Here is a 144179-nt window from a genome sequence, read left to right as displayed (position 1 = left end):
TACTTCCTCTGGTAATGCTGAGTCTGCCATCATAGGGAATATCTTCATGCCCTGGTGTGCAGGGTTAGGAGCACTGATTAGTTATTAGAGAGAGAGAAGTGTTGGTCTCCTGTCCTGCTGCCTGGAGTTTCCTATAGAAAGTCTGTGCATTGTGTGACAGGAACCTGAGGGTTTCCTTGTTGCTCCTGAAGCTGTCTCTTACCTCTTCTAGGTACCTTCCTATTAGTGTGGAAGAATCTCAGGGGTTATTTGGTCTAACCTCCACCTGGCCATGAATTCTGTCTGCCAAGGCTCTGAAAGGTGCTCAGGAGGCTTTCCCTTACAAGCCTGTCCTCTTTGGGATGGGTCAGGGATCTGGAATATTCTTCTTTTTTAAGAAGCATCAATCTGTAGCTCCCAACTTCTACTTGTGCCTCAAATAGCGAGTTTGTCCTTAATCTTCCTTCCTGTTGCCCTCAAATTCCAGCACAGATGGGGGAAAGGAAGGGAAGGGAAGAAGCATTTATTCTCACTTCCTATTTGCCAGGTGTTCAGCCAAGGACCTTCTTTACAATATTATGTCATTTTTTCTTCCCAGTTAGGTGATATTATTCTCCCCATTTGACAATTGAGGAAACTGAGTTTAAGAGACTTGTCCAGGGACATACATCTAGCAGTATAGAAGGTTTTTATACATTTCAGGGAGGAAGGAACAGGGGAGGGAAGAGAGCAAAAGCTGGCTCATCTAGGTCCCTGTCCTGGACCTCCAATCTGGTCTTGCTTAATAAGCCTTTTTCACCTGCATTGGAATTAGGAGTTTCTATCAAAATGGCACTTGACAGGATGGGGGGCAGAGGTTTGGCTCCTTCTCACAGCAGGCTGTACAAAAAGATAACGTGGCACGCCCTATTTTGGGTTGCTTGAACTACGAGCACTAATGAGTGAGAACATGCTAATGTGTGTGAACTTAATGTAGTTGATCTCAAAATGGAGAAGTTCTAGGTCTGAACACTTTTCCCTAAACAGAAAAAGAATGCAATTTTCTCTCCATGCTCATTCCTATCTGACTCCCCATGCCCAGGGCTGCCAGTTCCCAGAGAAGACATGAGCTCTTACTTTGAGCAAAGGGAAGCACCATGGATGCTGGAGGAAGACGGCCTGAGGAACTGCTGTCCAGGTGAATGAGGTGAAAGCAGGTATATGAGACTTGGGATTTCAAGAGGCTGCTATTTGTTGTGATGAAGCAAGAGCTAGGCCTACCTTGGAATTCTTTTTCAGCTATTTCTCAGCAGTGGCTTCATGGGTCAGTCACTGAACCACTAAATCTCAGTTTCTCCATCTGTAATAAGAGGGGTTTGGACTCCATGGCCTTTCACCTTCTTTACAGGGATCAATCTATGATCCAAAAAAAGTCATTTTTTTAAATTTGAGGGCGTTGACTTCTCCTGAAAGTACAAAAGGGTTTAGGGTATTCTATATGAGCTCTTTTCTAGACCTTCTTCAAGTCAACCAACTTTTGATTGTCTACTCTGTTCCAGACCCTGTACAAAGCACTGAGCACATAAATAAATGCAAGGGATGTCTCCTGCCCCCATGGAGCTCACAGTCTGGTGGGTCAGAGAGCACGCCAACAACTGTGTAGAAACCCCCTATGGACAGGATAAATTGGAGGTAGTCAAGAGAGGGAAGGCCCTAAATTTAAGGTGGACTGGGAAAGGCTTATTGTGGTAAGTAGGCTCTAGCTGGAAATTGAGAGAAGCCAGCAAGAACATTCTAAGCAACAGGGATGGCAACAAAACCCCACAGAGTCTAAAGGGGGAGTTACCTGTCTCCAGAACAGAACGGAGACCCAACAAATGGATTATAACATATATGGAGGAGGTCAGAGTAGAAGGAAGAAAGAATACTGGAAGAGTAGGTGAGTGGTAGGAAATGAAGTACTTTCACAGCCCTAGAGAAGGTTTTATATTTCATATTTTGCTGGGGAGCCACTGGAAGCTGTTGAATACATGGTTACATGGTCAGGTGAGAGCTTAAGAAAGATAAACTTGATAACTGGATGGAGGATTAAACTGGACTGAGGGGAGAATTGAGGCAGCTGGACCAACCAGGATGCTCTGACCCTATGTCAGATATGGGGTGACAGGGGTCTGAACGAAGAAAGTGACAGTATGGAGATATATAGGGATATATGGAATGATATATCACAAAGGTGGAATCAACAGGACTTTGGAACAGGTTGAACATGTGCATCAGGAGTGTGAATATGTGAGAGCTGATGAGCTCATGGCATTTCATTTCTGAGCCTGGACTATTTGCAGGATGCCTTGGATAACATTAGGAATGGAAGATGGGAAGGTTGGAGGAAAGACAATGAGTGTCCTTTTGGATATGGTAGAAGTACAACCTAGAGAAAGTAATGTTGCTAAAATCCAGGGAGCGGAATATCAATAAAAGGGGGAGAGTAACAGGGTCGAAGCCTGCAGAGAAGTCAAGAAGGATTAGGATTAAGAAATGGCCATTGAATTTTAGCAATTTTGAGATTATTGGTAACTTTTGAGAGATGTGTTTCACTTGAACAATAAATTTCAGAGGTAGCATACAGAAAGTTTCTCTTCTCTCTTTTTTTTTAACTATTATATATATATACCCAAATTAACTACAAAGGACAAATGAATAATGATGCTATCCACATATAGAGAAAGAGCTAATCAATGGAAATATGCCTAGAATAATTTTACATTGATATAACTATTTGTGTCTAATGGTGCCCATAAATTTAGCAGTGTGGCAAGGGAGAAAAGAAGAAAAGAAAGGAAAAAAGAAAAGAGAGAGAGAGTTCCAAAGAAATCCAGGGAAAGGAGTTGGAGACACCAAGTGGCACTGGCCATCTCTCACTGTTTAGCCATAAAATGGACAAAAGATAATTGGACACCATCTCACGGGGTTGCATCGGTCAAGTGAGAGTCTTTTAAAGATTGGAGAGAAATTATTTCATTTGTGGTAATACGGAATGAGTCATCAGTATGAAGTAAAACATTAAAATGGAGTTTAGGGGTTCACAAGTACAAGCCATCTATGGAGTCCTTTATCAGTAAGGCAGTAATAACAATGTAGATGATAATTGCCAAAATGCCTACGTGGTTCTGTATCACAAAGTATATGAGACTCTCCACATAGAAGGTAGAAGTAAATCATTGATTCAGACACCAAAGAAGTATATCCCACAAGCCATTTTCCCAATCTATTAGAGCAGTAAAGCATCGTATACATGATATCACAACATGGAGCCTCGCCATCCCAAAACCTCTCAGACCCCCTGCTGGGGTCTTCCCAAAAACAAACTGACAATACAGGTAAGTTATCCTGTTCAGCTCTATCAAGACGGCTATGAGCAGAAATTAGCAGCTATAACTGCTGTCTCTTCCTCTGCACTTCCCAATTTTGATTTTTCCACATTGGCATCCATGTAGCCAACCCATTAGCTACTGCCCATGAATCAGTGAATATATGACACTGGCCTCCTTTCTCTGTTTTAATAGCTTGATGCACTGCCATAAGTTCAGCATATTGACTACTTCCACCTATCCCAGCACTTTCCAAAGTTCTCTCACTACATGGGTTATAGGTTACTGCTTTCCAATGCCTTTTGTGGCCCAAAGACTTTGCTATCCCATCAGTAAACCAGGCATGTTTCTTCTGTTCTTCAGTCAGTCCATCATATCTGTCATTTCCTTTTACCAAGGGTTGTACCAACTGTTGCCCTGTTTCAGAGGGTCTGTCATTTCCACCAATGCCAATGCTTGCTAAAGATTCCACTTTTGCCTGTTTTCTATCTATTCTGAATATACCATTTCCATTTAATTTTGCTAGCCTCTTGTGCATATCCAATTCTGTGAGATGCTGGGGTACTCATTACCCAAGTCATAATCAGGATTTCAGGCCTCAGTATCACTTTATGGCTCAGGGTCAATTGTCCAGTCTCCACAAAAGCCCAATATGTAGCTAACAACTGCTTATCAAAAAGTGTATACTGTAGTCCAGATGAAGATAGTTCCCATGACCAAAATCCTGAGGGTACATTTGGGCTTTGTTGTTTCTGCCGTAAATTCCAATCCACATAGTCATCTTGTACAGTCATTTGTAATTCCACCAGTCCACTTTGCATAGGTCCTAACTACAGAGCAAATTTATAGCAGCTTTAGCTTCTTCAAAAGTTTTACTCTGTTCAAGTCTCCCATCAAAGTAATACTTTTTCCTAGTAGCTTTATATAAGGGTTTCAAAATCTATCCAAGATGTGGAATGTGGTGTCTTCAATATCCAAACAGTCCTAGGAACTTTTGGGCCTCTTTCTTTTTGGTGGGGATAGGAAAATCTTGAATACTTAGTTGAGCTTGTAGGAGAATTTCTCACAGTGCTTTATTCCATTGTATACCCAAAAACTTTATAGTTTGAGCTGGGCCTTGAATATTTGCAGGGTTAATTTCTCATCCTTTGCTTTTCATATGCTCAATTGAAAGTATCAAACTCTTCTCCACTTCTTTTACAGTTTCTCCCTGTACAAAATGTCATCTGCATAGTGGGTAAGCTGTATACCAGGTAACTTCAATTCATCCAAATGTTCAACCACAATCCTGTTACAAATAGTTGGGCTGTGCAGATATACTTGTGGCAAGCATTAAAAGTATATTGTGAGCCCTGCCACATAAAAACAAAGTGATCCCATTGTTTGGAGTCTATTGGGATCATAAAGCATTGGCCAAATCAATAACTATATACAAAGTCCTATCATATTTCTGGATCCTTTTCTATTAAGGTAACAGTATCTGGAACAGCAGCATACAAGAGAGGAGTCACTTTATTCAATTGTCTATAGTCCACTGTCATTCTCCATGTTCTATCTGACTTTCCTACTGATCATACAGGATTATTCCATCGAGTGGTTGTAGGGACTAACACTCCTGCTTCAACAAATTCCTTTATAGTATTGACAATTTCATCTTGCCCACCTGGCACACGATATTGCTTCAAAGTAATTACTTTTGAAGGTTCAGATGAAGTGATTACATCCATTTTTACTTTTCCCACTCATATCTTCCTTACTATAAATTGATATCTCCCATCAGGCAAATTCAGTCATACCTTTCAACATATCTATTCCAACAATGTACTCAGGAATGGGTACAACGATCACAGTATATTCTTTCTTAGGCAATTGTCCAATTTTCATTATCAGTTTCACTTGTTTGCCTGATATTTCAGCCCCTCCTAGTCCTGTGAAGGTAATAGTTCCATTCTTAAATTTGTCAGGGTTTCCATATATCAAGGTGGCCTCTGCCCCAATGTCAATCAATGCCCTAGTTATAGTATTTGATACATTCTTCCAATATATAGTCAGATTAACATGGGCAGTCTGTAATCCCGTCTGTGTGTTTCTTTCATCTGAGCTGGGGCTCTGCCTATTCCCTAGTCTCCTTGAAGGTGTGACTCACTTGGATACAAGAGTTCAACATCTATAGGGTTTCTAGGGGCAGTTCCTACTTCTCTATTCTTTTTGCTATTAAGCCCCTTCTCTCGGTACATTTTGTATTGTTCATTAGTTGGAATACCATCTATTCTAAAATCTACCCTTGTTGGGGTCCTCTACCCCAACACCCAAAGACAGGAGTAAGTCAATTGGGGATTAAAAATGTCTTAATATGACTCAGAAAGTCATCTATAACACTGTCAGGTTGTAAGTTCTCATGTGCTGCCTTTTCTTCCTCAGTCGTCAATTGCAACAACTGGGTAATTTCTGCTGTAATGTTCTGATTATGAATTAAGGCTTAAACATAGCATTCACCACCCCAAGGACACAAGGTAGACAAAAACTTATTATGACCAAACAAAGAACATAAGGTACTGTATGGAAAATAGTCAAGAATGCATTAGGAAATGGGTAAATGTTTTGAAAATATCAATAATTTTTTGAAACTATCGATAATCAATAATTGTTTTGCTACTTCAATATTCCACTTAACCAGTATTCCACTCAATGACTCCCCCTTTTTGTTTTCTGCAGACACCTCACCACTATAGGTACATCCAAATTTTTTCCTTTAACTATCCCCTTGTAAGTAAACATGGGAAGGATTGATCAACGCACTGACAAATCAAAGGGGGCAGTCCCCTTTGTGAATATAGATACATAGACTCAAAAAAGAAATAAAAATGTAATTGTCTCTTTAAGATTCAAAAGTTCTTTTCATATGCAGCTGTCTGGCAGAGGGCATCGTTGAGGAAATCTTCTGGTTCTTGGTATCTGTTCCAGTCATCTCCAGCACAGAGGCTTCTTCTTCTTCTCTTCTTGCAGGAACCAGCTTTCTGTCCATTCTCCTACAAGAGTAATCTTAGCACAATTTTAAGTTACCATTTCTAATCCTTATAACCCCGATCATTTTACAAATTCAATACTGGAACCTTGACCAATTGTTCTGTTTAAGATATTCACATCAGAACCCAGTTTCTTATATTTTACATTCACTCATTGTTAATTTCCTCACCAGGAGGATGATATCTCACTTAAGGAATTAACAGTCTTCAGCACATACATAAACACATTAAATTATCACAATACATACAATGTCATAAACTTTTGTCATGCCATGTTTCTTTGATGGCATTTACAGGATAATACACAAGCCATTCTTCTTTTAACATTACTAATTGTAACAAAGCTTTAGACAAGCTTGATATAAACCAAATAGCAAAATATTCTCACAAGCCCTTGACCTAATTGTCTCCACACCATTGCCTAGAAAAAGGAACCTAACTTATACCTACACAAAAACACTGCTCCCAGTCCTATAGTAATCTAAGAGGTTCCATAATTAATATTAATAGATTTTCACTGTACTTACAAAACCTTCTGATTATAGAAATTTGCCACCAAGAGAATAGGGACACAGAGTAAGGGGACCATATTTTCCCCAGCTTCCTGTCAACTCCAGGCAGAGGCTGTGTCAAACTGCAAGCTGCATTGAGTCCGGCTTAGTCTGCCAGGTTTCAATTGAGGCATCAGGTCAAAAGGGTCCCACCTCAGCACAGGCTGAACAGTTGCCGTCTCAACTCTGCCAAGAAATCATACCTGCAGCTCATGCTTGCCCTCCCACAGGGCTGCTGGCATCTTGGGTCAGCCTTCCTTGATACTCACACCTGGAGTTAGACTCAGAAAAACAGTCAGTTAACAGTCCCATTGAGTCCTTGAATGGCAAGTTCCAACTATCAGTGACTATTGCCTAAGGAACATCCTTAAAGCTAGCTCTAAATAGCTTGTATGCATTGCCCTCCCTTGTTCATAAAATCTTCCCCTTAAGATCATAAGTTATTGCTCTTATATCACTTCAGAACATCTAGGGACTCTATCTCACATAGATACAATGTAACTTTAAAATCCCAGCCTTAGTCTGTGGGATAATGATTCAACCTTATATTTGTAAACAATATTGTCTCATAAAACTTCTTTTCCCTTTTTCCCAAATTATTCCCATTAATACTTTAGAAGCCATATTATCTTTCATTTGGCTATAGAAGAGTACCAATGTTACCAGTCATTTCATTAAAACAAGATTTCACATATTTGTATTTATCCAATTTTCCATTTTTCCCATAAAACCAACTTCTTTCACAATGGTAACAGATTCTGGCAGATACCTTCCCTTTTGTCACTACTGGCTTATTTCTGATTACAGAGATCTGCCATAAAAAAGCATCATATCATCTCACTCAGAACTTGGAAAACTCACAGAAAACTGCAACCAATTACCTTACAGGTGGAAATTCAGCAGGCCTTCTGAAAATCATATAAAAAGATTTTAAAGAGCATTTTTAAAAAGTATTTTCTCTTCTTTAAAACAGTTTAAAATTTATCCTGATATAAACAGGGATTGTCACTAAACTTTCATGAAGAAAATTATTTGGATAGCTCTAAAATGAGATGAGTCTCCTTCTTAAAGCAAAATAACCTTTAAACATTTGGATTCATTCACAAATTAGTCCATAAATCTCCAGATTAACATAAATACATCTTTAGATGATACAGGCTTGAAAATCACACTCCTATATTTTCAAAGTATTATAACTGAATTTCTTGTTATTACAGAATTTCTAGATATCTCAAAATTCTTTAGTCAAAAAGATGTTGTAATGGGGATAACGCTTAGTTTCTATACATTACATACCCAATTAGATTTGCTGTATTACAACAACAAAGTTTTACCAGGACTTTTTAAAAAAACTTTTTCATAGGAATTCCTCTTGAATGGGACAGATGAGAGACCGTAGGTGAAGACTTAGCAGAAGAGAAGAAACACATAAAAAAAACTATGTATTTCTTCCCTTCCCAAACAAATTTGTAAAGGCTAAGGGATTATAGATAAGATATTGGGATCTGTGTGAAATGTGTTGCTACCAGTCTCCTTCCGGCAGCCTCCTCAGAATTAGCATGGTAACTCAAGGGAAGGATCACCTCGATTTGCATTCAACAAGGATGAAAGAATTGGCCCCTTCCTCCTCTCTCTTTTCGCGTTGCTCCCTAGACTTTTGGATACCACTCGGAGGAAAGCATGAACGTTTTTTTCCTAGCTCTCTGTCTAGTGCCTTTTAATTTCTAAGGCCCAAAACTTAGCATTGTAAAAGAAACAATCATTGTCTACAAAGCCACATTTTAACAGTTCACAATGTATCCTGAGCTGACAGAGATCAAAAGAGAACCCCAAAAGGCCTCTGCACAAATTCCTGACTTATAACAAAAACAACTGCAATTGAACTTCCTTTTAAATAAAGACAAAACTTCGAAGTTTATAATTTCTTAGGTTACAGCAATTGTCCAACTTCTTAACCTAATGCAACTCTAACAAAAATTTTATATTATAGAAATGTAATGATGCCCTAAACATTATTATGTATGTAAAATTTGAACTACTCATTTCAGTCTGAGTAAATACATTTCTAAACCAAATATGACAGTGTAAAATTACCAAATTCTCATCACATCCTTTAAAAGCACCCAATTCACATATATCAAACTCAGATTAAAATCACATAATGGTCTTCTCAAATTACACAATCCAGAGAATTTTAGAAATACAATATAATTTTAGAAATACAGAAACAATAAATTTCAGATGACATCAATTGCAATTTTAGGTTATCACATATAGGAATTGTTTATCCTGTTACTTGTGGTATTTCTATATTAATACATTAATATATAAATACATACATAACATATATTAATACATTAATATCTTAAATACATTTTATTTATTTAGCTGTATATTCTTCAGCACCCACTACCTCTGGCCCAGGCATCAGGAATACTTGCCTGGCTATGAATGAACTTATAAAAGGAAAGAAAAACTTTATTTGCACCCAGCTTTCTCCAAGCTTCATCTTATGCATTCCAATCCCTGACTCTAATTCTTCTGCTTTTACAAAAGGGTTTGAATTAACAAAAAGCCTAAGGAATTTGAAAGAGGTGAGCCACTTCCTTTCAAGCAAAAGGAGCAAGCTAAAACAATTTTAGTTTCCCTCCCTTCCGTCTACCTCAGCATGAGAAGAGGAGGATCCTTTTCACTTGCTGAGGAGGACTGACAAAGGTGAGTTAAAGAGGGACTCAAGATTATCCATTTCATCACTAACTACAGGTTACAAGTTTCTTTTAGTTTCAGCTCTTCTAAGATGGAGTGGGGGGGGGGGAGGGGGTGGCCCAGAGCACATGGGCCCAGAGCCACGTGGACTCAGCTGCAATTTCTACCCCCACACCTAAATTCCTTTATACAAGTTTCTCTCTCCTTCCCAAATTCCACCCCAACTCCTAGCCTCTGCATTCCAATTTCAATCTTTCTTCCCTAATCTTGACCCAAACTACCTCAAACATTTCACGTAAATAATAAATTACATATTCACCCGGCTTTTCCTTTCCCCAGCTGGCTTTCTTTTCACCTTAAAACTTAAAGATTAAAATGAGCAACAACTTAAAACTTTTTTGGAAGTGAGAACTTCGAACTTGCCAGTCAAAGGTGAGTAGGACTCTGGAAAAAAGGAAATCCACTGGTACCTTGTCCCCTCTCCTTGTGCTGGAAGACTCAGAGTGTCTCTTTATTAGAGATTCATGCATTTTCCGAATTTGCCTTAGTGCCAAATTGTATGAGAAATTCTGACTTTATCTTAAGCATAAAATCAGGAGTAACACATTTCATTTAAATTTCAGGGAAAATGTCCCACTTTCTTTCTTATCTCTCTTCAGATCCAAACTGGCCAGATTTGAAAAATGAAGTGAGAAAGAAAGAGCATTATTTTCCAGCCATTTTCCAAAAGTTTACATTTTTCTCTCTCTTTCTCTCTCCCCACCATCCCGCTCCTCTGAAGAGACTGGAGTCAGGGAGGGAGAGAAAGAGATAATGGAGATTACAGGGTGTCAGATTATACACTCACACAGAAATGCAGATGCAGACACAGACACAGAGGACAAAAAACACAGAGGGGATTTTTTGAATCCTATACATAAAGTGCTTGGCCCTCTGATGCAACAGAGGCCAGGTGCCATGCTTTATTGGGGTCGTGGAGACCCTGCTTTTAAGATAATCTGGGACAGATCACCCATTGGTATCTTCCAGGTGTGTAGGAGATATTTTTCTCTTACTAGCGTCTTCTGAACTTGCGTATAATGTATGTTATGTTCCCAGATGCATGGATTGAATTTATATTGAGGAGTTGGGGGAGGGGCTTAAGGAGACTTCATTCTTTCCTCCAGATCATAGTCTAAGTTGTCTTTTTCTGGTATCTTGTGTTTAAAGTCTGCCAAGTTTGCAAATTCCTCCTCCTTCTCTGTTCCAGTAGCCCCATCTGTCTGTAAAACTTTTGTTTTGAGGAACTTCAGGGTATATCGTGTTTGATGTAGCTACTGTAGTGGTGTGAGTGTTTGCTGCAGCTGCTGCTGTGGTGTGATGCCCCTAACTTTTCTCAAATGAATTATGCATCCTTGCTTCTTGCTAAGCTTGTGAAGTATTCTACAGAATGTCTCTAAGTCCTTAGAGTCTGTGAAGGATGCAGACTGCCCCATGATAAGGAAATATCCTTACCTCACCAGCTTTGAAACTGGGTTACTGCGGAGACGGGATATGAAACCTTCCCGCTGAGAATTTGATTTTTGCCCAAGGCTGTATGCATGTAATCTTACCTCCTGCTCTTCTCCATCCTCTTCCCGGAAGGAGGCACCTTGGGGATCGTGGGTGCAAAAGGCATGGCTCCGTGTAATGCCCCACGTCTGGGTGCCACTTGTTGGGGTCCTCTACCCCAACACCCAACCTGTTGGGGTCTGTTATCCCCCAACACCCAGGCCTTTGTCCAGCAAAGGACCTGATCTCATGGACAATGAATGGGGTGGGACCGTTTTATTCAAGTTAAAAGCAAACTTTTATATCTTTGGTTACGTAGGCAGTAAGGCCACCTTGGTTCTGCCTACTCTCCTCCCCTTCTCTTCCCGGGCTAACCTGAAGTTCCCTGCGGTCAGGCAGTCCAGACAAAGAGCCGGAAGTGCCATGTGTTCAAGCAGGTCTGGGCAAAGACCTGGAATTGCTGTGGAGGCAACAAAGGTGAGACCCCTCCTCCTGGCTCCACCCATATTGCAGAGCCCTGAGTTTACCTCAGCAGGCCCTGGGCATGGAGGTACAAGGAGTTCAGGGCTCGGCTCTAACTCGCCCCTTAACATACCCCTGCTTTCAATAGAGGAGTAAACATTTCTTTCCTTGTCACTTTATTCATTGGACATTGAATTCACTGGCTATTTCCCTTCTTTCTCAAGGAAATATATCATTTCCCCAGTCTCCTAAGTCACTTAACTGTGAAATCTTATCCAGCACCTCTGAAAGAGTGTTCCCTACTTCTGTAATTAGCAAAGTCAGAATTACATGTTTATCAGTAGGGGGTGCTGTTTTAACTATCAAATTCCTATGAGAGGCTCCAGAGGGAATTTCATAATAAACTTTCACATTTCCCAACATAATAGCAGTCTTCATTACCTCCTTTAACTCTCTCATAAGTCCCTAATTGAATACCAAGGTCTATCTGCAACAGACCATGTAGTATCAGTAGGATATTGTCTTTTACAGCCTGTTGAAGCCAAAGCCAACAGATTCGTTGTTTGGTTACCTCCTTGCAAATTATATTCTCTAAAAACTTTCTGTACAAAAGAATTCTGACTAATATTTATGAATCTCATACAATCCACAGTATCTACAGACACTCCTGTGGCCCCTTCATAATCGATTCTCACCATCCAAGATATTAACGATTCTCCCATTCTCTGGGTGAACCTGCTCAAGATATCTATAATTTCTTTCTGTGTATAATCATCCAAAAGCTCCCAGAACACAGTATTATGATCATGTGTTTCCTGCCTCCTTTTTGCATGGGGCGCACTGCTGGCTGAGAGGTCTGGTATGATACTGTAACATTCTGTGGCTCAGAAGCATCATACAACAAAGTATCCTCAATTTCTGACGTTGTATCCTCCTGTCTAGATTCTCTCCCCCCATTACCATGGTAACCAGACTGACTGCTAGACTGGACGTGGGCTGAACTGAGGTGCGCTCTTGACCTCCTTGGCTCCCTCTGCCTTCTGGCTGAATTTACAGCAAAATCAGTAGATTCTGGAACAATCTGTCATTCTATTACCTGAGATTCTCTGTATTGCTGTGGTATAGAAGTATTCTTATTTGAGTTAGCAGACATTTCAGAAACTGTCTGAGTCTGAGTTCTCTCTCATAATAGTCTGTCCCTGCTATCACATATGATACAATAGGCTGTGAGTAAAATCCAGCACCATCTAGAGATCTCTGTTGTTCCTGGCTCAACAGTAACTTCTCTTAGACATCATTCCAAGTCTCTAGGTCCTCCCCTCTGTAGCTTCTGTTTCCGGTCCTCACACAAACCAGTGCCTTTAGACCATTCCCTTGCTAAGGAGCAATAAGTTACATTCTGCCTTCCTGGGATAACCATTTCTTCCTCTAAAGCCCTTCAACCCTGAATAGAGCTCCTATACCTTGTGATCCTGCTCATGACACCAAATGTATCAGTAAGGCAATAATAACAACGTAGATGATAATTGTCAAAAGGCTTGTTTGGTTCTATATTGCAAAGTATACAAGACCCTCCACGTAGAAGGTAGAAGAAGTAAACCACTTATTCAGATACCAGAGAACCATATCCCACAAGCCATTTACCCAATCTATCAGAGCAGTAAAGCATTCAGTACATAATATCACAACATGGAGCCTCGCCATCCCAAAACCTCTCAGACCCCCTGCTGGGGTCTTCCCAAAAACAAACTGGCAGTACAGCTGAGTCAGTCTGTTCAGCTCTAACTATCAAGACAGCTATGAGCAGCCATTAGCAGCCATAACTGCTCTCTCTCTGTCTCTCTGTCTCTCTCCCTCCCTCCCTCCTTCTGCATTTCTTGTGAAATAACTTCCTTTTCCTCTCAGAAAGCTCTTCCCACCACACTTGACTTGGGCTTCCTGTGACATGAGCAGGTCATATGGACTATTAATGGATGGGAAAGATCTTCAAATCTAAATTGCTACTACAATTCCCTACGGGAGGTCTTTCAACTAAAGATCATCTCTCATCATAGGACTTATAATGAAATGGTCTGAGTTGTGAATGTGGTGAGAATCATGGCCCTACTGGTGTCACAAGTTTGTTGATGGATCGAATGTAAACTCATGCATAAAACTCTTTGGAAATTAAGACATCTTTGGGATGTGAGCTATGGTTATTTAAAAATGATTGTATTTCTGCCCTTTTAAGGTGTTATTCTTTGCCCTGAGAAATAGAGAGTAACTGAGTTTTTGTTCTGTCTATGGAGGAAAGTTGATATAAATACATATGTTTGTAAGTATAGTGTCTATTTGTTTTATTGTTGGCTTTTTTTTTCAGAAGGAGAGATCAGACTGGAAATAAAGGAAACTGCTGCAGAGCTAACCCTTTCTGTGTAAGAAACTCACAAGCAAAGATTCATAAGTGATGGTCCCTCTGACTGCAGAATTGGAGAGAAGTCTGTGCAACATTTGAGAGTATCCACACTGCAGAGAAATATGATTGTAACCAATGTGGAAAGGCTTTTAGAGAGGAGAGGTATCTTATTGCACATCAGAGAATCCACACTGCAGAGAAACCTTATAAATGTTATCAATGTGGAAAGACTTTTACATGGAACCATGGCCTTCTTCAATATCAGAGGATTCACATTGGAGAGAAACCTTAAAAATGCAGTCAATATGGAAAGACTTTTAGACAGAAGGCTTCTCTTATTAGACATCACAGAGCACACACTGCAGAGGAACCTTATGAATGTGATCAGTTTGACAAGGCTTTTAGAGAGAAGGAATGTCTTATTGCACATCAGAGAACACACACTGCAGAGAAACCTTATGATTGTTATCAATGCGGAAAAGCTGTTAAATCATAGAATAGTCTTACTCGACATCAGAGGATGCACACTGGAGACAAACCTTTGGAATGTATTGCTCCTTTTTACCTTTTCCTACCCAGTTTTGTTTTTCAGAATCACCCCCATCATACACAATCAGCCACAACATTTCTTTCAAACTACCTTAGTAATTACAACAGCCAGCTTCTACAGTCTCCTCTTTTACCCTCATCAAGAGGCTTCTGAATTACTTTTCACTTTGTGCCATCAGAATACTACCATCTGCATATCAGAAAAATGGCTCAGCAAGGCCTCATGCCAGAAGTGCTACTCCTCCTTGAACAGCCATATACCCAAAAAGCAAGAGGCTAAAGACACTAGGGCTAAAGACACCTTAGCTAGAGGGGGAGAACATTCCCGGCATGTGGCCAAACATGAGACAAGAGGCCAGTGTCCCTGGGTGAGAGAGCAGGAGAAGGAAGAGAGGAGTGAGGTGTAAGAAGATTGGGAAGTGGGGTGGGGTGAGGGTGAGGCTGGTTATATGTACCTACTGTGTGCCAGGCATCTTCTACATTTTAGCTCTTTGATTCTACTGCCAGAATCATCAGCGTGCTTGCTAGAGATATTCTGGTGAATAAAAGACACACAAACACATATGCACACACACCTGGGCACGCGCACACACACACACACACACACACACACACACACACACACAGAGGCACATACACAGATATAGATGTAGACTTTCTCCTGAGGTCTGGGACTGGCCCAGAGATTGGGTATGATCAGGTAGATGTAACAACAATGTGGCTAGCAGCTGTCGCAGGGTGTAAGACCCAACAAGACCAGCAACAAGAGCTGCCAGCACAGGTTCTTTGGTCTGCTTTTCTAAGGAAAGCAACTTTAATGGGTTAACAATCTCACTTTAATCAAACATACATATATCATTCCTTAGTTCAGGGGGAAAGATCAGTCCCCTGAACTTCAGGGCAAATGCAAACTAAAATAACAAACAGAGACAATATAAACAGAGCAAATAACAGAATTCAACAGACAGGCTTTGTCTGATCAAGACATCACATACAGAGTTACCAAAAAGAGAAGCACCAATATCTCGGTTTTCTTCAAAGCCATGGGGATCTTAACAATGGATACCCAGAGTATCCACACCAACACTCTTCCAGTGAGTGAGAGCCCCAAACAAAATGCCAACCTCTGAGTTTACTCTTCTTAGGGTATATAAACAGAGGCTTCACACCTAATGTGCAAAAGAGTGTGGGCATGGGGCTTAGCACCTAGTTAGCAAAAGGGTGTGGGTCTGAGGCTTCTCATCTAGTACGAAGGCACTTGATTACTTTAGCATTCTAAAAAAGAAAAGGTCCCACCTTAATTAATGTTACATTAGGGCCCTTAGGTAGAAAAAGGTAGAGAATTTTTTAAGAAGAGTTCAAAGTATTAAAGTGATCAATGGTCTTTTGGTATTGGCAATAAAATTGCATTGTTAAGTAGCTCCATTTGAAATCCCAATCAGCTTTAGCAAAGCCTAGATTTCAAGAAATCATAGGTGAGGACTACACGAGATGAGAGTTAATTGTCCCAATTAAGAAAAAATCATAGAATACGTAGGGAAGAAAAAAATCTAGCCCCCAAATCCAAGACATCTTGGGAAGTTTAAGCAATCAAAATTTATATTACTTTGGACAGAACTCCCACATGTGAGGGCATGACTCCTGTGGACCTGGAAGTTTGGTTCGAAGAGGCAAACAGGCTAGGTGATAAGTAAATTCATATTGTTTATTCCTTTAAGCTGGCCAGCATGTAGAGACATGGAAGCAGAGCTTTAATTGTGACTGGTTTAGGCAAATTGAGGAAGACCTGACTCAGGCTGTCTGTGTCACTCAACAATTATCATTTCTGTATGTTTTTAACCATAGCATGGGAAAGGAAATTTCTTAGTCAAGTAGGATGTAAATACAATAAGACAAATTGACAAAAGTGTCAATTGAAATTACAGTCCCAGGATATCTGTGTTTCCCCTACATAGCATATGTCCACAGAGTGCCAAGATAAGAAAAGTCCCACTATCCAAGATGGTGTCACTTAAAGGGGTTGACAAGCTTACTTTAATTCAACACACAAATATTCACTTAGTTCAGGGGAAAAAGCCAACACCCTGAACTTCCGAACAAAATACAAACAAATTACAAATATCAACAGACAGACCCAATACAGATTCATAGTTACCAACATCTAGGTTCAGCCCGGGAGCTCAGAACAAGGGCTGGCCCAGAGTCACAAGCCACCACTGCTGTGGCAAAGAGCTCCAAGGAACAGACAGCCAACCTCTGGTTTTTATATCTTTTTCAGTGTCAGGGGCGAGTCACACATGCGACTCACCCACATGACCTAAAATCGTCACAAAGAGGCAACTTAAACCCACGTGGTCTAGAAGCCTCTGCTCTCCCAGACATGTAAACTAGGCCCTCCCTGGAGTTAGCCCCACCTTGGGCCCCACCTTAGTTGCCAATCCACACCCACTAAGGTTTTACACCTAATAGGGGCTTGGGCCTGGGGCTTAGCACCTAGTAAGACTCAATCAAAGACACTGAACTACTCAAAGAAAACAAAGGCCAAACTCTTCAAGGGCACTTGTTGAACTGAGTGCTAAGGAGCCCATTTTTGCTTACCAACACAGAAGATGAACTTGAAAACTAGAAGGACGACTGACTGGGCTGGGGGGAGAATTGAGGCAGCTGGACCAACCAGCAGGCTCTGAGACTCTCTGAGATATGGGGTGACAGGGGTCTGAACCAAGAAAGTGACAATATTGAGAGAGAAAGGAGCATATGTGAAAGATGCCCCAAAGATGGAATCAACAGGACTTTGGAACAGATTGAACATGGGCATCAGGAGTGTGAGTGTGTGAGAGTTGATGAGAAGGGCATGACATTTCATTTCTGAGCCTGGTCTGTTGGGAGGATGCCTTGGATAGCATTAGGAATGGAAGAAGATGGGAGGGTTAGAGGAAAGAAAATGAGTTTCCTTTTGGATATGGTAGAAGTAGAACCAGGAGAGAAAAATGCTGCTAAAATCTAGGGAGGAGAGGATAAAGAAAAAGGCAAGATTGATAGTATCAAAGCCTGCAGAGAAGTCAAGAAGGATTAGGATTAAGAAATGGCCATTGAATTTTAGCAATTTGGAGATTGTTAGTGATTTTTGAAAGATAGATTTCATTTGAACAACAAAATTGGGAGGTAGCATGCAGAGTTTCTCTTTTTTTGACTCATAAATATGCAAATGAACTAGAAAGACAAATGAAGAAAGATGCTATCCACATAGAGAGAAAGAAGCAAAAAATAGAAATATGTCTAGAATAATTTGGATAGATATATCTATTTGTGTCTAATGGTGGCCATGTCTCGGGCAGTGTGACAGGGTAGGAAAAAAAGAAAAAAAGAGAGAACTTTAAAAGAAAACCAGGGAAAGGAATTGGAGATACCAAATGGAAATGGCCATCTCTAGCTGTTTGGCCATAAAATGGAGGAAAGATATTGGACACCATGTCATGGGGATGCATTTAATTCAAGAAGGAAATAAAGGAATAAAAGGAGTGAGGTTAACAATGGTTTAAGAAGGAGAGCATAATTGCAGAGGAAACAGTCAAAATCAAATGAAAGTAATAGGTAGCATTTATAAAGTAGCTTCTATGTGTGCAAATATTGTCTTACTTTATCCTCATAAGAACCGTAGGAATTAGATGCTATAATTATGCCCATTTTACAGATAAAAAAAAATTGAAGCAAGCAGAGGTCTTGTGACTTCCCTAGGGTCACATGACTGGCAAGTTTCTGAGGTGGGATTGGAAGTCTTCCTGATTCGAAGCCCAGCGTTCTGTTTATTGCACCACCAGTTGTATTCTCATTTTTAAACAAAATATGTTGAAAATGCTCACTCAAATTTGACAAGCTACTTCCAGGTGATGAATATTCAGTTTCTTTTTAAAAACTCTCTAACCAGTCACAAGGAATTGCTAATTAGTATTTTAAAATTTTCTTTTTCTATTGGCTCTTGGCAAGTACCACCTTAAATGACAAATGTGCTTGAAGGCCAGTTGCAAATATTGCTCTGTTGTGTTTTTTTAAAATTTCTGTTTATATGCAAAATAACTTTTGGAATGATAAGATTTGTTCAGACATGACTGTTATTTTTACCACTGGTAGAGTGGCTACACATTCACTGAAACTCTACTGAATGACTTACCCATGTTGTCACCAAAGCCCTTTGAGAAGCTGCCAGATAGAAGGAACAGAGGAGAAGTTCAAATTAGAAAACCATCTCAGCATTTCAATGAATAGCTGAAAAAGTAAGGCGATCAATACAACATCAACTATAACTCTGAATATGCCTATGTAGTTCTGTATCGCACAGTATACGAGACTCTCCACATAGAAGGTAGAAGAGGTAAACCATTTGTTCAGACACCAGAAAACCAGATCCCACAAGCCATTTATCTAGTCTACCACAGCAGTAAAACATTCCACACACAATATAACAACCTGGAGCCTCACCATCCCAAAACCTCTCTGATCCCCTGCTTGGGTCTTCCCCAAAACAAACTCACAGTATAGCTAAGTCAGCCCGTTCAGTTCTAACAATCATGAGGGCGGCCATTGGCAGCCACCAGTAGCCATAACATCTTTCTCTCTCTCTCTCTCTTGGCATTTTTCTGTGATATAACTTCCTTTTCTTGTCAGGAACCTCCTCTTACCATGTACCTTAGGCTTCCTGTGATGTAAGCAATTCACATGGCCTTTTAATGGGTGGGAAAGATCTTCAAATCAAAATTGCAAATACAGTGGCATTTAAAGGTCTGTTTTTGTAGCAAGGTTGTGGTGGTCCATGTTGGTTGTGTGATGGACACTACTGTACATGCTTGGTGATGATGGTTTTCCAATAGCTTGCCCTCACTGCTGCAAGAAAGCAAATCTGAGTGAGATGTTGATGTGGTGATTTCAGGTTTGATGACATGTGATTACAGGGTAGACCAAGAAGGAGAGAACTACCACAGGACAGTGATAGACAACCACTAACTTTCCATGCTTGTGACTATTTGGACACGGGTGTCTAACCTTCCTGGAAGTTTGGAAACGATTTGATGTCAAGTTGAGAAACTGAAAGAATATGTTGCACTTCTTCAGAAGCAGTCAGAGTGTGATGTACTCACTGCATGATTCCCAAAAGCAGTATATTCCCGATTATGATAGTTTGGAATCACTGCAAAAAGATACCTGTTAAGGTTGAAACATGCACACACTTCTTGTCCCAGAAGATAAATATCTTTATAACCAAATTGGATGGTTATTTACCACTGAAGGTGCCACTGACAAATTTTTAGCTCAAGGCCCTTGTACAACTGTCTCAAACCTTCACGGGGTTCGTGAACCTTTAAAGGGGAAGGGGTACAAGAAGACCAATAGTGAAACATGCTGTCCACTTATGTACCAAAGGGTAATAGACTCCAATTCTTGTATCAGACACATATTTTCAGACATGGGCAATGCCATGCATTTTATAGAATTGTGTTTTATAGAAAGCTTTTAATTTTATTTTAGTGAATAGAGGCATTTAAAGATAATTTTAAAAAAGAAATAAGTAATGGCTATCTCAAAAAATTAATGACTGAGAACAAAATCCCTCAGGCCTCAGATAAATAAAAAAAAATTGGTATTCTGCATGTGACCTGAGAAAATGTAACAGAAACTTAATATTGAAAATGATCCTCAAGGAAATTAGGTTATGATTAGTGGTAGAATAGATCATGAAATAATTTGAATATTTAGTATATGTGCACCAAATGGCATTGTAGCTGTGAACAAATGACTCAAAGTGCTGACAATGAAAGGGAAAGAGAAAGAGAAAGACTGAAAGTGGAGATAATTTGTCGAGTACCATGGACAGAGCATGGTCATTCACAGGGTTGGGATTCTAGTTCCAGCTGCTGGGATTTGGTCAAGTCACTCAGTCATTCTGAGCTCATGCTCTGAGTTGTGAATGTGATGAGAATGACTGCCCTAACTGTGTCACAGTTTTGTTATGAGGATCCAATGTAAATTCATGCATGAAGCCCTTTGGAAATTAAATCATCCTTGGGATGTGAGCCAAAGGAATTTTAAAATGATTGTATCAGCACTGTTAAGATAGTTCTCTTTGCCTGGGAAAAGAGAAAGTAACTGAGTTTTTGTTCTGCCTATGGAGCAAAGGGGATATAAATATATGTGTGTGTTCATATAATGTCTATTTTTGTTATTGTTGGCTTTTTTTCCAGAAGTAAAAATCAGATTGAAGTGAAGGAAGTTACTGAAGAGCTAAGCCTCTCTGTGAAAGTATCTCACAAGCAAAGATACAGGAGTCATGGTCCCTCTGACTTCAATTGGAGAGAAGCCTCGCTATACCTGAGAGTATTGACACTGCAGAGAAATATTATGACTGTAAACAATGTGGAAAGGCTTTTATAGGAAAGAAGAATCTTATTGCAAATCACAGAATCCACACTGCAGAGAAATCTTATAAAAGTTATCAATGTGAAAAGACTTTTACATGGAAGGATGGTCTTCTTCAACATCAGAGGATCCACGCTGGAGAGAAACTTTATAAATGCAATCAATGTGGAAAGGCTTTTTAAGAGAAGAGATCTCTTATTGCAAATCAGAGAATCCACACGGGAGAGAAACTGTATGAATGTAACGAATGTGGAAAGATTTGCATACAGAATGACAATCTTGTTGAACATCACAGCATCCACAGTGGAGAGAAACCTTATGAATGTAACAAATGAGGACAGACTTTTACACAGCAGGACCATCTTACCCAGAGGGACCATCAGAGAATCCACACTGGAGAGAAACCTTAAGAAAGTAATCATTGTGGTAAAACTTTCAGACTAAAGTCAGTCCTTGTTTACCATCAGAGAATTCATGAGAGATAAAGGAATCTTATAACTGACCTGAATGAGGAAAGGCATTGGAATTGAGTAGAGAGCTTCTTAGCAGAAAATTTACTTTGAGTACAAGCCATCTATGGGCCCAATGTGGGAAGACTGTCAGCCAGAGATCATTTCTTATCCTCTCATCAGAGGATTTATAATGAAAAGAAACCTTACGAATGTGCTCAGAGGGGACATGTTTTTCTCTAGAACGTGGAGGTTACAGGTGAAGGTTAAATTTTGTGTCTGACTATAACAGAAAGGTGAGATAAGGAAAAGTATTCATGCCAACCCTCCAGGTTGCTAAACAAGAAAAGGAGGCAATAAGCTGATAATCTACAGAACTATGTGAGAGAATTCATCTGGATGTTCTCAGAAATAGCATGTCTTCAGAATAAGGAAAAGACTTTGTGTCACTATTATATCAAGTGGGGAAAAATATTTGGTGAAGGGAAGAAATCAGATGTGTTTGTTCAAGGATATAAGAACTGGAGCAGTTGAGGGGAATGTTGTGTTCTACCACAGGCCACCTGCATGCATGTATTCAGACTCCATCCAGGCCACTGCAGGTGAGAGTCAAGAAACTTCTCATTAAGTTCAGATCATTTCAGCCTCCTGATTTTGGTGATCGAACAATCATGGTGAGGCAGGGTTTCCTCTGATGGACTTGAGGCAGAGCACAGCCATTGTGTGAACAAAGCAGCTGCTCCTAGGCAGGCAAGAGGCCTTGCAATCTCTATCTATGGAGTTTCACATGGTTGCTCCTGCTCTCACAGCCTGGAAAGGAAAGCTGAAGGAAGTAAGTTCTATATCAGAGGCATCTAGGCTGCGTGTCACCTGCTCTGTACAAATCAATGAAGGCCTCTGGTCCTGATGACAGCACCGTCATCAGAGTTATGGTTTCCAGTGCAGAGACCAACAGGTTGGACATGAGGGAGCAATTCAAGAGGCATTATGGGAAGTCTCTATATTATCTCACCAAGGCAAGTCAGAAGAGTTTTGCTTTTCCAGAAAAAGGCAAGCACTGATAGGAAGAAAGGTTTCTTATGAAATTCATTTGGATGCTAATGAGGACCCAAACCCACTTCTAGTTCCCTTGTCACTGAATTTATCAGAGAATCTTGAGCTGAGTTGGAAGGGCCTTCAGAAGCCATCTAGGACTTATACCTGCAGAGGCATCTCTTTGAAATCATTTCTTCCTGAAGACCAGCGTAGAAGGTAGCCCATTATTAGGACACTGTTCAGCATGCCAAGCTGAAATCTGCCTCTTGCACTTTCCACTCTTGATCCTGGGTGTTCCTTTCTTCTTTGAATGTAAAGGCATTAAAACAAAGAGGAAAAATAATTTGTCAGAGAACATTGGGAAAAGGTGTGGTGATGCTGATGTCATCCATAATTAGCCTGTTCTAGATATAACCCTATGGGACAGAGAGGAAGGAGAAATCAAACAATAACCAATAATAATAGATAACTTCTCAGGCATCCTTCCTTTCCACCTGTTCACCTGCATGAAAGGCAATATTTTGGAGTGGAAAGAGCACTAGATTTGGAGTCAGAGGACATGGGTTGAAATTCTGGCTCTGTCCCTCTGTGGCTTTGTAACACCAATGAGATACCTGTAGCAGCTGCTATGAATATGCATGCGTATCTCCAGGGTAGATTTGCGAAATATAATAAACTCTCTTCCTCAATGGCAAAGCCAAAATATTTATGTAGGACAGCATTAGAAGACCAGGAGGTAAGATTTAACGAGGGACGATCACTAATCCAGGGAGTGCTGACATCTTAAACCTTCTTTCTGTTAGACCTCCCCACAAAAACAAGTTCCCCTAGACAAATTCCTCCCTCCACCCACTCACAGCTTGCCTCTCTCTCTCTCTCTGCTCTTCCTGGCTCTCTCTCTCTCTCTCTCATTATAGGGCAAGCTCCTCCCACCATGGGCTCCCCTTGAGACAGGCTCCATGTGAGCTGGGCCAGAGCTCAAAGCAGGTCACATAGGCCTAGTAATTGGCAGGGAAAATCTTCCCATTTCATAAACATTAGAGACTTTGGAAAAGTAATTTAGTGTTCATCAATCGGAGAATGTCTAAACCAATTGTGATACATGAACGTGTTAGAATATTAATGTGCCATAAGAAACAGTGGATAGGAAGAATTCAGAGAAACTGGGGAATATGTAAATGAACTGAGACAGACTGAAGTAAGCAAAAGCAGGAAAACCACCATACCCTGTGACTCACACAAATACTCTAATGGCCAGATCGGGGATCTCTTCAATGTAGAAGCTCCTTCCAACAATGTAGAGCTCAAACCATCCATGTCTATCTCTCTTGCCTATGCCCTCCCATAAGTTCACTGCAGAGAATCCATCCAACATGATGGAGTCCATCCTGACTTTCTCCTGACATCTCAAGAGAAGTTGTGGAGTGTTCTGGCTTTCCACCCAGCAGCCCTCTTTCTTACATGTGGTCAATTTGCTTTCTCATCTTATCATGAAATTCCTTAATGAGAAGTATAAGCAATATAAATTATCCCAAGAGAGCAAAAGAGTTCAGAAAGTGCATTGAGCAGTAAACATCTGACTTCCTTAACAAATGAGAAATTTAGCTGTCAAAGTGGAAATCAAACTGGATGATAAATTACTTTATAAAATGTTAAAATTTTGTAATCTGTGTTTGCTAACAATGGTGGAACCAGGGCTTTGGGACCCTAAAATCTGTCAGCTGTGGATACGTTTACAGATTAGGTAGAAATGGGAGGCCATCACCACTTGTCTTGTCCTAGGTCTTGGCACTGGACACTGGAGGAGAAAGTGAGGCTGATGACTTTGCACACTGGCTCACTTTATGTCCAACTCATTTGCAAATCAAGACATCACCCCCTGATGTCATTGTTAATCTTCCAGAACCAAGGGCCAACAACCACCATCTGGGTGAAGAAGCTAAGGAGTTCAAAAGTGGAGTGTTCCTCTCTCAGTTAAATGCAAAAGTTCAGTTTTCCCATCAGTCACTTTTAGTTGAAGAAAAACTCAAAGATAAGTTTAAAAGTGTAGTGCTGTCAATTGGGGGAAGATTCATCTTAGATAATTGAGAATATTCTAATCGCTATTTGTGGATTTCCCTCTTGCTTGTTTTTACTCACTATTTTCCTTCCCAGCCTCTCTTTTTACCCTACCCCTAACACCTTATCTTTTCCTTTTACCCTCTCTCTTCTTATTTTACCCGCCCTCCTAATATCCCCTCCTTTATCTTCTCCACCTATCCTCATAATCTAATTCTATTCACAATTGCAAAAAATCCTTTCCCCACCCTTATCCCCTACTTTTCTCATCTTTCTGGATGTTCTGTAGACTTGTAAACCTCTTCTGAAGCATATGCTATTTCCTCATTGAACCAGATGAAAGTAAGTTTCCAACATTACACGCCCTCCAACGCCTCTTTCCTATGTATTGTTCTTCTTTCCGTGCCTTGTTTTTAGGAGAGAATTGCTCCTTTTTACCTTTTCCTATCCAGTTTTATTTTTCAGAATCACCCCATCATACACAATCAGCCACAACCTTTCTTTCAAACTATCTTAGTAATAACAACAGTTTTGAGAATACTACTACTAATATTAATAACATTTTCATGTATTGCAAGTAAACAGTTTGACTTTAATCAGTACCTCAGCATTAGTCTCTAGTTAATTCTTTATGATTCTTCTGGTTCCAGAGGCAGCAAGCCAGCTTTTACACTCTCCTCTTTCACCCTCATCAAGAGGCTTCTTAATTCCTCTTCACTTTCTGCTATCAAAGTGGTACCATCTTCATATGGGAGATTGTCCGTATTTCTCCTGATAATCTCAATTCCACCTTTTGATTCCTCCTGTCTGACATTTCACACAATGTACTTTGCATACCAGTTAAGTAAAATATGTGACAACATACAACCTTGCTGTCCTCCTTTTCCAATCTGAAACCAGTTAGTTGTTCCACATTCAGTTCTACCTGTTGCCTCTTGACCCTCATACAGTTTCCTCAGGAGACAAGTAAGGTGATTTGGTACTCCCATCTCTTTGAGGACTTGCCATATTTTGCTGTGATCCAAACAGTCAAAAATTTTAGGATGGTCAATGAAGGAGAAACACGTTTTTTTTTCCTGAAACTCCCTTGATTTCATCATAATCCAAAGAATTTAGGGTTAGGCTTGACAATTTGGTGACTACTTCCTCTGCTTCTTTGAAAACCACCCTGTTCTTTTGGTAATTCTCAGTTCAGATATTACTGAAGCTTAGCTTAAAGAATCTAAAGTATAATTCCACTGGCATGTCAAATGATATCTCTGATTTTCTTGAAGAGATCTCATCTTTCTTCTAGTTCTTTGCATTTCTCGTTTAAGCAAACCTTATTTCTCCTTGCTAGTCTCTGGACTTCTGCATTCACTTGGGTTTATCTTTCCCTTTCCCTTTTCCGTTTCCATTCCTTCTTTCCTCAGCTAAGTCTAGAGAATCATCAGATGCCATTTTGCTTTCTGGATCTTCTTTATCTTTGGAATTTTTTTTGTTGCTGCCTCTTGTCCAATATTGAGAACCTCTGTCCATAGTTATTCAAGCATTCTACCTAATCTGATGACTTCAATCTATTCATCACCTCCATGTGCTTATTCATAAGGGGTGTTATTTAGGTCATACCTATATGGTCTGATGGTTTTCCCTATTTAAAGAACACACACACAGAAAAATTCTGCCATTAGTTTCTTTTGAAGGTTACTACACATATCATCCTGTCAGCTGCAGGTTGACATGCAACATATGCAAGTTGCATATCAACTCTGCCCAAGGAAGGAGTCCCACTTTGAATCAAGGCCAGGTTCTGCTGAGAATAAGGTGGCTCAAAGTTGTGACTTCCACACATATTCTTCTGGATACATTTTTATAATTTTCATCATCATTGGTCAGTCTATTAGATAAAAATCATTTCTTTCTTAGAAATAAACTTGTAAACAACACCACCCCATTGGCTACTGAGTCAGAACTGGATAACCTTCTTTTAGCAACTTCTTCCCCAGAGCTGACACGATTCTATAATGTTTTCAAAAGAGAAGGTCCCAAGGCACCTGTTTAAGTCCTGAAAAGACTACCCAGAAAAGGAGAATTTACAAAGTCTTCTGTACTTTTCTCACACAGTAGCTTATCATTATTTATTTAAAAACAAAGCATATCCAATTAAATACTTAAGTTGTTAAACATTGTTACCCCACTGTTGAATAACTTAATTCTGTATTTCTAAAGAAAAGTTAATTGAGCAAGAGTATAGTTGCATCACCCTCTAGAACTTACTCTTTTTTAGCAACATTTCATTCACAGTGGTTTCCCCAAAACCACAAAGAAGAAAGAATCGAAGGTAATAAATAATAATATGGACTTCGAATATGACATAAAGTTATTGACAGTCAAATGACAACTGATTGTGTTTGTTACATATAAAATCACTTTATGCACCTATCAATTGAACACTCTGGAGTGATAGCATTCATTGACCAGTGTAGCAGACTTTAGATCCAATTAACACTTGTATTTCTTATATTGACACTTCAAAATAGGTCACCATGCATAATTTGCATTCAGGTCTGTCCTAACTTTACAAGATCAAATATTCACCCACTCTACAGAGCCTCCTTCAGCTGCCTTCATGGTAATTGGAAGAAATTATTCTTATCTCCCCATTCCTGGCTAGGAGTGGGTATTTCTTGTGTCACCCCATGACCTCAACCATGGTTTTGTAGCCTTTCAGTGACCCTCAAGCTGGCTTAGTCAGAGGCAGTTTACCAGGTGTAATGGTAATTTAAATTTGAAGATCTTTCCCACCCATTAATAGGCCTATGGGACCTGCTTACATTACAGAAAGCTTGTCACATGTGGTGGGAGGAGCTTGCTGAGAGGAAAAGAAAAGTGTGCTACCAGCAAATGTTCAGAGAGCAATTAGAAGTGAGGGAGAGCAGATGCAGGCAAGCTAGCAGTACTGGGAGTGTGTTTGTGCAAAAGCCCCAGTAGGAGGGCAGATGGCTTTGGGATGGAGTGGTTTTCTGCTGTGATATTGTGTATTGAATTCTTTGCTGCTATGATGGATTGAGGTTATTGGTTTTGCGATCTGGTTCTGTGGTGTCTGATGGTTTACTTCTTCTGCCTTCTATATGGAAAGGCTCTTATTTTTCATGATAGAGAAATACATAGGCATATTGACAATTATCATCTGTATTGTGATTATTGCCTTGCTAATACATTTGGCAACTAGGAGGATGGGATTGCAAGGTATAAAATCTCTATTTGGAGGTAGAAGGGCTTTAGAGGAAGAAATGGTTATCCCAGGATGGGATGATGTACCTTATTCCTCCCTAACAAGGAAATGGGCTAAAGGAACAGGACTCTGTAAAGACTGGAAACAGAAGCTACAGAGGGGAGAACCTAGAGATTTGGAAAAGATATTTGCAAGAAATCTAAGTTAAGCCAGGGAGAGAATTGCCAACAGCACTCTCTCAGAGAGACTGGATTTTTCAATACATCATAGTATATATGAAAGCAGGGACAGACTGTTAAGAGAGAGAACTCAGGTGGAAAGACAATTGGCTAGCTTCAATGGGAATATTTCTATACCACAGCAAGATAGGGAATCTTAGGTGACAGAAGAACAGATTGTTGTTCAGGAATCGACTTATTTTGCTGCTTATTTGTTTAGAAAAAAGAGGAAGCCAAGAAAGTCAAAAGTGCGTTTGACTTCATCGCAGGTTGAGTCTAGGTGCCAGTCTGGTTGCCATGGTGACAGGGGAAGAGAGTCAGGAGAGAATGATACAATATTAAGAGCTAAGGTACAAAACGATATTTTGTGGTATGATGCTCCTAATTCAGAAAATGATACAATATCAGACCAGGCTCCTGAAATAGAAGTGCACCCCATACTGCAAAGGAGACGAGACCCAAGAAAATAATACAGTATTTTGAGAAGTGTTGGGGTCTTTTACACAACAGGAAATCACAGATATCTTGAGTAGGTTTCCCCAAGGAATGGGAGAATCTCATAGAAATATTATAGTTAAGACAGCTCCTCCTGCTTATAAACACCTAATTCTGACTCTGCTAATTGTGGAGGTAGGGAACCCTCTTTAGTGGTTGCTGGATAAGATTTCACAGTTAAGTGACTTAGGAGACTGGGGAAAAGAAATTCCTTAAGACAGAAGAGTGAATAGCCAACAGATTCAATGTCAGCATAGAGTGACAACAGAAGAAAGGTTTACTGCTCTATTGAGAGTGGGGGGTAGATTTTGAAAGAATAGATGGTATTCCTAATAATGAGCTATACAAAATGTACTGAGATAAGGGGCTTAATAGCAGATGGAATACAGAAGTAAGAATGTCCCTACAAATCCTACAGATCTTGATCCCTTGTATGCAAGTGAGTCACACCTTCATGAGAATAGGAAATATGCTGAGCTCCAGCTCAGATTAAAGAAACACACAGAAGCGATTACAGACCTAATATTAATATGACTATATATATATATATATATATATATATATATATATATGAAAAATGAATCAAATACTGTAACTAAGGCATTGATGGATATTGGGGCAGAGGCCACCTTGATTAATGGAAATCCCGACAAGTACAGCCATAAAACTCCTGTTACATCACAGGACTAGAAGGGGCTGAAATATCAGCCAAACAAGTCAAAATAATGGTGAAAATTGGACAAATGCCTAACAAAGAATATGCCATGGTCATTGTACCCATTCCTGAATACATCATTGGAATAGATATATTGAGAGGCATGATTCTGAAATTACCCGAGGGGAGATATCAATTTGCAGTAAGGAAGCTAGGAATTAATACAGTTTTAGTGGTAAAAATAAAAATAGGCCCAATCACTTTACCTGAACTTTCTGAAGTAATTTAAAACAATATCATGTCCTGGGTGGGCAAGATGAGATTGCCAGTACTATAAAGGAATATGTTGAAGCAGGAGTGTTAGTTCCTACAACCACTTGATGGAATAACCCTGTCTGGCCAGTTTGAAAGTCAGGTGGAATGTGGAGAACGACAGTGGATTATAGACAATTGAAAAAAGTGACTCCTCCCTTGTATGCTGCTGTTCCAGATACTGTTACAGTAGCAGAAAGGATCCAGAAACATGATGGGACTTGGTTCACAGTTATTGACTTAGCCAATGCTTTCTTTACAATCCTAATGGCTTCTAAACAATGGGACCACTTTGCTTTCATGTGGCAGGGCTGACAATATACTTTTACATGCTTGCCACAAGGATATCTGCATAGCCCAACTATTTGTCATAGGATTGTGGCTGAACATTTAGATGAATAAAAGTTACCTGGTGTATAGCTTACCCACTACATAGATGATATTTTGATACAGGGAAAAAATGTAAAAGAAGTGGAGAAGTAGAGAAGAGTCTGGTATTTGGGCATATGAAAAGCAAAGGAAGGGAAATTAACCCTGCAAAGATTCAAGGGCCAGCTCACACTGTAAAATTTTCGGGGACACAATGGAATAAAGGACTGTGAAAAACTCTCCTGCAAGTTAGGCAAAAGAGTCAAAATTTTCCTATCCCTACCAAGAAGAAAGAGGCCCAAAAGTTTATAAGATTATTTGGATATTGGAGACTTCACAATCCACATTTGGGACAGATTTTCAAACCATTATATAAAGTTACTAGGAAAAAGTATGAATTTGATTAGGGACTTGAACAGAGTAAAGCTTCTGAAGAAGCAATGGTTGCTATACGATTGTCTCTTGATTTATGGCCTATGTAAAGTAGTTTGGTGGAATTACAAGTGACTGTACAGAATGACTATATGAACTGGAGTTAATGGCACAAACAACAAAGCCAAAATGAACCTTTAGGATTTTGGTCTAGGAAACTTCCTTCATCTGGAGTTCAGTATGTGCCTTTTGAAAAGCAGTTGTTAGCTGCATATTGGGCTTTGGTAGAGACTGAACAGCTGACTCTGGGCCATGAAGTGATATTAAGGCTTGGAATCCCAAGTATGACCTGGGTAAGGAGTACCCCAGCTTCTTACAGAATTGGACATGGGCAAGAGGCTAGGATTATTAAATGGAAATGGCACATTCAGAAAAGATTGGGAACAGGCAAAAGTGGAGTTTCTGCTCTACATGAATCTATAGCAATCACACACATTGAGACAAATGGTAAACCCCCTGAAACAAGGCAAAAGTTGGTACAATCCTTGGTAAAATAGAATGAGGGGTAGGATGGATTAACTGAAGAACAGAAGAAATATGCATGGTTTACTGATGAGACAGCAAAATATTTGGGCCACAAGAGACACTGGAAAACAGTAGTATATAACCCATGTACTAAGAGAACTTTGGAAAGTACTGGGATAGGTGGAAGTAGTCAATATGTTGAACTTAGAGCAGTACATCAAGCTATTAAAATAGAGAAAGGAGGACAGTGTCATATATTCACTGATTCGTGGGCAGTTGCTAATGGGTTAGCTCCATGGATGGCCATGTGGAAAAATCAAGATTGGGAAATTCGTGGTAAACAAGTTTGGGGCAAATAATTATGGGAAAATATATCAGACATGTCTTTAGTGACTAATTTGTCAATTTTTCATGTAAGTGCTCACCTGCCCTTCACTATGCCAGAATGTGAGTACAATACATATGCTGATCAACTAGCAAAGATTGCCACTGAATATATTGTCCCTACCCCGACACTAGTTGATGATCTGGTACTAGCCAAATGGGTCCACCAAATGGCTGGCTATTTAGGGGTCCAGGCCACACACCAGTGGGCACAAGATCAAGCTATTACTATCTCTTATGCATTGCTAAAATAAATAGCAGAGGAATGTTATAAATGTCAAGTGAAAAAAGAAAAGACTGATCCTAGGTAGTAACTGGAGAAATGGCAAAGGGAAAGGTTCCAGCCCAGATGTGACAGATAGATTATATTAGACCATTACCCCGAGGTAAAGGATGTAAATTTATTTTATTTTTTTTCAAGATCCCAAAATGACTTCAATTTTATTTCCTTTGCTTAAGCCAAATCATTAAATCTCACAGTGATTTTGGGTGGGGTGACAGGGAAAAGGCTATGGATTAGATCATGGCTGAGTGGGGTAGGATCAGTGGGGCCACAGGCCTCACTGGGGAAGCTGGAGGAGCACTGACTGTCCAGCGGGCAGGTAGGTGATGTTCCAAGATCGGGAAAGCTGGTATGCAATGTCCTCTGCAGCTTCCAACTTATGAAGCTCTATTAAGCTGTCTCCTGCAGTGGCCAGCGAGTTGGCAATCAGCTCGGCTGCTTTGGAGTCACCCTCTGCTGAGATGATGGCTGCTTTCTTCTGTTGCTCAGCCTTTTCCACTACAAATCTGGCCCTCTCTGCTTCCTGCTGAGCCACGTGTTTGGCTTCTACTGCCTCCGTGAACTCCTTCCCCAAAGGTCAGATACGTCAAAGAGACATCATCTAGGATGAGCCCAAAGGTTGCCGCTCTCTCTGTGAGGTCATCACTCACTTGCCTGGAGACTAGTTCTCTCTGGGTGATCAATTCTCCAGCATCAAATCGAGCTACCACTGACTTGAGGATCTCGTGGTTATGGAGGGCAATACCCGCTCATCATAGTCCTCACCAATGCTGGTGAAGATTCGGGGCAGCTGATTGGCGACAGGTCGGAAGAGAATACGAAGAGTGGTATTGACATTCTGTAAATCCTTGCTACCAGTGATTACTGGGACACTCCGTGGCCGGGAACGGCAGTCGAAAATAATTGGTTTCTGTACCCATGGGATGAGAAAATGAGTCCCTTCTCCTACAACAATGTCTTGGACTCCATGGAACCTATCAAAGATGACAGCTCTATGGCCAGCATCCACATTATATAAGGCAGAGTTGACAACTCCTCCTACAACAGCTAAGCCCAGGCCAAACTTGCCAACAGCTTCAAACAGTTTAGCAGCCATGTCTCCTTCAGATGGTCTTGGTCTTCCACCCTTTCAGACCAAAGGCCCAAAACCTTAGCTCACCAGACACAACTCTGACCTGTAAATTTATATGTATTTGTGTTGACATCTACTCAGGTGTACTAGTGCCTTGTCCTTATAAGAATGCAACTCTGAAAAACACCTGTAAAACTCTAGATATCATAAGTTTATATCATGGAACCCCAATGCAGATTCAAAGTGACAATGGGTCACATTTCAAAGGCAATAAATTGAAGAGATATTGTGCATTGAACAATATAGAGTAGATATATCATATTCCATATTATCCACAAGCATCTGGGTTAATTAAAATGGATTAGAATGGATTATTGAAAGAACAGTTAAGAAATTTAAGTCCTAATAATTCATATCAACATTGGAAGGATAATTTATTCACTGCTTTACATAATTTGAATAATAGACCATTAGGAGGAGGTACACCTTTAGCCAGAATGATGATCCCAAATTTGCTAATTAGAAAACAGCAAATACAGGATCCTTGTTAGTGACATTCTGAATGCGGCACACACAAAAACACATGCACAGATAAACAAACACATGTACACACACAAATACACACATGCAGATATAGATGTAGCTGTAGATTTTCACCTCCTTAAATCAGGGACTGGCCAAGAGATTGGGTATGATCAGGTAGGGCTCTTAGGTAGAAAAGGTATAGAAAGGTGAATTTAAAAAAAAAAAATAGTTCAGGGTATTAAAGTGATCAATGGTCTTTAGTATTTGCAATAAAATGGTATTGCCAAATAGCTTCATGTGAATCCCAGGTGGCTTTAGCAAAACCTGGCTTGTCAGAGCTAGATTTTAAGAAATCATAAGTGAAGACTACATGAGATGAGAGTTAATTGTCTCAGTTCAAAAAAATATATAGAATAAATAAGTAGGGTAGAAAAATACCTAGCCCTCAAATCCAAGACATCTTGAGAGGTTTCAGTGATCAAAATTTATATACACCCATATGTAAGGGTATGACTCCTGTCAACCTGGAAGTTTGATTAAAAGAGGCAAGCAAGCTAAGTGATACATAAATTAATCTTTTTATTCCCTTAAGCTGGCCAATATGTAAGGACACAGAATCAGAGCTTTAATTTTGACTGATTTAGGCAAATTGAGGAAGATCTATATATTCTTAGAGCAATCCCAACTCAGGCTGTCTGTGTCCCTCAAAAAGTATTACTTCCATATTATTTAAGCATAGCATGAGAAAGGAAATTTCTGAGTCAAATAGGTTGTAAATACAATCAGATAAGAGAATTGACAAAGTGTCCATCAAAATTCTAGTCCCAGGCTATCTGTGTTTCCCCTATGTATGTCCATATGTAAGATACAATTTCCACAGAGATTATATGAAAATATGGTTTGAAGCCATACTAGTAGCTAATTGTATGATTTTGGCCTGCCTGAAAAGTCAGCATATCTAAAAGGTAGACTCCTCTCTTTGTTCTAAGAAGGCCTTTTCCTGTACCTCAAAAGAGGTGCCAGGCCAGGTGTCAATCACAAAAGGATAAGACCCATTAAATCCAGAATTGGGATTAGATAATTCCTCTTTTATCATTGGTATCCTGGGTTTGACTCCTCAAACTCATGCTTTTGTCAATTCTTTTTAGCAATTGAGAGGGATCCTTTCTCATGCTATCTGATGCAGAGAAAGGGAAAGGAAAAAGTAAAAATATGAAGAATAAAGTGTATACGGATGAGAAGTGGGGATTGAAATATGGAAATGAAAAGATGTAATCAAGGGATGGGGTTTAGCAAACCCTGAAATGCTGGCCAATGGGAATCAAGGTGCAAAACTCAAATCTGGATGAAGTATAAAAAGAGCTTTGTACCTAATTTAAGGCAGCTTGTGCCAAGTAAGAGGCCAAGTCACCCCATCAAATGATGACGTGAAATAAAAATCTTTTTTCCTAAATTCACACATGGCCAGGTAAAATTCTTGGTATTTCTAACACATGGAATACCAAGAAAAGAAAAATCCTACTATTCAAGACGGTATCTGGTCCCAGGCATCCTATCCTTAATGGTCACAAACAGGAAGAATGCTTCTGATCAGTCTCATCAGATCATATAGTTGCCGACACTGGAAGGGGGCATTTTTAGTTCACTCAGAGAGCAAAGCAAAGCATGTCTGGTGCATTAGTTCAGGCTTTGGCCCTTATTGAGGTTCAAATGATCTTAAATGATTATCACTCTGTTGAGGGTTGGGACAAAGTCCAGGAACCCAAAGACTGGAGTTCCCAGAGAGGGTAGTTGAGGGGGGTTACCCCTCAAGAACCACAGTACTGGAGAGAGTGGAGGGCATGAATTCACAATATCAAGTATTCTTTAAGTCAAGGTGGTAAAGGTTTATTGTTACACTTTTCAGCGGGCAAGAGTTCTTAGGGAACTTGCAGCCTTAGAGGGCTACAGGTAAAGTTTATATAGTTCATTCCATAATGAAACATATGCCAGATGTGCTAATTAAGTGATTCAGGCAGGATTAGGGAATGGTCAGTCCTAAAAGGAATATGTACTTTTTATATCTACAGGGCAGGTATTTTACCCAGAGTTTACTGGGAAATAGCCCTGCAGGGAGGCTACATGGAGGTGTGGCTTTAGGCCTGAAATGTCACTAAGTCAACTAACAGTCAGGGGTGACTTGGAAATACCCAGGCTGCTCCCATCAGTGCCTTCTTAGACAAGATAAATGTAACAGAGTATACTTATGCCTAGGTCTAGCATGCATATGATAGGTCAGTGAGTAGCAGATATCTCTTTGACCCAGTACACAGAGAGTTCAGCCAGTACACAGCTGGTTCAAACTAGTAAATTCTATAGGGACAGCTGGCCACTGTTTCAGGAAGAGAGATAACTTTGCTAGGGCATGCTGTCCTCTTTTGCTAGAAAGAAACTGCTAGTGGCAGTATTTTAAGGTTAGGGAGAGATGTGATTTTGGAACTGTGTGTGATTTTGGAACAGGTGTCCAAGCACAGGCACCCAAGCACCCATCAACTGCTCATGAGACAGGGAAGAAGAGAAGAAGGAAAGAAGGAAAAAGGAAATATATCAGTAAAGCAAAATTCATAACCTCTGAGAGGACCATGGACATGTCTAAATGGTTCTGGATCATGAAGTATATGGAATTCTCTAGGTAGAAGGCAGAGGAAGTATAACATTTATTTAGAGTCCAAAGGATCAGATTCAAGGACCAATGCCCCCACTTTGATACTGTGGAAATAATATACTAAAACCAATAAGCCCACCTCACTATAGTAACAAAGAGATTATAACAAAATATTATAGCAGGAAACAAAGCCATATTTGTGCTTCTCTTCCTGCTAGGGCCTTCCTATAAGAAGATCACTCAAGAATCCTAAGTGTTTGCTCAGCATTCTCCTCTGAATCCTGCTGCTCTCCGCTCTGCTGCTTCCAGCAACCTTCTTTGTGTCCAGTTCCATTCTCAGTTCTCAGTCTCAGTTTCTGCTCCTCTCCAAGTTCTGTTCTCTTTTTATACAGTCCTAGAAGTCATCTGATTGACTAGAACTCAGGCACATACTATTGGCTCTGGTCTTAGCAACTCCCCTTAATGCCCTGAGGGTATGACACCACTCTCTGACTAGCAAACTACTTTGCTAACTACCCTGGGGCCTGTAGTAGCAATTGCATTTGAAGATCTTTCCCACCCATTAATGGTCATGTGACTTGTTTACATTATGGGAAGCCTAAGTTACATGGTGGGAGGAACTTCCTGACAGGAAAAGTTATATCACAGAAAATGCTGAGAGAGAGAGAGAGAGAGAGAGAGAGACAGAGAGAGAGAGAGAGAGATGTTATGGCTGCTGGTGGCTGCTATTGGCTGCCCTCATGATTGTTAGAACCAAACAGGCTGCCTTAGCTGTACTGTGAATTTGTTTTGGGGAAGACCCCAGCAGGGGGTCAGAGAGGTTTTGGGATGTTGAGGCTCCATGTTGTGGTATTCTGTACTGAGTGTTTTGGGCTCCTTGCTGTTATGATGAAGTGGATTGACTGGCTGTGGGAGGTGAGCATTTGGTTATGGGACATGGTTGTCTAGTGTCTGAATAAATGGTTTACCTCTTCTACCTTCTATGTGGAGAGTCTCATATACAGAATATCATATACTTTGCTATACAGAACTACATAGACATTTTGACAATTATCATCTACATAGTTATTATTGCCTTACTGTTTCATATGGTGACTAGGAGGATGGGATCGCATGGTATAAGATCTCTATTTAGAAGTAGAAGGGCTTTAGAAGAAAAAATGGTTGTCCCAGGATGGGAGGATGTAACTTATTGCTCCCTTGCAGAGGAATGGTCTAAGGGCACTGGTCTCTGTGAGGACTGGAAGCAGAAGCTACAGGATGGAGGACCTAGGGATTTGGAGCAATGTCTCAGAGAGGTTACTGTTGAGCCAGGAATGGGGATCCCAAGAGCGATCTCTAGAGGAGGCTGGATTTTACTCACAGCGTATCCTATTGTATGTGAACACAGAGACAGACTATTAAGAGAGAGCACTCAGGCTTAGGCAGTTACTGAAATGTCTGAAAATACTCAGCCTATAGCACAGCAAGATGGAGAAACTCAGGTGGCAGAACAGGAGGAAGCTAACAGCCTAGATGTAAATTCAGCTAGAAGGCAGAGGGAGTCAAGGAGATCAAGAGTGCACCTCAGTTCAGCCAAGGTCAAGTCTAGTAGTCAGTCTGGTTACCATGGTAACAGGGGCAGAGAATCTAGACAAGATGATACAATGTCAGAACCCCCAGCAGGAGGCAAAACTTGGTCACAGAGTACTTCTTTTTTTTATTTTTATTTTTATTTTTTTTTGTTTTTTTTTTCCCACAGGGTACTTCTCACAGAGAGAGTGAGACAGTATCACACCAGACTTCTCAAAGAGAAGTGCATCCCATATAGCAGAGGAAGCAGGAAATGCAAGATCATCATACTAGGTTGGTTTTAGAGGATTTCACACAGCAGGAAATCACAGATATCTTGAGTAGGTTCACCCAGAGAATGGGAGAATCCTTAATATCTAGGATGATGAGAATCAGTGATGAAGGAGTCACAGGAGTGTCTGTGTATTCTGTGGATTGTATGAGATTCATAAGTATTAGTCAGAACTCTTTTGTACAGCAAGCTTTTAGGAATTATCATTCACAAAGAACTAACCAAAGAATCAATTTGTTGGCTTTGACTGTGACAGGCTGTAAAGAGGAATATCCTGCTTATGCCATGTGGCCTACTCCAAATAGACCCTGGTATTCAATTAGGGACTATATGAGAAAGTTAAAAGAGGAGGTGATGAAGACTGCTATTATTTTGGGGAACACTGAAGATTATTATGAAACTCCCTTGGGGGTTTCTCATAGGAGTTTGATAGTTAAGGTGGCAACCCCCACTTATAAACCTGTGATTCTGACCCTGCTGATTGCAGAAGCAGGGAACCCTATTTCAGAGGTGCTGGATAAGATTTCATAATTAAGTGACTTAGGAGACTGGGGAAGAGATAAGTTTCCTTGGGAAAGAAGGCTATATAGGCAATGGATTCAACACCCAATGAATGGAGTGAGAAGAAGAGAGATGTTTACTGCTCTACTGAAAGCAGGGGTAGATTTTAGAAGAATAGATGGATGATATTCCAACTAATGTGCTATACAAAATGTACCAAGATAAGGGGCTTAATAGCAAATGGAATAGAAAAGTAAGAATTGCCCCTACAAATCCTACAGATCTTGAACCCTTGTATCCAAGTGAGTCACACCTTCAAGAAAACTAGGGAATAGGCAGAGCCCCAGCTCAGATTAAAGAAACACACAGACTGGATTACACACCCCATATTAGTCTGACTATATTTTGGAAGAATGGATCAAATACTATAACTAGGGCATTGATAGTCACTGGGGCAGAGGTCAGCTTGATTTATGGAAACCCTGAAAAATTTAAGCATTCAATGCCTCTTACAATCACAGGACTAGGAGGGGCTAAAATATCAGCCAAACAAATCAAACTGATGATGAAAATTGGACAATTGTCTAAGAAAGAATATACTGTGGTCATTGTACCCGTTCCTGAATACATCATTGGAACAGATATATCAAAAAGCATGACTCTGATTTTGCCTGAGGGGAGATATCAGTTTGCAGTAAGGAAGATAGGAATTAATACAGTTTTGGTGGAAAAAGTAAAGATGGACCCAATCACTTTACCTGAACCTTCTAAAGTAATTACTTTGAAACAGTATCACGTGCCAGATGGGCAAGATGAAATCACCAATACTATAAAGGAATATGGTGAAGCAACCACTCACTGGAGTAATCCTGTATGGCCAGTATGAAAGTTAGATGAAATGTGGAGAATGTCAGTGGATTATAGACAATTGAATAAAGTGACTGCTCCCTGGTATGCTGCTATTCCAGATGCTGTTACCTTAATAGAAAAGGATCCAGAAACATGATGGGACATTTGGATGAATTGAAGTTACCTGGTGTGCAGCTTACCCACTACACAGATGATATTTTGTACTGGGAGAAAATGTAAAAGCAGTGGAGAAGCATCTGATACTTTTAATTGAGCATGTGAAAAGCAAAGGATGGGAAAGAAATTAACCCTGCAAAGATTCAAGGGGCAGCTCGAACTGTAAAGTTTTGGGGGATACAATGGAATAAAGGACTGTGAGAAATTCTCCCACAAGCTCAACAGAAGATTCAAGATTTTCCTATCCCCACCAATAAGAAGGAGGCCCAAAAGTTCATAGGACCATTTGGATATTGAAGGCATCATATTCCACATCTTGGACAAATTTTGAAACTCTTATATAAAGTTACCAGGAAAAGATATGAATTTGATTGGGAACTTGAATGGAGTAAAGCTTTTGAAGAAGCTAACGCTGCTATACAATTGGCTCTGGATTTATGGCCTACACAAAGTGGACCAGTGGAATTACAAGTGACTGTACAAGATGACTATGGAAATTGGAGTTAATGGCAGAAACAACAAAGTCCAAATGCACCCTTAGGATTTTGGTCAAGGAAAAAACCTTCCTCTGGAATACAATACACACCTTTTAAAAAGCAGTTGTTAGCTGTTGTAATAGTAATTAAGGTGGGACTTTTTGCTGTCCTTCTCTTAAGTGCCTTTAAGGATTCTGGCCTTTGTTTGAATGGGGCAGATAAAGTGTGATCTTTTTGTCTTGGAGTATTTCTCAGCACCTAGACAATTGGGAGTCATTGATTTGTATATGATGTGATACTGGGGATGGGGAACTTTCCCACACCCAGCCTAGATTAGGTCAGAGACCTCAGGGCTCTGAACTGGATATAACTGAGGAGAGCTTGGCACTTGATTTTTGGGGAACACTCATGGAAGGAGTATTGAGACTCTGGGTAAGTTGCAATTGCCCCCCAGCTTTCAACTCAGATGTTGGTTCTTCTCTGGTAACTATGTGTTGTGATTTGAATCAGACAAGGTCTGTCTGTTGATGTTTGTAATTTGTTTGTATTTGCTCTGAAGTTCAGGGTGCTGGCTTTTTGCCCTGAACTAAGTGAATGATATTTGCATGTTGGTTTGAAATAATCCCTTAATGCTACTTTCCTTAGTAAAGCAGATCCAAAGAACCTGGGTTGGCAGCTTTCTGTGTGCTGGTTGTTGCCGAGTCTTATACTCCCACAGCAGCTGCTAGCTGGATTGTTGATACAGCTGTATATTGGACTTTGGTAGAGACTGAGCAACTGACTCTGACTCTGGGCCACAAAGTGATATTAAGGAACTCTGATCATGACTTGGGTAATGAGTACCCCAGCATCTCATAGGATTGGACATGCGTAAGAGGCTAGCATAATTAAATGGAAATGGTAAATTTGGAATAGATAGAAAACAGGAAAAAGTGGAGTTTCTGCTCTGCATGAATCTATAGCAAGCGTTGACATTACTGGAAATGACAGACCCTCTGAAACAGGGCAACAGTTGGTACAATCCTTGGTAAAAGGGAATGACAGATATGATAGACTGACTGAAGAACAGAAGAAACATGCATGGTTTACTGATGGGACAGCAAAATGTTTGGGCTAAAAAAGACATTGGAAAACAGTAGCCTGTAACCCATGTACTAACAGAACTTTGGAAAGTACTCAGATAGGTGGAAGCAGTCAAAATGCTGAACTTATGGTAGTGCATCAAGCTATTAAAACAGAGAAAGGAGGACACCATCGTATATTCACTGATTCATGAGCAGTAGCTAATGGGTTAGCTACATGGATGTCAATGTAGAAAAATCAAAATTGGGAAATTCATGGTAAACAAGTTTGGGGCAAAGAGTTATGGGAAGACATATGGGACATGTCTTTGATTACTAACTTGTCAGTTTTTCATGTAGACGTTCACGTGCCCCTCACTATGCCAGAACATGAGTACAATGCACATGCTGATTGACTAGCAAAGATTCCTACTGAACATATTGTCCCTACTGTGACACCAACTGATGGTCCACTACTAGCAAAATGGGTCCACCAAGCAACCGGACATTTAGGGGTCCAGGCCACACACCAGTGGGCACAAGATCAAGCTATTACTATCTCTTATGCATTGTTAAAGCAAGTAGCACAGGAATGTCATATATGTCAGTTGAAAAAGGAAGAAACTATTCCTAGGTCAGTAACTCGGGAAATAGCAAGGGGAAAAGTTCCAGCCCAGATATGGCAAATAGATTATATTGGACCACTACCCCAAGATAAAGGATGCAAATTTATATGTACTTGTGTTGACACCTATTCAGGAGTACTAGTGCCTTGTCCTTATAAGAATGCAAGCCAGAAAAACACCTGTAAAACTCTAGATATTATAAAGCTATATTATGGAACCCCAATGCAGATTCAAAGTGACAATGGGTCATATTTCAAAGGTAATGAGATGAAGAGATATTGTGTGCTGAACAATATAGAGTGGATATATTGTATTCCATATTATCCACAAGTATCTGGATTGATAGAAAGGATGAATGGATTGTTGAAAGAACAGTTAAGAAAGTTAAGCTCTAATAATTTGTATCAACATTGGAAGGATAATTTGTTCACTGCTTTATGTAATTTGAACAACAAACCATTAGGAGGAAGGACACCTCTGGCCAGAACGATGACCCCAAATCTGCAAATTAGAAAACATCAGACACTTAAGATACAAAATATTGAGTATTGGACTGTGAGGGAAGATGTCTCAGCACCATATCCAGGAATACCTGGTTTGGCAGAATATGATTTACATTGTTTAGAGAACTCTTGGTTGGATATAAAAGAGATAAAAATCTCTACTGGTGTATGTGTGAGAATCCCTAAGAATCCTTTTGGATGGATATTACCTAAACCAGGATTAGCAGCTCAAGGAATACATGTATTGTATGGAGTGATAGATTCTAGTTACCAAGGAGAAATTATTGTGATACTCCAGAATTTGGGTGATGAACCTATACAGTTGTGTAAAAAGGATAGAATAGTTCAACTGATTATTATTCCTTGTGAAACAATACCTCTTGTGAAAACTGACCCTCCTTCCAAAATAACTATCAGAGGAAAGGAACGATTTGGTTCTAATGATAGAATAAAATTAGGAGCTAAAGTCTGGGTAAAATGGAAACCTGACGATGTTTCAAAGGCTGCAGAAATTATAACACATGAGAAAGACAATACTTTCATAGTAGTCTACCCAGGAGAAAATGATTATGAAATTGTACCCTTGACTCATGTTTTCTATCATTAATGAGGCTATGATAGTCTCTTTGTTTCTTTTTAGCTTTTGTCACTTCTATTTGTTTGTGAGAGTTGTTTCCTGTAGGCTTAGTACCATCCACCTGCAGATGCCTGATAGCTTAAGCCAGATGTCACCTCTGGACCTGTCCATGACTGTGATGTGTCATCCCTGGACCTGTCCATGACTGTAATATGTCATCTTTGGACCTGGTATCAACTGAGTTCCAGAAGCCAGTTTGCTAAAGAACTGACCTCTTGAATAGCACTCTTAACCTCTTGGGGCAGGGACAGCTCTATGTCCAATTTCAGTAGGAAGAAGCTTTGGAAGACAAGACCTTTGCACCTTACCCCAAAATTTTGAGCCCCATTCGTTCAAGGAGGAAATGATGACATTGTTCTATATGCTTATCTTGTGTTATCCCTATTATATTGTTGTGTAAAGTTCTGTTGACACCAGTTATCTCAGAATTCCCATTGCCCTATGTAATGGATAGGAAGGATCTTGGGACCCAATGTATTAGCAATTGGATTTGAAGATCTTTCCCACCCATCAATAGGCCATGTGACCTGCTTACACCACAGGAAGCCCAAGTTACATGGTGGGAGGAGCTTGCTGACAGGAAAAGGAAGTTATGTCACAGAAAAGGTTGAGAGAGAGACAGACAGAGAGACAGAGAGACAGAGAGAAAGAAAGAAAGATGTCATGGCTGCTGGTGGCTGCTTGTGGCTGCTTGTGGCTGCCCTTCTGATTGTCAAAACTGAACAGGCTGAATTAGCTGTACTGTGAATTTGTTTTGGGAAAGACCCCAGCAGGGGGTCAGAGAAGTTTTAGGATGTTGAGGCTCCATGTTGTGGTATTCTGTATTGAATGTTTTGGGCTCCTTGCTGTTATGATGAAGTGGACTGACTGGCTGTGGAAGTTGAGCATTTGGTTATAGGATATGGTACTCTGGTGTCTGAATAAATGGCTTACCTCTCCTACCTTCTATGTGGAGAGTCTCATATACAGAATATCATATACTTTGCTATACAGAACTACATAGGCATTTTGGCAATTATCATCTACATTGTTATTAGTGCCTTATGGTTTCAGGGCTTCACACATAATCAGACCTCCCTTTGCTGGGAACACCTTAAGCCTATTCATTAGGTGGGAAAGATCTTTCACTTACTGATTAGCTGGGAAGTGTTAGAAACATACTCACGTTGTCTAGGAATAAGCAAGACTCGTTGGGAAGTCAGGAACGTTTTAATTATAACTTACATTTATTTCCCCTGAATAAATGGGTACCTCCCCTGAACAGAGTACAGGAGAAAGTACAAAAGACTCAGATGGACGTCAGTCCTTTCATAGACCCTCACCTTGAATCTCCCATTGAATCTCTTCATTGGCCAGATACAACCCCCTGACTGCTTACATCATACCCTCCTCTAATGGCATCATTTAAGCATGTGTACAAGCCTCTGACCTTTCACCTGACAGACCTGAGGCCTGGTTTCTGCTAAAGCTGGGGTAGGGGAGTGGGAGAAGTACACCTTCAGTTCTGTGGAAACAAAACTCCTCCCATTTCTTACAATTTCCCCCCTCTCCTTTTATTATTCAAATTTTTGTTTCCACATTTTTAATACTCCCTTACTCTTTCCCATCTGAATTTTTCCCCTTAACCATCACCCCTTTAAGTAAATACGGGAAGGATTGATCGACACATTGACAAATCAAAGTGGGCAGTCCCCTTTGTAAATACAGATACAGAGCCCCAAAAGAAAACAATAATGCAATTGTCCCTTTTAGATTCAAAAGTCTCTTCCCATAAGGCTGTCTGGCAGGGAACAACATCAGTCAAGTCTTCTGGTCCTTGGTATTTGTTCCAGCCATCTCCAGCATCTTCTTCTTGCCTTCTTGTAGGAACCAGCTTCCTTTCCATTCTCCTACAAAAGATACCTTAGCATAATTTTAAATTACCATTTCTAATCCTTATACCCTAGTAATTTTTACAAATTCAAAATTGGAAACTTAGCCAATTGTCATGTTTAAGAAATTCACATCAGAACCCAGTTTCTCATACTTTACATTAACTCATTATTAATTTCCTCACCAGGAGGATGATATTTCACTAAGGAATTAACAGCAGACTCCAGCACATACGTAAATACATTAGATAACCAATTCTTAACACAGTACATACAATGTCATAAACTTTTAGTCATGCCATGTTTCTTTGATGGCATTTACAAAATAAATCACAAGCTATTCTTCTTTTAACATTACTAATTGTAACAAAACTTTAGACAAGCATGATACTAACCAAATAACAAAATAATATTCTCACAAGCTCTTGACCTAATTGTCTCCATATCATTACCAAGAAAAGAAACCTAACTTATATACAGACCTATACAAAAAACTACTCCTAGGCCTAATAGTAATCTAAGATGTTCCATAATCAATTATTTTAATAGATTTTTTTTTTGCTGTACTTACAAAACCTTCTGATTATAGAAATTTGCCACCAAGAGAGTAGGGACTTAGAGTAAGGGGACCGTATTTTCCCCAGTTTCCTATCAACATCAGGCAGAAGTTATGTCAAACTGCAAGCTACATTGAGCCAGGCCTAGTCTGCCAGGTTTCAGTTAAGGGGATCAAGTCAAGAAGGTCCCACCTCAGCACATGCTGAAAATTTGCCCCCTCAACTTTGCCAAGAAATCATACCTGCAGCTCATGCCTGCCCTCCCACAGGGCTGCTGGCATCTGGGGTCAGCCTTCCTTGATACTCACACCTGGAGTTAGACTCAGAAAAACAGTCAGTTAATAGTCCCATTAAGTCTTCCTGCCTTGTTCATAAAATCTTCCCATTAAGATCATAAGTTATTGCTCTAACACATTTGCATCAGGTTCTCATCTACTTTTCTATTCTTCTCTAATTATGCCTGATCTGAAAGAATTGAACCATATAACTTTATGTTTTAGATGATGGAATAAATTCAAATCCACATTTAACTTTTCCCATCAATACAAAAATATTCTACAACTTATCTCTCTTAAAGAGACTTACATTGAAATTCTTTTCCCTAAACTGAAGATGTCTCTGATTTAGTTGCGGTAATTAATTACACTATTTGTATTAATACCTAATTGCTCTTACATCACTTTAAAACATCTAAGGACTCTATCTCACATAGATACAATATAACTTTAAATCTCAGCCTTAGTCTATGGGATAATGATTCAACCTTACATTTGCACCTTCACTTCACAAACCTCTCTTCCCCCTGTCCAAACTATTCCCCCCAATATCCAGAAATAACACTATCTTTCATTTGACTATACAAGAGTACCAATGTAACCAGCCATTTGATTAAAAACAACAAGATTTCACACATTCGCATTTATCCAGTTTTCCAATTTTCCCCATAAACCCTTCTACATCTGTAGGTATATACCTTTCCTTTTATCACTACTTATTTCTGATTAGAGACCTGCCATAAAAAAATCATCATATCATCTACCCCTGAGAGTGGGTTCTTTTACATCAGATAACAAATTTCACTAATGAAAACTACCAACTAAACCCCATCTCAAATCTAATCTTATCAGTTTTGCTGACTTTAAGAAGCCAGGTTCGGAGGCTTCTGACACCTACTGTTCTCTTTCCTTCAGTAAAAACTCAGATCCCAGTACTGCTGCCCTCCCCCTTCCTTCCCTTCTACCAGGTGGGCATAGATCAAGCTCTCTTCTTATCTAGACCAAAGGAAAGGAGGGGAAGTGGGGGAAGGGACTGGCTTTTCAACACAGTCCCCACTTTTTAAACTTTAACTCCTTTAGAATTCCTATCTCTGCCTTATCTTCTATCCCTGGTCCCATCCAGAGAGTCATAAAATTCAGGAATTTAAGTCCAAAATCCTTGTTGTAGTTAACTGCCTCAATTTCTTGATTAAGTACAACTCTTAATCTAACAACACTGAGATTATAAGAAAAAAATGCTTTTTCGTGAATTCCCACAACTCAGTTCTCTGTTACTACAGAATTTCTAGAACCTCTTGTACATAACAATTACAACAAGAGATTCTGACAAAGTCTTAGTTCACAATCTCACAAATGCTATTAAGTGATAGCAAAGCAATTTTAACTGAACAATAACAGCTTTTAAACCTATTCAGCATTTTTCTCTGATAGTACAATTTTAACAACATTTAAACCATACAAATGTATGTTTAAACCACATAAATTTAATGCCTTAAACATTTTTATGTATTTAGAAACCTGCATAACCAAATATAACAGTTTCAAACTATTACATTTTTTTCACACCTTTTTTTAAAAGATCAATTCATAAATGACAAAATTCAGACCTCACAAGGGTCTCTCAAATATTACAGCCTAAGAGAACTCCAAAAAGACAATTTAGAAATAAGATAACTTTAATTACATTTCAGATTATCACATATTGAAATTATTGATCCTAATACTTCTGGTATTTATATATCAATATATAAATACATGCATAACATATATTAATACATTAATACCTTAAATACACTTTATTTATTTAGCTGTATATTCTTAAACAAAATTCAGTCATACCTTACATGGGCAAAGTTTAATGATTATACAAATCAAAATCTTTCTCATACTCAATACCCAGATTCAATAAAACCTTTCATCACTAACTAATCAGCCCTATTTTCCAATCAGGTTACAAGTTTCTTTTAGCTTCAGCTCCTGATTGACACATCAAGTCTTCTAAGGTGGATTGAGGGGGAGGGGGTGGCCAAGAGCACATGGCAGCTAAGAGCAGCACACGGACTGAATTCCAGGTGGTCTCAAGCTGCCATTCTACAACCCCCACCCAAATTCCTTTATCTCTAGCTTCTATCTCCCTTTCTTTCCCAATCTTTACTGAAACTTTTTTGTCTTATGCTCTGTATCTCCAATTTCAATACTTCTTTCCTAATCTTGACCCAAACTACCTCAAACATTTCAAATAAATGAAAAAAAAATTATACCCGCCAGGCTTTTCCTTTTCCCAGCTGCTTTATTTTTACTTTAAAACTTAAAAGGTTAAAATGACCAACAATTTTTAATCACATTCTAAGCGGACCACTGAATCCCCAAAGTGACCATCCCATCATAGAGAAGATCCCCTTTACTTCTACAGTTTTTAGAACACTTTGCTTGATGTTAGAGTTAATGCAAACACAATTTTTTTAAACCTTTAGGACCTAATCAAATCTTAATTCAGAGCTCCCAGCTTTATTCTCTTTCCAATTCAGTCATAACCTCTAAGAGCTCTCTTCCTTTATGTTTTCTTGTCCTCCCTCAACCCCACAAACTCAACAGAGCCAATCCTCACAAGGCCTCCTTATTTCTTGTTTGGGATTTCTTGAGAGCTTGCTGCAGGGTGTAGAGCAGAATTTAAGTGATGGCAATTGCTCACAGCCAAATCACTTTCTGTGGGTCAACCCACCAGGGCTTTTCTTCAAAGCATTAGGAGAAATCCATTCTCCCCACCTAGGTCAAATATTTTAAGAGCTCTTTTCCCTGTTCCAATCAAATCTTATTTCTCAAGTTGGAGCAAATCCAGACATGACAAAGCAGGACTCCCCCACCTTGCTCAGGTACCTGACTTGCACTATGGCCATTTTCCTTTCCTCTTCCCCCCTTTACTCACGTTCCTGGGTTCCCAAGGATTCCAGAAAAATACTCTCAGGAAATTAGCAGTCTGAAGAAGGAAATTTTCACCTGCAGATACTAGGGCCCACTGCAAAAGAGTGGGGGCGCCACCCATTCTCTGCGTGAAATACCTCTTTCTTCTGATGCTATATTGATCCCGCAATGAGCCCCCAACTGTTAGAAACATACATTGTCTAGGAATAAGCAAGACTCGTTGGGAAATCAGGAAAGTTTAATTATAATTTACATTTATTCCCCCTGAATAAATGGGTGCCTCCCCTGAACAGAGTACAGGAGAAAGTACAAAGGACTCAGATGGACGCCAGTCCTTTCATAGACCCTTACCTTGAATTTCCCGCCAGGCTCTTCATTGGCCAGATACAACCTCCTGACTGCCTACATCATGCCCTCCTCAAATGGCTCATTTAAGCATGTGTACAAGCCTCTGACCTTTCACCTGACAGACCTGAGGCCTGGTTTCTGCTAAAGATGGGGTGTGGGAGTGGGAGAAGTACACCTTCAGTTCTGTGGAAACAAAATTCCTCCTCCCATTTCTTATGGAAGGAAGGAAGGAAGGAAGGCTGGAAGGAAGGAAGGGAGGGAGGAGGGAAAGGAGGAAGGGAGGGAGAGAGGGAGGAAGGAAGGAAATAGCAGCATTGTCTAACGGGAACTGGGCAGTTGGTCCCCAGGGGGGCAGCTACTAATGCTTACAGAATGTTGCTCACCCTTGGTTCTCAATACAAGGAGGGCAGAGCACCAGGTGGAGGGGCAGCTCTGACTCATAGGTCATTGAGGCTCTGACTGGTCTCATCCCATCTGGGATCTCAAAGCTCACTGTGCCTCTTGGGTCTCTATAGAAGGATGGGGAAGGGAGGCAAACAGAAGAGGAGTAGGAGCTCAGCATCTTCATTTCCAAGCCTGGCCCTCCCTGCTTCCTCCCTCCCTCTTTATCACTTTAAGATATTCTGGTGCTACCCTTTTATACCGGCAGTTTCTCTGCTCTGGGGGAGGGGGTGTGTCGAGGAGGGAGGGAGGAGGGGAGGGGGTAGAGACACTGGAGAGGAGGAGCTCTCAGAGATGGGCAGCCTGGTGGGTGGTGGCCCAGGTGGAGTTTGGAGCCCGGGGAGGAGTTTAGGGCAGAGGAGGAGCTCATTGCGCTGGAGAAGGCATTCCTTGTGATGCAGGGCAGGGCTTAGTGGGGAGAAGCGGGCGGTGTCTCTTAAGTCCGTGCCCTGGGTGTGATTGGAGGAAACAGACCCGCCCGCCTGGGATCTCAGGGGCTGGACAGGGCGGTGCTCTTGGAAGAGGAAGACCCTCCCAGAGTGGGCTGGCCAGAAGGAGGAAGCCTTTGGCCCAGAATGCTCTGCTTTCCCTTTCAAATCTCTTTCCTTTCTTCCTAGACATCAGCGATTGCTCTTCCGTCCCTGGGAACTGGGACCGCTCCGCCTTCTAGACGCCGGCTCTGTCCTTGCAGGTCCCAGGTAGGTCTGAGCCAGAGCCCCGCCATTTTTCCTGGTTCTCCTGGCTGCCCGGGCAATTCGGTCTCCTTCTCCTCATCTGACCTCATGGTGAGTGTCCTCCAGGTCTGCCAGGAGCACACCTTCCTCCCCAGCCTGTCTGCCGGATGAGCCCCCTGCCCCTAGATCTTTTCCACACTCCCCCATTGCTTCCTAAATTCCTGGCTCACCTTCCCCCGATTTATCATTGGATAACACTATTGCAGACTTAAGACTTTGCCCATGGGGTTCCTGGAGTCCTAATTTCAGCCTTCCCATCAGGCCCCAGGCGTCCTGCCTCCCTGCCCCCTAATCTCTGACCTCCTGGTTAGAAATTCCCTTGTCTTGCCTTCAGATCCAGCCCCTTTGGAGATCCAAGAATCCTACCGTCCTCCCTGCCTACCCAGGCTTTGGACACAGTTACCAAAGCTCTCTCCTGGTCCCCTTTATCTGCACCCATAACTCTGAGGCTGGTTCCCTGTCAGATCCCAGGCATGTGGCCAGTTTCCCTTTAGGGATCCCAGCAGTCCTCCCCAGTTCCTAGTTATACCTCAGGACACAGTAATCCTGCTTCCCCAGGCTCAGTGTCCCCCTGGAGCCCTTCTGTTACTCCAGTGTCTCTGACCTCCCTCCATGAACTATGTTAGATTGTCTTGTTTCCCAGACCCCACCCCTGCTCCCCTTCCCCGGGCCTCCTGCTCCCCTGCCTCAGGTCCCCTTCCAAGGGGCTGAATCCCAGACTGGATTTTGCTTCCCAGCCTCAGGCTTCCCCTCATCCCATTCAAGATCCCTCCCCCTCCTCCACATTCCCTAGCTTCCCTCCTGGATCCAGGAGTCAGTCTGTATTCTAGATAATGTGTCTGTGAGCCAGGGAGAGGGTATGCAGGAGAATGTGGGAGAATGGGTCGGTGATGGGGAGGCAGAAGAAAATGAGTAAGAGAGGGAGGGAAGTAGTCTTACTGTTCAGACCTTCTTCATTTCAAGCCTGACCCTCCCTGCTTCCTCCCTCCCTCTGCAGGGTGGACTCTCTCACCTGAGGGTAGGGCCAGGGCCTTTGTGACTCCTGTGGGGCCTCACCCTGTAAATCCCTGTAGGCCAGCCTGCTGCCTGGGAAGAGAAGAGCAAGACCTCTCCCCCTCTGGGATCCTTCTCCCTGCCCAGCTCAGTCTGCAGAGGACCAAGGCCTGGGCCCAGCAGGGAGCCTGGAGCCAGAGGGAATGGCCCCTGGGAGCAGCAGCCCCCCTCCCCAGGTGAGTGCAGTCTGTGCACAGACATCAGCCAATGAGGCCATTGCCACAGACATAGAGGATGGTCTGTAAAGCCCTAAGTGTGGTCGTCGTGGAGCATTTCTTTAAAGAATAGGCATTCAAAGCCCTTTATAACCTACCTCCCACTCCAGCCCTTTCAGTCTTCTGACAGCTTTCTTCCCAACATATATCCTTGACCCACTGGCCCTGCCCTCCTGGCTTCTCTCAGCTCTAGGCATTTTCAATGGCTGTCCCCATGCCTGGAATACTCTCCCTCCCCAGCTCAGACTCCTAACCTCACTGTGTTCTTTTAAGTCCCAACCAACAACTGAAAAGCTCCAGGAAGTATTCCCTCACCCCTCTGAATTCTTACTCCTTCCCTCCTCTAGTCATGGCCTATTTGTCCTGGCCTTGGTTCGCTTTGTATGTATTGGTTTGCTTGATGTCTCCCCTGTTAGATACTGACCTCCTTGAGGGCAGGGACTGCCTTTTGCCTCTTTTTCTATCCCCAGTGCTGACCATTGAGCCCAGGACATGATGGATGCTTAATAATGTGTATGGGATTGAAGTGACAATTTCTAGTCCTTGAGGAGCCCTTGTCACATCACTCTCTTCTTCCCCTGTTGCCTTCTCCTCTTCCCTTTCCTGTATCTGTCCTTGTTGTCATGTAGAGCCACCAAAGGACCTTCTCCTGCAGGCAGGATGTCAGAAGACTCAGTCCATAATCTCTGCTGTCATCCTGTGCACTCTTACCTCCCCCAGAGTTCCTCCTTCATCCCGGTCTGCCTGTGGACTTTCAGAAAGAAATGTCTTCCTGGTCTGTCTGTTGTTGTCCACATTTATTCACTGCTCCTGCATTTCTTTAGTGTAGGTGTTTCAGAAGCAAATAATCTCTTCCTTTCTGGTTTTCTTTCTAGAAATGTTTCCAGCTCCTCTTCATTACTGGACATCCACTTTTTGTCCCATGTTGTTAAGCTCCCATCTGCAGGATGGGTCACCCTGGGCTGTGTCCTTAGCCCCACAGTGCTTTGGAACAGGGCTTCTCAAACTTTTTCCACTCTTGACCCCTTTGCAACCAAGAAATTTTTACGAGACCATACACATGGATATGCTTATTTATGTTTACATAAACAATTGAATCTTGGCAGAACTTTGTATATTGCGGCACATAGAGCATCTTCAACCTTTTTCAGAGTGAATTGACATTTTGATTTCATAACATCCAGTAGTCTGAGCTGAGGTGTTTCTGGCAGTGTTTGTTGGCTTTGCATATCATAACAGCCTGGGCAGTGCAAAGTACACATGTTGTGTGTTCAGAACCAAGGCTACAGTGAAGATATGCGATACCAGATTTGTTCCCTGGACATTCTAAAGCAGCAGTACAAAATATGGAATGCCGTTAGTTGACCTATGACTCTTACGCTAAAAGAAGCAAAAAATGATGTGTCAGCAGGATCATGAGTTGGGTGATGCAGAAATATCTCCCCTGAACCAGGTGGTCACAAGATAGACAGGCTCCTCCTTACCTTAGGCAGGAGGAGATGGTCCAAGATATTCATAGACTGGGGGGGAGGGAGGAAGATTAGATCCTTTCCATACCATGCCACACCCATGTGTGCTTTGGTGACAGAATTTGAACAAAACAGGATGGAGATATCTTGGTCAGCATTCTTGTTGTTGTACCAGTGAACTGCACAGCTGGTAACCAAGTGGTGAACATTGCGTTAAAGTTGGAGGCCTATTCTGGGGCCCTTCTATTAGGATCCATATTCCTCTGTGACTTGTACAAGGTGTGCATTAATACATTGCTTATTCTTAGACCTGGTATTTGGGGACTGAGTAGATGAATATACTAAAAGCATTACAACAATCATTACCCCTTATAAAATCCTAATGGACTAATGCTGTTTGAGTAGGGGTCCTCAATGAATGGTTTCTCTCATATTCTCAAACCTGGCCAGCCTCTCCTTTTTTGGCCCATCAGTAGGCCTCTTACTCCTCCTCTTGGCTCTTGTTCTACCAAGTTTCTACAATTCTCCATGTGTGTTTAGAGCATTTGTTTCTCAAAGAAACTGCCAACATTTTTCTGACGAAATAGCTCAAACAAATCCCAGGTTAATTGAATATTGCTTTTATTTTTAACCAATGAAGGAACTCCCCCTCTCCATCATTCTTGTTCACTCATGTTCAAGACTTTATAAATTATTAGGGGTTTTTCTTGACAAAGATACTGGAGTGGTTTACCTTTTCCTTCTCCAGTTTATTTTGCAAATGAGGAAACTGAGGCAAGCAGGGTTAAGTGACTTGTCCAGCATCACACAGCTAGTAACTTTCTGAGGTCACATTTGAACTTATGAAGATGGTATCTTCCTGATGCCAAGCCCAGTGCTCTGTCCACTCTGCCACCTAGCTTGCCCTTCTCCATCATAGTTACTTTTATTTCTAGGTAATTAATTTTATAATTAAGGCATGTACATCATAGACAAATGAAAGCACTCAGAAAGGAAAGGCATGAGCCGTTTTGGCTCCAGCCCTCAATGTAACAACAGATAATGCTCCTTTATGTGGCTGGGGACCACCTCTTACAACTTACTGATTCCAATGAATAGGTCTTTAGAATCCTTTTCCATATAAGATTTGATTTCATCCTTTCAGGAAACTACAGTAGAACCTTGGTTTCCGAATTTAATTTGTTCTGACATTCTGTTTGTCCTGTGATTTGTTCCTATTGCAAAGCGAATTTTCGCATGGAAAATAATGTCTAAAGTGGGATGAGCACGTCCCCCACAATATTCACATAAAAGTAATCATTTATAATTTTCAGTAAGTTTTTTATTCCTAATGCACTTGGATTACAATAGCAATGATTGCTACACAATATAAAACAGAAAGCAAACAAAGTAGCCTGCACTTGACCTTTGGCGTGAGGGTGACTGGAGAGAGGAGGAGGAGGAGGAGGAGGAGGGGGAGGAGGAGGAAAGGTTCTTGCTTGGAAGGAGAACGTCGGGGATTTCAGCGTCGGGAGTGTTCTCTCTTGTGCCACTTTCACTAAAAGTAAGACTAACACTACTGCCTTTACTGATTTTTTACTTTTAGAATCACTTTCATGTTTGGATTCACTGAGTTTTTTTCTTTATGTTTGCTTCTGACTAGGAATCTATCTAATGACACTTTTTAAAAATTTTTTATTTGTAGTTTACAACACTCAGCTCCACAAGTTTTTGAGCTCCAAATTTTCTTTCCCTCCTTCTCCTCCCTGAGACAGCTCTACATATACCTTCACATTAAACTTATTTATATAATAGTCCAGTTTTAAAGAAGAATCATAACCAATGGGATGAATCATGAGGAAGAAGAAATGAAACCAAAATAGAAGGGAAAAAAGAGACCAAATAGTTTGCCTCAATCTGCATTCAGACTCCATAATTCTTTTTTTTTTTTTAACAAAGACTGAGAATCTTTATTCAGATCATCAAACCCTCATTCCTCAAGACTCAGACTTTGGGTGGGCCTTTGGAGGAAGAGGGGAAGGACGGAGAGGAGGGGAGAAGGCAAAGCCAACCCACCTCCCTGAACATCCCCTCCACCCCCCAACCCTGTCTCAGGTTACTGGGTAAAGAGAGGAATAGGAAGAAGGGAATGCCAAGAAGGGAGGGACTGAGGGAAAAAGAGGCCCCTGCCAAGGAGAGACCTACCCAGATGTGTGGCTTTCTAAGTCCAGCTGTGGCCAGGACGGCAGCCACCATAGGCCCCCCCCTATAAATTAAGCCCCCACCGTAGCAAGGCTGGGGGTGGGGGCAGCAGGAAGAACAACCTTGTGGAAGAGAAATTGGTCCTATGTTCAGCTCCTTTCGAGGCAGCACCCTGAACCCTGGCCTAAAGAATGGCTCTATGGGGGCAAATTCCCAAATGAGGGGACGAGGGACGAGTCAGGGTGGGAGAATGAATAGGAATGTTGAAGGGGTCCAGGAGAAGGGAGGATGGGGTATTTGGTCCAGTTTTGCTGATTTGGGGCATGGGGAGTGTATTGCAGTAAGTTTAAGGTGAAAAGGTACTGGCTCAGCACCTGTAGGGACAAAAGGAGAAGGAGTGCCACCAATGGGTAAGGAGGAGGTGGGGAAGAGGAAGAGTTGGGAACAGAAGGGGTTTGAGAGTTCCATGAGCTTCCTGGGAATGTCACTGCTAGAAATAGATTAACCATTCAAGGGAGGGTAAAGAAGAATGAGGATCAGAGGATCTGGCGTGGCATCCCATATTCAGTCATGCCTGCCTGAGATGCCCCACAGTTGGCGCCCATTTGCAGCCCAATAACATTTTTGCCCTCCTGCAGTTGGTTATCTGTGAAATTTTGGGCATTCTCCTTGGACTTCTCAGGGAACCAGGGATCTCCAGAGAAGAACCCATCAGCCCAAGCCACTACCAGCCCATCCAGGTTCATGAGTGTCGGCTGCACACAGGCCATATTCTTTCCTTCCCAGAGCTCCACAGTTTGGAAGATGTCAGTGGCATTTATGCCATAGTGCTCTGCCACCTGCAGAAACTGAGCCATTTGTTCCATCTGTTTGAAGGCCATGCCTGAAGCCTGGATCTTCTTTACTAGGCCCTAGCCTTCAGAGTATAGCCCATTGATGAGCTCACATAGCATCATGCCATCCATGAGCCAGTTTTGGAAATTCTCTCGCCCAGGCTGGGGTCTCCCGACATCTCCACAGCACTGTGTGGTAATCTGCTGAATGAGGATCTGCTGCAGTGCAGCATCATACTGCTTCTCAATTTTCTTCTGTACCTCCCAGCTCAGTCTATAAGCAGGTCCTTTGTTGGCCATTCTGAGACTGTGATGCAGGCAGTGGATGGAGAGCTGGGTGGCGGGGGCATGGCGCTCAGTGAGTGGCCCACACTCCATTATTCTTTCACTGGATGTGCAGAACTTTTTCCATCATGAGTCTGTTGGAGCTTTCTTTGAACTTTGCATTGATGAGAAGAGTCAAGTTTACCAAAGTCAGTCCTTACAGATACTATGTGTCTGGAATCGTGTAAAATATTCTCCTGGTTCTGGTCCCCTCACTCAGCATGAGTTCATATAAGTCTTTCCAGGTTATAATGAAGTCTGTTTACTCCTCACTTCTTATAACACAATAGTATTCTAATACATTCATATATCACAATTTGTTTAGCCATTCCCAATTGATGGGCATCCCCTTGATTTCCAATTCTTTGCCACCACAAAAAAAGAGCTGCTATAAATATTTTTGGACATACTGGTCCATGCCCCACTTGTGTGAACTCTTTGGGATACAGTCCTAGAAGTGGTATTGCTGGGTCAAAGGGTTGGCACCTTTTTATAGCCCTTTGGGAATAGTTTCAAATTCCCCTCTAGAATGGCTGGATCAGTTCACAACTCCACCAACAATATAACAATATTCCAATTTTCCCATATCCTCTCCAGGATTTATGATTTTCCTGTTTTGTCATGTTAGCCAATCTGACAGGAGAAACTACTTGGTACTGGCTAAGAAATAGAGTGGTGGATCAGTGGAATAGTTTAGGTACACAAGACGCAGTAGTCAACGACTATAGCAATCTACTGTTTGATAAACCCGAAAAGTCCAGCTTCTGGCTTAAGAATTCACTGCTTCATAAAAACTCTGTTGGGAGAACTGGAAAATGGTTTGGCAGAAACTGGGCATAGACCAGTATCTGGGGAAAAGCTTTTAATATGATCACTTAAAAGAGAAGGGTTGTGTACTTAACCTATTCCACTGATCCAAGTAGTTATGATAACTCCTGCTCCATAATACAGTTTAATATCTGGTATGCCTAGGCCACCTTCCCTAGCATTTCTTTTCATCAATTCTCTTGATATTTTGGACCTTTTGTTCTTCCAGATGAATTTTGGTATTATTTTATCCAGCTCTGTGAAATAATTTTTTGGTAATTTGATTGGTATGGCACTGAATAAGGAAATTAATTTAGGTAAAATTGTCATTTTTATTATATTAGCTCGGCCTACTCATGAGCAACTGATGTTTTTCCATTTATTTAGAACTGACTTTATTTGTGTGAAAAGTGTTTTGTAATTGTGTTCATATAGACCCTAGGTTTGTCTTGGCAGGTGGACTCTGAAATATTTTATAGTATCTACGATAACTTTAAATGGAATTTCTCTTTCTATCCTTTGCTGTTGGACTTTGTTAGTAATGTATAGGAATGTCAAGGATTTACGTGGGTTTATTTTATATCCTGCAACTTTGCTAAAGTTTTTTGTTATTTCAAGTAGTTTTTTTACTTGATTCTCTAGGATTCTCTAAGTAGATCATCATATCATCTGCAAAAAGTGATAATTTAGTTTCTTCTTTGCCTATTCTAATTCCTTCAATTTCTTTTTCTTCTCCTATTGCTAAAGCTAGCATTATATATAAAGAAATTAGGGGAGCAAGGAATAGTTTACCTGTTGGATTTATGGGAAAGGGAAGAATTCATGACCCAACAAGAGATAGAGAGCATTACAAAATGCAAAATGGATAATTTTGATTATGTTAAATTGAAAAGTGTTTGTGTAAACAAAGATTAGGAGGGAAGCAGAAAATTGCAAAAAACTCTTTACAACCAGTGGCTCTGATAAAGGCCTCATATCTAAAATATACAGGGAACTGAGCCAAATTTATAGGAATACAAGTCATTCCCCAATTGAGAAATGGTCAAAGAATATGAACAGGCATTCATATCAGTGATGCTGAGTGAGGGGAAAAGAACCAGAAGAACATTGTATGCAGCCACAGACATATTACTTCTATGATGACTAACTTTGATAGACTTGGCTCTTCTCAGCAATACAAGGTTCAAAGACAGCTCCAAAGGACTCATGATGGAAAGAACTATCTACGTCCAGAGAAAGAATTAGAGTCTGAATGCAGATTGTGGCAAACTATTTCCTCTTTCTCTTTTTTTCCTCTTCTTTTTTGGTTTTGTTGCTTTTTACTCATGAGTCATTCTATTGGTCATAATCCTTCGTCATAACTTGACTATTGTGTAAATAAGTTTAATGCGAAGGTATATGTAGGACATATATCAGATTCCATGCCATCTTAGTGGGTGGGGGGCAAGGGAGGGAGGGGTAGAAAATTTGTAACTCAAAAACTTGTGGAACTGATTATTGTAAACTAAAAATTAAAAAAAAAAAACTAAAAAAATGTTTTTAAAAAGCAGAGCTTTTCTCCAGAATGCCATGGAACTGTCAGTTTCACGAAGACTTTTCACAGAATTTTCTTTAGAACTTATCATTTAATAATTAGAAATTATTAAGGAAAAAATGCCCTGAACTTCTAGAACAAGAGGGTAAAGTAGAAATAGAAATAGAAGAAATCTACCATTCACCACCTGAAAGACATGCCAAGAGGAAATGCATATCATAGCCAAGTTTCAAAACTCCCAGGTTAAGTAGAAAATGTTGCAAGCTACAATTTCAATGCTGTGAGAATCTAGTTTCAGATTTCACAAGAACTACCAGGTTCCACTCTCAAAGACTAAAGGTTTTGGTACATTATATTTCAGTGAACAAAAGAGCTGTAGTCGCATCCAAGAATAATGTAGCAGCAAAGTAGAGTATGATCCTGAATAGGAGAAAAGACTGTTTGATGGATTGATTTAGAAAAGGAGTAAAACTCACTGGAAAATTTGATGTGAAAAATCCAGAAGAAATATAAGGAAAACATTATAGCCTAATTATTATGCCCCCATTATGATCAAATTTACTTAACTGTCATCATTGCTAAGGTTGTTTGAAAGAAAAATGGTGACTGTGTTGTGTATGATGGGATGATAAAAAACAAACCCGGGTAGGAAAAGTCTAAAGGGAGAAATGATATTGGAAAAAGAGAGTGTGAAAAAAAGAATTCGTAGAGAGGCAGTAAGTACAGGTAGAGGGCTGGTAATATTGGAACATAACTCTCACCGGGGTTGAAAAAGAAACAACATGTACATGTGAAAGAGTATAGAAATCTCAGCATGTAGAGAGGTGAGCATATTAGGGAAGAGGGTTAGGGAGGGACTTTTTGGAGTGTGTATCACTAAGGCAATAAACACAACATCAGTGATAATTGTGAATATGCCTATGTGGTTCTGTATTGCAAAGTATGAGAGACTCTCTCTCTCTAACATTTATTCAGACACTAGAGAATCATATCCTGTGACCAAATGTTCAACTCCCACAACTGGCCTACTTCATCATAACATCAAGGAACACAAAACACGTTATAACAACCTGGAGTCTTGCCATCCCAAAACCTCTCTGACACAAACTCACAGTGCAGTTAAGTCAGCCTGCTCAGCTCTAACTATCACGATGACAGCCATTAGCAGCCATAACATCCCTCTCTGTCTCTCTGCATTTCCTGTGATGTAAGCAAGGCACATGGCCTATTAATGGGTGGGAAAGATCTTCAAGTCTAAATTGCTACTACAGAGGCCTGTGGGCTGGGATTTAGGAGGGTAGGGGAGAGGATGGGGGGGACTTGTGGAAGCCTTGTGGACTGAAATTGGGGAAGAAAATGGAGTCTCTTAGAGGGTGGGTGAATTGAGGGGTAGGATGATGAGGGGAGAAGATAAAGTAAAAGCAACAGCGTAAAAAGAGAGGGCAGAAAAAATCATGAGTAAAATTAAGATGGAAAGACATTCACAAACAGTAATTATGACTTTGAATGTGATTGAGATGTTGACAGCAACTTGCTTTGTGGTGACAAAGAACTGAAAAGTGCAGGGATCCCCATCATTTTTGGAAAGGCTGAATGGGTTGTGGTGTGTGGCTGTGATGGAATGCTACTGTGCTGTAAGAAAGGATGAGCTCAGTGATCTTAGAACAGCCTGGAAAGACTTGCACAAAATGATTAAAAGTAAAGCGAGCAGAACCAAGAGAACATTGTGTACAGTAACAGCAATATTGTGTTCAGATGGGTTTTAGCAGATAAGTCATTTTGACTATTCTAAAGACACAAATTAAAAATGAAGGGCATGTAAAGAGTGACGCTATCTGCATCCAGAGAAATAACTGTCAAATAGTGGTATGTATGGAATAATGTTACATACATATATGTGTGTGTGTGTGTGTGTGTGTGTGGATATATATGTATATGTATATATGTATATGTATATACATAGTAGCCATCTCTAAGGTAGGAGTAAGACCGGAGAGAAAGAAAAGAAGTTTCCATGGTAACTGTTGTGCATTTGGAAGGAGTACCAAGTTGTACATGGGAGATTTGCAGTTTCAGGAGCAGTCACCTTTTTTATCGTACTCTTAGGGAAATGCTTGTTTTGATCCCTGAATTTTAAATAAAAAATAAAAATAAAAAACCCAGTTGCTAATCCTAAGGAGCTCACATTCATGAGAACATGGAAATCATTTTGTACATAGAAGAGCTATTTGTTATATAAAGTATTGTCATACATTCATAAGCATATGTGTTGATAGACATATGTATATACATATAATATATTAATCTGACCTATGCTGTCTTCTTCCTCTCTGCTTTGGTCTCTGTGTCCTTTGGATTTAAGTAAATTTTCCTATAATTCCATTGAATATTAAAGGAAATAAATTCTAGAGTTTACTAAGGATATACACATGAGACTAAAAAAATAATATTTTGAAAAGAATATATCACACATCAATTCTATGAGGAAGATATTTCCTATTACCCTCTCTTATTCTCTCCCACACATCCACCTACCTCACTGATAGAACACCAACTTTCTCCTTGATTCCACAGAGATGCATTTTAGAGGAAAATACTTCTCAGCTTTAATCTAACTGATCATATAAAATGTTTTTCTCAAAATTCAGTTGGGCTCTTACTGACTGGTTTTAGGAGTTGATTCTGACTCTCATAAAGGGTCTGACCTTTCAGAAAATCCCTTCTCTGGGCTTCAGTCTGGTTCTGTAAATTAATGAGGGTTGAACTATTAAAATCTGAAGTGTCCTTCAGCTCTACATTCTATGACTTTTAATGATTTAGGGGCTGGTGATATTCAAGGATGTGGCTGTGGACTTCACCCAGGAGGAGTGGGGCCTCTTGGACCATGCTCAGAAGGAGTTGTACAAGGGGGTCATGCTGGAGAATGCCTGGAACCTGCTCTCCCTGGGTAAGGATGCTTCCTCTGGTAATGCTGAGTCTGCAATCAAAGGAATATCTTCATGCCCTGGTGTGCAGGGTTTGGAGCACTGATCAGTTATTAGAGAGAGAAAAGTGCTGGTCTCCTGTCGTGCTGCCTGGAGTTTCCTATAGAAAGTCTGTGCATTGTATGACAGGAACCTGAGGGTTTCCTTGTTGCTCCTGAAGCTGTCTCTTACCTCTTCTAGACAGCTTCAAATTAGTGTGGAAGAATCTCAGACCTGGAACTAATGTCAGGGGTCATTTGGCCTAACCCCCACCTGGCCATGAATTGTGTCTGCCAAGTCTCTGAAAGCTGCTCAAGTGGCTTTTCCTTACAAGCCCTTCCTCTATGGGTGGGTCTGGGATCTGGAATATTTTTTTTTATTTTAAGAAGCATCAATCTGTAGCTCCCAACTTCTACTTGTCCCTGGTATAGTGAGTTTGTCCTTAATCTTCCTTCCTATTACCCTGAAATTCCAGCACAGATGGTGGGAAAGGAAGGGAAGGGAAGAAGCATTTATTCTGCCTTAGTATTTGCCAGGTGCTGGGCCTGGGCATTTCTTTACAATATTATGTCACTTTATCCTCACAGTCACCTTCCAAATTAGGTGATATTATTCTCTCCATTTGACAGTTGAGGAAACTGAGGCAAATGGAGTTTAAGTGACTTTTCCAGGGATACCTAGCTAGTAACTGTATGAGGTAGGATTCAGACCCTGGCGTATCTTACTCTAGGCCTTGGGGTCTCTCCACAGCACCATCAGCTGCCTCTAATTTCTAGAGAATGGAAAGTGCAGAGTCCAACCTTCTATGAAGAAGGTGCACCAAGACCAGATTTTCTGACTCCAACCTGGGTCCCTGATCTTCTCCCCCACTTCTCCCCAAAGCTCAGAGAAGAAATTCTATCAGACTCTCCTTCAGGAGTCCTGGGAACCACCCTGGGGGTCTTGGTTACAAGTACCTGGCATTTCCAGGAATAAGAGACTGGCCAAGAAATAGAATTTGGACCAACTAGGGTTTCTTGAGTTTGCTAACAGGAGACTCTCACCTGCAGATGCAAATATGCCCCAAATGAGCAGTACACAAGGTTTCAGGGAATGAGAAAGAGGGAAGGGGGACAGTGCAAAAGCTGGCTCATTTGGGTCCCTGTTCTGGGACTCCAGTCTGGTCTTGCATAATAACTCTTTTTAGCCTGCATTGGAATTAGGAGTTTCTATGAGAATGGACTTGACAGGATGGGGGGCAGAAATTTGACTCTCAGAAAAAGTTGTACAAAAGGATAATGTGACACACCCTGTTGTGGGTTATTTGCATTACAAGCACTAATGGGTGAGTACAGGCTCATGTGTGTGAACATAACAGTGTGAATCTCAAAATGGAGCCCCTCTGGGTCTGAATGCCTTTCCCTAAACAGAACTAGATGACAGGTTTCTCTCCATGCTCATTTCTATCTGACTCCCCACGTCCAGGGCTGCCAGTTCCCAGAGAAGACGTGATCTCTTATTTTGAGCAAAGGGAAGCCCCATGGATGCTGGAGCAAGAAAGCCGGGGGAGCTGCTGTCCAGGTGAGTGAGGTGAAAGCAGCTCTATGAGAGGTGGGATTACAAGAGGCTGCTTTGTGTTGTGGTGAAGGAAGTGCTAGATCTGGGGGCAGGAAGGCCTGATTTGGAATTCCTTTTGAACTGTTTCTCAGCAATGGCTTCATGGGTCAGTCACTGAGCCACTGTGCCTCAGTTTCTCCAACAGTAATAAGAGGGGTTTGGACTCCATGGCCTTTCACCTTCCTTCTAGGGATAAATATATGATCCAAAAAAAAGTCATTGTTTGGAATTTGGGGGCATGGAATTCTCCTGAGAGTAGTAAAGGGAATTAGGCTCTCCTATATGAGCTCCTTCCTAGACTTTCTTCTAAGTGCCTACTCTGTTCTAGACTCTGTACAAAGGACTGAGCACATAAATCAATACAAAAAACATCCCTTGCTTCCATGGAGCTCACAGTCTGGTGGGGCAGAGAACAGGGCAACAACTATGTAGAAACCTACTGTGGACAGGATAAATTGGAGCTAGTCAAGAGAGGGAAGGCCCTAAATTTAAGGGAAAGGCTTATTGTGGGAGGTGGGCTCTAGCTGGGGATTCAGGGAAGCCAGCAAGAACATTCTAGGCAACAGGGATGGCAAGAAAACCCCACTGAGTCTGAAGGGGTTATGACCTGTCCCCAGAACAGGAAGGAGGCCCAAACAAATGGATTATAATGTATATGGAGGAGGGGAGGGTGGAAGGGAGAAAGAAGACTGGAAGAGTAGGTGAGGCGTAGGTGATAAAGTGCTTTCGCAGCCCTAGAGAAGGTTTTATATTTCTTATTTTGCTGGGGACACACTGGAGGCTGTTGAGTACATGGTGATATAATCAGGTGAGAGTTTAAGGAAGATGAACTTGATAACTGGATGGAGGATTAGACTGGACTGAAGGGAGAATTGAGGCAGCTGGATCAACCAGCAGGCTCTGACACTATCTCAGGTATGGGGTGGCAGGGGTCTGAACCAAGAAAGTGACAATATTGAGATAGAAAGGAGTCTATGGAATGATGTCACAAAGGTGGAATCAACAGGACTTTGGAACAGATTGAACATGGGCATCAGGAGTGTGAACGTGTGAGAGTGAGGAGTACATGGCATTTCATTTCTGAGCCTGGACTACTGGGTGGATACCTTGGATAGCATTAAGAATGGAAGAAGATGGGAGGGTTGGAGGAAAGAGAATGAGTTTCCTTTTGGATATGGTAGAAGGAGAACCTAGAGAGAGAGTAGTGTTGCTAAAAACTAGGTAGGGGAGGATCAAAAAAAAAAAGGGGTTAGGGTTAGGGTGGTAACAGTGACAGGGTTAGGGTAACAGTGATAAAGCCTGCAGAGAAGGGCAAAAAGAATTGGGATTAATAAATGGCCACTGAATTTTACCAATTTTGAGATTACTGAAAACTTTTGAGAGATGTGTTTCATTTGAACAATAAATATCAGAGGGAGCATGCAGAGTGTTTCTTTTTTTTTTTTTGACTATTACAAATACCCAAATTAACTGTGAATGACAAATGAAGAAAGATACTATCCACATCCAGAGAAAGAACTGAGAAATAAAAATCTACATAGAATAATTTTGCGTAGATATACTGATTTGTGTCTAATGGTTGCCATATCTTGGGCAGTGTAGCATGGTAGAAAAATAATGCAAAAGAAAGGAAAAAAAGAAATGAGAGTTTCAAAGAAAGCCAGGGAAAGGAGTTAGAGACACCAAATGTAAATGGCCATCTCTAGCTGTTTAGCTATAAAATGGAGGAAAGATATTTGACACCATTTCATGGGAAGGCATGGATCATGTGAGAGTGTTTTAAAGATTAGAGAGGTGGTGTGATGATGGAGTGAAAACATCAACTCACCTGAGCTCTCCCACAAACTCCTTCAGATATCTCTAAAAAGTGAATCTGAACAAATTCTAGAGTGGCAGAATCCACACTCTGGCAGATTTCCAGCCCTAGGCAATGTTGACAAGCATTTGTTCCACAGGATTGGGAGAGGAGCACAGTCTAGTTCACAGTCTGTATCAGCACAGACTTGATCATAGCAAAGGCAGAGCAGACCCTAGGGGACTGAATCACAAGCAGCAGTGGTGATTCTCTAACCTCTCAGTGCAAAAGGGGGAGGGGTCTGTTGGAACCAGATGAGAGAGAAATGTAGTCCTGAGCAGGACCTGTGGCAATAGCACCAGGTACTCCTGGGGCTTGGAGCACACAAACTGAATGTTTGCAAGTCACCTATTTAATCTTCCGGGAGCCTAGATGGCAGAGTAAACAGTAAGTTGCTCTCACCCTCCCTTGTTGACCCTGAAAAACCCAGAGAGTATTGCCCCAGGAAAAGTCCTGGAATAGTTGAGCCAGCAGAAAGACAGGGTACAGTGATCTTTTAGCTCAGGAGGCTATGGGGATTAACAGGAAAGGTCTCTCTTGCTGTGGCTGAAGGGTACCAGTACAGGAAGGGAGGCATCCAGCAAGCCAGCAGCAAGCCCTACTTGAGCAGACCAGTGGGAGAGCCTGAGCACCAGGGTGGTAGAATTGACAAGCACCAACAGCAAGACCCGCAGAGTGCCTTCACACAGGCAGGGGAATCGAAAGACACCAGTACTGACAGGTGTCTACCAGCAGCTGAGCCTACCTGTGCTCTAGCACAGCCCTTGGGGAGGAGGGGACTTTCAGTGGCCAGAACACTGCTCCCCCACTTCGTGCTGTGAGCTTAAGTGTAACCCCAGGGAAATGCAGGAAGACCTCACCTGGTCTTGAGCACACACCACCCAGCTCCAGTTCTACACCAGGCAAGCTACGGCATTATATAGCTTCCAGCTTTCAGAACCAGAGGCCCCAGCACACAAAGCCAATAAGCCATGAAAAAGTCAATCATAGTGAGGAAAAAGCAAATTTGAAAAGCATAGACCATAGATTCTTAATATGGGGACAGGGAAATCAAAATAGGAATTCAGAAGAGGAGAGCATTAACACTATACCCACCTCTGAAACCTCAAGAGAAAATATGGACTGGTCTCAAGTCCAAAAAGCCTTCTTGGAAGAGCTCAAGAAGGATATTAAAAGTCAAATTAGGGAAGTAGAAGAAAAATTGAACAATACCTTTAAAAATACAATTGACAAAATGGAAAAAAAAAATGCACTCAAGAAAGCAACTACTTAAGAAGTAAAATTGGCCAGATAGATAAGGAAGTACAAAATTTAACTGAAGAAAACAACTCCTTAAAAGGTAAAATTGTCCAAATGGAAAAGGAGGTACAAAAGCTAACTGAAGAAAGCGATTCATTAAAAATTAGAATTGGACAAGTAGAAGCTAGAATCAGTCAAAGAAAATCAAAACAATGAAAAAATAGAAGAAAATGTAAAATGCCTCGTTGGAAAAACAACTGACCTGGAAAATAGATCCAGGAGAGATAATTTAAGAATTATTGGTGTACTGGAAAGCCATGATGGAAAAAAAAAAAAAGCCTGGAAAGTATCTTCCGAGGTAGCATCAAAGAATACTGCACCAAGGTCCTAGAACCAGAGAGTAAAATAGTCCTCAAAAGAATCTACCAATCACCTCCTGAAAGAGATCACAAATTGAAAACAAGGAATACTGCAGCCAAATTCTAGAATTGTCAAGTCAAGGAGAAAATACTGCAAGTAGCCAGAAAAAAACAATTCACATATCGTTGAACTATAGTCAGATCACACAGGATCTTGCAGCTTCTACATTAAAAGATCAGAGGGCTTGGAATATGGTATTCCAGAAGGCAAAGGAACTTGGATTATAACCAAGGATGATGATGATAAAAAAACCCAATTAAGGGGTGAAAAGGGATTGTAATGGCAGAAGAGAAAAGGAGGAGGCAGGAAAGGATAAATTACATCACATGAAGAAGCACAAAACATATTATACTAGAGGAAAAGAAGGAAGGGAGATGAACATTGTTTGAACTTTACTGTCATTGGATTTGGTTCTAGGAGGAAATAACATACTCAGCTAAGTAAAGAAATCTAGTTTGCCCAACAGGCAGTAGGAGGGGAAAAGTGAAAGAAAAGGGAGGGGGTGGTTAGAAGGGAGGGAAGAAGTAGTAAGGGAAAAGGGGAAGAAAAGGGATGGGGACTGACAGAAGGGAGAGAAGATTGAGGGAGGTGGTGGTCAAAAGCAAAACTTTTGAGGAGGGGAAGGGAGAAATAAAAGCATAAATGGGGGGGGCGCAAATAGTATAGAGAGAGACACAGACAGTAATCATAATGGAATGTGAACGGGATGAACTCTTCTATAAAATGGAAGTGGATAGCAGAATGGATTAAAAACCATAATCCTATAATATGTTGTTTACAAGAAACACATTTCAACCCAAAGAATCCAGCTTCTGGGAAAAGAAATCACAATTTCAGAAAAGCTGCTGAGAAAACTGGAAAATAGTGTGGCAGATACTGGGCATAGACCAATATCTTACACTGTATGCCAAAATAAAGTCAAAATGGTTTCACTATTTAGATATAAAGGCTGATACTATAAGCAATCTGTGAGAGCAAGGAATAGTTTACCTGTCAGATTTATGGAGAAGGGAAGAAATTATCACCAAACAACAGATAGAGAACATTATGAAATGCAGAATGGATAATTTTGATTACTTCAAACTGAAAAGTTTTTTTTTGTTTTTTTGTTTTTTTTACAAACAGAGCCAATGCAACCAAGATTAGGAAGGAAGCAGAAAATTGGGAGAAAATCTTTACAAGCAATGAATCTGATAAAGGTCTCATTTCTAAAATATACAGAGAACTGAGTGAAATTTATAGGAATGCAAGTCATTCCCCAATTGTTAAATGGTCAAAGGATATGAACAGGCAATTTTTAGAGGAAGATATTAAAGATACTATAGTCATGTGAAAAAAGTTCTAAATCACTATTGATTAGAAAAATGCAAATCAAAAAACTGACATACCACATCTCACCTGTCAGATTGGCTAACATGACAAAAACAGGAAAATGATAAATGTGATAAAAATGAGAATATGTGGGAAAACTGGAACACTAATTCATTGTTGGAGAAGTTGAGAACTGATCCAACCATCCTGGAGAGCTATTTGGAGCTATGCTCAAATGTCTTTAAAAATGTGCAAGCCCTTTGACCCAGCAATATCACTTCTACCCACATGAACAAAAATATTTATAGTAGCAATTTTTATGGGGTCCAAGAACTGTACATTGAGGGGATGCCCAAGAACTGAGGAATGGCTGAAAAAGTTGTGGCATTTGAATGTAATGGAATACTATTGTGCTATGAGAAATGATGAACAGGTGGACTTCATAAAAATGTGGAAAAACTTATACCAACTGTTGCTGAGTGAAGTGAACACAACCAGGAGAACATTGTACACAGTAACAACCACAGTGTGCGATGACTGACCTTGATAGATTTAGCTCTTCTCATCAATGCAAGGACCTAAAATAATTCCAGTAGACTCATAATGGAAAATGCCATCCACATCCAGAAAAAGAAATACAGAATCTGACTGCAGATCGAAGCAGACTATTTTCCTATTTTGTTTCCTTTTGTTTTGTGTTTTTACTTCTCATGGTTACTCTCCTTCATTCTAATTCTGCTATACAACATGACTAAGGTGAAAATATGTTTAATAGGAATGTATATAGAGGGCCTATATCAGATTGCAGGCTGTCTTGGTGAGGGGAAGGGCAGGGAGGGGGAGAAAATTTAAACTTCATGGAAGTGAATGTTGAAAACTAAAAATAAATAAATTAACATAAAAATTGGCATTTTGGTAAAAAAAAAAGGATTAGAGACAAATTATTTTATTTGTGGTAAAAAAGGGAAAAAGTCATCAATGTGGGAATGTGAAAACTGGTGAAAAAAAGAGGTACTAAAGGAGGAATATATGGAGGTAGAGGAGGAGGTAGAGTGAGATCATTTGCATGTGTAAGGTGATCTTCTTTTTTTATTTTTATTTATGGTAAACCATACTCAGTTCCACAAGTTTTTGAGTTACAAATTTTCTATCCCTCCCTCTCCTCCCTCCTCCCCTACCCCAAGATGACATGTAATCCAATATATGTTCTACATATGCCTTCACATTAGACATATTTACACAATATTCGAGTTATAAAGAAGAATTATAACCAGTGGAAAGAATCATTAAAAAGAAGAAACAAAACCAATAAAGAAGAAAAAAGAGAGAGAGTAAATAGTCTGCTTCAATCTGTATTCATACTCCATAATTCTTTCTCTGGATGTGCATATCTTTTTCCATCATGAGACTTTTGGAGCTGTCTTTGAATCTTGTATTGCTGAGAAGAGCCGATTTTCTCAAAGTTAGTCATCATAGATACTGTGTGTCTGTAATCATGTATAATGTTCTCCTGGTTCTGCTCCCCTCCTTCATCATCAGATTGTTTAAGTCATTCCAGGTTATTATGAAACACATCTGCTTCCCATTTCTTATAGCACAATAATATTCCATTACATTCATATACTACAATTTGTACCATTTCCCAATTGATGGGTATCGCCTTGATTACCTATTCTTTGCCATCATAAAAAGAGCTGCTATGAATGTTTTTGCACATACACATCCCTGTCCTGCTTCTGTGATCTCTTTGAGATGCAGCCCTAGAAGTGGTATTGCTGGGTCAAAGGGTATGCATATCTTTATAGCTCTTTGGGCATAGTTCCCAGTATGGCTGGATGAGTTGACAACTCCACCAACAATGTAAGAGTGTTCCAATATTCCCACATCCTCTCCAGCATTTATGATTTTCCTGCTTTGTCATGTTGGCCAATCTGGCAGGAGAGATGTGGTACCTAAGAGTTGTTTTGATTTGCATTTCTCTTATCAATAGTCATAAAGACTATTTTTTCATATGACTATAGATGTCTTTAATTTTGTCCTCTGAAAACTGCCTGTTCATATCCTTTGACCATTTATCAATTGGGGAATGACTTGTATTCCTATAAATTTGACTCAATTCCCTGTATATTTTAGAGATGAGGCCTTTGGTTGCAAAGTGTTGGGGGTCCCTGACCAACAAGGACCCCAATTTCGGGACACAATGATGAGGCGGGAGTCAGAGTGGATACAACTCCGATTTATTGGGAGACATTATCCAGTTTTATACGGTTTTGCACTACATAAGCAGAAGCAGGTGTCCAAGGGGTAAGGGGATGACAGCATGGGAAGGAACAGAAATGTTGCAAAGGGACAGGATAGAAATGTTGCAGTATGAGTATATTGTTGCACTTTGATTAGATATGGGTATCGATATTGGGTGGGGAGAATCTGGATTGTTGCAAACTATGGTTTCTATAAGCGTATGGGAAAGATTAGGACTGTTGCAAGATAGTTTCTGTAGGGGTATGGGAACAAAGGGGGATACTGTCCTACAGTATCTACGGAGGCATGGGAAGGCTTGGGCATGTTGCAAGCTGGTATCAGAGCTGTATGAGCTACGTGAGGCACGAGGCAGGATGTCCTTGTAAAGTATCAAAGATGTTCCAGTAAGTAAAGGAACAAAGCATTGTGTCAGGTGCTGGTTCAAGAGCATTAGGTAATGGCCAGCTGGGTTCCTCCTTCTGGGCTTGTGAGTCCCTTGTGGACGGACTCTGCCTGCATGTGTAGGATGACTACAGGGGGCTGTTAAGGGCTGAGGCCCTCCCTCTGGGCGCCTGCCGTTCCAGCTCCTACTAAGCCTGTCTGGTTTTAGCCAGGAAACAGGCCAAGTGCTAGGGTCCTGACAGCCCTGGGGTCAGCACCAACCCCTTACAGCAAAGATTTTCTCCTAATTTTCTGCTTCCCTCCTAATCTTATTTGCATTGACTTTCTTTGTGCAAAAACTGTTCACTTTGACATAATCAAAATTAACCATTCTGCATTTTGTAATGCTCTCCATCTCTTCTTTTGTCAAATTCTTCCCTTCTCCTTAAATCTGGCAGGTAAACTATTCCTTGCTTCCTTGATTTCTTCATAGTATCAGTCTATACCTAAATTGTGTACCCATTTTGACTTTATTTTGGTATATGATGTGAGATATGGTCTATGCCCAGTTTCTGCCATACTATTTCCCAGCAGTGTTTGTGAAATAGTGAATTCTTTTTTTTCATATCTTATTATTTAATATTTTAGTTTTCAACATTGATATCCACAAGATTTTGAGTTACAAATTTTCTCCCTATTTCTACCCCTGCCCCGACTCCAAGATGGCATATATTCTGATTGCCTCATTCCCCAGTCAGCCTTCCCTTCTGTCACCCCACTCCACCCACCATCCCCTTTCCCCTTACTTTCTTGTATGGCAGGTAGATTTCTATGCCCCATTCCCTATATATCTTATTTCCCAGTTGCATGCCAAAACAGCTTTTTTTTTTTGAGCATCTGCTTTTAAAACTTTGACTTCCAAATTCTCTCCCTTCTTCCCTTCCCACCTACACTCCCTAAGAAGGCAAGCAATTCAACATAGGCCACACAAGTATCATTATGTAAAACACTTCCACAATAATCATGTTGTGAAAGACTAAATATATTTCCCTCCATCCTATCCTGTCCCCTTTTACTCAGTTTCCTCCCTTGACCCTGTCCCTTTTCAAAAGTGTTTGCTTTTGATTACCTCCTCCCCTATCTGCCCTCCCTTCTATCATTCCCCATTTTTTATACCCTTCCCCCAGCTTTCCTGTGGGGCAAGATACCCAATTGAGTGTGTATGTTATTTCCTCCTCACGTCAAATCCGATGAGAGCAAGATTCACTCATTCCCCCTCACCTGCCCCCTCTTCCCTTCCATCAGAATTGCTTTTTCTTGCCACTTTTATGTGAGATAATTTACCCCATTCTATCTCTCTCTTTCTACCTCTCATATAGTTCCTTCTCATCCCCTTAATTTTATTTTTTTAGATATCATCTCTTCATATACAACTCACCCTGTGCTCTCTGTCTATTTATATATGTATATTCCCTTCAACGACCCTAATACTGAGAAAGGTCTCATGAATTACACACATCCTTTTCCATGTAGGAATGTAAACAAACATGTTCAACTTTATTACGTCCCTTATGATTTCTCTTGTTTATCTTTTCATGTTTCTCTTGATTCTTGTATTTGAAAGTCAAATTTTCTATTCAGCACTAGTCTTTTCATTGAGAAAGCTTGAAAGTCCATATTTTGCCTTGGAGCATTATACTCAGTTTTGCTGGGTAGGTGATTCTTGGTTTTAATCCCAGCTCCTTTGACCTCTGGAATATCATATTCCAAGCCCTTTGATCCCTTAATGTAGAAGCTGCTAGATCTCGTGTTATCCTGATTGTGTTTCCACGATACTCAAATTGTTTCTTTCTGGCTGCTTGCAGTATTTTCTCCTTGACCTGGGAACTCTGGAATTTGGCGACAATATTCCTAGGAGTTTTCTTTTTGGGATCTTTTTCAGGAGGCGATCAGTGGATTCTTTTGAGTTCTGTTTTACCCTCTGAAGATAGTGAATTCTTAACCCAGAAGCTGGATTCTTTGGGTTTATCAAGGAGTAGATTACTATAGTCCTTGACTACTGTCTCTTGTGTTCCTTAATGTAATGTTAAGCAGGGTGGGACGTTTTTTTACTTTTTTCTCTTTTAGAGTACTAAAGTAATCAAGTGCCTTTGATTAAGTCTTGCTAGGTGCTAAGCCTGAGGCCCACACATTTTTGGGGAATAGGTGTGAAGCCTTCCAGCCCTAAAAAGGGGATAGAAACTCAAAGGTTAGCATTTTGTTTGGGGCTCTCACTCACTGGAAGAGTGTTGGTGTGGAGACTCTGGGCAGCCTTTGACAAGTGCTCACCTCCCTCCCCTCCCCTGCCCCACAGTTTTGAGGAAAACCCAGATGCTGGTGCTTCCCTATTAACTGTGTTGCTTGGACAAACAGCTAGAAGCCTGTCTTCTGATTAGTGTTTATTTGCTCTGTTTATATAATGGATGCTTGCAATTTCTGTTTGTGTTCGCTCTGAAGTTCAGGGTGCTGGCTTTTCCTCCTCAACTAAGTGAATGATATATGTCTGTTTGATTGAACTGAGATTGTTAACCCATTAAAGTTGCTTTCCTTTGAAAAGCAGATCAAAGAACCTGTGCTGGCAGCTCTTGTTGCTGGTCTTGTTGTGTCTTACACCACTACAGCAGCTGGTAGCAACACTGTCTTTACACTAACCTATTCCACTGATCTACCACTGTGTTTCTTAGCCAGTACCAAGAAGTTTTGATGAGTGCTGCTTTATAATACAGTTTAATATCTGGTATGTCTAGGCCACCTTCCCTAGCATTTCTTTTCATTAATTCCCTTGATATTTTGGACCTTTTGTTCTTCTGGATGAATTTTGTTATTATTTTATCCAACTCTGTAAAATAATTTTTGGTAGTTTGATTGGTATGGAACTGAATAAGTAAATTAAATTTGGTAAAATTGTCATTTTTATTCTATCAGCTCAGCCTAACCATGAGCAAGTGTTGTTTTTTCCATTTATTTAGGTCTGACTTTATTTGTATGAAAAGTGTTTTGTAATTGTGTTCATATAGGTCCTGGGTTTGTCTTGGTAAGTAGACTCCCAAATGTTTTATAGTATCTACAGTAACTTTAAATGCAATTTCTATTTCTGTCTTTTGCTTTTGGGCTTTGTTAGTAATATGTTGGAATACTGAGGATTTATGTGGGTTTATTTTATATCCTGCAACTTTGCTAAAGTTATTTATTATTTCAAGTAGTTTTTTTTTCACTTGATTCTCTAGGATTTCCTAAGGAAATCATCATATCTGCAAAGAGTGATAACTTAGTTTCTTCTTTGCCTATTCTAATTCCTTCAATTTCTTTTTCTTCTCTTATTTCTAAAGCTAATATTTCTAGTACCAAATTGACTAATAGGGGTGATAATGTGACATCCTTGTTTCATCCCTGATCTTATTGGAAATGCATCTGGCTTATCCCCATTGTATATAATGCTTGCTGATGGTTTTAGGTAAATGCTACTTATGATTTTAAGGAAGACTCCATTTATTCCTATGCATCCTAGTGTTTTTAATAGGAATGGATGTTGTATTTTATCAAAAGCTTTTTCTGCATCTATTGAGATAATCTTATGGCTTCTGCTAGTTCTGTTGTTGATATGATCAGCTATGCTGATAGTTTTCCTAATATTGAACTGGCCTTGCATTCCTGCAATAAATCCTACCTGGTCATAGTGTATTATTCTCTTGATAAGTTGCTGTAATCTTTTTGTTAATATTTTATTCAAAAATTTTGCATCAATATTCATTAGCAAAATTGATCCATAATTTTCTTACTCTGGTATGGCTCTTCCTGGTTTAGGTATTAGTACCATATTTGTGTCATAAAAAGAATTGGGTAGGACTCCTTTTTTGCCTATTATCCCCAATAGCTTATCAAGTATGGGAATTAATTATTCTTTAAATGTTCGATAGAATTCACATGTAAATCCATCTAGCCCTGGAGATTTTTTTTCCTAGGGAGTTCAATGATGGCTTGCTCAATTTCTTTTTTCAGAGGTGAGGCTTTTTAAGCATTCTACTTCCACTTTTCTTAATCTAGGCAATTTATATTTTTGTAAATATTCATCCATTTCCCTAAGGTTTTCGAATTTATGGGCATACAATTGAGCAAAATAATTGCTAATGATTGTTTTAATTTCCTCTTCACTTGAGGTGAATTCACCCTTTTAATTTTTGATGCTGGTAATTTGGTTTTCTTCTTTCTTTTTTTTAATCAAATTGACCAAAGGTTTGTCAATTTTATTGGTTTTTTCATAAATCCACCTCTTGGTTTTATTTATTATTTCAATAGTTTTCTTGATTTCAATTTTATTAATCTCTCATTTGTTTTTTTTCAGTATTTCCTATTTGGTATTTAATTGGGGATTTTCAATTTGTTCTTTTTCTAGCTTTTTCAGTTGCATGCCAATTCATTGATCTCATTTTTCTCAATTTTATTCATGTAAGCATCCAGAGATATAAAACTCCCCTAAGGACTGCTTTTGCTGTATCCCATAAATTTTGGTATGTTGTCTCATTATTGTCATTTTCTTGAATGAAGTTATTGATTGTTTCTCTGATTTGTTCTTTGGCCCACTAATTCTTTGGGTAGATTATTTAGTTTCCAATTAATTTTTAGTCTATCTTTCCAGGGTCCTTTTTTACAAGTAAGTTTTATTGCATCATGATCTGAAAAAGATGCATCGACTGTTTCCTTCTTTCTGCACTGGACTGTGAGGTTTTTATGCCCTAGTAGAAGGTCAATTTTTGTATATATGCCATGTACCACTGAGAAAAAGGTATATTCATTTCTATCCCCATTCAGAGGTCTATCATATCTATGTTTTCTAAAATTCTATTCACCTCCTTAACTTCTTTCTTGTTTATTTTGAGGTTAGATTTATCAAGTTCAGAGCGGGGAGGTTGAGGTCCCCCACTGGTATAGTTTTGCTGTCTATTTCTTCCTGTAACCACCTTAACTTCTCCTCTAAGAATCTGCATGCTGTACTACTTGGTGCACATGTTAAGTAATGATATTATTTCATTGTCTATGGTGCCTTTTAGCAGGATAGTTTCCTTCCATATCTCTTTTAATTAGATCTATCTTTGCTTTTGCTTTATCTGAGGTTAGGATTGCTTACCCCTGCTTTTTTTTTCTTCAGCTGAAACATAGTATATTCTACTCTAGTCTTTTACCTTTACCTTATGTGTATCCCTCTATTTCATATGTGTTTCTTGTAAACAACATATTGTAGGATTGTGGTTTTTAATCTATTCTGCTATCCACCTCCATTTTATGGGAGAGTTCATCCCAATCACATTCACAGTTATGATTACTATCTGTGTCTTTTTCTCTATCCTATTTTCCCCCATTTATGCTATTTTTCCTCTCTTCTCCCTTCCCCTCCTCAAAAGAGTTTTGCTTTTGACCACTGCCTCCCTCAATATTATCCCCCTTCTACCCCCCTTATCTTATCCTTTTCCCTTACTACTTCTTTCCTCCCTTCTTACCACTCCACTCTTTCTTTCTCCTTTCCCTTCCTACTGCTTGTAGGACGAGTTTGATTTCTATACTTACCACAGTATGTTATTACGTCCTTGAACCAAATGAGAGTAAAGCTCCAACATTGCTCTTCTCCCTCCCTTCTTTCTCTCATTTTTGTTCCTCTTCATGTGGTATAATTTCGCCTTTTTTACCTTCTCTTCACGTCTTCTCCCAGACCAATCCCTTTGCACCCTTTGATTATATTTTTTATCATCACACCAGTTCATTTATACTCATACCCTCTGCCTAATGAACATCCCTTTTAATTGTCATAATAACTATACCATTCTCAAGATTAACATATATATGACATATAGAGAACAATATAATCCTATATAAGGATGGAAACAATTTTCCCTTATTGAATAACAAGATTTTCTTCCCTCTGTTTCTCTTTTTATGACTCTTCTTGAGTTTTGTATTTGAAGATCAAATTTTCTATTGATTTCTGTCCTTTTCATCAGGAAGGTCTGGAATTCCCTTATTTCATTGAATGTCCATCTCCTTGCCTGAATAATTATGCTCGATTTTGCTGGGTAGTTGATCCTTGGTTGTAGTCCAAACTCCTTTGCCTTTTAGAATATCATATTCCAATCCCTCCTATTTTTTAATGTAGAACCTGCAAGATCCTGTGTGATCCTGACTGTAGTTCCATGATATTTGAATTTTTTCTTTCTGGCTGCTTACAGTATTTTCTTCTTGACCTGATAATTCTGAAATTTGGCTACAATATGCCTTGGAGTTTTCAACTTGGGAGCTCTTTCAGGGGCTAATCACTGGATTCTTTCAGTGACTATTTTATCCTCTGGTTCTGGGAGCTTGGGGCAGTTTCCCTTGATTGATTTCTTGGAAGATACTGTCTGTGCTCTTTTTTTCATCATGGCTTTCCAGTAGACCAATAATATTTAAATTATCTCTCCTGGATCTGTTTTACGGTTCAGTTGTTTTTCTTTTTTTTTTTTAATTTTATTTAATATATTTAGTTTGCAGCATTGATATTCACAAGAGTTTGAATTACAAATTTTCTCCCCATTTCTACCCTCCAGCCCACTCCAAGATGGCGTATATTCTCATTGCCCCATTCCCCAGTCAACCCTCCCTTCTGTCATTCCACTCCCCTCCAACCCCCTTTCCCTTCTTCGCTTGTAGGGCAAGATAAATTTCTACCACCCATTGCCTGTGTATCTTATTTCCTAGTTGAATGAAAAAACTTTTTTGTTGTTTTTGAATATCTGTTTTTAAAACTTTGAATTCCAAATTCTCTCCCCTCTTCCCTCCCCACCCACCCTCCCTAAGAAGGCAAGCAATTCAACATAGGCCACATGTGTATCATTCTGTAAAACCCTTCCACATTACTCATGTTGTGAAAGACTGACTATGTTTTGCTCCTTCCTAACCTATCCCCCCTTATTAAATTTTCTCCCTTGACCCTGTCCCTTTTCAAAAGTGTTTGTTTCGATTGCCTCCTCCCCCTATCTGCCCTCCCTTCTATCATTCCCCATTTTTTATCTTCTTCCTCCTGCTTTCCTGTGGGGTAAGATACCCAATTGAGTGTGTATGGTATTCTTGCCTCAGGTCAAATCTGATGAGAGCAAGATTTACTCATTCTTCCTTACCTGCCCCCTCTTCTCTTCCTACAGAACGCTTTTTCTTGCCACTTTTATGCGAGATTATTTACCTCTTTCTATCTGTCCCTTTCTCCCTCTCTCAATATGTTCTTCTCTTATCCTTTAATTTGATTTAATTTTTTTTAGATATCATCCCTTCATATTCAACTGACCCTGTGCCCTCTGTCTATACATATATATATATATATACACCAACATATATGCATACATAGACACCCACACATGTATATGTACACATACACATACACATATACATATGCATATTCCTTTGTATTAGGAGGGCAGAGTTTATAATCTCAAAGAGGATCATATATATGTCTGAAAGGTTTGGAACAGCTGGATATAAGAAACTCTCAAAGTAGGAGGCAGAAGAATCAAAGCATATATTTAGGCTCCACAGTAACCAACCCATGAACCAGCATCCCCATTTTGACATATTGATCAAAAGCTTCCAGGTCCAATAAGTACGCCTTACAAGAGTAACCAGAAGGCTACAGAGAAGCATGATGGTGTAAAACAAAATCATGCTTCCCCCTCTATGGTAAAAAGATTACCCACTGGCTTCAAGTCCTTGTTCAGCTTCCTCCCGTTGGTCAGCTCTGCTACTGGCAGCTCCTGCTTCAGCTTCGGCTGTGGCTGTCGCTGTAGCTGTAGCAGCCTCTGGCTCCAACGGAAGCTGTTTTTAACCATCCGGCTTCTGCCGGGGTGTAAGGTGCACTGGGGAAAGCACAGGTTCTTTCAATCTGCTTAAGCAAGGTGAAGGGGTTGACCGGGAAAGCACAGGTTCTTTCGAACAGCTTAAGCAAGGGAAGCAAGGTGAAGGGGCCGACAAGCTCACTCCAGTCCAACATACAAACAGCATTCAGTTCAGGGGAAAAAGCCAAACTAGTCAAGGGCACTTGTTGACTAAGTGCTAAGGAGCCCATTTTTGGTTGCCAACACACTCCACCCCTTGTTATAGGATACATAATCTAATCAGCCATGTATCCTAGAACATACATTGTGATCCAATTACAAAGGAAACTAAAACATATCATTCATAATAAAGCAAAACATATCATTTGGTGACATTCCTAAACATTGGTTTACGATTCAAATGTGATCCACCCCTAGGTCCCAGCAAGATAATCTCTTCAATCAATCATCCCAAAAATAATTATTAATAATTCAAATGTCCACCCCTAGATCCTTGTATCCATTACATAGGATCAATAATATCATAACAATAAAACAACATAGCAAGGATAGCACAAAATAAGTAAACAGAACACTATCATCATTCCCACCCCCCTTGAACGATTGGGGCTCAAAATCTTGGGGTAAGGGGTGAAGGTCTCATTTTCCATAGCTTCTTCTTGCTGAAATTGGATGTAGAGATGTCCCTGCCCCAAAAAGTCCCATTCCAGAGGTCAGTTCTTTAATGAGCTGGCAGGAATTCCAAGAATGCTACATGCTTAGGCAGTCACCGGAAAGTGCAGGGTGCTTAAGCCTAAAGGAAACAGAACTAGCAACAAGGTTAGCCAAAACAAAGGACAAAAAGAGTAGACAAGTATGGGCTATTATCCTTCAAATAAAATCATCTCCAGTTTGGTTGAGATTTCAGTTATGCAAAGATCCAACATCAGAGCCAAACTCAGGGGGGAAATGTTTCTTTTCAAAAGGAACATAATGAGGAAGCCAAGAGGATCCCACCCTAGATAGAGACTAAGATTGTCCTCTCAGGCTTTCCCCAGATATACAAGGAAACACAATGGGAAAATTAAACTAAGAGGATCCCATCCTAGATAGAGACTAGGATTGTCCTCCCAGCCTTTCCCCAGATGTACAAGTTTTCATCCGTTAATCACACAAGGTCACCTTTCCTCTGAGTGGCTTATGGCATTTACCAGCATCAGCCATACCTGTGGAGTCCGTGAATCTATTATTATAACCTATTCACGGTAAAATATATGGTTCAGGAGTACGATTTGGTAATTATTTTCCCCTGAATAGACAACTGTTACAGTGTTGTCCTTCCCATGGGCTATAACTTCTGCAGCCTTTGGAATATCATCTGGCTTCTGTTTTACCCATACCTTAGCTCCTGACTTCATTCTATCAATGGAGCAAGACCCTTTTGCCCCTCTAGTAGTTATTTTGGGAGGAGGGTCAGTTTTCACAAAGGGTATTTTTTCACAGGGGATGATAATCACTTGAACTATCCTATCATTTCTACAAAATTGTACAGGTTTTTTACCCATATTCTGGAGTGTCACAACAATTTCTTTTTGATAATTAGAATCTATCACTCCAGCCAATACATGTATTCCTTGAGCCGCTAATCCTCGTTTAGGTAATATCCGTCCAAAATGATTCTTGGGGATTCTCATACATACTCCAGCAGGGGTTTTTCTTATCTCTTTCCTATTCAACCTAAAATTATCTATACAATGTAAATCATATCCTGCTGAACCAGGTGTTCCTGGACTTGGTAGTGGGACATCTTCCCTCACAGTCCAAAATTCAATGTTTTGGATCTCACATGTTTGCTGTTCTCTGATCTGCAGAATTGGGGTCATCATTCTGGCTAGAGGTGTACTCCCCCCTAAGGGCCTATTATTCAAATTACGTAAGGCAATAGACAAATTATCCTTCCAATGTCGATATGAATTATTAGAGCTTAATTTTCTCAGCTGTTCTTTCAACAATCCATTCATTCTTTCAATTAGCCCAGATGCTTGTGGGTAATATGGAATATGATATATCCATTCTATATTATTCAACACACAATATCTTTTCACTTCTTTGCCCTTGAAATGTGACCCATTGTCCCTTTGAATCTGCATTGGGGTTCCATAATATAAACTTACAATATCTAGAGTTTTACAGGTGTTTTTCTGAGTTGCGTCTTTATAAGGACAAGCCACTAGTACACCTGAATAGGTGTCAACACACGTACATACATATTTACATCCTTTATCCTGGGGTAGTGGGCCAATATAAACTATCTGCCAAATTTGGGCTGGAACTTTTCCCCTTGCTATTTCTCCAATAACTATCCTAGGAAGAGTTCGTTCTTTTTCTAATTGGCATATACAACACTACTCTGTTATTTGTTTTAACAACACATGAGAAATACTGATACCTCGATCCTGTGCCCATCGATGGGTGGCCTGGACCCCTAAATGGCCAGCAGTCTGGTGGACCCATCTTGCTAAGGCTGGGTCATCAGTTGGAGTCGGAGTAGGGACAATACATTCAGTAGCAATCTTTGCTAGTCGATCCGCATGTGCATTGTACTCACGTTCTGGTGTGGTCAGGGTTGCATGAGCATCAACATGAAAAACTGACATATCTGTAACCAAAGACATGTCCCATATATTTTCCCATAACTCTTTACCCCAAACTTGTTTGCCATGAATCTCCCAATTCTGATTCCTCCATATAGGCATCCACGTAGCTAATCCATTAGCTACCGCCCACGAGTCAGTAAATATATGACACTGTCCTCCTTTCTCTGCTCTGATGGCCTGATGCACTGCCATCAGTTCAGCATATTGGCTACTTCCACCTATCCCAGAACTTTCCAGAGTTCTCCTTGTACAGGGATTATAGGCTACTGCTTTCCAATGTCTCTTCTGTCCTAAATATTTTGCTGTCCCATCAGTAAACCAAGCATGTTTCTTCTATTCTTCGTTTAGTCCGTCATATCCATTATTCCATTTCACTAAGGATGGTACCATCTGTTGCTTAGATTCAAGGGGCTTTTCATTGCTCTCAGTATCAATGTTCGCCACAGATTCATGTAGAGCAGAAACTCCATTTTTGCCTGCTCTGGACCAATTCTGAATATACCACTTCCATTTGATTATGCTTGCCTCTTCTGCATGTCCAATTCTGTGAGAAGCTGGGGTACTCATTACCCAAGTCATAATTGGAATTCCAGGACTTAATACCACTTCATGACCCAGAATTAGTTGCTCAGTTTCTACTAAAGCCCAATATGCAGCTGACAGCTGCTTCTCAAAAGGTGTATATTGCACTCCAGAGGAGGGCAGTTTCCGTGACCAAAAGCCTAAAGGTACACTTCGGCTTTGTTGTTTTTGCCACAGACTCCAATTTACATAGTCATCTTGTACAGTCACTTGTAACTCCACTGGCCCATTTTGCAGAGGCCATAAGTCTAGAGCTAATTGGATAGCAGCCTTTGCTTCCTCAAAAGCTCTACTTTGTTCAAGTCCCCAATCAAATTCATATTTGTTTCTGGTGACTTTATACAAGGGTTTTAAAATCTGTCCCAAATGTGGGATGTGGTGTCTCCAATAACCAAATAGCCCTATGAACTTTTGGGCCTCTTTCTTATTGGTAGGGGTGGGAAAATCCTGGATTTTTTGTCGAGCTTCTGGGAGAATTTCTCGCAGTCCTCTATGCCACTGTATTCCCAAGAATTTTACAGTTTGAGCTGGCCCTTGAACCTTTGCGGGGTTGATTTCCCATCCTTTGCTTTTCATATGGTCAATTAATAATGCTAAACTCTCCTCCACTTCCTTTATATTCTTTCCCTGTATCATGATGTCATCTATGTAATGTGTAAGCTGTACACCAGGTAACTTTAATTCATCCAAATGTTCAGCTACAATCCTGTGGCAAATAGTTGGGCTATGAATATATCCTTGTGGCAGGCATGTAAATGTATACTGTCGGCCTTGCCCAGTAAAAGCAAAGTGGTTCCATTGCTTGGGGTCTATTGGGATTGTAAAGAAGGCATTAGCCAAATCAATAACTGCATATCAAGTCCCTTCATGTTTTTGTATTCTCTCTATTAAAGTAACCGTGTCTGGAACAGCAGCATACAAGGGAGGAGTCACTTTGTTCAGCTGTCTATAATCTACTGTCATCCTCCATGGCCCATCTGACTTTCGGGCTGGCCATACAGGGTTGTTCCATTGAGTAGTTGTAGGGACTAACACTCCTGCCTCAACACATTCTCTTATAGTGTTGGCAATTTCATCTTGCCCACCTGGCACACGATATTGCCTCAAAGTAATTATTTTAGAAGGTTCAGGCAAAGTGATTGGATCCATCTTTATTTTCCCCACTAAGACTGCATTAATGCCCATTTTCCTCACAGCAAATTGGTATTTCCCTTCGGGTAAATTTAAGGTCATAACCTTCAATATGTCTATTCCAATGATGTATTCGGGAATAGGCACAATAACCACACTATATTCTTTCTTGGGCAACTGTCCAATTTTCATCATTAATTTAACTTGCCTGGCTGATATTTCAGTCCCTCCTAATCCTGTAATGGTAATAGGATCTCCATGGCTGAACTTGTCTGGATTTCCATAAATAAGGGTGGCCTCGGCCCCAGTATCTATTAATGCCTCAGTTACCGTACTTGACCCATTTTTCCAATATATGGTCAAGTTAATGTGAGGTCTGCAATCCAGCCTGTGTATTTCCTTAATTTGGACTGGGGCTCGGCCTGTTCCCTAGTATTCCCTTTCATGTGATTCACTTGGGTTTGAAGGTTCAACATCTGTAGCATTTGCAGGAGCAGTTCTTATTTCCCTATCTCTCCTGTTGTCAAGTCCTTTATCCTGGTACATTCTGTACAATTCATTGGTTGGAATGCCATCTATCATTTCAAAACCTACCCCTGCTCTCAATAGAGCAGTAAACATTTCTTTCCTTGTTACTCTCCTTTGGCGCCAAGTTTGCTGGTTATTCACCCTTCTCTCTCGAGGAGATCTATCCCTTCCCCAGTCACCTAAGTCATGTAACTGTAAAATCTTATTTATCACTGTTGTAAGATGGCTCCCTACTTCCCCAAGTAATAAATTCAAAATTAGTTGTTTATAAGCAGGGGGCGCTGTCCTAATTATTAAATTCCTATGAGGCAGTCCCATTGGATCATTGTAATATTTGTCTGCAGTTCCTATCATGATAGCAGTCTTCATTACCTCCTCCTTTAGTCTCATGATACAATCTCTAAGTGAATACCAGGGTCTGTGCTCAGTGGGCCACATAGAATCAGTAGCATATCTCTTATTGCATCCCACAGCGGCTAACGCCAGCAGAGTAGTCCTGCTATCACCATCTCCTTGCTGATGATGTTCCCTAAAAGCTTGTTGAACTAGAGGATCATGGCTGATACCTATGAATCTCATACAGTCTGTCCTATCTACTGATATTCCACTGGCCCCTTGATCACTGAGTCTTACCATCCAAGATATTAATGGTTCTCCTATTGTTTGGCTGAATCTACTCAAAATATCTGTGACCTCTTGCGGTCAGAAATCTTCCTGAATTTCCCTTGTAACTGAGTCATCACCTCGGGTTTCTGTCTTCCTCCTTTGTATGGGTCAAGCCCTTGTCTGATCATTTAACCATCTCCCATTCTCTGTGTGAGGGACATCCTGAACCCTAGTAGTATTTTGTGCCTCAGCCCCTAATGTTGTCTCATTTTCCCCCCACTTGCTTCCCCTGCCACCATGGCAAGGATGAAGCAGGCAGTCAGGCTTAGTCTGGGCTGGGTTGGAATGCACTCTGGGCTTTTTTGGTCTCCTGTTGCTCCTAGCCACATTAATAGAAAAGTTCTCACTTGAGTCAGTTTGTTCTCCTGCTATCTGAGATTCCCCTTCTTGCCATGGGGTAGGAGTGCCCCCATCTCTTTCACTTAATCTCAATCTTTCGTATACTAGCCGGTAGGCTGATAACACTATCCAGCTTTGCCTAGATAGTGATGCCCCGACTGAATCCCAACTTCTTGTAAACACTTTTCCAAATCCCTAGGATCTCCTCTCTGTAGCCTTGGTTCCCAGTTTTCACAGGGTCCAGCTTTTTTAGCCAATTCCTTTGCTAGGGAGGAATAAAATGGATCCTCCCACCCTGGGATATTCATCTCCTCCTCTAAAGTTCTTCTGCTTCTAAATAGAGATCTTATACCTAGCGATCCCATCCTTGTCACCAAATGTATTAGGAGGGCAGAGTTTATAATCTCAAAGAGGATCACATATATGTCTGAAAGGTTTGGAACAGCCGGATATAAGAAACTCTCAAAGTAGGAGGCAGAAGAATCAAAGCATATATTTAGGCTCCGCAGTAACCAACCCATGAACCAGCATCCCCATTTTGACATATTGATCAAAAGCTTCCAGGCCCAATAAGTACGCCTTACAAGAGTAACCAGGAGGCTACAGAGAAGCATGATGGTGTAAAACAAAATCATGCTTCCCCCTCTATGGTAAAAAGATTACCCACTGGCTTCAAGTCCTTGTTCAGCTTCCTCACATCGGTCAGCTCTGCTACTGGCAGCTCCTGCTTCAGCTTCGGCTGTGGCTGTAGCTGTAGCAGCCTCTGGCTCCAACAGAAGCTGTTTTTAACCATCCAGCTTCTGCGGGGGTTTAAGGTACGCCGCGGAAAGCACAGGTTCTTTCGATCTGCTTAAGCAAGATGAAGGGGTTGACCGGGAAAGCACAGGTTCTTTCGATCAGCTTAAGCAAGGGAAGCAAGGTGAAGGGGCCGACAAGCTTACTCCAGTCCAACATACAAACAGCATTCAGTTCAGGGGAAAAAGCCAAACTAGTCAAGGGCACTTGTTGACTAAGTGCTAAGGAGCCCATTTTTGGTTGCCAACACAGCATATTCCTTTCAGCTACTATGATACTGAGGTCTCATGAATCATACACATGATCTTTCCATGTAGGAATGTAAACAAAGCAGTTAAACCTAAGTCCGTTATGATTTCTCTTTCTTATTTACCTTTTCATGCTTCTCTTGATTCTTGTGTTTGAAAGTCAAATTTTCTATTCAGCTCTGGTCTTTTCACTGAGAAAGCTTGAAAGCCCTCTATTTTATTGAAAATCCATATTTTGCCTTGGAGCATGACACTCAGTTTTGCTGGGGAGGTGATTCTTGGTTTTAATCCTAGCGCCAATGACCTCTGGAATATTGTATTCCAAGCCCTTTGGTCCCTTAATGTGGAAACTGCTAGATCCTGTGTTATCCTGATTGTTTTTCCACAAAACTCAAATTGTTTCTTTCTGGCTGCTTGCAGTATTTTCTCCTTGACCTGGGAGCTCTGGAATTTGGCGACAATATTCCTAGGAGTTTTCTTTTTGGGATCTATTTGAGGAGGCGATCTGTGGATTCTTTCAATTTCTATTTTACCCTCTGGCTATAGAATATCAGGGCAGTTCTCCTTGATAATTTCTTGAAAGATGATATCTAGGCTCTTTATTTGATCATACCTTTCAGGTAGTCCAATAATTTTTAAATTATCTCTCCTGGATCTATTTTCTAGGTCAGTGGTTTTTCCAATGAGATGTTTCACATTGTCTTTCACTTTTTCATTCCTTTGGTTCTATTTTATAATATCTTGATTTCTCATAAAGTCACTAGCTTCCACATGCTCCAATCTCATTTTTGAGGTAGTATTTTCTTCAGTGGTCTTTTGGACCTCCTTTTCCATTTGGGTAACTCTGCCTTTCAAGGCATTCTTCTCCTCATCGGCTTTTTGGAGCTCTTTTGCCATTTGAGTTAGTCTATTTTTTAAAGTGTTGTTTTCTTCAATATTTTTTTCAGTATTTTTTTGCGTCTCCTTTAGCAAGTCATTGACTTGTTTTTCATGGTTTCCTTGCATTATTCTCATTTGTCTTCCCATTTTTTTCTCTACTTCTCTAACTTTCTTTCCTAACTCCTTTTTGAGCTCTTCCATGGCCTGAGACCAGTTCATGTTTTTCTTGGAGGCTTTTGGTGTAGGCTCTTGCACTTTGTTGACTTCTTCAGGCTGTATGTTTTGGTCTTCTTTGTCACCAAAGAAGGATTCCAAAGTCTGAGAGTGAATCTGCGTGCATTTTCGTTGCCTGGCCATGTTCCCAGCCAGCTTACTTGACCCTTGAGTTTTTCAGTGGGGTATGATTGCTTGTAGAGCAAAGAGTACTTTGTTCCAAGCTTTAGGGGATGCACCGTTGATTTCAGAGCTATTTCTATACAGCCAGCTCTGCCACCCCAGCACTCCTCCTTCCCCAAGAACCACCAACTTGGACCTGACGCAAATCTTCAGCAGTCTCTGCACTCCTGCTCTGATCTGCCACTTAATTCCTCCCACCAGGTGGTCCTGGGGCCAGAAGTAACTGCAGCTGTAGTTGTGTAGCTGCACCTCCCCCGCTGCCCCTGGGGCAGTGGCCAAACAGCAAACTCTGCTTTTCCCACTAACTTTCTCTGTTGTCTTTGGTGTTTGTGGGTTGAGAAGTCTGGTAACTGCCACAGCTCACTGATTCAGGGTGCTAGGGCCCGTCCTGCCTGGCTCCTGTTCTGGTTGGTCCTGCTGCCTCCCATGCTGAGCTCTGCTCCCCTCCACTCCGTGTGCGATAGACCTTATCCAGTGACCATCCAGGCTGTCCTGGGCTGGATCCCTGCTTCGCTCTGCTATTTTTTGGGTTCTGCAGTTCTAGAATTTGTTCAGAGCCATTTTTTATAGATTTTTGGAGGGACGTGGTGAGGAGCTCACGCAAGTCCCTGCTTTCCAGCCGCCTTCTTGGTTCCACCCCCGGAAGTCTCTTGTTCTCCATTTCTTATAACACAATAGTATTCTATTACATTCACATACCACAGCTTGTTTATCTATTCCCCAATTGATGGCCATCACCTTGATTTCCAATTCTTTGCTACCTCAAAAAGAGCTGCTATAAAAATTTTTGTACATATGGGTCATTTTCCCACTTCTAGGAATGAAGGAGTAAAAGATGTGAGGATGATACTGGTTTAAGAAGGAAAGCAGAATTGGGGAGGAAATAGTCAAAATCAAATGAAAGCAATAGGTAGCATTTATACAGCAACTACTATGTTTTATTCAGTATACAAATATTGTCTCATTTTATCCTCATGAGAACCCTAGGAATTAGATGCTATAATTATGCCTATTTTACGGTTTAAAAAACCAAGGCAAAGAGAAGTCTTCTGACATCCCTAGGGTCACAGGACTAGCAATTCCCTGAGGTGGCATTGGAACTCAGGTGTTCCTGATTTGAGACCCAGCATTCTGTCCACTGTACCACCAGTTGTGTTCTTATTTTTTTTAACAAAATATGTTGAAAATGCTCAGTCATGGATGAGGGGGAAAATGAAAGGCAAATTTGACAAGCTCCTTCTGGGCCTTGGAAATTTCATTTTTGAAAACTCTCTAAACAGTCAAAAGGAATTGCTAATTAGTATTTTAAAATTTTCTTTTTCTAGTGGTTCTTGGCAAGTACCACATTAAAGGACAAATGTGTTCGACGTCAATTGCTAATATTGCTTTTTTGTTGGTGGGTTTTTAAAAATTAGTATTTATGTTCAAAACAGCCTTTGTAAGAATAGGATTTCTTCAGACATGACTGCTATTTCTACCACTGTTAAAGTGACTACATACTCACTGAAATTTTACTGAATGACTGACCCATGTTGTCAACCAAGTACTTCGAGAAGTTGCCAGATAGAATTAGAGTAACTTGAACAGAGGAGAATTTCAAATTAGAAAACAACCTAAGCAGTTTAATGAGTGGCATTTGAACCCCTGTTTTGGTAGCAAGGTTGTGGTAGTCCATGCTGATTGCATGATGTACTCTACTGCGCATGCCTAGTGATGATGGTTTTCCAATAGCCTGCTCACATTGCTGCAAGAGCGCAAACCCACAAGAGATCTTGATCTGATGATTTCAGGTTTGATGAGATGTGATTACGAGGTAGAACAAGAAGGAGAAAACTACTCCAGTTCAGTGACAGACAGCCACTAAGGGTCTTTGCCTGCCTGTGACCATTTGCACATGATATGTAACCTTCCTGGAAGTTTGGAAACAGTTTGATGTCAAGTTGAGAAACTGAAAGAATATGTTGCACTTGCTCAGGAGTCAGAGTTTGAGGTATTCACTGCATGATCCTATGTACTCCTGATCAGGGTAGTTTGGAATCACTGCAAAAAAGATGCCTGTGAAGATGGTGGCTGGAAAGCAGGGACTAGCATGAGCTCCCTTCCAAGTTCCTCCAAAAACCTATAAAAAATGGCTCCAAACCAATTCTAGAACTGCATAACCCACAAAATAGCAGAGGGAAGCAGGACTCCAGCCCAGGACAGCCTGGATAGTTGCTGGGTGAGGTCTTTTGCACACTTTGCTGGGAACAGAGTAGAGCCCAGCATGGGCCCCGCGGACCAACCAGAGCAGGAGCTGGGAGGAGCGGGCCCCAGACTTCTCAACCCACAAACATGAAAGACAACAGAGAAGAACTGCAGAACCCACAAAATAGCAGAGGGAAGCAGGGCTCTAGCCCAGGACAGCCTGGATGGTCTCTGGGTAAGATCTATGCCACACAGAGCTGGGAGCGGAGTGGAGCAGAGCCCAGCATGGGGACCAACCAGAGCAGGAGCTGGGCGGAGTGGGCCCTAGCACCCTGAATCAGTGAGCTGCAGCAGTTAACAGATTTCTCAACCCACAAACACCAAAGACAACAGAGAAGGTTAGTGGGAAAAACTGCTGGGGACAGGGGGATAGAGTTCTCAGTTCAGCCACTGCCCCAGGGGCAGCAGAGGTGGGGCAGCTACAGAACTACAGCTGCAGTTGCTTCTGTCCCCACGCCCACCCCGTGGGAGGAATTAAGTGGCAGATCAGAGCAGGAGTGCAGAGCCTGCTAAAGATCTGAGTCTAGTCCGGGTTGGGGGTTCTTGGGAAAGGAGGAGTGCTGGTGTGGCAGAGCTGGTTGTAATAGCTCTGAAATCAACGGCGCATCCCCCCAAGCTTGGAACATCGTACTCTTCACTCTATAAGCAGTCATACCCCGCTGAAAAACTCAAGGGTCAAGTAAGCTGGCTGGGAACATGGCCAGGCAGCGAAAATGCACCCAGATTCAGTCTCAGACTTTGGAATCTTTCTTTGGTGACAAAGAAGACCAAAACATACAGCCAGAAGAAGTCAACAAAGTCAAAGAGCCTACAACAAAAGCCTCCAAGAAAAACACGGATTGTTCTCAGGCCATGGAAGAGCTCAAAAAGGAGTTGGAAAAGCAAGTTAGAGAAGTAGGGGAAAAATTGGGAAGAGAAATGAGAAGGATGCGAGAAAACCATGAAAAATAAGTCAATGGCTTGCTAAAGGAGACCCAAAAAAATACTGAAAAATATACTGAAGAAAACAACACCTTAAAAAATAGACTAACTCAAATGGCAAAAGAGCTCCAAAAAGCCAGTGAGGAGAAGAATGCCTTGAAAGGCAGAATTACCCAAATGGAAAAGGAGGTCCAAAAGACCACTGAAGAAGATACTACCTTAAAAATGAGATTAGAGCAAATGGAAGCTAGTGACTTCATGAGAAATGACAAAACAGAACCAAAGGAATGAAAAGGTGGAAGACAATGTGAAATATCTCATTGGAAAAACCAGTGACCTAGAAAATAGATCCAGGAGAGATAAGTTAAAAATTATTGGACTACCTGAAAGGTATGATCAAATAAAGAGCCTAGATATCATCTTTCAAGAAATTATCAAGGAGAATTGCCCTGATATTCTATAGCCAGAAGGTAAAATAGAAATTGAAAGAATCCACAGATTGCCTCCGCAAATAGATCCCAAAAAGAAAACTCCTAGGAACATTGTCGCCAAATTCCAGAGCTCCCAGGTCAAGGAGAAATACTGCAAGCAGCCAGAAAGAAACAATTTGAATATTGTGGAAAAACAATCAGGATAACACATGATCTAGCAGCTTCCACATTAAGGGACCAAAGGGCTTGGAATATGATATTCTGGAGGTCAATGGAACCAGGATTAAAACCAAGAATCACCTACCCAGCAAAACTGAGTATCAGGCTCCAAAGGAAAATATGGATTTTCAATAAAATAGAGGACTTTCAAGCTTTCTCAGTGAAAAGACCGAACCTGAATAGAAAATTTGACTTTCAAACACAAGAATCAAGAGAAGCATGAAAAGGTAAACAAGAAAGAGAAATCATAAAGGACTGACTAAAGTTGAACTGTTTTGTTTACATTCCTACATGGAAAGATGATGTGTATGATTAATCAGACCTCAATATTGTAGTAGCTGAAAGGAATATGCATATATATATATATGTGTGTGTGTGTATATATATATGTGCGTATACATATATATACATATGTGTGTGTCTATGTATGTATATGTGTAGGTGTGTATATATGTATATATAGTATTGTGTATATATATATACACACACAAAGGGCACAGGGTGAGTTGAATATGAAGGGATGATATCTAAAAAAATAAAAGCAGTTTAAGGGATAAGAGAGGAATATATTGAGAGAGGGAGAAAGGGAGGGATAGAATGGGGTAAATTATCTCACATAAAAGTGGCAAGGAAAAGTGGTTCTGTAGGAAGGGAAGAGAAGGCAGGTGAGGGGGAATGAGTAAATCTTGCTCTCATTGGATTTGACCTGAGGAGGGAATACCATACACACTCAATTGGGTATCTTACCCCACAGGAAAGAAGGAAGAAGAAGATAAAAAAGGGAGGATGATAGAAGGGAGGGCAGATGGGGGAGGAGGTAATCAAAAACAAACACTTTCAGAAAGGGTCAGGGTCAAGGGAGAAAATTGGATAAAGGGGGATAGGATAGGAAGGAGCAAAACATAGTTAATCTTTCACAATATGAGTATTGTGGAAGGGTTTTACATAATGATACGCATGTGGCCTATGTTGAATTGCTTGCCTTCTTAGGGAGGGTGGGTGGGGAGGGAAGAGGGGAGAGAATTTGGAACTCAATGTTTTAAAAACAGACGTTCACAAACAACAACAAAACAAAGTTTTTTCATGCAACTAGGAAATAAGATATACAGGCAATGGGGCATAGAAATTTATCTTGCCCTATCAGAGAAGAAGGGAAAAGGGGATGGGAGGGGAGTGGGGTGACAGAAGGGAGGGCTGACTGGGGAACAGGGCAACCAGAATATATGCCATCTTGGAATGGGGGGAGGGTAGAAATGGGGAAAAAATTTGTAATTCAAACTTTTGTGAAAATCAATGCTGAAAACTAAATATATTAAATAAATTTTTAAAAAAGAAAAAAAATTACATGGTTATTATTATCATTATTATTATTTTTACTAACCTGTGGTTGAAATTTGCCATTTCATTTATGGTATTTCAAAGGGAAAGCTTAGTGAGGTGGTCCATACTGATGAATATTTAAAAATATTATCCTGAGAAGGGGGCCAGAGGCTTCCCCAGATTGCCATGGTATTAAAAGGTTTAAAACCACTGATCTAGTTCAACCCCTTCATCTAATAATTGAGAGAACTGAGACTATTTCAAGAGGTGTAGTGACTTACCCTGTGTGACAGATAATAAGTGACAGAGCAAGGACTTGAACCTAGGTCCTCAGACTCCAAATCCAGGGTACCATGGAGATATACTGGGAGGGTGGAGGGGAGCAGCAACCCAAATTATCATGGCATTAGTTTTCAGGGTATTTTTTTCATTTGGTTATGTAATACTTTCTTTGTGATATATCATATATAATAGAAAAGATTAAAGGAGTGAGAAAGTTATTTTGGAGATCATCTGGTTTAATCCCTTCATTTTAGAGTTGAGGAAACTGAAGCCCAACAAGTTACAACTTTCTCAAGTTTGCACAGCTGTTTAGTGGCAGTACCAGTACTAAAATGTAGGCCTTGCTCTTTTGTCTCCCCCTATATCATTCCCTCAAGGAAGAATCATAATAAAATAAAATTCTGATGGGTCCTGGGAAGAATTTCTATTGATGTTGACGATAGACTGGTAGTGAAATCTTTCCTTATTTCACTCACCTCAAAAATAATCTGGATCTACCTTGAAGTATGATCTACATGGCTAAGGTATAGTTTATCTATAGGGGAAGACAAGTGATGGCAGGAAGGTGTGTGTGTGTGTGTGTGTGTGTGTGTGTGTGTGTGTGTGTGTAAATGAAGGGGAAATATTGGGAAGTTTTAACAAGGAAGGAAAGACATCACATTTTAGAGGAACAGTGGTATTTATTTCCAATTTTTGTTATATTACTTCCATGTATGTTTTCTCCCTTTGTATATATCTCATCACCCTCCAATCCCATCCAACACACACACACACACACACATGAATGAACACCTATGTATTTTGCTCTTCCAGAATATTTTTCCTCCACTAAACCACTTTAGTTATAAATAACAGCAATGGGGATTGTGTACCTTTATTCAAAAGAATTAAAGACACTTGAGATATATGGTTTGCCAAAACTAAAATGTTAACAAGGGCTTATTATTATGACTAATTAGTTAGCAGTTTTACAGGATTTAAGATAGCATCAATATGAATTGACTCACAAATTTGCCAGCCCTCCTTTTTAAAGTAGTAAAATATTTCTGTAAAGGACTACAGATGGGGGAGCTATATTAGTAATAATGATATGTGCCCAATACAGTTGGGACATATACATATGTCCCCAAAGTCTTAGGCTTTAAAAGTACACTAGAACTTTTGGAGTATCCCATATATGTGAGACTCTCCAAAGATGAGGTGTGGTTTAAGAAGCCCAGTAAGGCCCATCTATCAAAACACATGCCTTTTAGTAGCCTACCACAATGCCTCTCTTCCCTCCCATCTGGCAAATTTTGAGGTGCAATAAAAAAAAAAGAAAATCAAATTAAGGGATAAGAGAGGAATATATTGAGAGAGGGAGAAAGGGAGAGATAGAATGGGGTAAATTATCTCACGTAAAAGTGGCAACAAAAAGCAGTTCTGTAGGAAGAGAAGAGAAGGCAGGTGAGGGGGAATGAGTGAATCTTGCTCTTATCAGATTTGACCTGAGGAGGGAATACCATACACACTCAATTGGTATCTTACCCCACAGGAAAGAAGGAGGAAGAAGATAAAAAAAGGGGGGATGATAGAAGGGACAGCAGATGGGGGAGGAGGTAATCAAAAACAAACACTTTCAGAAAGGGTCAGGGTCAAGGGAGAAAATTGGAAAAAGGGGGATAGGTTAGGAAGGAGCAAAATATAGTTAGTCTTTCACAACATGAGTATTGTGGAAGGGTTATACATAATGATACGCATGTGGCCTATGTTGAATTGCTTGACTTCTTAGGGAGGGTGGGTGGGAAGGGAAGAGGGGAGAGAATTTGGAACTCAAAGTTTTAAAAACAGATGTTCAAAAACAAAAAAAAAAAGTTTTTGCATGCAACTAGAAAATAAGATACACAGGCAATGGGGCATAGAAATTTATCTTGCCCTATCAGAGAAGAAGGGAAAAGGGGATGGGAGGGGAGTGGGGTGACAGAAGGGAGGGCTGACTGGGGAACAGGGCAAGGAGAATATACACCATCTTGGAGTGGGGGGAGGGTAGAAATGGGGAGAAAATTTGTAATTCAAACTCTTGTGAAAATCAATGCTGAAAACTAAATATATTAAATAAATTAAAGCTAAAAAAAAAAGATGGCTGTTAAGGTTGAAACAGGCACATTCTTTTAGAAGATAAATATCTTTATAAGCAAATTGGATGATTATTTGCCACTTAAGGTGCTACTGACAGATTTTTAGCTCAAATTCCTTGGATAATTGTCTCCATCCTTCAAGGGGTTTGTGTAACTTTAAAGAGAAAGGGGTGCAGGAAAACCAGTAGTGAAACATGCTGTCCACTTCTGTACCAATAGATGATAGATTCCAATTCCTGTATTGGACATATATTTTCAGACATGGGCAATGCCATGCATGATGTTAAAGTTGTGTCTTACAGAAATCTTTTAATTTTATTTTAGTGAGGAGAGCCATTTAAAGATATTTTTTAAAAAGAAATAAGTAGTGGTTATCTCAAGAAATTAATGGGTCAGTATAAAATCCCTGATGCATCTATGAAGAAGTGCTGACAATGAAAGGGAAAGAGAAAGATTGAAAGTGGAGATAATTTGTCAAGCACTGTGGACAGAGCAGACCCATTCTCAGGGTTTGCATGCTGGTTGCAACTGCTGGGATTTGTGTCAAGTCACTCAGGCATTCTGAGCTGATGGTCTGAATTGTGAATGTGGTGAGAATGGTGTCCCTGCCTATGTCACAAGTTTGTTGTGAGGATCCAATGTAAATTCATGCATAAAGCTCTTTGGAAATTCAATCATCTTTGAGGTGTGAGGTAAGGGTGTTTTAAAATGACTGTTTCTTCGTTTGTGGGATGTTCCTCTTTACCTGGGAAATAGAGAGTAACTGAGATTTTATTCTGCCTATGGACCAAAGGGGATAGAAATATATATGTTTGTAAGTATGTATTTGTTTTATTGCTGGCTTTTTTTTTTCAGAAGGAGAAATCGGACTGGAAATGGAAGAATGTACTACAGATCTAATCCTTTCTGTTGAAGAAAGTCACAAGCAAGGATTCGTAAGTGATGGTCCCTATGACTTCAGTTGGACAGAAGTCTGCACAACACCTAAGAGTATCTACAACCCAGAGAAATATTATGACTGTGAACAATGTGGAATGGGTTTTACAGAGAGGAAGTATCTTATTGGATATCAGAGAATCCACACTGCAGAGAAACCTTATAAATGTTATCAATGTGGAAACTCTTTTACATGGAAGGACAGTCTTCTTCACCATCAGAGGATCCACACTGGAGAGAAACCTTATGAATGGAATCAATGTGGAAAGGCTTTTATACAGAGGGCTGATCTTACTGTACATCAGAGAGCACACCCTGGAGAGAAACCTTATGAATGTAATCGGTGTGGAAAGACCTTTACAGCAAAGAGATATCTTATTGCACATCAGAGAATACATACTGGTGAGAAACCCTATGAATGTAACCAATGTGGAAAAGCTTTTACACAGAGGTCTAATCTTATTCAACATCAGAGAACACACACTGGAGAGAAACCTTATGAATGTAGTCAATGTGGAAAAGCTTTTATACAGAGGGGTCATCTTATTAGACATCAGAGAGCACACACTGGGGAGAAACCTTATGAATGTAATCAATGTGGAAAGACTTTTAGAGAGAAGAGATATGTTATTGCACATCAGAAAGTACATACTGGCGATAAATCTTATGAATGTAGTCAATGTGGAAAAGCTTTTATACAGAAATCTAATCTTACTCAACATCAAAGAACACACACTGGAAAGAAAGCTTATGAGTGTACCCAGTGTGGAAAGGCTTTTAAAAAGAGGAACCGTCTTACCCAACATGAGAGAATCCACACTGGAGAGAAACCTTATGAATGTAATCATTGTGAAAAGGCTTTTAGAGAGAAGAGGTGTCTTACTGCACATCAGAGAATCCACACTGGAGAGAAACCTTATGAATGTAGTCAATGTGGAAAGACCTTTACAGAGAAGAGGTGTCTTATTGCACATCAGAGAAGACATACTGGAGAGAAACCTTATGAATGTAATCAATGTGGAAAGACCTTTACAGAGAAGAGGTGTCTTATTGCACATCACAGAATACATACTGGAGAGAAACCTTATGAATGTAAACAGTGTGGAAAAGCTTTTATACAGAGGTCTAATCTTATTCAACATCAGAGAACACACACTGGAGAGAAACCTTATGAATGTAATCAATGTGGAAAAGCTTTTATACAGAGGGGTCATCTTATTCGACATCAGAGAGCACACACTGGAGAAAAACCTTATGAATGTAATCAGTGTGGAAAGACTTTTAGAGAGAAGATATCTCTTATTGCACATCAGAGAATTCATACTGGTGAGAAACCTTATGAATGTAATCAATGTGGAAATGCTTTTATACACAGGACTAATCTTACTCAACATCAGAGAACACACACTGGAGAGAAACCTTATGAATGTAATCAATGTGGAAAAGCTTTTATACATAGGGCTAATCTTGTTGTACATCAGAGAGGACACACTGGAGAGAAACCTTATGAATGTACCCAATGTGGAAAGGCTTTTAAACAGAGGAACCATCTCACCCAACATCAGAGAATCCACACTGGAGAGAAACCTTATCAATGTAATCATTGCGGAAAGACTTTTACACAGAAAGCCACTCTTACCCAACATCAGAGAATACATACTGTAGAGAAATCTTAAGAATGTGATCATTGTAGAAAAGCCTTCTGGCTAAATTTGGTCCTTGTTTACCATCAGAGAATTCGTTGCAGATATATGAATCTTCTAACTGACCTGAATGAAGAAAGGTATTGAAATGGAGTGCAGAGCTTCTTAGCAGAAAATTCACTCAGGGTACAAGCCATCTATGAACTCCCTGTGGGAAGGCTTCGGCCAGAGATCATCTCTTATCTTCTCATCAGAGGATTTATAATGAAAAGAAACCTTATGAATGCGCTCGGTGGGTACACGTCTTTCTCTAGAACGTGGAGCTCACTGGTGAAGGTTAAATTTTGTGTCTGACTGTGACAGAAAGGTGAGATAAGGAAAATAATTCATGCTGCCCCTCCGGGTTTAAAAAGCAGAAAAGAAGTCCATGGGCTGATAATCAGCAGAACTACGGGAGAGAATCCATCTGGAGGTTGTCAGAAATAGAATGTCTTCAGAATAAAGGAAAGCCCTCCTGTCAGTATTTATAGCAACTCCGGAACAGTCTTTGGTGAAGGGAAAGATTCAGATTTGTTTAATCAAAGGTATCAAAATTTGGGCACTTTAGGGAATTTTGTGTTCTCCCACAGGCCACCTACATGCATGTATTCAGACTGTGTCCAGGCCACGTCATGTGACAGTCAAGAAACTTCTCATTAATTTGAGATCATGGCTGCCTCCTGATGTTGGTGACCCAACGATCATGATGATGCGTCAGGGATTCCCCTGATGGACTTGAGGCAGAGCAGAACCATCATATGAACAAAGCAGCTGCTCCTAGGCAGGCAAGAGGCCTTGCAATCTCTATCTGCAAAGCTTCACATGGTTGTAGCTGCTCTGCCAGCCTGGAAAGGAAAGCTAAGGGAAGTCAGTTCCATATCAGAGGCATCTGTTGTCACCTGCTCTGTACAAATCAAAGAAGGGCTCTGGTCCTGATGGCAGCACACTCATCAGAGTGATGCTTTTATAATTTTTTAAATAATTTTTTAATTATAATGATACGTATAGTTATAATTTTCATCATCAGTAGTTAATCTATCAGATAAAAGTCAATTCTTTCTTAGAAATAAGCTTCTAAACAATACCACCTGCTTGGCTACTGAGTCACATTTGGATAACCTTCTTTTAGCAACTTCTCCCAGACCTGATAAGATTTAGTAATCTTTTCAGTAGAGAAGTTTCCCAGGTACCTGTTAAGTCCCCAAAAGACTACCCAGGAAAGGAGAATTTACAAGGTCTTCTGTACTTTTCCCAAATAGTAATTTATCATTATTTACTTTAAAACAAAGCATGCCCAATTAAATACTTGAGTTATTAAGCATTGTTACCCTACTATGGAATAGCTTAATTCAATATTTCTCAATAAAAGTTAATTGAGTAAGAGTATAGTTGCATCACCCTCTGGAACTTACTTTATTAGCAACATTTCATGCATGTTGCTTTCCCCAAAATCCCAAAGAAGAAGGAATATGTGATAATACGGATTTCAAATATGATATACATTTTTGACTGTCAAATGACATTGATTCAGATCACATTTTTCCATATTATCAATTTATTTTTAGTTTTCAACATTCACTTCCATAAGTTTTAAATTACCCCCTCATTCCCACGTCCCTCCCGGAGACAGAATGCAATGCGATATGACTACACATACATTTCTATTAAACACATTTTTCCATTAGTCATGTTGCATAGAAGAATTATAATGAATGGGAGACAATGATGGGTTGGTTGTGCTTCAACCCCAATTCTATCATTTCTCCTTAGCCTCTGCTTGGGTGGTTGTCCTTGGACCCCAATTCCAAAATCACATCCAGTTCTAAAATCACATCTCTCCCTAGCTTCAAAGAATTGGCCCTAGCAGTCCCTGTCCAGTTCAAGGGCAGCATGCTTTAGCAAAACACTTCTCTCTCCTCCTGATACTGTGGCCAGCTGCATCTATAGAATTTACTGGTCCAACTTCCTGTGTAGTGCTAATTGACTATGCACTGGGACATAACAATATTTACTTCTTACTGACCTTACTGATATGTATCCTAGAGACAGTCAAATGTATACTCCCTTACATTCATCTTGACTAACAAGACATTTGATGGAAGCTCGTCAGCCCTAACCAATGGTTGATGTAGTGCTGTTTCATGGTCAAAACCACACCCCCAGGTAGCCCCACCTTGGTCTATTTCCCAGTGAACTCTGGGTAAGATACCAACCCAGTAGATAGGGAATGTGCATGTTCCTTTAAGAACTGACCACCTCTTAACCACCTCCTAAGCCCACCCCAAAACCCCTAATTGACATGTTTCACCTCCAAATCTCATATTTAAACTTTCCCTGCACCCTTGTAAGGTAGCAGGTTCCCTAAGAACTCTTGCCCACTGTAAAGCATAATAAATCTTTGTCACCTTGACTTAAAGAATGTTTGAGATCACGAATTCATTCCAGATGGCCCCGACCCTCTCCAGTACTGGCTTCCTTGAGGGACACTGACCCTCAACGACCCTATCTGGGAACTCTAGTCTTGGGGTTCCTGGACCTTGTCTCCATCAATCCTCAACAAGACTATGAGAAAGAAAAAATAAACAAAAAATAAAATAGTCTGCTTCTCTCTGTGTTCCAACTCCATAATTATCTGGATGTGGATGGCATTTACCATCATGACTCCTTTGGAATTGTTTTAGGTCCCTGCATTGCTAAAAAGGGCTAAGTCTATCAAAGTCAGTCAACACAACTATGGCTGTTTCCGTGAACAATATTCTCCTGGTTCTGGTCACTTCACTCAGCATCAGTTCATATAAATCAAGGTTTTTCTGAAGTCCACCTGTTCATCATTTCTTATAGCACAATAGTATTCCATTGCATACGTATACCACAACTTGTACAGCCATTCCCCAACTGATGGGCATCCCCTCATTTTCCAGTTTTGGGCCACCACAAAAAGAGCTGTTATAAATATTTTTGTGCATGTGGGTCATTTTTCCTTTTTTATGATCTCTTTGGGATACAGTCCTAGAAGTGGTATGGCTGGGTCAAAGGGTATGCACATTTTTATAGCCCTTTAGACATAGTTCCAAATTGCTCTCCAGAATGGTTGGATAAGCTCACAGCTCCACCAGCAATGAATCAGTGTTCCAACTTTCCCACATCCTCTCCAACCTTTATAATTTTCCTGTTTTGTCATGTTAGCCAATCTGACAGGTGAGAGATGGTATGTCAGTTTTTTTTATTTGCATCTCTCTGATCAATAGTGATTTAGAATGTTTTTTTTTTCATATGACTACAGATAGCTTTAGTTTCTTCCTCTGAAAAGTGCCTGTTAGTATCCTTTGACCATTTCTCAATTGGGGATTGACTTGTATTCTTGTAAATTTAACTCAGTTCCCTGTATATTTTAGAGATGAGGCATTTATCCCAGTTTTCTCCTTCCCTCCCAATCTTGGTTGCATTGGCTTCATTTTTACAAGAACTTTTCAATTTGACATAATCAAAATTATCCATTTTGCATTTTGTAACACTCTCTGTCTCTTGTTTGGTCATAATTTCTTCCCTTCTCCATAAACTTGCCAGGTGAACTATTCCTTGCTCTCCTAATTTCTTCATAGTATCAGCCTTTAGACCCCAATCGTGTACCCATTTGGACTTTATTCTGTTATACAGTGTCAGACATTGGTCTATGCCTAGTCTCTATCATACTATTTTCCAGTTTTCCCAGAAGTTTTTGTCAAATAGTGAGTTCTTATCCTAGAATCTGTGATTTATCAAACAGTAGATTGCTATAATCATTGACTACTGTTTCTTGTGTACCTAACCTATCCCACTGATCCACCCTTCTATTTCTTAGCCAGTACCAAATAATTTTGGTGGTTACTGCTTTATAATACAATTTAAGATCTCATATGGCTAGGCCCCCTTCCTTAGCATTTCTTTTCATTAATTCTCTGGATATTCTGGACCTTTTGTCCTTCCAGGTGATTTTTGATATTATTTTGCCCAGCTCTATGAAATAGTTTTTTGGTAATTTGATTGGTGTAACACTAATAGGTAAATCAATTTAGGTAGAATTGTCTTTTTTATTATATTAGCTCAGCCTACCCACAAGCAGCTGATGTTTCTCCAATTATTTAGATCTGTCTTTATTGGTGTAAAAAGTGTTTGGAATTGTGTTCATATAGCTCCTAGGTTTGTTTTCATAGGTAGACTCCCAAATATTTTATAATTAAGGGAGTTACAGGAAGAAATAGACAGCAAAAGTCTTCTGGAGGCAGGTCAGCCTTCCCCTCTGAACTTGACAAATCTAACCTCAAAGAAAACAAGAAAAAAGTTAAGGAGGTGAATTGAATTTTAGAAAAGGTAGGGTAGACCTCTAGAGAAAACTGAACGAGCATAGAAAGGAATGTATGCTGTTCTCAGCCTTACATGGCACATACACAAAAATTGACCCTGTACTAGGGCATGAAAACCTCACAATCCAGTACAGAAAGGCAGTGCAGAAGTGCATCCTTCTGATCATGATGCAAGAAAAATTATATGTAATAAAAGGCCATGTAAGGATAGACTAAAGACTAATTGGAACCTGATTAATCTTATCCTAAAGAATGAGTGGGTCAAACAACAAATCATAGAAACGATCAATAACTTCTTTTAAGAGAATGACAATAATGAGACAACATACCAAAACTTATTGGATTCAGTGAAAGCAGTTCTTAGAGAAAGTTTTATACCTCTGAAAGCTTACATGAATAAAATAGAGAAAAAGGAGGTCAATGAATTGGGCATGGAAGTGAAAAAGCTAGAAAAAAAACAAATTGAAAATCCTCAATTAGATACCAAATTAGAAATACTGAAAATCAAAGGAGAGATTAATAAAATTGAAATCAAGAAAACTATTGAACTAAAAAATAAAATGAAGAGCTAGTTTATGAAAAAAAATAAAATTGATAAATCTTTTGTTAATTTGGTTAAACAAGGAAAGAAGAAAACCAAATTACCTGTATCAAAAATGAAAAGGATGAATTCACCACCAATGAAGAAGGAATAATGACAATACTTAGGAATTATTTTACCCAATTGTATGCCCATAAATTTGGCAATCTTGCTGAAATGGATGAATATTTACAAAAATATAAATTGCTCAGATTAACAGAAGAGGAAGTAAAATACTTAAATCACCCAATCTCAGAAAAAAGACGTCATCAATGAACTCCCAAGGAAAAAATCCACAGGCCCAGATGGATTTATAAGCAAATTCTATCAAACATTTAAAGAACAATTAATTCCAAAACTATACAGCAATCACATTTTTAAAAGGCACAGAGACAAGCTCTGAAGAGTGTGGAGTGACAGGAAGCAATAGGGCAGAGCTCTCAGACTGGGAATGGGATGGGGAAGGGAGGCAGAATGAGGAAGAGAAGGGAGGGGAAGAAGCAGAAAACATCTCTCCCCCAACCATGGCTTAGAGTTGGGGTCACTAGGCAGCTTGGAAGGGGGATGCAGTGGATGATCTTGGCATCTTCCACATCTACCCAAGCTCCAAGTGCTCCACAGAGCCTGGTTCAGCCACCTTCATGGCCTTTGGAAGAAATTGTTCCCATCTGCCCATCCCTGGATATGAGGGGGCAGTTCTTGTGCTTGGGATTGGCACCCCTTACACACCTATGGGTTGGTGGCCTTTCAGTAACCCTCAAGCTGGCTTAGCCAGAGGCAGTTTACCAAGGGTAACTGCTGGGCATGCTACAACTTCTTGGAGCCACAGGGGAGAGTTGGCTGACAGGTGGACACCCAAGGAGTGTGAAAATGGCTCAGCCAGGCCTCCCGCCAGAGGGGCTAGTACTCCTTGAACAGCCACATCACTAAAAAGGAAGAGGGGTGGGACTAAAGACACCCTAGCAAGAGGGGGAGAGCATTCCCAACATGGGGGACAGCCATTGGAAAGGCAGAGTCAGGAGATCAGGTCTTGGTCAACCATGAGCCAGGAGGCCAGTGTCCCTGGGTCAGAGATCAGGAGGAGGAGGAAGAGAGAAGTGAGGTGTAAAAAGACTAGAAAAGGGGGTGGGGCTGGTTATGTGTACCTACTGTGCGCTAGGCACCTTGTCCATTTTAGCTCATTTGATTCTGCTGCCAGAATTCTCAGGGTCCTTGTTAGTGACATTATTAAAAAGGCACACATACATAGAAACAATCAAACACACACACACACACACACACACACACACACACAGATATAGATATACATGGACATTCTCTCCTCATGATGTAACAAGGTACTGGACTGGCTCAGAGATTGGGGTATGATCAGAGAGGGCCCTTAGGAAGAAAAAGGTAGAGAAAGTTGATTTAAAAAAAGAGTTTAAGGTATTAATGTGATGAATGCCCTTTAGTATTTGCAATAAATCCAAGAAAACAATGTCTTCTTTTTGAGTCAGTTATTTAATTGGCCTCTGTTAAGCCCCTGGTGAGCATCTAGGTGGTCTAGTGGATAGAGTCCTGGGCCTAAAACTCTTCCAGAGTTAAGATCAGTCCTCAGCTACTTCCTAGCTGTGTGACCCTGGCCAGGTCACTCAACCTTGTTTGCCTCAGCTTTCTCATCTATAAAACAAGCTGGAGAAGGAAATGCAAATCATTCCAGTATCTTTGCCAAGAAAACCCCAAATGGAGTTAGGAAGCACTGGACAAGGCCAAAGCTACTGAACAACAAGTTCCTAGTCCTTAGAAGGCAGGGCTTGTGAAGGAGAGGCAGGCTGGGTCCTGAGGTCCTGACCTAGGGTGACATTGGAGGAAAGGGCTCATGCTGGGGGCCTCTAGAGCTGGGCACTGGGGTGCCTCTTGGGACTAGGAGGAGCTTCCCTTAGTGGGCTGGCTGGAAGCAGGAGCTGAGGTCACTCTGCCTTCCCTGGAGATGAGATCTGTCTGCCTTTTTCCCAAGAGCTGGGATCTCTCAGCCTCCCAGAAGCCATCTCTGTGGGTGCCTATCCCAGGTATGACTGAGCCAGGGTCCTACAAAGGTCTTGACCTCTGATGGCTGCCTTTGCCACTGGGTCTCATCCTCCTCATCTGACCTTGTGGTAAGTGTCCTCCAGCTCCACCAAGACCATGCCTCTCTCCTGGCCTGACTTCTGTTGGAACTCCCTGCCCTTAACTCTTCTCCAGACTCCAGATCATTTACAAATGTCTGAGTCATCCTCCCCAGATGGACTATTGGGTCACACTTTTCCCAACTTTAGTCTTGCCCACAAGGACCCAGAAGTCTTATTTTCAGCCTTCCCATTAGGACCCACATATCCTGTCTCCCTGTCTCTAGCTCCTGCCTTCAGACGCCCCCCCCCCCCACTTGGGCCTGTCCTGATGACCCCACCTTGGACACAGTTACCAAAGGTCTCTTCTGGTCCCCCTTATCTGCTCCCGTGGCTCTGGGGCTGGTTCCCTATCAGATCCCAGGTATGTGGCTCCCTGTCTCCAGTTTCCCTTTAGGGATTCAAAGCCTAAGCTCTGCCAGAGAATCCCAACAGTCCTCCCCAGATCTTAGTTAGACCTCAGGACACAGTCATCCTGCTTCCCCATGCTCAGTGTCCCCATGGAACCCTACTATCACTCCAGTGTCCCTAACCTCCCTCCATGAGCTATGTTGTCTTGCTCCCAGACCCTATCCCTGCTCCCTTTCCCAAGGCCTCCTGATTCCCTGCCTCCCCTTCTTTTAGAGTCCTCAGGTCCCATGCCATGAGGCTTCATTTCAGACTGGATTTTGCCTCCCAACCTCAGACTCCACCTGGTCATTCCCTAGTGGACATTCAGGAGTCTGCGCCCTCCTCAACCTTCCCTAGCTTTCTGTTTCAACAATCTGGCTAGTAGCTGTTGTGGGGGTGAAAGACCAACACAAGCCCAACAACAAGCATGGTACCAGCATGCTGCCAAAGACCAGGTTCTTTTGATCTGTTTTACTAAGGAAAGCAACCTTAAGGGGTTAACAAGCTTATTTTAATTTAGCATACAAATACCATTCATTTAGTTCAAGGGAAAAATCCAGCACCCTGAACTTAAGAGCAAAATACAAACAAATTACAAATATTGACAGACAGCCAAAACTCAATTCATAGTTACCAACATCTAAGTTCAGCCTGGAAGCTCATAACAATGGCTGGCCCAGAGTCACGCACCACCACGGTTGTGGGTAAGAGCTCTGAAAAAGAGAAAGCCAACTCCTGGTGTTATATCTTTTTCAGGGACAAGGGTGAGTCACACATGCGACTCACCCACATGACCTAAAATCTTCACAAAGAGACAACTTAAACCCACGTGGTCTAAAAGCCTCAGATGTCCAAAACATGTCACTCAAATTCATGTGTAAATTAGGCCCTCCCCTGAAGCAAAGAGGTCACCAACCACCTCCTCACTATCTCATAGGCCAGTACTAAAATCAACATATTTACAGTCATCACTGATGAGGGGAAGCTCCAACACCCGACCACAAGAGCTGGGGAATCCCAGGGTACAGCCGTCAGGATCCCGCTCACGGAAGTCCCAGGACAGATGTCTCTGCCATAGGTGAGATTCCAATTTGGGGTCCGAATCTTATGGCATAAATAATGCTGGGAACAAAGAAGGCATCAGGCCAGGAGGTTTTGGCAAATGCTGCATCTTATGCAAGGCCCTGAAAGGAGGCCAATCCCTTCAAGGTCTCCAAGCACAGCCCATCCTTGGAGTGGTTAGTTCCAGGACAGTGGTCCCTCTCAGGGTCTTGGCCAGGACCCAGGGAGGAACCTCCCTCTTGTGTTCCCAGGGCTTTCTACTTTAGGAGATAAGACTTGTGCCAGATTTGCAACTGAATCACATTAAGAGGGGCTAACTTTGCAATTGAATCAAGGCCTCTGTTTGTATAATCTTATGTACCTAAGAGGGGTTAAATCATACCCTTTCAGGAGGAAGGAAAGGAAGGAAGGAAGGAAGGAAGGAAGGAAGGAAGGAAGGAAGGAAGGAAGGAAGGAAGGAAGGAAGGAAGGAAGGAAGAAAGGAAAGAAGGAAGGGAAGGAGGGAGGGAGGGAGAAGGTAATAGCAGCATTGTTATAAAGAAGACTCAATTCTGCAGTTGGCATCTCAAGCGTTTTATTCAAGAGGCTGAAGGGTTTCCCCTTTTGATTCTCAAGAAGTAGGCACAAATCCTCAGAAAGAATGGTGTACAGAGCAAGGACAGAGCTCTAAGCAAGAACAGGTTAGTAACTGGAGCTCCCTGTTCTGATTCAGGATCTGTGAGGATCGCTCCAGGTTACAACATTCCATATGTGCCCATTTCCCTTACCCAGCAGTTGCTACAATGTTGCTGTCCAGGAGTTAACTCTGGCCAGGCAGGAGCCAGTTTGCCGGCCCATAACTTTGGGGTTTGTGAGCTCCTTCCATACACTGATGCTACAACAATTTGGCTGGCAGCTGCTGTGGGGGTGAAAGACCAACGCAAGCCCAACATCAAGGACACTGCCAGCACAGCTTCTTTGATCTGCTTTACTGAGGAAAGTAATGTTAGGGGGTTAACAATCTTATTTCAATCCAACATATAAATATCATTCACTTAGTTCAGGGGAGAGAGCCAGCACCCGGAACTTTAGAGCAAACACAAACAAATTACAAACATCAACACACAGACCTCCTCTGATTCAAATCTCACTGCACAGTTACCAGGGTTTAACAAAGTCCCAGGATCCGGGTTTACAAGCTGGGGGGCTCTTTACAGCTGCCCAGAGTCTCCTCCAGTCAAACGCCACTCTTCAAATGAGTGAGAGCCCCTGCAAGTAGGTCTGTTCTCTCTTTTTATACAGTCTTTGGATGTCATCAAACGTCATCTGAGTGACCAGAACTTTGGCTCCTATTATTAGCTCTGGTCCTAGCAACTCCCCTTAGGACCCTGAGGACTTCACACCCACATGGGCTTAGCACCTAGTAGATAAGGGTTTGGGCCTGGGGCTTAGTAAGGCTCAATCAAAGACACTTAATTTATCATTCTAAAACAGTTTTTAAAAGGTCCCAACTTAATTGGTATGACAATTGTTCACTGGTCAAGCTTTGTATCTTATCTCAGCAAATTTTGAGTAGGTTGGGGCCTTATGGCCCCAACTGTGTGGAAACTGAATTTTACAGCATTGTCCACCTGGCACTGGCCAGTTGGTCCCCAGCGGGGCAGCCACTACTGCTTACAGAATGTCGCTCACCCTTGGTGCTCAATACAGGGAGGGCAGAGCACCAGGTGAAGGGGCAACTCTGACTCTGGGTCACTGAGGCTCTGATGGGTATCATCCCACCTGGGATCCCAAAGCCCCCTGTGCCTCTTGGGTCTCCATTAGAAGGACGGGGAGGGGAGGCAGACAGAAGAGAAGGAGGAAACTACTCTTCCTGTTCAGACCATCTTCATTTCCAAGCATGACACCCCTTCTGTGGGTTGGTGTATCACTTTCAGGTACTCAGGTGCTAGTTTATTCCTGGCAGTCTTTCTGCTCCGGAGGAGGAAGAAAGCAGGACGGGAGGAGGTGGAGACACTGGAGAGGAGGAGCTCTCAGAGATGGGCAGCCTCGTGGGTGGTGGCCCAGGTGGAGTTTGGGAGGAGGTCTGGGTGGAGATTGGAGGCCTGGGAGGAGTTTAGGGCTGAGGAGGAGATCCTAGCACTGGAGAAGGCTTTCCACTTTTTGGAGGGCAAGGGAGGCAGTCTGGGTCTAGCCCCGGGAGTGATTGGAGGAAAGAGCCTCGCCCTCCGGGGGGCCTCAGGGGCTGGACAGGGCGGTGCTATTGGAAAAAGGAAGACCTTCCGAGAGTGGGCAGGACAAGAAGCAGGAAGTCTTTGAGCCCAGCCTGCTGTGCCTTCCGTCCACCTCAAATCTCTCCTTTCTTCCCCTAGATCTGGGATCGCTCCGCCTTCTGGACGCCAGCTCTCTGCTTGCAGGTCCCAGGTAGGTCTGAGCCGGAGCACTTCCCGCTCCCCCCCCCCCCCCCCCCCGGCCGATTTCCTGGCTGCCGGTGCAATTCAGTCTCCTTCTCCTCATCTGACCACATGGTGAGTGTCCGCCAGGTCTGCCAGGAGCACACCTTCCTCCCCAGCCTGGCTGCCGAATGAGCTCCCTGTCCCTAGATCTTTTCCACACGCCCCCCTCACTCCCTAAATTCCTGGCTCAACTTCCCCAGATTTATCACTGGATAACACTTTTTCAGACTTTGCCCCTAGGGTTCCTGGAGTCCTGAAGCCTTCCTATGAGGCCCCACGTGTCCTGCCTCCCTGTCCCCTAATCTCTAACCTGGTTAGAAATTCCCTTCTCTTGCCTTCAGATCCAGCTCCTTTGGAGATCCAAGAATCCTACCTTTCTACCTGCCTACCCAGGCTTGGACACAGTTACCAAAGCACTCTCCTGGTCTGCCTTATCTGCACCCATGGCTCTGAGGCTGGTTCCCTGTGAGATCCCAGGCCTGTGGCTCCCTGTCTCCACTTTCCCTTTGGGGAGTCCAAGCCTAAGCTCTCTCAGAAGGTCCCAACAATCCTCCCCAGCCCCTAGTTAGACCTCAGGACACAGTCATCCTGCTTCCCCAGGCTCAGTGTCCCCCTGGAGCCCTTCAGTCGCTCCAGTGTCCCTGATCTTCCTCCATAAGTTTTGTGAGATTGTCTTGCCTCCCAGACCTCACTCCTGCTCCCCTTCCCCAGGTCTCCTGCTCCCCTGCCTCTGGTCCCCTGCCAGTGGGCTTCATGAGAGACTGGATTTTGTCTCCCAGCCTCAAGATTCCCCAGATCATTCCCTGGTGGCTCCATTCAAGAGCCCATCCCCTCCTCAACCTTCCCTAGCTTCCCTCCTAGATCAAGAAGTCAGTCTGTAGTCTAGATAAAGTATGTGCGAGTCAGGGAAAGTGAATTCAGGGAGGGAAGACCAAGTGGAGGGAGAGCTCTGACTGAGGAGCCATTGAGGCTCTGAATGCTGTCATCCCATCTGGGATCCCAAGGCCCCTCTGCCTCTTGGGTCTCTGTGGGAGAATGTGAGGGGCAGGTGGGGTGGGGGGAGGAGTAAAAGAGGGAAGAAGTATTCTTCTTGTTCACACCTTCTTCATTTCCAAGCCTGACCCTCCCTGCTCCCTCCCTCCCTCTGTAGGGTGGAGTCTCTCCCCTGAGGGCAGGGCCAGGGCCTTTGTGACTCCTGTGGGGCTTCACCCTGTACATCCCTGTAGGCCAGCCTGCTGCCTAGGAAGAAAAGAGCAAGACCTCTCCCCCTCTGGGATCTTTCTCCCTGCCCAGCTTAGTCTGCAGAGGACCAAGGCCTGGCCCCAGCAGGGAGCCTGGAGCCAGAAGGAATGGCCCCTGGGAGCAGCAGCCCCCCTCGCCAGGTGAGTGCAGTCTGTGCATAGACATCAGCCAATGAGGCCATTGCCACAGACATAGAGGATGGTCTGTGAAGCTGCCAGTGTGGTCCTCCTGGAGCATTTCTTTACAAAAACAGGCATGCAATTGAATCAGGTAGTAACAACACTGCCCTGCTCTCTGCTCCTCTGCCTTAAACTGATTCCCTGGTTCTTTGGTATGTGAAGCACTGACTCCCCCCTCCCCACATTGCTGCCCTCCCGCATTTGTTTTCAAGTTCTCCCTCATCAGAACAGGTCACCCAAGTGTCCCCAGTCTTCCTGAATCCGTCCCATTTACCATTTCTGGGGTGTCATTGAGTTGTTTTTTAGTCCTGTCCAGCTCTTTGAATCTTCATGACCCCATTTGGGTTGTTCTTCCAGAGATCCTGGGGTGGTTTGCCATTTCCTTCTCCAGCTTTATTTTACAGATGAGGAAACTGAGGCACACAGACTTAAGCCTGACTTGCGTAGAGTCACTCACCTAGTATCTGAGGCCAGACTCCAGCTCGGGTCATCCTGAGTACAGGGCCAGGTCTCTATCCACAGTGCCACTCAGCTGCCCCAACAAGTCAGCAGCTTTGTCCAAACAAGCTCTGCACAGTATCAAATGGAGGTAACTCTGAGAGGGAAGACTCTAACAATTTGGGGAACCAGGAAAATAATTTTTTTCAGAAAATGACTTCTTAGCTGAGACTTGAAGGAAGCCCAGAGCAGGCCTTTAGGGTTAGGGTCAGGATTGAGAGCATTCCAATCATTGGAAAGGCATTTGACATTGTCTTCAGTTTTTTTCTTTTCCTTGCTTGTGTCTTGATGGTTTGTACAGTCAGTAGCTTCCACTGTCTCCATTCTATTGTTAAAGGAATTACTTTCTTCACTTTGCTTTTGTACCTCCTTCCCATGTGGCAAATTCTACATTTTAGGGAGTTCTTTCCTTCAGTACTTTTTTTGTTCCTCCTTTGCCAATGTTTTGATTCTTTTTTTCATGATTTTTTTGCATCTCTCTCATTTCCAATCTTTTCCCTACATCTCTTAAATGATTCTCAAAGTACATTTTCAGGATTTCCCTCAATGACCTGAGATCAATTCTGTTGGGAGTCCCCAACCAGCAAGAACCCCAATCTCAGTATGCAATGATGAGGCAGCAGTCAGAAGTGGATACAACTCCAATTTATTGGGAGACATTATCCAGTTTTATAGGGTTTTGCACTACATAAGCAGAAACAGGTGTTCAAGGGGTAAGGGGATGAGAGCATGGGAAGATCAATATCGGGTGGGAAGAAGCTGGATTGTTGTAAACTATGATATGGGAAAAACTAGGGCTGTAGTAATGTAGTTTCCATAGGGGTATGGGAACAAAAGAGGGGGGTACTGTTCTACAGTATCTAAAGAGGCATGGGAAGGCTCAGGCATGTAGCCCCCTGATATCAGAGCTGTATGAGCTATGTGAAGCACGGGGCAGGATGCCCTTGTAAAGTATCAAAGATGTTCCAGTAAGTAAAGTATCAAAGCATTGTTGTGTTAGGCCCTGGTGCAAGAGCATTAGCTAGTGGCCAGCTGGATTCCTCCTGGGCTTGTGAGTCCCTTTTGAATGGACTCTGCCTGCATGAGAAGGGTGACTATGAGGGAGGGGGGCTGTTAAGGACTGAAGTCCTTCCTTCGGGTGTTTGCCGTTCCAACTCCTACTCAGCCTGTCTGGTTTTACCCAGGAAACAGGCCAAGCCCTAGGGTCCAAGCAGCCACGGGGTCGGCACCAACTCCTTACACAATTCCAATTACTCTTTGAGGCTTTGCATGTAAGAGTTTGGAGTTTGGTTGGTGTCCTCTTAGCTTGTGTTTTGATCTTCCTTGTCACCATCGTAACTTTCTATAGTCAGAATTTTTCTGTTCTTTGCTCATTTTTCTAGCCTTCCTTGACTTTAAACTCATTCCTAAAGTGGGGCTCTGCTCTCAGGGTGGAGGGCTCAGTGTAAGTTTACAGTTCTGCCAAGGTGGTAGGAGCTAAGGAGGGGTGTGTTGACTTCTCTCCTGGCCTGTGAGTGACCACAAGTATTCTTTTCTGCCCTGGAGCTATGAGGAGGGGTCCCACTCCCTAGCAGTTCCAAGCTCTGGTGTGCTCCTCCTCACACTGGGATTGCCATCCAGGGCTGGGACCCAGATCCAAGTATGCCACTGCCAGCAAAAGGACCCCTGTAATCTCCTTCTAACCAGTTATCTGACCCTTTACCATGTGTGGGCTGATAGGGCCGCAAGCTGCCTCAGCCACCGCTGATTTCTTTCTACGGCCCAGTCTGGACTGGTACAGCCTATGATGGACTATGCTCCCCTCATGCCCAGGTGTGATGTGCCTTTCCCCCTCTCACCTTCAAAGCTCCCTCCCCCTCACCTACTCTTCTGTGCTCTTCTCTTTTTGAGACCACAGAGGTGACCTCCATCCTCATTCTCCTTGACCTCTCTCCAGCCTCTGACCCTGGTGATCCCTCTTTCCTCCATGATACTCTCTTCCCCCTAGGCTTTTAGGACCCCACTCTCTCCTGGTTTTCTTCTGACCTGTCTGACTACTTGTCTATCTTTTCTGCATCTTCCTGAGATCAAACCCTCTGACCATAGGTGTCCTTGGTCCTCTTCCCTTTTCCCTCTATACTACTTTCCTTGGTGATTTCATCAGCTGCCATCCATGTCATCACTATCTCTGTGCTGATAGTTCTCAAATGGACCCTTCCTGCCTCAGTCTCTCTGCTGACCTGCAGTCTTGTATGTCTAATTTCTTAAGAGATATCTCAAACTGCGTGACCAATAGACATCTGAAATTCAATGTGTCATAAAGAGAGCTTGTGATTTTACCCCAGACAGTTACACACATACACACATACACACACACACACACGCGCACACACACACACACTCCTGCTTTCGCTATTACTGCATTTAAGTTGGAGTCCTATTCTGGGGCCCTTCTATTGGAATCCATATTCCTCTGTGACTTGTACAAAGTATGCATTAATACATTGCTTATTCTTAGACCTGGTATTTGGGGACTGATGAGATGAATATACTAAAAGCATTACAACAATCATTACCCCTTATAAAATCCTAATGAACTGACTAATGCTGTTTGAGTAGGGGTCCTCAATAAATCATTTATCTCATATTCTCAAACCTGGTCACCTCCTTTATATGGTCCATCAGTAGGCCTCTTACTCCTCCTCTTGACTCTTATTCTGCCAAGTTTCTATAATTCTCCTTGGATGTGTAGGTCACTTAATTCTCATAAAGAAACTGGCAAAATTTTTCTGATGAAATAGCTCAAACAAATCCCAGATTAATTAAATATTGCTTTTATTTTTAGCCTATGAAGGAACCCCCTCACTACCTGATTCTTGTTCACTCATGTTCAGGACTTTATAAACTGTTTGAGATTTTTCTTGACAAAGATACTGGAGTGGTTTGCCTTTTCCTTCTCCAGTTAATTTTGCAAATGAGGAAAGTGAGGCCAGCAGGGTTCAGTGACTTGTCCAGGGTCACACAGCTGGTAATTTCTGAGGCAAGATTTGAACTTATGAAGATGGTATCTTCCTGATGCCAAGCCCAGTGCTCTGTCCACTCTGCCACCTAGCTTGCCCTTCTCCATCATAGTTACTTTTATTTCTAGGTAATTAATTTTATAATTAAGGAATGTACATCATAGACAAATGAAAGCAATCAGAAAGGAAAGGCATGAGCTGTCTTGGCTATGACACATCATCTGTGGAGTAACCTGCAGCCCTCAGTGTTACAACATTGGCTGGAGGGCATCTCTTACAAATCAACAATTCCAGTGAATAGGTCTTTAGAATCCTCTTCCAGATCAGACTTTATTTATTTCAGCCATTGAGGAAACAAACTAGATCTTTGCTTTAACTTTGTTCTCTCTCAAGTGATCACATTAAATGCTTTCCCCCAGAATGCCCTGCAACTGTCAGCTTCACACAGACTTTTCACTGAATTTTCTTTAGGACATATCACTTATTAATTAGAAATTGTTAAGGAAAAGTGCCCTTTCAGTTCTAGAACAAGAGGGAAAGCAGAATAGAAAAACTTCTACTGTTCACCACCTGAAAGAGATGCCAAGAGGAAAACTTACATGAATGTCATAGCCAAGTTTCAAAACTCCCAGGGTAAGGAGAAAATCTTGTAAACAACAAGAAAAAGAAAGCATTTCAATAAAGTGGAAATCTAGTTAGGATTTCCCAAGAACTGGCAGATTCCACTCTCAAAGACTGAAGGCTTGGGGACATTAGATTTCAAAGAACAAAGGAGCTATGGTTGCACTCAAGAATAACTTACCCAGCAAAGTGAGTATGATCCTGAATGGGAAAAAAATGACTGTTTGATGAATTGAGAGACTGTCAGGTTTGGAACAAGAAGAGCAAAACTCATTGGAAAATTTGATATTAAATATCCAGAAGAAATATCAGGAAATCATTAAAGCCTGATTATTGGGCCCCCATGAAGGTCAAACTGTTTTAGTATCATTTATATATGAAAAAGATATCAGTATTCTTATAACTGTCATCATTCCTGAGGTAGTTTGAAGGACAGGTGGTGGCTGAGTTCTGTATGATGGGGTGATGATTAAAAAACAAACCTGTGTAGGGAAAGTCGAAAGGGAAAAATGATATTGGAGAAAGAGAGAGTGAAAAAAAGACTTCATAGAGAGGAAGCAAGTAGGGGTGGAGGGCTGCTAAGGCTGGAACCATACTCTCATCTGGGTTGAAAAGGAAGCCTCATGTATATGTCACAGGGTATGGAAGTCTTCTGAACATGTAGAGAGGTGAGAAAATTGGGGAACAGGATGGGGGAGGGACTTTTCAGAGGGGTGTGTGGCCTGGGATTTAGGAGGGTCAGGGAGAGGTGGGGGACTTTTGGAGACCTTGTGGGCTAAAATTGGGGGAAAGGAAATGGGTGACTCTTGGAGGTTTGGGTGAATTGGAGGGTAGGAAGGTGGGGGGAGAAGATAAAGTAAAAGCAATAGGGTAAAAAGAGAGGGCAGAAAGGAAAATCATGAGTAAAAATGAGATGGAAAGAAATTCACAGACAGCAATTGTGACTTTGAATGTGATTGAGATGTTGACAGCAACTTGCTTGTTGGTGACAAAGACCTGGAAAGTGCAGGGATCCCCATCATTAGTGGAAAGGCTGAATGGGTTGTGGTGTGTGGTTGTGATGGAATGCTACTGTGCTGTAAGAAAGGATGAGCTCAGTGATCTTAGAACGGCCTGGAAAGACTTGCACAAAGCGTCTAAGAGCAAAGTGAGCAGAATGAAGAGAACGTTGTATACAGTGACAGCAATATTGTGTTCAGAAGAGTTTGAGCACATGAGTCATTTTGACTATTCTAAGGACACAAATGAAAAATAAAGGGCGTGTAAAGAGTGACGCTATCTGTATCCAGAGAAAGAACTGACAAACGGTGGTATGTATGGAATAATGTTCCATGTATATATGTCTGTGTGTGTGCATACACATTGTAGCCATCCCTAGGGTTGGGGTAAGGGCAGAGAGAAAGAAAAGAATTTTCCACGATAATTTCTGTACATTTCAAGGAATACCACGTCATACATGGGAGATTTGCAGTTTTGTGAGCAATCATCTTTTTTATTGTACTCTTACAGAAATGCTTCTTCTGTTCCCTGAATTTTAAATAATTTTTTTTTAAAAGAAAAGGGAAAATCTAATTCCTAATTCTAAGTAGTACACATTCTTGTGGAGGAAATGAAATGCAGATTATTTTGTGCATATGAGGTTTGTTTGTTATATAAAGTGTTGTCATACATTCATGTGCATGTGTGTTGATAGTCATATGTATTTAAATATAATATTTTAATTTGGCCTGGGGTTTCCCTTCCTCTGATCCACAAGTTCTCTGCTTTGGTCTCTGTGTCCTTTGGATTTAAGTGAATCTTCCTACATCTCCATTCAACATGAAATGAAATAAATTCTAGAGTTTGCCATGGATATGCATATAAGAGATTAAAAAAATAGTGTTTTAAAAAATCGTAAATCACTTATGTCAGTTCTGATGAGGAAGATATTACCCATCACCCTCTCTCATGCTCTCCTATACGTCCACCTTCCTCACTGATCAAACACAAACTCTCTCCCTGATTCCACAGGAAGATGCATTTCAGAGGAAAATACTCTTCAGTTTTATTCCAACTGATCATGGAAAATGCTTTTCTGAAAACCCAGTTGGCCTCTTAATGACTGGTTTTAGAGGTTGACTCTGATTCTCATAAAGGGTCTGACTTTTCAGCTAATCCTTTCTCTGGGCTTCACTTTTGTTCTGTAAATTTAATGAGGATTGGATTATTTAAATGTGAAGTGTCCTTCAGCTCTACATCCTGTGACTTTTACTGATTTAGGGGTTGGTGACATTCAAGGACGTGACTGTGGACTTCACCCAGGATGAGTGGGGCCTCTTGGACCATGCTCAGAAGGAGTTGTACAAGGGGGTCATGCTGGAGAATGCCCGGAACCTGCTCTCCCTGGGTAAGGACACTTCCTCTGGTAATGCTGAGTCTGCCATCAAATGAATATCTTCATCCCCTGGTGCACAGGGTTTGGAGCACTGATCAGTTATTACAGAGAGAACAGTGTTGGTCTCCTATCCTGCTGGAGTTTCCTATAAAAGTCTGTGCATTGTGTGACAGGAACCTGAGGATTTCCTTGTTGCTCCTGAAGCTGTCTCTCACCTCTTCTAGGCAGCTTCAAATTAGTGTGGAAGAATCTCAGACCTGGAACTAATGTCAGGGGTCATTTGGCCTAACCCCCACCTGGCCATGAATTGTGTCTGCCAAGGCTCTGAAAGCTGCTCAGGAGGCTTTTCCTTACAAGCCTGTCCTCTCTGGGATGGGTCTGGGATCTGGAATATTCTTCTTTTTAACAGCATCACTTTGTAGCTCCCAATTTCTACTTGTCCCTCGTGTAGTGAGTTTGTCCTTAATCTTCCTTCCCATTGCCCTGAAATTCCAGCACAGATGGTGGGAAAGGAAGGGAAGGGAAGAAGCATTTATTCTCACTTAGTATTTGCCAGGTGCTGGGCCTGGGGCTTTCTTTACAATATTATGTCACTTTATCCTCACAATTAGGTGATATTATTCTCCCCATTTGACAGTTGTGGAAACTGAGGCAAATGGAGTTTATGTGACTTGTCCTGTGGCACACAGCTAAGTAACTGTCTGAGGCTGGATTCAGACCCTGGCATGCCACACTCTAGGCCCAGGGCTGTCTCCACAGCACCATCAGCTGCCTCTAATTTCTAGAGAATGGAAAGTCCATGCAATGAGTCCAACCTTCTATAAAGAAGGTGCACCAAACAAACAGATTTTCTGACTCCAAACTGGCTTCCTGATCTTGTCCCCCAACTTTCCCCAAAGCTCAGAAAAGCAAGGTTATCAGACCATCCTTCAGGAGGCCTTGGAACTACCCTAAGGTCCTTGCATACATGACCTTAGCATTGCAAGGAATAAGGGACTGGCCAAAAAATGGAATTTGGACCAACTAGGGTTTCTTGAGTTTGCCAACAGGAGACTCTCACCTGATGATGCAAATATACCCCAAATGAGCAGTACACAAGGCTTCTACAGGTTTCACGGAGTGAGGAACAGGGGAGGGGTACAGTGCAGAAGGTGGGTGGTCAAGGATCCTCCTTCTGGCGCTTGAGGCTAGTCTTGCATAATAAGCCTTTGTAGCCTGCATTGGATTTAGAAGTTTCTATGAGAATGGGACTCGACAGGATGGGGGGCAGAGGTTTGGCTCTTTCTCACAGCAGGTTGTACAAAAGGATAATGGGGCACACCGTGCTTTGGGTTACCTGCATTGTAATCACTAATGGGTGAGAACAGGCTCATGTGTGTAAATCTCACAGTGGAGCAGCTCTGGGTCTGAACACATTTCCCTAAAGAGAACTAAAGGCCAAGTTTGTCTCCATGCTCATCCTTATCTGACTTCCCATGCCCAGGGCTGCCAGTTCCCAGAGAAGACATGATCTCTTCCTTTGAGCAAAGGGAAGGCCCATGGATGCTGGAGCAAGAAGGCCTGAGGAGCTGCTGTCCAGGTGAGTGAGTGAAGGCAGATATATGAGAGGTGGGATTACAAGAGGCTGCTATTTGTTCTTGTGGTGAAGCAAGTGGTAGATCTGGGGGCAGGAAGGCCTGACTTGGAATTCTTTTTCAGATATTTCTCAGCAGCAGCTTCATGGGTCAGTCACTGAACCACTGAGCCTCAGTTTCTCCAATAGTAATAAGAAGGGTTTGGACTCTATGGCCTTTCACCTTCCTTCCAGGGATAAATATATGACCCAAAAAAAGTTGTTTGGAATTTGGGGGCATGGAAGTCTCCTGAGAGTAGTAAAGGGGATTGGGTTCTCCTATATGAGCTTTTTCCTAGTCCTTCTTTGAGTCAACCAGCTTCTAAGTGCTTGCTCTGTTCCAGACCCTGTAGAAAGGACTGAGCACATAACTCAATGCAAGAGATGTCCCCTGCTTCCATGGAGCTCACAGTCTGCTGGGGCAGAGAGCATGCCAACAACTGCGTAGAAACCCACTGGGACAGGATAAATTGGAGCTAGTCAGGAGAGGGAAGGCCCTGAATTTAAGGGAAAGGCTTACTGGGGGAGTTGAGCTCTAGCTGGGGATTCAGCAAGAACATTCTAAGCAAGAGGGATGGCAACAAAACCCCACAGAGTCTGAAGTGGTAGTGACCTATCACTGCAACAGAAAGGAGGTCCAAACAAATGGATTACAACATATACGATGGAAAGGAGGGTGGGAGAAAGAAGACTGGAAAAGTAAGTGAGCATTAGGAAATGAAGTGCTTTCACAGCCCTAGACAGGGTTTTATATTTCATATTTTGCTGGGGAGCCACTGGAGGCTGTTGAATACATCATGACCTGGTCAGGTAAGAGCTGAAGGAAGACACACTTGATAACTGGATGGAGGATTAGATGGGACTGAACGGACAATTGAGGCAGCTGGACCAACCAGCAGACTCTGACAGTCTCTGAGGTATGGGGTGGCAGGGGTCTGAACCAAGAACATGACAATATGGAGATAGAATGGGATCTATGGAATGATGCCACAGAGGTGGAATCAAGAGGACTCTACAAGAGATTGAACATGGGTGTCAGGCGTGTGAGTGTGTGGGAGTTGATGTGGAGGGCATGACATTTCATTTCTGAGCCTGAACTGTTGGGAGGATGCCTTGGATAGCATTAGGAATGGAAGAAGATGGGAGGGTTGGAGGAAAGAGAATGAGTTTCCTTTTGGATATGGTAGAAGGAGAACGAGGAGAGAGTAATGTTGCTAAAGTCTAGGGAGGGGACGATCAAAAAGAAGGTAGAGACTGAGCGTGTCAGAGCCTGCAGAGAAGTAAAGAAGGATTAGGATTAAGAAATAGCCACAGGTGAATAGCTATTAAGAAATAGCAATTTTAGATTACTGGTGCCTTTGGGAGATGTGTTTCACTGGAACAATACATTTCAGAGGTAGGTAGCTTGCAGAAAGTTTCATTTCTTTCTTTTTTGCTATTATAAATACCCAGATTAAGTATAAAGGTCAAATGAAGAAAGATGCCATGCATAGACAGAGGAAGACCTGATAAATAGAAATACGCCTAGAATAATTATACGTGGATATAATTATTTGTGTCTAATTGTCACGATATCTTGGGTGGTGTGGAAAGGTAGAAAAAAAGAAAAGAGCGAGAGTTCCAAAGAAAGCCAGGGAAAGGAGTTGGAGACACGAAATGGAAATGTAGATGACTAACTGTTTAGTCAGAAAATGGAGGAAGGATATTGGACACCATCTCATGGGGGCGCATGGGTCAAGTGAGAGTGTTTTAAGGATTAGAGAGAAATGATTTTATTTGTGGTTATAGGGAAAGAGTCATCAGTGTGGGAGAGAGTGAAAATTGGTGACAAAAAAGGAGATGCTAGAGGAGGAATATACAGAGGCAGAGTGAGATCATTGGCACATGTAAGGGTCTTTTCTTTAGCAGGCAGAAGAATAATATTTCCATGTGATATGGGGGTCAAAAGTAGAGAAGACTTCTGATTTATGTGAGATGAGGAAGATAAGAAAGCCCTTGATAAATGACTAGTTTTTTGAGTGGTTGGGAGGGGAGTGGTAGCAAGCCATGATGGAGGGTTGAGGATGAATGAAAAGATTTGGAAGAGCTGCTGTGGTGAGTGGCACAGGGAGTCAGTCAGGGAGATGGCAAAGGAATGCCCTGCCCCAGTGAGGGCCCAGCTCAGATTGTGTAGCCAAAATTGGTGGTAGATCTGACAGCCTGGTTTCATGATTTTCTCTCTGCACATTTAGCAGCACCTGAGGAGGAGAGATGGCTGTTGCCTTATTCAGGAGTCTTCCAAGGCTAGACTTTGCATAAATCACCAGCCCAAGTCCCTTTCCTAATCTCTATGGCTAATCTCTGCCTCCATTCTTGGAGAGTCATTGGCCAGGTTCATGTAGGTGACCACCACATCAGTTGAGAGAGCTGGGACTTAGAGACCCAGAGGTGTCCTTCAGCAGGAGACCCTTCAGGAGCCTAGAAAGAAGCCTCTGTATTCTTCAATATTGGTTCTGGTCTGGTTCCATCAAGGTTAGATTCTCAACTAAGGGAACTACTTGGAGGTGATGGAGTACAAGAAAGGGACAGAAACTGGACTGAGGCCTGAACATGCATTCATCAACTAGGGGAGAGACCAGAATGCAGGGAGGTAGAGGTTGGGACTGCTGTTAGCCCTGGCCCTGGGCAGAGAATCAGGAAACACAGATTAAATGCTTTCTCTTATAGGCACTATGGTAAGCCATGAGGTTACAAAGGAAGGCAAAAGACAGTGTCTGCTGTCACAGAGCTCAGAATCTAGTTTACAAACTAATCCTGATACAAAGGAAAGTGAGTGTTTTAGAATGGAAATACATTTAGTTCCCCAAGGACATAGGAGAATAAAGCGAGTGACAAGAATACAGGTTTAAGAAGGAGAGCAGAGAGGCAGCTAGGTGGCATAGTGAGTAGAGCACCAGTCCTGGAGTCAGCAGGACCTGAGTTCAAATCCAGCCTCAGACACTTGACACATTTACTAGCTGTGTGACCTTGGCAAGTCATTTAACCCCAATTGCCCTGCCTTCCCCCTTCCAAAAAAAAAAAAAGAAAAAGAAAAGAAAAAAAGGAGAGCAGAATTGTGGAGGACACAGTCGAAATCAAATGAAAGTGTTAGCTAGCATCTATACAGCAGCTACTATGTGTCCTGCACTGTATAAATCTTGTCTCTTTTTGTGCTCATAAGAATGCTAGGGAATAGAGGTTATAATTATGACCATTTTACAGGTGAAAAAATCTGAGACAAACGGAGGTCTTCTGACTTTCCTAGGGTCACCCGACTGGCAAGTTTCTGAGGTGGCATTGGAATTCAGGTCTTCCTGATTCAAGGCCCAGCATTCTGTCCACTGTACCATGATTTATATTCTCATTTTTTAAACACAATATGTTGAAAATGCTCACTCATGGATGAGGTGCGAAATGCAAGGTGACTTTGACAAGCTCCTTCCAGGCCTTGGAAATTCATTTTTTTAACTCTAACCACTCACATGGAATTGCTAATTACTATTTTAAAATTTAGTTTTCCTATGGGCTCTTGGCAAGTACTACATTAAATGACAAATATGGTCAAAGGTCAGTTGCAAATATTGCTTTGTTGTTTTATTAAATTAATGTTTATATACAAAACAAACTTTGGAAGGATAGGATTTCCTCAGACATAAGTTTGTTATTGCTGCCACTGGTAAAGTGGCTACACATTCACTAAAACTACTGAATGACTGACATATGTTGCCAACAAAGTCCATTGAGAAACTGCCAGATAGAAGAAGAGTGCCATGAATAGAGCAGAAGTTCAAATTAGAAAACAACCTTACGGTTAGTGGCACTTTTAAGGTCTGTTTTTGTAGCACTTTTGTGGTGGTCCGTTACAGTTTCGTGATGGACTCCACTGTGCATGCCTGTTGGTGGTGGTTTTTCAATAACCTGCTCTCACTGCTATGAGAATAGAAACCCAGGTGAGATCTTGATCTGATGATTTCATGTTTGATGAGATGTGGTTACAAGGTAGAAAAAGAAGGAGAAAACTACTCCAGTATAGTCATAGACAGCCACCAAGGGTCTTTGCATGCCAGTGACCATTTGCACACGAATGTGTAACCTTCCTGGAAGTTTGGAAACAATTTGATGTCAAGTTGAGAAACTAAAAGAATCTGTTGTACTTGGCCAGAAGCAGTCAGAGTTTGAGGTACTCACTGCACGATTCCCAAAAGCCATACATTCCTGATCATGATAGTTTGGAATCACTGCAAAACATACCTGTTAATGTGGAAAATGGACATACTTCCTGTCCAAGTAGATAAATATCTTTGTAATCAAATTGGACACTTATTTACCGCTTACGGTACCACTGACAACTTTTTAGCTCAAATCCCTTGGACAATTGCCTCCATCTTTCAAGGGGTTTGTTAATATTTAAAGGGGAAGGGGTGCAAGAAGACCAGGAATGCAACATGCCATCCAATTCTGGACCAAAAGGTGATACACTCCAATTCCTGTATCAGACACATATTTCAGACCTGGGCAATGCGGTGCACTTTTTTTTAGAAATTGTGTTTTATGGAAAGCTTTTCATTTTGTTTTAGTGAGCAGAGCCATTTAAAGATAATTTTTAAAAAGAAATAAGTAATGGCTATCTCAAGAAATTGGTGGGTCAGAACAAAAGCCCTCATGCCCCAGGTAAATACAGAAAAGTTTTGGTATTCTGTATGTGAACTGTGATAATCTATCAGAAAAAATAAGATTCAGAGTGATCCCCAGGGAACTTAGGTTATGGTTACTGGTAGAATAGACCATGAAATAATTTGAATATTTAGTACATGTGCACCAAATGCCATTGTATCTATAAAGGAAGGATTGAAAGTGCTGACAATGAAAGAGAAAGAGAAAGATTGAAAGTGGAGATAATTTGTCATGTACTATGGACAGAGTGGACCCATTCTCAGCATTTGGATTCTAGTCCCAACTGCTCGGATTTGTGTCAAATCACTCAGCCATTCTGAGCTCCTGGTGTGGGTCTGAGTTGTGAATGTGATGAGAATGATGGCCCTGCCTGTGTCACAAGGTTTTTGTGAGATCCACTGTCAGTTTATGCATGAAGCTCTTTGGAAATTGAATCATCTTTGAGATGTGAGCTAAGGGCATTTTAAAATGACTGTTTCTTGCCTTTTGAGATGTTTCTCTTTACCTTGGAAATAGAGAGTAACTGAGATTTTGTTCTGCCTGTGGTCCAAAGGGGATATAAATATGTATGTTTGTAAGTATAGTGTCTATTTGTTTTAGTGTTCATTTGTTTGTTTTTTTAAGATGGAGAGATTAGCCTGGAAATGAAGGAAGCTGCTACAGAGCTAAGCCTCTCTGTGGCAGTAACTCCCAAGCAAAGATTCATGAGTGATGGTCCCTCTGCCTTCAATTGGAGAGAAGTCTGCAAAACACCTGAGATTATCCAAACTGGAGAGAAACTGTATGACTGTAATCAATGTGGAAAGACTTTTACATGTAAGTACAGTCTTCTTATGCATAGAAGAATCCACCTTGCAGAAAAACCTTATGAATGTAATCAGTGTGGAAATGCTTTTAGAGAGAAGGGATGTCTTATTTCACATCAGAGAACACACACTGCAGAGAAACCTTATGAATGTAATCAATGTGGAAAAGCTTTTAAATCACGGAACAGTGTTACTGTACATCAGAGAATCCACAATGAAGTGAAACCATATGAATGTAATCAATGTGGAAAAAGTTTTAAATGGCAGGAATGTCTTACTGCACATCAGAAAATCCACACTGGAGAGAAGCCTTATAAATGTTATCATTGTGGAAAGACTTATAGATGGAAGGGCAGTCTTGTTGAACATCAGAGGATGCACAATGGAGAGAAACCTTATAAATGTAATGAATGTGGAAAGGCATTTATAAGGAGCACTACTCTTAACATACATCAGAGAACCCACACTGGAGAGAAACCTTATGAATGTAGTCAATGTGGAAAGGCTTTTGCACGGAAAGGTGTTCTTGTTAAACATGAAAGAATCCACACTGGAGAGAAATCGTTTGATTGTAATCAATGTGGAAAGACTTTTACACATAAGTACCGTCTTCTTATACATAGAAGAATCCACACTGGAAAGAAACCTTATGAATGTTCCCAGTGCAGAAAGACTTTTACACGGAAGGCCTCTCTTACTGAACATCACAGAATCCACACTGGAGAGAAACCTTATAAATGCAATCAATGTGGAAAAGCTTTTAAATGGAGGGGAAATCTTATTACACATCAGAGAATCCACACTGGAGAGAAACCTTATGAATGTAATCAATGTGGAAAGACTTTTGTATATAAGGATGGCCTTGTTAAACATCAGAGGATCCACACTGGAGAGAATCTTTATGATTGTAGTCAATGTAGAAAGGCTTTTACAGATAAGCACAGTCTTGTTAGACATAGAAGAATCCACACTGGAGAGAAACCTTATGAATGTAATCAATGTGGAAAGACTTTTAGACTGAAGGTTTCTCTTAATAGACACCTGAGAACACACACTGGAGAGAAACCATATGACTGTGGTCAGTGTGGAAAGACTTTTACAAATAAGCGGAGTCTTGTTACACATCAGAGAATCCACACTGGAGAGAAACCTTATGAATGTAATCAATGTGGAAAGAGTTTTACAGGTAAGCGCAGTCTTGTTAGACATAGAAGAATCCACATTGGAGAGAAACCTTACGAATGTAATCAATGTGGAAAGACTTTTACATGGAAACGTGGTCTTGTTACACATGAAAGAATCCACACAGGAGAGAAACCTTATGAATGTAATGAATGTGGAAAGACTTTTACATGTAAACACAGTCTTGTTAGGCATAGAAGAATCCACACTGGAGAGAAACCTTAAAAATGTAATCAATGTGAAAAGACTTTTACATCTAAACACAGTCTTGTTAGAGGAATCCAAACTGGAGAGAAACCGTATTAATGTAATCAATGTGGAAAGGTTTTTGCATATATAGGAATGTCCTTGTTAAGCATCAGAGGATCCACACTGGAGGGAAACCTTATGAATGTAATCAATGTGGAAAGACTCTTACCACAGAAGGTCTTTCTTATTGTACATCAGAGAATCTTCACTGGAGAGAAGCCTTATGAATGTACCCAGTGTAGAAAGGCTTTTAAACAGAAGTCCTCTTTTACTAAACATCAGAGAATCCACACTGGAGAGAAACCTTATGAATGTACCCAGTGCAAATAGGATTTTACTACGCAAGGGGAGGGGCCAAGTCAAGAACCAATCGGCCCTGGTCGTTCAGGCGGTGCTTGATGATGTCAAAAACTCTATAAGAGGGGAGAGGACAGCTTGAAGAGCAAGCCCCAGCGTCCAGGGAAGCTCAACGAGGCGAGCTGAGTCATTCAAAGAAAACAAAGTCCATTCTGGCTACAGGGGGAGAAGCAGAGTTTATCTCTCCCCCAACTGTGGCTTATGAATGTAATGAATGGGGAATGGCTTTCAGAGGTAGGAAGTCTTAGAGTTGGGGACCCTAGGCAGCTTGGACTGGGGATGGCTGGGGATGCAGTGGATGACTTTGGCATCTTCCATGTCTACCCAAGCTCGAAGCCCTCCACAGAGCCTGCTTCAGCCACCTTCATGGACGTTTGAAAAAATTGTTCTCATCTGCCTATTCCTGGGTGGAAGGGGTATTGTGCTGAAAAAAAGTGAGCGAGACCTGGATATAAATTTGGATGTGGATTTATTCAAGCGGGCCACTGTTCGGAGTAATTACTCAAATAGAACAGCCCTGAGCTGGGGAAGAGAGAGGGTACTTAAAGGGAAAGAACACAATTTGATTTCCGTGGAAATGGGAACACAAACAGTAGGACAAGCTGAGGCAGGATTATTTCCGTGGAGAAGGGAACACAAAGAGTGGGGTCCGTGGAGATGGGAGTACAAACAGTGGGGTGACCTGGGGCAAGATGGAGAAACTGGAGCGGGGTGGGGCAGGGCATAACATTCCCCACTTTGTTTTTCAAAGTGTGTCAATTCCTTGACACATTCTCAGGGTATCTCTCACAAGAATCAGGGGGACTGGGATTTGCAAATCGGTAATGGAGATCCCTAATCAATAGCAGTTTAACAGAGTTTATGCAGGACTTGACAAATTGCAGAAAACAATTAATGAGGCAGGGGCCCACAACCAGAGCTATAATGAGGAGGAGGAGGGGGCGAGCTAGGGTCCTCACCAGGGTAGTAAGCCAAGGGGATATATGGAACAGGGACTGATACCAGTTCTCAGAGTTTTCCAGCTCCCTTTGTCTATTGGCAATATTTTGGCATACCAACCTCAGGCTTTCCTGCACCACCCCAGAGTTGTTAGCGTAGAAACAACAAGCCTCTCCCAGGGCCACACATAGGCCACCCTGCTTGAGAAAAAGAAGGTCAAGGCCTCTGGGGTTCTGGAGGACCACCTCCACCAACGAGTCCACTTGTTTTTCTTTTTATTTTTTTTTTATTTAATATATTTAGTTTTCAGCATTGATTTTCACGAGAGTTTGAATTACAAATTTTCTCCCCATTTCTACCCCCCCCCCCCACTCCAAGATGGCATATGTTCTGGTTGCCCTGTTCCCCAGGCAGCCCTCCCTTCTGTCACGCCACTCCCTTCCCATTCCTTTTTCCCTTCCTTTCTTGTAGGGCAAGATGAATTTCTATGCCCCATTGCCTGTGTATCTTATTTTCTAGTTGCATGCAAAAACTTTTTTTGTTTTTGAACATCTGTTTTTAAAACTTTGAGTTCCAAATTCTTTCCCCTCTTCCCTTTCCACCCACCCTCCCTAAGAAGTCAAGCAATTCAACATGGGGCACATGCGTATCATTGTGTATAACCCTTCCACAATACTCATGTTGTGAAAGACTAACTGTATTTTGCTTCTTCCTAACCTATCCCCCTTTATTGAATTTTCTCCCTTGACCCTGTCCCTTTTCGAAAGTGTTTGTTTTTGATTACCTCCACCCCCATCTGCCCTCCCTTCTATCATCCCACCCTTTTTTTATCTTCTTCCTCCTTTTCTGTGGGTTAATATACCAAATTGAGCATGTATGGTATTTCCTCCTCAGTTCAAATCTGAAGAGAGCAAGATTCACTCATTCCCCCTCACCTGCCTTCTCTTCTCTTCCTACAGAACTGCTTTTTCTTGCCACTTTTATGCGAGATAATTTACCCCATTCTATCTCTCCCTATCTCCCTCTCTCAATATATTCCTCTCTCATCCCTTAATTTGATTTTATTTCTTTTCGGTATCTTCCCTTCATCTTCAACTCGCCCTGTGCCTGCTCTCTCTATATATACACATACATATATACATACATACACACTCACATATAGATATATATACATAAACATATATATATGCATATTCCCTTCAGCTACCCTAATACTGAGGTCTCGTGAATCATACACGTCATCTTTCCATGTAGGAATGTAAACAAAATGGTTCAACTTTAGTAAGTCCCTTATGATTTCTTTTTCTTGATTATCTTTTCATGCTTCTCTTGATTCTTGTGTTTGAAAGTCAGATTTTCTATTCAGCTCTGGTCTTTTCACTGAGAAAGCTTGAAAGTCCTCTATTTTATTGAAAGTCCATATTTTGCCTTGGAGCATGATACTCAGTTTTGCTGGGTAGGTGATTCTTGGTTTTAATCCTAGCTCCATTGACCTCCAGAATATCATATTCCAAGTCCTTCGATCTCTTAATGTAGAAGCTGCTAGATCTTGTGTTATTCTGATTGTGTTTCCACAAAACTCAAATTGTTTCTTTTTGGCTGCTTGCAATATTTTCCCCTTGACCTGGGAGCTCTGGAATTTGGTGACAATATTCCTAGGAGATTTCTTTTTGGGATCTGTTTGAGGAGGCGATCTGTGGATTCTTTCAATTTCTATTTTGCCCTGTGGCTCTAGAATATCAGGGCAGTTCTCCTTGATAATTTCTTGAAAGATGGTATCTAGGCTCTTTTTTTGATCATGGCTTTCAGGTAGTCCAATAATTTTTAAATTATCTCTCCTGGATCTATTTTCCAGGTCAGTGGTTTTCCAATGAGATATTTCACATTGTCTTCCACTTTTTTCATTCCTTTGGTTCTGTTTTATAATATCTTCATTTCTCATAAAGTCACTAGCTTCCACTTGTTCCAATTTAATTTTCAAGGTAGTATCTTCTTCAGTGGTCTTTTGGACTTCCTTTCCATTTGGGTAATTCTGCCTTTCAAGGCATTCTTCTCCTCATTGGCTTTTTGGAGCTCTTTTGCCATTTGATTTAGTCTATTTTTTAAGGTGTTGTTTTCTTCAGTATATTTTTCAGTATTTTTTTGGGTCTCCTTTAGCAAGTCATTGACTTGTTTTTCATGGTTTTCTCGCATCCTTCTCATTTCTCTTCCCAATTTTTCCTCTACTTCTCTAACTTGCTTTTCCAAATCCTTTTTGAGCTCTTCCATGGCTTGAGACCATTTCATGTTTTTCTTGGAGGCTTTTGTTGTAGGCTCTTGCACTTTATTGACTTCTTTAGGCTGTATGTTTTGGTCTTCTTTGTCACCAAAGAAAGATTCCAAAGTCTGAGACTGAATCTGGGTGCATTTTCGCTGCCTGGCCATGTTCCCAGCCAACTTATTTGACCCTTGAGTTTTTCAGCGGGGTATGACTGCTTGTAGAGTGAAGAGTACTATGTTCCAAGCTTGGGGGAATGCACTGTTGATTTCAGAGCTATTTCTACACAGCCAGCTCTGCCACCCCAGCACTCCTCCTTCCCCAAGAACCACCAACCGGGACCTGATGCAAATCTTCAGCAGTCTCTGTACTCCTGCTCTGATCTGCCACTTAATTCCTCCCACCAGGTGGGCGTGGGGCCAGAAGCAACTGCAGCTGTAGTTCTGTAGCTGCCCCACCTCTGCTGCCCCCAGGGCAGTAGCTGAACCGGCGAACTCTATCCCCCTGTCCCCAGCAGCTTTTCCTGCTAACCTTCTCTGTTGTCTTTGGTGTTTGTTGGTTGAGAAGTCTGGTAACTGCTGCAGCTCACTGATTCAGGGCGCTAGGGCCCGCTCCACCCAGCTCCTGGTCTGGTTGGTCCACACCACCCACACTGGGCTCTGCTCTGCTCTGCTTCCAGCTCCGTGTGGGATACACCTTACCCCGAGACCATCCAGGCTGTCCTGGGCTAGAGCCCAGCTTCCCTCCGCTATTTTGTGGGTTCTGCAGTTCTTCACTGTTGTCTTTGGTGTTTGTGGCTTGAGAAGTCTGGCAACTGCTGCAGGTCACTGATTCAGGGCGCTAGGGCCCACTCTGTCCGGCTCCTGGTCTGGTTGGTCCACGCAGCCAATGCTGGGCTCTGCTGTGCTCTGCTCCGCTACGCTCCCAACTCTCTGTGCGAAAGACCTCACCCAACAACCATCCAGGCTGTCCTGGGCTGGAGCCCTGCTTCTCTCTGCTTTTTTGTGGGTTCTGCAGTTCTAGAATTAGTTCAGAGCCATTTTTTTGTAGGTTTTTGGAGGGACTTGGCGGGGAGCTCACGCTAGTCCCTGCTTTCTAGCCACCATCCCCACTTGTTTTTCTAGGGCTGAGATGGACTGCTCTGTGTGGGAGAGGTCAGTGTTTACCTGTGCACTTAAGGCCTTATAGTTGAGATCACCTTTGACTAGGGCCGCCGTTCCAGTGGTGGCGGAGCCCACAAGCCCCAGGCCCACTAAGATGGGGATGAGGAGTGGTATTGCTCGCCTTTGACTGTAATTTGGTTGCCCTTCAGGGGAAAAATAGCACCAGCCTTCCTCACCTGGGAGGAGGGAAACCCGGGAAATTATGACCACCAAGATACACAGGGGGCCCTCTGGGTGTTGTTGGTGTCTGAGGACCACAGTTGCAGAGACACACTGGGTAAGGCCATCATGACATGCCCACCAGGCTCCTGGAGGGGCTGAGAAGTAGTCCAAGCTGGAGGCCTGAATCTCCTGAGTTTGTTTGCAAATGGAGTCATACTGAGAACTGGATAAAGTGGTGTTAGATGATGTAAGGCAAAGGCCTGTTCCCTGCACATCCCCAAGGGTGAGCTGTCGTTGGTTCCACTTGCAGTTCTCCATGTTGGAGGTAGGGGTGACAGAGGCATTTAGTGCCACCACTACATAGTAAGGATGCTGGGGCTTAACACAGATCCAACAATTTTTGCCCAGTATGTGGTTAGAACTGTTAAGTGTCTTATGAACAGCTGATAAAAGGGCAAGCATGGAAACCTGATAGGTGTGGGGGTCCTGAGTAATAGGTGTTGGGACAGAGATGGGTGGGTTCCCTAATGGGGCAGGGATGGCCAGGTTCCCTATTGGGCCAGTGGGATGGGGACCTGGTAAAGGCTTCTTGGTCACAGTCAGGGTCACCGTCTCTGCCACGTGGGACAACCCCATGGTCACCCAAGGGATAATAATGAGTTCCAGTACCCAAGAGACTGGCCCTCTCCAGGCAGGGTTGAAAGGATTTAGGACAATAAGATCGAGTTTGGGGTGCCAGGGGTCGGACTTGATTGTACGGATACGGAGTAACGGGTCTGAGCGTTGGTCCAAGCCCCTAATGCTGCCCAGTGGGACACACAGGGAGTCATTAAAGTCAGTTGAGGGGAGGTTGTAGGCTGTGACACAAGGGCAGGCACATGTGGTTGGGCATCCTGAAATAAAACAGAGCAGGTAGACTGTGTCTGCTCGTGGTCCCTCAAAAAGGGTATTGAGGGGGAGATGTATGTCTTCATGATTTTGGAAAGTCCAGGACTGTTTGTTCCCTGTACTGATTACCCAAGTAGAGCTTAGCTTGGGGGCATGGGTATTGCAAGGGACCACACAACGGGTTAATAAGATCAAGAAGGGGGTGTGAACAGTCTTAGCTTTAGGGGGTCATCGAGGGGCTCTGCCTTCCATTGTGTGGATGTAGCTGCTTTCACATGGCTGTGGTGGAGCCAGACAGGAATGGGGTTAACCTTGAATGCAGATAGGGTGGTCAGGATGACAGTGTAAAGGCCCTTCCTTCCACTTAGACTTGAGACCAGAGGCTGTATGTTTTCTGACTAGGACAGAGTCCCCAGGCTGGAAGCAGTGGAGGTGGTCAGAAGTTGGATTAGGCAGGGCTTCCTGGACAGATTTATAAAGCTGAGACTGGGTATGTTGCAGATCCTGTAGGAACTTAATGAGGGAAGCATTAATAGGAGGGGGCCATCCAAAAATTATTTCAAAGGGGTCAAACCTAGTTTATTAGGGGTGCATTGGCTGCGGAGCAGGGCCAGAGGGAACAGAGTGACCCAGTTCTCCTGAAAGTCTTTAAAGGTGCAGTTTGCTCATTCAACCTGACCGGAGCTCTGGGGCCGTGGGCACAATACAATTTCCATTCCACCCCTAACCTCTGGACACACCCTGAGAAATTTTGGTAACAAAGCTAGGGCCGTTATCTGAGCCAGTGCTAGGGGGAAGGCTGAAACGGGATCAATTCATTCAAGTGTTTCTTTACAACCATTGGGGTTGTCTCTTCAGCAAAGACCAAGAGGCATTTAAAACCTGCTGCTGGTGGTTTGACTTCAGTAAAATCTACTTTCCAATGTTCACCCGGTTGCGATTCCTGGCAGCTTTACCCCCAATGGAGCTGTCTCTGCCTGTTTTGCCTTCACTTGGGCGCAGGACCGAATCTGGTGCCTGGACTGGTAAGGATGTTGTCTAAGTGGGGGATGTAATATCTCTCCTTGAGTAGCTCCCCCCCCCCCCACCAGGGGTGTGATCTGATGGAGTCTTCCCACCCAATCCCTTCCCAAAACCTCAGGAACAAAAGTTTGTCCATCTCCCAAAACCCACCACCCAGACTCCCTCCCCCCCCCACCTTTTTTCTTTTGGCTTCGAAGGAATCATCCGAGGGTGAATAGATGGGAGGAGGGGTGGCAGAGGGGAGGGGGTCTGAAACAAGAAGTGGGGCGGCTTCCAAGAGGGATGCTGCCCGCTGCCGGGTATCGGCTGCAGGGTTGTCAATTGCTTCAGGGGAGTCTCCGAGTTGATGGCCCGGGCAGTGGATAAGAAGATGTGAGGGGGGCCCATTCTTTGTAAATAGATAGAAATATCGTCGGAGTCAGGAAGGAGTGTGGCAGGGTTAAGGGCAGAAGACTTAGAAAGGGTAGGGTGGAGGCTGATCTGCCACGAAAAGATGAAAGGGCTTAGTGATGTCAGGGAGAGCAAATGGAGGGGCAGAGGCAAGGGCCCTTTTTAGGGGGTCAAGGGAGTTTTGTTCCGCTGGGGTCCAGACTAGAGGACCAGACCCAGCAGTAGCAGAGTAAAGGGGTTTAGCAAGGTCAGCAAACCCAAGGATCCAGCAGTTCATGGACCTGCTTCTTGGTAGTAGGAACAGGAATGGTTAGGATGGCCTGGAGAGAGTGATTTCCAGCCTCAAGGCAGTACCCAAGGTAGAAAACAGAGGTGCAACAGATCTTCATGGTAGCCGAGGGAATTTGAAAGAGACAGAAGAGAGTGAGTAGCTTGAAAGCAACCATCCTCAGTGGCTGTAGCTAACAAGGGATCATTAACATACTGAATGAGAGAGCAAGAAGGGTTAGATTCCCAGAAAGGAAAGCGATTCCGGTGTAGGGCTTCATCAAAGAGGGTGGGGGAATTTTTGAAACCCTGAGGCAACCTTGTCCAGGTCAGCTGGCCAGAGAAGTCCGAAGAAGGGTCGACTCAGGTAAAAACAAAAAGGGGCTGAATTGCATGAGCCAAAGGAACAGAGAAGGAAGTGTCCTTAAGGTCCAAGACAGTGTACACAGTGTGTGTGGGTGGCAAGAGGCTGAGGAGGGTGTAAGGATGGCTTATTGACCTCCCAAAGATCTTGCACTGGCCAAAAGTCCAAAGTGCCAGGCTTTCTAACAGGAAGCAGAGGGGTGTTCCAGGGGGACCGGCACGGGACAGGGATGCCAGCCTCCTTGAGGCGGGAAATATGGAGAGCTACTGAGGAAAGAGAATGAATCTGGAGGCTAGAAAAGCAGTTGAGGGTCACTGGAGGAGAGAAAAGCGGAGAGCTATGCCCCTGTCAGCTTCAGAAGACATAGGATACTGATGAATAGAAACTGGAGAAGCCATGGCTAGAAGCCAGGAGAGTTAGATTTGGCCCAGACCCCAGGGACCAGGGAAAAAAGGTGGTCCAGGTGGGGGCTGGCAGAAGCTGACTCGGTCAGCTCATGAAGGCGGGGAGGTCATCAGGAGGAGAGGTCGGGGCTAGGTCCAGGGAGGCTGACTCACCATGGTCTTTGGGTAGCACAACTTGACAATAATAGCAGTTTCTGACAAATACCTTTTTTAAAGCTTTTACCAGGACCTCACAGTCATATTTTAATTTTAAAAGAAGCCAATTATTAAAAATTAGTCCTACTGACTTTAAAAGCCAGGTTCAGAGGTCAGCTAGTTTCTGACTCCACTGTTCTCTCTCTTTCAGTAAAACTTCCACTTCCAGGCTTTTTTCCCAACTTATTGTACAAATAGGGATCCCAGTACTGTTGCTACAAAGCCTGGAAGTTTATAACTTCTTAAATTAACCTTCTTTGAAAGACACGGTCATATAAAATGACTTAAGTTTTCTAATCCCTTCATTATTTTAACAGTACAATTTTCAATCTAACAACACTTAGAGAAATTGTTTCCCTAACAACACACATGAACTTAACGGGTGTTACCAAGCAGTATAACAAAATTTTAGAAATACAACAATACCATAAACAGATGTCATGTATTTAAACCTTTTAAAACCATAATTAATTGATTACCAGTCTGGCTGGATGTATTTCCACCTTTGTCTTACCACCATTGACACACTTCACATCTGAGAAAATTCACATATGAAGCAATTCTATTTAATTTGAACATTTGTTTTTGCCAATCAGTATACTAAATAGTTTTACAATTAAGAATACTATTACAATTTGGAATCACCTGCTATAACCAGGTCAGTTTAAAGTGACATACTAGACCAATATTCATCTTAAATTTAACAGAACCTACTCACAGATCTAGTCCAAATAGGTGGGTCGACATAATCCCTTCCATCTCTTTATAACTTCATCTATTGGGATTTTTTTTGACTCAGGCTATCAAGCCTTTTACTCTAAGCTGCTTGCTCAAGATTTTTAATTTACTAATCTTCCACTTTTTATCACAGTCTCTCTTTTTCAATTTTCCATAAACTTTAGTGACAAGCAGTAAAATGAACTCTAATTTATCTTAAGCATTTAATTAGGAATGACACATCTTCACTTTTCACTTTCAGTTCTTTTCTGGTTGGGTCCCATTACACAAAAACTTTTTCTCCTTTATGTAGGCAGAAAAAGGGTTAAAATACTTCTCTAGCTGTTTTCCCTTTTGATCTTAGGGAAGAGTTAACCCTTCCTTTTCTTGAAACTTTTTTAGTGCAGAGAAGTTCAAAGGAACTTTTCCCATGTACCTTTAAGTTTTTTTCTTTTCTGAGCCCTGAGAACTCGATTACCTTTAAGTCTTGCTCCCTGTTCAGATAACTCTGCTTTTTTTTTTTTTTTTTTTTTTTGAGCAGAGGTTATGCCAGAGCCCTGAGAACTCAGTCTTAACACTTCTCGGGCTTTCTTTTCTCACATACCCTTTTTTCTCCCGTCTTCAACATAAATCAATCTCCCCCGCCCCTTCCCACCCCCCCACAACTTGACTTTAACTTGTGGGTTTTTTGCCTTACGATGGTAAATTTTTAACCAGGCTACGGACACATAGCCTGCTCTGCTCCTTCCTCAGGAATTCGAGGTGAATTCACCCTTTTAAATTTTGATACTGGTAATTTGGTTTTCTTCTTTTTTTGTTTAAATCAAATTGACCAAAGGTTTGTCAATTTTATTGTTTTTTTTCATAAATCCAGTTTGTACTTCATTTGTATTTTGCTCTGAAGTTCAGGGTGCTGGTTTTTTCCCCTGAACTAAGTGAATGATATTTGTGTGCTGAATTAAAGTAAGCTTGTCAACCCCTTAACGTTGCTTTCCTTACTAAAGCAGATCAAAAGAACCTGTGCTTTTGCAGCACCCTTTTAATTTTTGATACTGGTAATTTGGTTTTCTTTCTTTTTTTTAAATCAAATTGACCAAAAGTTTGTCAATTTTATTGTTTTTTTTTTCATAAATCCAGTTTGTACATTGTTTGTACTTTGTATTTTGCTCTGAAGTTCAGGGTGCTGGTTTTTTCCCCTGAACTAAGTGAATGATATTTGTATGCTGAATTAAAGTAAGCTTGTCAACCCCTTAATGTTGCTTTCCTTACTAAAGCATATCAAAAGAACCTGTGCTTTTGCAGCATGTTGGCAGCTTTCTGGATGCTGGTTGTTGGTGGATCTTACACCCCCACAGAAGCTGCTAGCTGGATTGTTGAAAGAAATGGCCTATTGTGGTCAAGATCTGACTTTAATAGGAAAGCACGGCGTTTTGGGGTACTGGGTTGGTTTAATGTTTCTCTGTTTTTGTATTGCTCTTTGTACTTTTGGGGTGGCTATGGCTCTATCGTGCCCCAGGAGCAACAAAGGCCTGAAGGAAAACAGGCCAGTGGAAGTGCTGGGAGATAATCCCTTCTTCCCAGGGTGCTGCAGATTTGGCAGGAGGGGCTGGTGAGGAGAAAGAAGAAGCAGATAGCAAATATTGATCCAAACAGACTGCCTGCATGGGAACTTTGGAAAGTTGAAAGCGCTGAGCTGCCTTGGAGCTGACTTTGGTGAGAGGATCGAAATGGTGGAGAATCGCTTACATTCCAGAAGAAACCAGGTGAGGCCAGCTGGAGTTGGAACCCAAGAGCTTGGAGTCCAGCCCTGGGGCAAGATGGAAACTTTGCAGCAAGACGCTGAGTGTGCTTTTTCCCTGCCTTCCCCAGCCAGAGCAGAGAACTTTGAAGTGAGCAAAAAGGTGGAGAATCACCTACATTGCCATCCAGATTCCAGCAGAAGCCAGGAGAGGCCAGCCGGAGGTAGAAAACCAGGAACCCAGGGGCTTGGAATTCAGCCCTGGGGCAAGATGGAAACTTTGTAGCAAGGCACTGAGTCTGCCTTTTTGGTCCCTTCAGCTTGGGCTGCTTGGGATCCAGGAGGGAGGCATGGATTTGTTTTTGTTGGGGTGGGGGCAGTGCCTTGGACCCCCAGGGACCCCACCCTGTTGGCTTTATTGCCCATAGAACCCTGAGGACTTGGAACCTGGGACTGGAACATAATGGAGTTAACAGACCCTAAAAGAACTTTGTTTGGACTCTTTCTTTGAAATTGGTACTTTGAGTGCCACGTGGAAGCCTTCAACGGCAGTTTGGGGAGGAGACATCCCCAAGAAGAACACTATTTGTTTGTTTGCTTTAGGACTTTACTACCTAAAGTATGCCCATGTCTCAGGGTACTAGGAAAAAGCCTGCAATGGCAGGGCAATCCTCAAGAAGTTCTTCATGAGCTAAAGAGATTAACTTGCTTTGACCTAGGGGTGGATATTTAAATTGTAAACAAATACTTTGGGAATGATTGATTGAAGAGATTAACTTGCTGGAACCTAGGGGTGGGTCATGTTTGTATTGTAAACAAATATTTGGGGATGTCACTGAATGATATATTTTGCTTTGTTGTGAATGATATGTTTTAGTTTCCTGAGTAATTGGATCACAATGTATTTTCTAGGATCCATGGCTGATTAGATTATGTATCCTGGAACAAGGGGTGGAGTGTGTTGGTAAGCAAAATGGGCTCTTAGCACAAGTTCAACCAAGTGCCCTTGAAAAGTTTGGCTTTTGTTTCCTTTGAGTAATTCAGTGTATTTCATTGAGTCTTACTAGGTGCTTAGCCCTAGGCCCAAACCCCTATTAGGTGTAAAACCTATGTATGTGTGGATTGATAACTAAAGTGGGGCCCAAGGTGGGGCTAACTGAGGGGAAGTGCTAACTCCAGAGCCAATCATAGGAGGCAAAGTTCTGGTCATTCAGATGACGTTTGATGACGTCTGAAATGCTGTTTTTTCCCCTGAACTAAGTAAATGATATTTGTACGCTGAATTAAAGTAAGCATGTCAACCCCTTAACATTGCTTTCCTTAGTGAAGCAGATCAAAAGAACCTGTGCTTTTGCAGTGTGTTGGCAGCTTTCTGGGTGCTGGTCGTTGGTGGATCTTACACCCCCACAGAAACTGCCAGCCAGATTGTTGAAAGAGCTGCATGCAGGATTTTCTCCTTGCCCTGATAATTCTGGAATTTGGCTACAGTATTCCTTGGAGTTTTCAACTTGGGAGCTCTTTCAGGGGGTGATCACTGGATTCTTTAATGACTATTTTACCCTCTGGTTCTAGGACCTTGGGGAAGTTTTTCTTAATGATTTCTCGATAGATACTGTCTAGGCTCTTTTTTTCATCATGGCTTTCCAGTAGACCAATAATACTTAGATTATCTCTCCTGGATCTATTTTCCAGTTCAGTTGTTATTCTAATGAGATTTTATATTTTCTTTTATATTTTGATTCTTTAAATTTTGTTTGAGTAATTCTTGATGCCTCATAGAATTATTAGTTTCTACTTGCCCAATTCTGATTTTTAGTAAATTGTTTTCTTCATTCAGCTTTTGTAACTCCTTTTCCATTTGGCTAATTTTACTTTTCAAGGAGTCATTCTCTCCAATTAGATTCTGTATCTCATTAAGCATTTCACCAGTTTTCCTTTTTAAAGCTTTGTTCCATCAGTGAATTATTTTTCCATTTTTTTCTTTTACTTCTCTAATTTGGCTTTGAAAATCCTCTTTGAGCTCTTCCAGGAATGCTCTTTGGACTTGAGAGCAGTCCATATTCCCTTTAGAGGTTTCAGATGTGTAGTGTCAATGCTGTCCTCTTCTGAATTGCTATTTTGATCTTTCCTGTCTTCATAATAACAATCAATTGTCTTTATCTTTCTAGCTTGTTTCTTTATGGTGGTTGCCTTTTTCCTGGCTTTTTAAGTGGGTCTCTCGTTCTGATAGAGTCCAGGGGGCTCTGTCCAAACTTGTTGTGTTGGGAGCCAGGGTACTGGTTACTGGCTTTGTGTGCTGTGGCCTGTTTTTGTCAACTAGAAGCTATACACTGCTGCAGCTCACCTGATGTTGAACTGGAGCTGGTTAGTGTGTGCCAAGGATTGAGTCCCAGTGAAGTCTTTCTGAGTTTCGCCTGGGGTGACAGCATGAAGTGTGGGGGATGGGTGGTCTGGTTGCTGGAAGTCTTCTCTTCCCCTAGGGTGGTGCTATATAGCATGGGTGGTCTTAGCTGTAGCTCTATACTGGTGTCTGCCAATTCCCCTGGCTGTGCTAAGGCAAACCTTGGGTCCTGGTGATGGTGCTCGCAGGTTCCACCCCCCTGGGGCTAAGGAACTATTCCTGGTCTTCTCAGTTGGGGTTGCTGGGATGCCCCTCTTCCTGCACTGATCTCCTTCCATCATGACAAAAGGGGCCCATCTCCCCAGCCTTCCAAGCTCTAAGATTATTGAACCCCCACTTCTGGCTCCTCTGTTACAGGATTTCTCCTAGGGCAGTATTCTCTGGGTTATTCAAGGGAGAGGTGAGAGCTCTTAGGGTTTATTCAGTCATCATGGCTCCCAGAAGTTCAAGAAGGTGAGTTTCAAACTTTCAAACTGTGGGTTGATAGCTTCAGGAATGGCTGTTGCTGCGGGCTGTAGGGTCTGTGCTTCTTTGTCCTGTAGCACCAACAGGCTCCCACCCTGGGCTGAGAGGCCTGGGGATTGCAACTTCAGCTGGCAACTCAGCCCCAGGCCTGCTCCTGCCCAGGTATGGTTTAGTCAGGAGATTTTCTTTAGCAAGGTGAAGAATGTTTCCTTGTGATATGGGGGGTCAAAAAAGAGAAGAAGACACATGATCTATGTGAGATAAGAAGGATTAAAAAGCCCTTGATAAATATCTAGTTTATCAGTGGTTGAAAGGGGGGTAGAAGCAAGCTATAATGGAGGGTTGGGGATGAATGAAAACATTTGGAAGAGCTGCTGCCATGAGTGGCTCAGGGAATCAGTCAGGGAGATGGCAAAGGATTGCCTTGCCCCAGTGAGAGTCCAGCCAAGATTACATAGCCTAAATTGGTAGTGGATCTGACAGCCTGATTTCATGATTTTCTCTCACTCCATTTAGCAGTACATGAGGAGGAGAAATGGCTGCTGCCTTACTCAGAAGTCTTCCAAGGCTAAACTTTGCATAAATCATCAGCCCCAGTCCCTTTCCTAATCTCTATGGCTAATCTGTGTCCCTTTTCTTGGAGAATCATTGGCCAGGTTCTTGTAGGTGACTACCACATCAGTTGAGGGAGCTGGGAGTTAGAGAACCATAGGTGTCCTGTAGCAGGAGACCCTTCAGGAGCCTAGAAAGAAGCCTCTGTAATTTTCAATATTGGTTCTGGTCTGGTTTTATCAGGGTTTAAACCTGGCAAAGGTGACTGATGACTTAGGGGTGATTGAGTAAAAGTAACTAGGGGAGAGGCCAGAATGTAGGGAATAGAGGTAGAGGCTGGGACTGCTGTTAGCCCTGGGCCCAAGCAGGGAATCAATAAACATTGATTAAGTGCCTTCTGGGTTTTTTTAATCAAATTTTATTTTTCTGTAAGAAAAATCTATTTTCTTTTCCTCCCACTTCCTCATCCCGATTGGAAAAAAGAAAAGAAAAACACACAAAACCTTTGTAACAAGTACTCATAATCAATCACAACAAACTCTAGCACTGCATAGTTCAAAAAGAAATATGTCTCATTCGGCACCCTGCATCATCACCTCTCCCTCAGGCGATTTCTTTTTTTAAAATTTTTTACATTTTTAATTTTTAGTTTATAATACTTAGTTCCACAAATTTTGGTGTTCCATATTTTCTTCCCCTCCTTTCCCAACCTCCTATCCTCCCAAGATGGCATGGAATTTGATAGATGTTCTGCATTATGTTCTCATTAAACTTATGTACACAATAGTCAAGTTGTAAAGAATTATATCCAGTGGAATGAATCATGAGAAAGAAGAAATAAAACCAAAAAAGAAGAAAAAAGAGAGAGAGCAAATAGTTTGCCTCAATCTGCATTCACATTCTATATTTCTTTGTCTGGATGTAGATAGCTCTTTCCATCATGAGTCTTTTGGAGCTGTCTTTGATTGCTAAAAAGAGCCAAGTCTATCAAAGTTAGTCATTACAGAAGCAATATGTCTGTGGTTGTGTGCAATGTTCTCCTGGTTCTGCTCCTCTCACTCAACATCATCTCATGTACTTCTTTCCAGGTTATTATAGAGTCTGTATGTTCTCCATTTCTTATAACACAATAGTATTCTATTACATTCATATACCACAACTTGTTTAGCCATTCCCCAATTGATGGCCATCACCTTGATTTCCAATTCTTTGCTACCTCAAAAAGAGCTGCTATAAAAATTTTTATGCATATGGGTCCTTTTCCTACTTCTCGGAATGAAGGAGTAAAAGATGTGAGGATCATACTGGTTTGAGAAGGAAGGCAGAATTGGGGAGGAAATAGTCAAAATCAAATGAAAGCAATAGGTAGCATTTATACAGCAACTACTATGTTTTATTCAGTATACAAATATTGTCTCATTTTATCCTCATGAGAACCCTAGGAATTAGATGCTGTAATTATGCCTATTTTACAGTTTAAAAAACCAGGGCAAAGAGAGGTCTTCTGACATCCCTAGGGTCCCAGGACTAGCAATTTCTTGAGGTGGGATTGGAACTCAGGTGTTGTTGATTTGAGACCCAGCATTCTGTCCACTGCACCACCAGTTGTATTCTTATTTTTTAACAAAATATGTTGAAAATGCTCAGTCATGGATGAGGAGGAAAATGAAAGGCAAATTTGACAAGCTCCTTCCAGGCCTTGGAAATTTCATTTTATAAAACTGTCTAACCAGTCACAAGGAATGGCTAATTACTATTTTAAAATTTGCTTTTTCTAGTGGTTCTTGGCAAGTACCACATTAAAGGACAAATGTGTTCAAAGGCCAATTGCTAATTTTGCTTTTTTTTTTTGGAGGTGTTTAAAAAATTAGTATTTATGTGCAAAACAGTCTTAGTAAGGATAGGATTTCTTCAGATATGACTGTTATTTGTACCACTGTTAAAGTGACTACACATTCACTGAAACTCTACTGAATGACTGACCCATGTGGTCAAGCAAGTCCTTCAAGAAGCTGCCAGATAGAAGAAGAGTAACATGAACAGAGGAGAAGTTCAAATTAGAAAACAACCTTAGCATTTTAATGAGTGGCATTTGAAGGTCTGTTTTTGTAGCAAGGTTGTGGTGGTCCATGCTGATTGCATGATGTACTATACTGTGCATGCCTGGTGATGATGGTTTTCTAATAGCCTGCTCACACTGCTGCAGGAGTGCAAACCCAAATGAGATCTTGATCTGATAATTTCGGGTTTGATGAGATGTGATTACAAGATAGAACAAGAAGGAGAAAACTACTCCAGTTCAGTGAAAGACAGCTACTAAGGGTCTTTTCCTGCCTATGACCATTCGCACATGAATGTGTAACCTTCCTGGAGGTTTGGAAACAATTTGATGTCAAGTTCAGAAACTGAAAGAATATGTTTCACTTGCTCAGGAGTCAGAGTTTGAGGTATTCACTACATGATCCCATGTACTCCTGATCAGGGTAGTTGGGAATCACTGTAAAAAGATGGCTATTAAGGTTAAAACAGGCACATTCTTCTAGTCCGAGAAGATAAATATCTTTATGAGCAAATTGGATGATTATTTGCCACTTACGGTGCTACTGACAAATTTTTAGCTCAAATGAGACTTGCAGGAAGCCCAGAGCAGGCATTTAGGGTCTGGTTACAGTTAGGATTCAGAATGTTCCAGTCATGGGAGAGTGCCATTGGAAAGGCCTTTCCCATTGCCTTCCTTTGTTTTTTCCATTTTGTTCGACTGTTTCCTCCTGTTTCCTACAGTCAGTAGCTTCATCTTGCTTGATTCTATCTTTCAAGGAATTATTTTCTTCGATGAAATTTTGTGCCCCCTTTTCCATTTGGCAAATTCTACATTTCAAGAAGTTTTTTTCTTCAGGATTTTTGGTGCCTCCTTTGGTAAGCCTTTGACTCTTTTTTATGATTTTCTTTTTTTTTTTTCAATTCATTTATTTATTTATTTATTTAATATATTTTGTTTTCAGCATTGATTTTCACAAGAGTTTGAATTACAAATTTTCTCCCCATTTCTACCCCCCCCCCCTCCAAGATGGCATATGTTCTGGTTGCCCTGTTCCCCAGTCAGCCCTCCCTTCTGTCACCCCACTCCCCTCCCATCCCCCTTTCCCTTCCTTTCTTATAGGGCAAGATAAATTTCTATGCCCCATTGCCTGTGTATCTTATTTCCTAGTTGCATGCAAAAACTTTTTTTTTTGTTTTTGAACATCTGTTTTTTAAAACTTTGAGTTCCAAATTCTTTCCCCTCTTCCCTTCTCACCCACCCTCCCTAAGAAGTCAAGCAATTCAACATAGGCCACATGTGTATCATTATGTATAACCCTTCCACAGTACTCATGTTGTAAAAGACTAACTATATTTTGCTCCTTCCCAACCCATCCCCCTTAATTGAATTTTGTACCTTGACCCTGTCCGCTTTCAAAAGTGTTTGTTTTTGATTACCTCCACCCCCATCTGCCCTCCCCTCCATCATCCCCCCACTTTTTTATCTTCTTCCTCCTTTTCTGTGGGTTAATGCGGAGTGCTCTATCTCCAGCACTCGGGCTACTGTCCCCCCACTGCTAGCCCGTCCTCTCACTCACCAAGTCGCAGCATGATGAGTCTTCGGGGCGCCACCGGCCTCCACGACACTCGTGGAGGAAGAACCAGACAGAACACCTGAGGTAATCAGGGAGCTCTTTATTCCGTTGCGACTACATCCCGGAACGCCCCACTTCCCCGAAGCGAGTGCTCTTATAGCTTTACCCCTCCCTATGCGAGCTCTATCGTCCAATCACAGGCTGAGTCCTACTTTATCTCCTAATATGGCAGCAAGCTAGCTCTAAGTGTTCCCGCCCCCAACATCTCCCGTTCCTGCCCCCAACAGGTTAATATACCCAATTGAGTATGTATGGTATTCCCTCCTCAGTTCAAATCTGATGAGAGCAAGATTCACTTATTCCCCCCTCACCTGCCCTCTCCCCTCCTCCCACAGATCTGCTTTTTCTTGCCACTTTTATGCGAGATAATTTACCCCATTCTATCTCTCCCTATCTCCCTCTCTCAATATATTCCTCTCTCATGCCTTAATTTGAATCTATTTCTTTTAGATATCTTCCCTTCATCTTCAACTCACCCTGTGCCTGCTGCTCTCTCTCTCTCTCTCTCTCTCTCTCTCTCTCTCTCTCTCTCTAAAGGGCTCATTGTAAGTCTGCAGTTCTGCCAAGGTGGTAGGAGCTAAGGAGGGGTGTGTTGACTTCTCTCCTGGCCTGTGAGTGACCACAAGCATTCTTTTCTGCCTTGGAGCTATGAGGAGGGGTCCCACTCCCTAGCAGTTCCAAGCTCTTGTGTGCTTCTCAGCACACTGGGATTGCTATCCAGGAGTGGGACCCAGATCCTAGTATGGTCAAAGCACCAGTGCCCCCAGTGCCAGAACAGGGACCCTGTAATCTCCTTCTAACCAGTTATCTGACCCTTTACCATGTGTGGGCTGATAGGGCCACAAGCTGCCTCAGCCACCTCTGATTTCTTTCTGGGGCCCAGTCTGGACTGGTGCAGCCTACGATGGACTATTTTTCAGGCATATACATGATACTCTTTGAAATCATAAATTCTGCCTTCATAACACATTTGGTGATGAGGATGGTATCGCTAGGTATAAGATCTCTATTTAGAAGCAGAAGCACTTCAGAGGAAGAGATGAATATCCCAGGGTGGGAGGATCCATTTTATTCCTCCCTAGCAAAGAAATTGCCTAAAAAAGCTGGACCTTGTGAAAACTGGGAACCAAGCCTATGGAGAGGAGATCCTAGGGATTTGGAAAGGTGTTTACAAGAGGTTGGATTCAGTCAGGGGCATCACTATCTAGGCAAAGCTGGATAGTGTTATCAGCCTACTGCTAGTATATGAAAGATAGATGGCATTCCAACCAATGAATTGTACAGAATGTACCGAGATAAAGGACTCGATAACAGAAGAGACAGGGAAATAAGAACTGCTCCTGCAAACGCTACAGATGTTGAACCTTCATACCCAAGTGAATCACATGCTAGGGAATACTAGGAAACAGGCCGAGCCCCAGCCCAAATTAAGGAAATACACAGGCTGGATTGCAGACCTCACATTAACTTGACCATATATTGGAAAAATGGGTCAAGTACGGTAACTGAGGCATTAATAGATACTGAGGCTGAGGCCACCCTTATTTATGGAAATCCAGACAAGTTCAGCCATGGAACTCCTATTACCATCACAGGATTAGGAGGGACTGAAATATCAGCCAGACAAGTTAAATTGACGATGAAAATTGGACAGTTGCCCAAGAAAGAATATAGTGTGGTTATTGTGCCTATTCCCGAATACATCATTGGAATAGACATATTGAAGGTTATGACCTTAAATTTACCCGAAGGGAAATACCAATTTGCTGTGAGGAAAATGGGCATTAATGCAGTCTTAGTGGGGAAAATCAAGATGGATCCAATCACTTTGCCTGAACCTTCTAAAATAATTACTTTGAGGCAATATCGTGTGCCAGGTGGGCAAGATGAAATTGCCAACACTATAAGAGAATGTGTTGAGGCAGGAGTGTTAGTCCCTACAACTACTCAATGGAACAACCCTGTATGGCCAGCCCGAAAGTCAGATGGGCCATGGAGGATGACAGTAGATTATAGACAGCTGAACAAAGTGACTCCTCCCTTGTATGCTGCTGTTCCAGACATGGTTACTTCAATAGAGAGAATACAAAAACATGAAGGGACTTGGTATGCAGTTATTGATTTGGGCAATCCCTTCTTTACAATTCCAGTAGACCCCAAGCAATGGAACCAGTTTGCTTTTACTTGGCAAGGATGACAGTATACATTTACACGCCTGCTGCAAGGATATATTCATAGCCCAACTGTTTGCCACAGGATATGATTTACATTGTATGGAGAATTTTAGGTTGAATAGGAAAGAGATAAGAAAAACGCCTACTGGAGTATGTATGCAAATCTCCAAGAATCATTTTGGATGGATATTACCTAAACCAGGATTAGCAGCTCAAGGAGTACATGTATTGGCTGGAGTGATAGATTCAAATTATCAAGAAGAAATTGTTCTGACACTCCAGAATTTGGGTGAAAAACCTGTACAATTTGGTAGGAATGATAGGATAGTTCAAGTGATTATTATCCCCTGTGAAAAAATACCCTTTGTGAAAACTGACCCTCCTCCCAAAATAACTACTAGAGGGGCAAAAGGGGCTTGCTCCATTGATAGAATAAAGTTGGGAGCTAAGGTATGGGTAAAACAGAAGCCAGATGATATTCCAAAGGCTGCAGAAGTCATAGCCCATGGGAAGGACAACACTGTAACAGTTGTCTATTCAGGGGAAAATAACTACCAAAACGTGCCCCTGAACCATATATTTTAC

The 144179-nt window shown here is 41.6% G+C and overlaps 1 protein-coding gene and 2 pseudogenes across 1 annotated transcript; 1 reads left to right on the top strand and 2 right to left on the bottom strand.

Moving 5' to 3' along the window:
• Window positions 1–31489: 31489 nt before the first annotated feature.
• Window positions 31490–32466, bottom strand: LOC118854407 (annotated as a pseudogene).
• A 16762-nt stretch (window positions 32467–49228) lies between these two features.
• LOC118854400 (zinc finger protein 420-like) lies at window positions 49229–123868 on the top strand. The gene is made up of 6 exons (XM_036764759.1): window positions 49229–49438; window positions 50461–50616; window positions 60624–60750; window positions 62231–62326; window positions 94291–96015; window positions 122485–123868. Exons 1-6 carry the CDS (start codon window positions 49436–49438, stop codon window positions 123438–123440), a joined length of 3063 nt encoding a protein of 1020 aa, XP_036620654.1. The 5' UTR covers window positions 49229–49435; the 3' UTR covers window positions 123441–123868.
• On the bottom strand, window positions 54842–55438 carry LOC118854390 (annotated as a pseudogene).
• Window positions 123869–144179: the final 20311 nt, after the last annotated feature.

Source organism: Trichosurus vulpecula, chromosome 1 (assembly GCF_011100635.1).
Source record: "Trichosurus vulpecula isolate mTriVul1 chromosome 1, mTriVul1.pri, whole genome shotgun sequence".
In the NCBI taxonomy this organism is placed as follows: domain Eukaryota; kingdom Metazoa; phylum Chordata; class Mammalia; order Diprotodontia; family Phalangeridae; genus Trichosurus; species Trichosurus vulpecula.
The sequence above is the reverse complement of the archived record's forward strand: the minus strand, read 5'-3'. Positions and strand labels throughout refer to the sequence as shown.

Bases quoted from the DNA above. Each gene is read 5' to 3' on its own strand.
- LOC118854400 (XM_036764759.1), top strand. The intron at 50,617-60,623 runs GTGAGTGCAGTC...TTAATGATTTAG, and splicing joins GCAGCAGCCCCCCTCCCCAG to GGGCTGGTGATATTCAAGGA. The intron at 60,751-62,230 runs GTAAGGATGCTT...CCCCACGTCCAG, and splicing joins CTGGAACCTGCTCTCCCTGG to GGCTGCCAGTTCCCAGAGAA.